Genomic DNA, 138153 nt, shown 5'->3' on the forward strand with positions numbered 1-138153 from the left:
ATCTGAGTCGGCGAACGATTCCGAGGCGGAATCGGAGTCCTCCTCTCTCTCGTAATCATCATCGGGGGAACCGGAGTCATCGGAGTCGGCGGCGGTGCTTGGACCAGCGGCGGTGGCTGCCGAACGCGCCCTGGTGCTGCGACGCGGCGGTGGTGGTCGAGCTAGGGCTTCTGTCGGGTTCTGTGGTGGCTGGGCGGCGGTTGATGACGAGGGAACGGCGGCTAGGGTTTGGGCCGCAGCGTTTGACGGTTGTGTGGGCTCCGGCGGCTGGTCTGCAGCGGCTGTTTGAGATGGGCAGCGGCTGTTTGACGGCTGGGCTTCGGTTGTTGGCGACGAGGTTGGCACTGGCGGCAGGACAGCCGCATTTGCGGTGGCTCGCTCGGCGGCGGTTGGAAGAGGTGGCTGGCGGTTTTTTGCAGGTCCTCTCTTCCATTTTGGTGCCATTCCGTCGATGGTGGTGGTCGAAAATGGGAGTGGCTGTGCGGTGGTGCGGTGGTGCTTTTGGCAGCGGGAAATGGAGGCTGCGAGGTGGTGGTCGGCGGTGGAAGTGCAGCGGTGCAGAGATTTGGAAGATGATGGGTCGCTGGGGAGGGAAATCGAAAAGGGGGGGACCAATTTTTGGCTTGAAGAGCAAGATTTGACTTGGGTCAAAAGAAACCAAGTTCTGGAAATTGCAATTTAGTCCCCCTATTTTCTTTATCTGCAAAACAAACCCCATGTTAGTGTTTCTTTAATTTCGAATTTACCCCTGCTGAAAATATGAGAAAACACTTCCAACAATTAGAAAAATTTTCACCAATTATCCTCAAAAATTCGAGCCTCATTTTTTTTTTTTTTTTTATATATATATATATAAGAGAAAAAAGGAAATAAAACGAAACTTTAAAACTAATTAAAGAAAACTAAGAACTGAAAAGAAAACTAACTAAAACGAGAATTAAAGAAGGGAAAGAACAAAACGGGAAATTAAAAAGGGAAAGAAAGTCGGGTTGCCTCCCGATAAGCGCCATTTTTTTAACGTCGTCGGCTCGACTTCCAACTTTGCTCACGAAACCTTCAGAGGTAGGAGTGAAATTTCTTCCACATCTGCCACGGGTGATGTATCATAATACGGCTTCAATCGATGACCATTGACGGTAAACGTCTTCGCCGTATCCAAACTGCGAATCTCAAATGCTCCGTTTGGGCAAACAGACTGTATAACGAAGGGGCCAATCCACTTCGTCTTCAATTTCCCGGGCATCAATCGCAGCTTTGATTGGAACAACAGCACCCTTTGGCCGACTTCAAATGTCTTTCCTCGCAGATTCTTGTCGTGCCACATCTTGGTGCGATCCTTGTACCACGTCGCTGCGTCATAAGCTTCAAGACGAAGCTCTTCCAACTCTTGAAGTTGAAATCTCCTCTCCTCCTCACACTTGGGCGATTGCATGTTCACCTTCTTGATTGCCCAATATGCTCTATGCTCCAATCCAACAGGTAAGTGACACATCTTCCCAAAAATCAAGCGATAAGGTGACATGCCAATGGGAGTTTTGTAGGCCGTTCGATAAGCCCACAATGCATCGTCTAGCCTTGAACTCCAATCCTTCCTTGATGGATTCACCGTCTTCTCTAAGATTTGCTTTATCTCCCGATTAGAAACTTCGGCTTGCCCGTTTGTTTGAGGATGATAGGGAGTAGCCAATCTATGTTGAACTCCATACTTCCGCATCAACGCTTCTATCGTGCGGTTGCAAAAATGAGTCCCTTGATCGCTTATCACTGCTCGCGGCACTCCATACCTTGTGAAAATATGAGACTTCAAGAACGCAGCGACCACCTTGGAGTCATTCGTTCTGGTGGCTTTCGCTTCTACCCATTTCGAGACATAGTCGACGGCGAGCAATATGTAGAGATTCCCGAATGAACTCGGAAACGGCCCCATAAAATCCATCCCCCACACATCGAATACCTCACAAAAAATCAGCGGAACTTGAGGCATCTCATCTCGTTTGGAAATACTCCCGGTCAGTTGACATCTCCCACAGCTTTTGCAAAACAAGTAAGCACTTCTATTCAACGTGGGCCAGAAGAATCCTGAATCGAGCACCTTCCGAGCTGTCCTCTTTGGGCCAAAATGTCCTCCACACGCGAGAGAATGGCAGTGCAAGAGAATTTCCTGTTGTTCTGCCTCGGGAATGCATCGGCGTATAACTTGATCGGCTCCAACCTTCCACAAGTAAGGCTCATCCCAGAAATAATACTTACACTCACTCCTTAGTTTCATCCGCTGTGCTTTTGTGAACAGAGGTGGAAATATTCCAGATGTCAAGTAATTGACGATATCGGCAAACCAAGGTTCGGGATCACCCTTGACAACGGCTGAATGTGCTGCTGGCTCGGACAGAGGGCTCTGTTTGGGCAAACAGACAGCCGAACAGGTCTGGATAGCATAAAGATGCTCTTCTGGGAAAGCTTCGTTGATAGGGCTCTCATCTTCCTCTTGCTGGACTAAACGACTTAAATGGTCAGCCACATGATTCTCCGCTCCCTTCTTATCCCGAATCTCCCAATCAAACTCCTGCAACAAAAGAATCCATCTAATCAAACGTGGTTTAGACTCCTTCTTTGATAGTAGAAACTTCAATGCGGCATGGTCCGTGTAGACAATTATTTTCGCCCCCAAAAGATATGAACGGAATTTTTCAAAGGCAAAAATAATCGCCAACATCTCCTTTTCTGTTGTTGCATAGTTGCATTGGGCGGGATTCAACGTCTTTGAAGCATAATAAATTACGTGGCTCTCCTTCCCCATCTTTTGTCCAAGCACCGCACCCACAGCATGGTCACTAGCGTCGCACATGAGCTCAAAAGGAAGGTTCCAGTCAGGTGGTTGCATAATCGGAGCCGTGGTCAACTTGGTTTTCAACAAGTCAAACGCCTTCTTGCAGTCGTCTGTTAGGGCAAACGGAACATCATTCTGCAGCAGATGTGTCAATGGTTGCGCGATCTTTGCGAAATCCTTGATGAATCGCCTGTAGAATCCAGCATGACCAAGAAAACCTCGAATCTCCTTCACATTTGTAGGGAATGGCAGCTTCGCTATCAAATCCACCTTTGCCTTGTCCACTTGAATCCCCTTTTCTGAAACAACATGGCCCAAAACAATGCCCTCCTTGACCATAAAATGACACTTTTCGAAATTCAAGATCAGATTCTTCTCTACACAACGTGTCAAAACCTTCTCCAAGTTGTCAAGGCAGCCCTCAAACGATGCTCCATAAACTGTAAAATCGTCCATAAAGATCTCGATGCTCTTCTCGATCAAATCAGAAAAAATGCTCATCATACATCTTTGGAAAGTGCCAGGTGCATTGCACAATCCAAACGGCATCCTCTTGCAAGCATATGTTCCAAACGGGCAGGTGAAGGTAGTCTTCTCTTGATCTTCTTGGTTGACATGAATTTGAAAATAGCCACTATATCCATCCAAGAAGCAAAAGAATGATTGTCCAGCCAGGCGCTCCAACATCTGATCAATGAATGGTAGAGGAAAATGGTCCTTGCGAGTGGCTGCATTTAACTTCCGGTAATCGATGCACATCCGCCATCCAGTCACAAGACGCATCGGCACCAACTCATTCTTCTCGTTCTCAACCACTTGCAACCCCGACTTCTTTGGAACCATGTGAATCGGGCTCACCCACTTGCTGTCAGAGATAGGATAGATGATTCCCAAAGCGAGAAGCTTTAGAATCTCCTTAAGCACGATCTCCCTCATGTTCGGATTCAACTTCCTCTGCGGATCTCTAACAGGCTTAGCATCCGGCTCCATCAAGATGTAGTGTTGGCACACGTCAGGACTTATACCAGTGATGTCCGCTAGTGTCCACCCAATCGCCTTCTTGTGCCTCTTAAGCACTGTGATCAACTGTTGCTCCTGGCTTGCGGTCAGATCGCTGCTAATGATGACTGGAAGAGTATCGGCATCCCCCAAGTAGACATACTTCAAATTCTGAGGTAGAGGCTTGAGCTCCAGTTCAGGTGGCTTCTCATCGGATCTTAGTGGTCTGTCGTATGGTGTCTGTTTGGGCAAACAGACCTGGCTTCCCGAACTGACCACCTCCGGTTGTGCATAAAGAGACATAATGGCCTCCTTGAACTCTGCATCGTTCATCCCTTGAGCATCAAAATCTGTCCAGCTCTTGATCATGGTGAGCTCCAACTTATCCTGCATGAATTCGGTCTCAAGAAATTCTTGGACGAGAGGGTCAATCACATCAATAGAATAAGCATTTTCAGCATCATTAGGAGTTTTCATGGCATCATCCATACTAAAGGTGTATTTCTCCCCATGATAATCCAAACAAATCGTGCCATTACTAACATCTATGATCGACTTTGCAGTTCTTAGGAACGGACGACCTAAAAGGACTCCCGTTGAACCCTTAGATTGCACTCCACTCATCCTCACCACATAGAAATCGGCAGGATAAACAAAATTATTCACACTCACCAAAACATTCTCAAGCAAACCCTCGGGATAAACACAAGATCTATCGGCTAACTGAATGACTACTCTAGTATCTACCAATTCTACACCCGACAATCTATTATAAACAGTGAGAGGCATAACATTGATAGACGCTCCTAAGTCACACATAGCATGCTCGATTCTAGTATCACCAATGTAAATGGGAAGAGAAAACATACCAGGATCTTTGCATTTGGCAGGCAACTCCTTCTTGAGTGCAGCTGAAACGTTCTCGCCCATCACAATCTTTCCAGTTGCCTTGGACTTTCCAGCTATGAAGTCCTTCACAAATTTCCCAAAAGGAGGAATTTTCAGTGCTTGCAAGAATGGAAGATTCACTTCAAGTTTGCCGAAGATCTTCACAAAATCGATGAGCTCCTCTTCCGGCTTCTTCCTCGCCAACCTTCCTGGAAAGGGGACTGATATTGCAGCCTTGGGATCATGTAAGCTCAACGGTTTAGAGACCTCGGTCTGCTCCTCTTCGTTGGATTCAAGTGCTGCTCCTTTCCCTTTCTGCTCAGCTGTCGGCCCCTTGCTCTGTTTGGCCAAACGGGGCTGTTCTGCCTGCTGAATGATCGAATCCTTTGCGCCAACAGAACGCTCGAATTCCTCCACACGAAATTCGACTCCAGAATCTTCCTGCGGTCCATCTTGAGAGTTCTGGGTTGTCGGTCCGTCCAACTCTGTACCGCTCCTCAAGGTGATCTTGTTGACATTCTCCTTGGGATTCACATGAACTTGAGATGGCAAAGCTCCATTATTTCCCTTAAGCTGATTCATGGATGTGGCGAGCTGAGACATCTGACGAGATAGTCCCTCAATTTGCACCTTCTGCTCGGCTTGAGATTGTTGAAGTTGTTGCACATTATTTTGCAGAAATTGCTGGTTGCCAATCAAATCCGCCATCATCTCCTCAAGTGACTTGCCTTGCTTCTCGGGAGGATGTTGCTGAGCTTGTGGAGCTTGATACCCCGTCCTTTGATGTGGAGGACGGTAGTTTTGCTGCTGTGGCTGCTGCATCGTTGGTGGTTGCTTCGGCTCGGGATCTCTCCATCGGAAATTGGGATGGTTTCTCCATGGAGCATTGTGATTGTTCGCGTACTGGTCCCGTTTGGGCAAATGGGGCAGTGGCGCGTCACAGCTGTAAAAATTATGGGAAGAATTGGCGTGGGCTTGATACTCTTCCTCACCCCCTGTGCACTGCAAGCTCGTATGGCCAAAGTTTCCACACGCTCCACATGGTTTTTCCGTCGGTTGTCCAGCGCTCGCCACTTTCTCCACCACAGTGCTTAGCATTCTCTCCATCCTTCCCAATCTCTCTTCTAACTTGTCATCCAAATTTGAGGAGCTTGCTTGCGCAGCTTTCTTGAGCATTTGAATGCGTGGCTCATCATATTCCCTCGTAGCTTCCACCAAGTGTTGAATTAATTTTTTTGCTTCACTCACCGTGTTTTGGGAAAACCCTCCTCCACTTGATGAATTCACAAGGTTTTTAGTATCCACGGTCATCCCCTGATAGAAGTACTGCAGCAAATCCCCATCCGAAAACTTATGGTTGGGGCAACTGTCCACCAATCTCCTGAATCGAGTCCAGTACATGCTCAATGACTCGTCGTACTCCTGCTTCACTCCACTAATTTCTTTCTTCAGCGCATTCGTCTTGGTGGGCGGAAAAAAATGTTCCAAGAATAGCTTTTTCATCTCTGCCCACGTAGTGATAGAATTGGGAGGAAGACTCGCGAACCAAGAGTTCGCCTCTGCTGTCATGGTGAAGGGGAATGCCGCCAATCTAAAGTGCTCCTCCGTAATCCCCGTGGGGCGTTTCTGGACTTTGCAAATCTTGATGAATTCGCTCAAAAAATTGTACGGATCTTCTCCCTTCTTGCCATAGTATTTTGGGAGAACATTAAGCAATCCAAGCTTGATCTCAATACCGGTAGCAGCTGCCGGCATCTGAATGGGAGTGGGTGGGTCATCGGCCTCGTGGCTGGAGAGGTCACACAGCTTAGGATCGTTGACAGCCATGTCGTCTTCGGTGCTTTCGTCCGAACTCGACTCAACTTCTTTCTCACAGTCTATTTCTGCCTCCGATTCAGGGTCTGTTTGGGCAAACAGATCCTCGTCAGCAGCGGCAGTATTGGTTTTTGCCTCGACGAACTGTTCCGTGCGATCGGACAAGGTGGGTTGCGAATCCAGTAGCTCCAGTAGCTTCCTCGCCTTCGCCTCCTTCCTTAACTTCTTCGCGGTCTTCTCAATTTCAAAATCGTAGAGGAGGTTCGGCTTGGACGATCTGCTCATAAACAAAGAAAATAAAAAAAAAAAATAGAAACAAGGGAAAAGAATTAGATTAACACCGCTCCCCGGCAACGGCGCCAATTTGGTGGACGTCGTATCCCACCAAAATAATTCCTGCAGAATTATCAAAATATATTAGTATCGTGATAAGCAGGGTCGATCCCACAGAGAGCAGATAAAATCATTCAATTCCCTAAATCTATTAAATTTTGGTGATGCCACCACGCCTTAAAATTTAGAGGAATTAATTAAACTAAAAACGCAGAATTAAATCAAATAAAATAAGCTTGAAGTAAATATATGAAAAAGGGTAATTCGGCTCAAATAAATCCACTCTAATTCAACTCTGATCCTCGACGCAATAATTAATCAATCCCTATCAACCAACCAGTTATAGGATACCGTGAAACGCAACGGACGTACCCCAATTCCTACTTACTGTGTCGATAAACAGCTGGAGACGCCAGACCTGCTTATTTCCCTTATTAAAATATAACCTAGCTGGAGACGCCAGACCTAGATTTAATATTCTAATAGCATTAAGATGAAGGAACCCAGTTTATATCAATTATCCTAGAAACGCTAGTAATAATTAATATACCAATTAATTCCTACTACGAACATGGTAGTTGTATCACTAATTAGTCCAATTCCAACAATTACGGATTGGCAGGAACTAATTGACTGTAATCCAATTAAACCTAAGTTGGCCAGACTTAAATAAAATCAGAATTATCTTGGAACCTAGGAATTAATCGGAATCAATAGGAATCAATTTTAAACCAATTAGGTCTCACAGATAATTAAATTAGAGTTTCATTATTATCGCCGAATTAAAAGAATTAGCTACTCATGCTTAAATTAAAAACAATCAAATAAATAAAAATAAACATGAAGAAATAATCGAACAAGCAATGAAATAAATTGCAAGAATTAAAGTAACCCTTGAACCAATTGGAAGAAAAAGTCGTCTGCCCTCCTTGATCCAATTCAGCCCAGCCGCAATTTCAATTAAAAGAACAAGAATTAAACCTAAAGAAAACTATGGAATCAAAATCAAGAAGGAACGTGTATTCTGAATTGCATGAAAGAACAATTGCATGGAAAAGGTAAAAGTCAACTAAAACTAAATAAATTCTAATGTTGCGGCTGTTATGAAAAGTGAATGTGTATAGAAAAACAAAAGCAAAAACCTAATAAAAGTAAAAGTGCGGCTGAGTTCTAATGCAATTAAAATAAGAGTCCTAATCTACTACTAATTCTACGCGGCTTTGACACCAAAATTAAGGAAATAAATCCTTCTAAGCCGCTTAACCTTAATAATCATGGGCTTCGGCCCTAAACTTAATTAAAATCCAAAATAAAATAACATTAAGAGTTTTGGACTTCATAAAAATATAACAAGTAAATTAAAAGCCCAATCTCTCTTTCTTCCATCTTCACATCAAATATCCATCGACAGCTCGTCTTTCTCCAATTTCTTCCAATAAGAAGCTCCATCTCTACTTTTTCCAATTCCTGTGCCAAAACATAGCAAAACATGTAATATCACATGAAACCACGGCAAAACGCACACTAAATTAGGTAGCTAAAATACACACATCAGTCGACATGTTCGTAGAAAAAAAGTGAAAGCTAAAAGGAAAGAAAAAATCATTGTATCACAACATCTAACTATTCCTGATGAATACATTGTCGAACTTCAAGCGATGATGATCACACGTGAGAAAGAAATGAAAGCAATTAATAGGGATATAAGGATGCAATCGAATTTGTTGGTCTAAAAAATCAATATACTTAATAATTGATGGATAAAAGCAACTTGACTCCTCAAGAAGAATCTCTGATATATCGTCTAATGGCAGACTTATTCTCATGATTATATTAATTATGACGATTGTAATTTTAGGCGTTATTTCATTTTATGTAATTCCTCATTTGTGTGATTTTATTTTATGTAATTTCACTTTATTAGCTATGATAGGCTTATATGTTTGTGTCCTGTTATTTAATTGGTGGTCGTAGAAATAATGTTGAATGCATGTGACCTGCATGATAAAGATAATGATTTTATTCTATGTAATTTCACTTTATTAGCTATGGCAGGTCTATATGCATGTGTCTTGGTTTTTAATTGGTGGTTGTAGAGATAATGTTGAATGCACGTGACATACACGATAAAGATACTGATTGCAGAGATAATGATTATTTATTGCCTTGTATCCACTATCAACACCTCATAATTAGAGAAGAAGCATTCTACTAACTGAACTTCACTTGATCCTCAAACTTCATTTGTCTGACGATGACTTGAACCTCGGTCTAATAATCAGAGAGAAAGCATTTTACTTAGTGAACTTCACTTGATCTTCAAATTTTAGAGTTATTTAATTTGTGGTTGTTTACGAGTGTGGGGTCTTAGGAAATGAAAGGATAATAAGATTGGGTTGACCAAAATGAATAAGAATTTCTTTTAATTTCAAAAGTTCTCTTGAAATTGAATCATTTTCAAAAGTTTCCTTATGATCGAAAGTTAATAAATCAAGAATGGCCCCAAATGTTTCAGTAAGATAATTTTGTAAGTCCTGTAAATTCATTACAACTTACAAGTTTATGTCGGCTCTTACAAATTATTGTTTGATTAAGATTTTGTTTGCGACTTCACTTTGGATATGGCGTTATTGTTATCTACTTAAATTAAATATAAATATTGTGTTACAGAGTGCATTGCAAGTGGAGAGACATGGAGTGGTGTGTGTCGATGCCCAAAATTGAACTCCACGCGCATCTCAATGGCTCAATCAGAGACTCCACGCTGCTGTACGCCCAACTCTCAAATCCCACTGTTTCATTTTTCTCATATTTCTGTTGACTACTACTATTTGGCATGGTTTTTCTTTTCAATCGGAAATTCATAATGTGCAGGGAGCTTGCCAGAGAACTAGGCGAGAAGGGTGCTATAGTTTTCTCAGACGTTGAGCATGTTATTCTGAAAAGTGTGGCGCCTCTTTCCGTTATAATCCTGTTCAGTGTCGTAATACTGTGTTGTTTTTCTTAATTATGAAGTTCTTGAACAAATATATAGTTTCTCGTTTAATTTTCAATCCCAATTGTTGCAAATTGAGATTAGAACCTCCTATTGTGTACTTAAAATTTATTTTTAACTCTTAGGTGCCTTATGGACTTCAATTGTTGCAAGATGAAAATTGAATTTTGAGGTGAGATGTTGACCTAGAAGTGACTTGAACATTGTGTGTGTTTCCAGGTGATCGATCTCTGAATGAAGTATTCAAGTTGTTTGATTTGATTCATATTATTACAACTGACCACAAAACTGTTGCGAGGATAACCAAAGAGGTGAGAGTGCGTAGATTTTTTAGGTGGCTATTCACTTCGTATGTGATAATCATCTTCATGTTGACAGGTTATTGAGGATTTTGCTGCAGACAATGTCATTTACCTGGAATTGAGGACGACTCCAAAGGTATATTGTATATTGCTTGAAGACTACTTCACACATGCCTGAGTAAGATAATCTTGTTAATTTTTATTATGGATGGAGTCTTTGTACTATTGAAATTCATAACTTTGGCAGATCAGCATTTTGTTTTGGCCAATGTTTGATTTTGAATTGATAATTCGGCTGTGCATCATTTATTACACCTTTGAAATGCAGAGGAATGATTCTAAAGGTATGAGCAAGCGCTCGTACATGGAAGCAGTTCTTGAGGGCATAAGATCTGTCAATTCAGTTGAGGTAGATCTTTCTGGTAAACTGAAGACAGATGCTTCTGCACATCCTCATTCGGTGGATGGTTTATGCAATGGAATTGGAAGCAAGAAGATATATGTGAGGCTACTTCTTAGTATTGACCGTCGTGAGACTGCTGAAGCTGCTATGGAAACTGTGAGCAGTCTATATGACCAGACGAAGCTCCAGGTTATAAATTGTTTTGGATCTAGAGACCTTAGTGATTGTTACCTATTTTTGAAGGTGGAACTTGCTGTGGATCTCAAAGATTTTGGAGTAGTGGGAATAGATCTTTCTGGCAACCCTAATGTTGGGCAATGGTAGCTTACACTACTTGTTATCATACATGATGCATGCACACCGACATTCTGTTTGCGTGGAGATGATGAATTTCTGATTCTTCCTTGTGTAGGATGACATTTTTACCAGCGTTAGAGTTTGCTAAAAAGCAAGGACTTCCAATTACCTTACATTGTGGCGAGGTGTATTTGATCTGTTCCTTCTATAATTTCCTTCCTCGTGGTGCCAAAATCGTTGTTATTCTAAGCACTTTTTCTACAACTTAGTGGTTATAGGTGCCCAATTCAGTTGAAATCCGTGCAATGCTAGATTTTCTTCCCGGGAGAATCGGGCATGCTTGTTGCTTTGAAGATGAAGAGTGGAAGCTTTTGCAAAGGCTTGAAATTCCAGTTAAGTTTCATATTTTCTGCAGAATTCTTCTTTCTTTATTTTCTTTTCTTTCTTTCTTCATAATCTTCTTCTTCTGTTTTGGAGACTTGCTGCAGCCTTTTTTGGTTGTGTAAATATGGACATGGTTTTATGCTCATTACAAAAAACCCACTCATTTTTTTGATAATATTCCTAAACTAATTTTTGAAAATGAACATAGATTACCTGGTTATGCTCATTACAAACGAGCATAAGAATTGCTTCTGATAATATTGCTAAAATAGTCTTTGAAAATGAATATAGATCGTCAGCGCCTGTTGCATAATGCATCGTGTGTTTGCTTATTGATGTTCCTGATTGACTGTTCATTCTAACAGGTGGAGATCTGTTTGACATCCAACATTAAAACTGAAACAATTGCTTCTGCAGATGTTCACCACTTTGGTTAGATTCCATAACTCTTTCTAAATGTGGTTTAGAGGTTTTATTGTTTAATTGTAGATGACCTCAAATGTGTTGCAATAATTTCCACGTTGGTGAAAAGAAGAAAAACCATTACATATGCTGTTTGTAAGAGCTTCATGTTTCTTGCAGCTGATCTATATAAATCAAACCATCCTCTAGTTTTGTGCACGGATGATTGCGGGGTCTTCTCTACCAGTCTATCTGCTGAGTATGCCCTTGCCTCATCTGCATTTGGTAGGTCTACTTTTGTTTTTTGGGTATGTGAATGTGATTCTGCTACCCAACAGATGATGTTAATGTATTTCTGTTTTCTTCTCACTTTCTGATATCAAGATCTTGGAGAGAGGGAGATGTTCCAGCTGGCACAAAAAGCCATAGACTTCATTTTTGCAAGTGGGGGAGTGAAGGAAGATTTGAAGACCACATTTGCCTCAGCTCTCACCAAACTCAACTTATAATCTGCTAGTTTCAAACATTCTTTACAAATTTGAACTCCACATCTCTGTTGAAGAAATTAGACGTCCCTTTAAAGTTACCCCCATATTTCAGATTATTAAATTATCCACCACTTTAACTGAAATGATTTCCATCACTAGGGTTAAGGTTCCATCGATTGCACTCTAGAGAGATCATCATTTTGAGCACTACCGAGATACTCTTTCTTCCAACAAAAACAAAGGATATTAGCTTGTAAATTCACAAACTTTTTAGTATTTTTTTTGTATCTATAATTAAAATACATCAATTTTAATTCCCATCATTCCCACTAAGTAATACAGGACGTGTAGAAAGCATCAACTCATTGGACGGCTTACCTAAGGCTAAGAGTAAATTTGAGCTGATGCGTCACCACTAAATTTAAAGACACATGAATTTAAAATAAGAGATGCGCTAAGCGCGCAAACGAAGAAAACAAAAACAAAGGGACGAAGCAAGAAATAATATAGTATCAATTTAGATTTAGCTGGAGCAGATGCATGCGTAATTATGGCATGATTCCAAATATAAAAGAGGAGTGATTGGTGCTGATATAACCCCTTGAGCACAGCATAATCATTCCATCTCTACTGTAATCATAATGCAGATGATGTAGATGCTTCTCTGTCCCACGCTCTGCACTTTAAGGTTTAGAAGTGCATAAATAGTAGATTTGAAGGCAAGAAGATGATGAGAAACGCAGGGAATTGATGATGAGTGGGAGGGTGCCGTTGGAGGTGGGTACGCGCGGAACCATCGGATCACTTCTCAAGAAGGAGATCGACTACTTCAGAAAAGTCGATTTAGAGAAGAGCTCTGAAGAAACGGATAGAGGGCGTAGCTCCTGGCCTAGCTTCAAATTTTCAATGTCGCGCTGGACAAGAAACAAGAGGAGGAGCAATGGGGTCTGCTCCGTCGCTGCTGACACCAATCACATTCCTGCTTTTGGTTATCTAAATCTTAGAGCTCATTCTCAGAGATTTGATCTCTAATTCTTTTCAATTTTCATGTTTGTGATGAAGCAATCCATTGTACAAGCAGCTCTCGTTTTATATGGAATGGCAAATTCACAATTCTGTGGTGCAAAACACACACACATACACACACTCCCTAATATGTTCAAGAAAAACAAAGTGGTGAATGTGAATTATTATTCAAACTCATCCATTTCAGCAGTAGCTTCGTCTGTCCTGATGGCTAAGTAGTCGAGGGCAGTGACGACGTCTGCAATGAGGGGCCGGGTGGTGGCTTCGTCTTGGATGCACATGGCTGCAACAGCAAGAGCCTGATATAGACTCTTCACTGGATAATTCCCTTCCAGCAATGGATCCGCCATCAACGTGAACTTCCTTCTATCCTTGAATAGTGGCCTCGCCTGCACCAAACTCACAACTCCTATTCAACCGAAATCTTCATTGCTATTTGCTAAAATGCATGATTGCTTAATACTTACCCAATCAACTAGATTCTCCTCTTCCGGTGGTTTCCTCCCATCAATAGCTCTTCTTCCTGAAATGATCTCCAGAAACACCACCCCAAAGCTGTAGACGTCGGATTTAGTGGTGAGCTGACCCGTCTTTGCGTACTCTGGCGCACAATAGCCGTACGTCCCCATGACCCTCGTAGACACGTGATCCTGTTCCCCCGTCGGCCCCAACTTAGCAAGCCCGAAATCCGAGAGCTTAGGCCTGAAATTCTCGTCCAGGAGTATGTTGGACGCCTTGAAATCGCGGAATATAATAGGAGGATTCGCTGTATCGTGCAAGTACTCTAGCCCCTGAGCTGCCCCCTTAGCTATCTGCATCCTTGTGTACCAATCCAGAGGCTTCCTATTTGGAGGTAAATCTATCAAAACAATCAAAAAACAAATTAAATATGGTTATCAAAATGGGAGCACTATGAACTAATTTGTGTACCAAGAAGGTGATCTTCTAGAGAGCCATTGTGCATGTAGTCGTAGACGAGTATCCTCTGTCGGCCGTCAGCGCAGTAACCAATCAAGTTGACGAGGTTGGGGTGGTGAACGAGGCTCAATGTCAGAACCTCAGCCAGGAACTCGCGGTTTCCTTGAACGCCATTCCTGTCTAGCTGCTTCACTGCCACAATCTGCATTTTTTTTTCAATTACTGAGTTTATTTCATGCGACAGCCATGCCATGTAAATGTAGTATATATATTATGATTACTTGATTAGTTTTGGTGAGGTATCCCTTGTAGACTCTCCCAAATCCTCCTTCTCCGACCAGCAGCTCCGAGTTGAAATTCTCCGTCGCGCTTGCCAGCTCCCGGAAGGTGAACACCTCTGCCGGAACCCGAGCACTTCCATTTTTCAGTGCCTCTTCTGCTAAAATCCTTTGCTTTATTGCACCTGCATCATATCATATATCCAAGATATATAAGAAAGAGAAGAAAAACTTTACAATGTTGTTGTTGTGGATTCTAACCGGAATTCAACGACACACTTCTAGGAACCGTGGAGAACGCATCTGCATCATCATAAACCCAAGTTTTCGAGTTTTTAAGAGATTTTTTCTTGATTGCATCACTCTTGGTGATCCTGCAACAAGAAAGAATGCTCATCTCCCTCCCTCTGCTAATACTCCAAAATCATCAAAGATAGTTACTCTCCACTTATATATATTCTCATATATAGTCATTAAAGAATATGTGTACAGATTGGCCCTTATAAAGATACAGTTGGAAATTCAAAACTTAATTAATTAGTTAGAGATTGAATGAGGATGTCTTGGGAAGACGACGAAAAATGGAGCAATAAATCATGGGAACAACTACTTTTCAGGCCACCTTAATGACATCATACCACGTCCGACTCTGGGATATTTGAAGGTCGCATCCAACTTGTTGTTTTGGAAGGAGAAAATTGTGAGTGTGCTTGTCAAAGTTAAAAGGATGTTTTTATGAAAGTTTAATGTTGTTGCATACCACAACTAATTGTAATTGGTGACAGCTAAAATCATGGTCAGATTGTGTACTTGAAGTAATTAAATAGAGGCGATGACTTGTTGAATCCTCAACCGGTTGTTGCAAAGGTGTGAATGACCCCTACTCTACTCTCTATTCCATCAATTTAATGATAATTTATTGCTATTTTTATTGGTAATTGCTTTTTGTTAAATTAGGTGAACCAGGAGGGGAGGGCAGCTGTTTGCTTTTAAATCTCGAATCTCGATTACCATACCACTTCTTCAATTCGGATTATATGTATACTGCGATTTTTTTTCATCCAACTAAATCACTAGTTTTGCAGTTATAAATTAATACTGCTGTATAGGATAAAATATGAAAGTAAATAAATGGTGATGATAAACATCTTCTAACTAAATATAACTAAAAGTTCGAGTTTGATATTAAGTAATTTCTAGGCGCTCTCTGGAATAGAATTCTATTCCCAAACTAGTTTTGAATATCGAAAAGTAATTTAAAAATTATATTCATAAAATAACTATTTTCTTCATAGAACTCGCAAAAGAACTTGCTATGCCTTCTTTTTTTTTTTTTGAGGAAACTTGCTATGCCTTTCACACGAATTGTTTTGCTAAAACTTCACTTATTCAAGGAGATGCTCTTTAAAAGTAATCAACAAGAATTGAATATATACATTTTCAAAGTCTTTTAATTTACTTTTGCAGCTTAAAAAGAGATATTGGCCAGTAAGGGAATTGTTATTACTATCAAATATATTTATTTTCGCACATACTTCTTTGTATATATATAAAATAGTGTTTTTTAATAATGAACTAGTATACCCATCCGTGCGATGCACGGACGTGACATTTAAAAATGTAATTGTAAGATGTGATGATATTATAACTATCAAATAGCTTAAATATATTATAAGTTATAATAAAATAAATACAACATAAAGTTATATTTAACTTTTTCAAAAAAGTCATATTTACATGTGTTGTATCTATATATTCTATATTTATGTGATTTCAAATTTATCGATTCTACCATAAATATGTACTCTAAAGGTTTTTATTTGTAAGTTCTATTTAAATTATCTAAATAAATTATTGATATTGTATAATTTATTTGAGCGATGTTTTTAATTTTTATTATCTTCAAAAGTTTATCTTTTAATCGTCAACTTGTTTAATGAAAGTTTTTTTTTTTTACTTTCAGTTATAGAAGAAACATATCGTACGTATTGGAGAGAAGAAGTAAAAATGAGTAGTTTCTATATATTACAAAAAGAATGGACATCTTTCTATTACAAATTAAAAATTAAAATGAGCCATTGTCATTACTAACACAAAATTAAACATAGACATTTGTTTCATCTTATAGCACAAACTAATTATCTAATAACAATATAAAACTAATATTTAAAAATTCCTAACTTTTTATATATTTGCGGCTTTGCGCGCTTATTCTTCTTCTTCTTCTCCTCATAGTTATACATCTTCTAATCTAATTCTTATATTTGAAGGCTTTTATTTTACAACTTAAAAAAAAAAAAAAAAAAAGCTGAATGTGTTGGTGAACATTTCGTTAGCTAGAAAAATGAATCCAAACGTGTAATGCGATTTGTAACACTATTGAACAATAGGTTTAAAAAATTTTAGTTTATCTCCAACTCCAACCAACCTTTACACCAAACTCAAACCTCAAAAAACATTTTTTATAGATTTTTTTTTCATTTACTTTTTCTTTTTTTTAATCCTATCTATATATTTTATTTTCTCAAATTATACGTTAACCCACAAATTTTTTTATCATTAATTTCATATAAATTATATTTTATATCATGTAACTTTTATATTATTAATGTCATTCTAATCATATAGTATTTGTTAAATTTTCTAATGTAATCTATATATTATATGAAAACGCAGTTTTAATAGCAAATTTTTTGGCGCCAAATTCCTCTCTCCTTCATTTTCTTTTCTATTTTTAAGTCTTTTCTAAATATCGTTAAATTTGATTAATAAAAAATATTCAATATGTATCTTAAACTAAATATCATGATAAGATCTTTAATTTGATATAAAAATCATAATAAATAAATTTAAAATGAAAAGGTTATGATAATTTAATAAAAAAAACTTTTTTTTTCATTTTTCATATTTTCTCTATCTCACATGAGTCATGACCAACCACGTTTTTTTTCCTTTTCTCTCTATTTTTTTTATCACATTTTTTTTTCCTTTTATCTTCAGATATTCGATGTTTCCAACATTTCAAGATTTGCGGTTCAGATTCTGAGCTACGTCTCTGGATCACATCATCATCATCATATCAGATTCATACAAATACTTTCAATACACAGACGTTTCAAACTACTAAATAAAAATAAGTTAAACTTTATTCCAAATACTAGAAAAAGGAGCTAATCCGATTTATGCATAATTTAGGCTATGAGTTGAATATATGAGTTGATCGCTAAATTATTGCAACCAATAAAACATGCAGACAATGAACTTGTAACTTTATTAACCAAATGTTGAAAGGATGTGCATATTTCATACTCATCTACCATTAATTTCATGATACTAAAAGTAAAGCTAATCTGAATGCAAATGGATGGAAGAATTAGAGTCAATGTAATTTAAGCGAGCTAATATTTTATTATTGTATTATTAGTAGATTAATTATGAGCCCACTCTTCATTTTTAATATAGGCCACGAATTAGCCACAAACCCTTCGCTTTTTCTTCACTGCACAAATTGAAACCTTCTCTCTCAGACTCTCGCACGGCACAAATCGCTGGCACTGCTCTCTCTCGACTCGCCGTACACACCATCATCTCCCTCGCCAACAGAAACCCTCATTCACCAATTCCGGCGACATCCGCCATTTAAAGTCGCGCTCCACTGCTCTGCTCTGTTTCTCCCCACTGATTTCGCCACCTTGCTCTCCTTTCCGTTTTCAAGTAGATTCAAAAAAAGGTATTTCGACATTGATTGAGTGAATTTGTTGGTTTCATTACTGAAATCCTTGTTTATGACTAAAATTGTTGCTCAAATTACATCTGAAATTTTGAAATTGTTGTAGAAATCATGTATATTTAGATAATGCCTGAAATTTTGGAGAAAAAAACTGTCAAATTTTTTACCGATATTAATGAGTTTTCTATGATATATAGATATAGATATATAGATAATATTTTTATATAAAATAAAAAAATCATCATCTTCCTTGACTAATTTAATTTGATTCTTTTATTTTTCACACAATTTAAAAGAATCGCAAGTGATAACCGGAAATGCGACTTTCCTATATTACAGAACAAGCAGCGAACGAGTCAAACACGTGCAACAGCCTGGCCTTCGCACGTGTCATTCGAAATTACCTGTCTCCTCTCCTGTGTCTCCAAAACCCTGTCGCAAACCCTCCGAGCAATGTCAAAAAGATTCGTTAATGGCCATCTTCAGATCACTCAAAGCCCTAATTTCTCAATCTTCGAGGAAACTATCCAATCCCGATCCTTCTAGAACGTTCTTCTCCCTCTCTCTCGCCTCCGCTTCCCCAATTTCATCTCCATATTCGTTGCCCACTAACGGTTACATCCGCCGCCACTTTCTGTTTCGGTCGAGGTTACTCTTTCCGGTGAGGGGGCCTCTCTTCCTCTTCAATCCTCCGTGGAAGCTCTCCCAGTCCTCCACCCCTCTCCTCTTACAATCCGACATCGTCCTCAATTTCTTGAAACTACGTGCAATAAATTTACTTCATCAACCGGCATTTAGGTACAATCTTGGGCATAATTCTCCGAGGCTATTTAATGAGAACCTTAACGAGGAATTTAGAAAAGTTGCAGAGGTTGGAGCTAGTAGTGGCGACGACGCGATCAGAGACAGTTACTTGAATCTCCCTAATTTTATTTCCTTTAGTCGGATGCTTTCCGGTCCATTGCTTGGATGGTGAGGTCTTAATTTAATTGATTCATTTTTTATGTTTTATAGTTGCTGGTAATTTGCAGTGGATGGAAGTGATTTGGTGTTATATTTGTAAAGAGAATGAGATTATCATGGATGGTTACGGTCGTTGCTAATGTAAATATGGGATGTCTCAAGACCTAGAACAATTGTTGTTGTCTGAGTGAAGCGAATACCAGTTGATGATCATTTTTTTTACTTGGCTTAGATAGCAAAGTGATGATACTGTTATGTCTTGTCTAGTTAAGGTCTAAGTTATTTATTATTCATGTTTTATCCACACTCCTTTTGCACTTGTTATTCTCAATATGTAGTTCAACATATAATGTCATTGGTTGGCAGCTGGGTCTTTGGAGGGCGGGGATGAGGGGAGAATGTAAATTTGCTCTATAAAGATGGTCTTCAATCTTCATGTGAAGCTTCCAACATGGTATATGTTATCCAAAATTAGAATGAAGGATCAATGATCCTATGATTCATGCTTGTAAAGTTACCGAAAACTTGTGATGCATGATTTATGGTTGCTCTTTGCTGGAAACCACTTTTAAGTTATCTGGGTGGACATATGAATGTATGGTGTTTGGTTTCTCAGCTTATTTTCTAGGGAAAGCTTGAAAAATAGGTTTTAGTGTAACGTGATGTTAGTATCAGCATGTCATGCCATCCGACTGATTGGTATATTCGTTTGCAGGATGATTGTACATGATATGTATTCCTATGCATTTGTTGGGCTTGCTGTTTCTGGAGCAACTGATTGGGTATGATGCTATTCTTCTTTGGGTATAATTAATTTTGAAATGAAAGTGAGGAAATTCTTGATTAGCATTATGAGTCATGACTAAGGATTCGCCTAATATCTCTATTTTATTTTCAGTTAGATGGCTATGTGGCTAGAAAAATGAGAATCAATTCTGTTGTTGGGTCCTACCTTGATCCTCTTGCGGACAAGGTAAGTTTCTACTCTTTTTGTAATGGTAAATGCAAATCTTCGATAACCCTCAAGATCTATATCAACTGTTTCATATTGATTATGAGAAAAATTTATTAGTGACTTATATTTATTTACTGTTGACTGCTACATAAATATTGTAGGTTTTAATTGTATCTGTTGCTCTGGCAATGGTGGATAAAGGACTTTTACATCGTAAGTACATGATTTTTAGGGGGGTTTTTTTGGTTATTGGATACTTGATATTTGTGCTTGTTCATATGTATAAGGCCTAATAGCCACACACACACACACACACACACACACACACACACACACACACAAAAGTTCAAATCTTGCATAATATTGTGGAGAATTAGCCAATTCTGTTTTGAAATTGTGATTTGGTCATACTTTTGTCAATTGAGTAAAATCATAGCCAAATTATTATCTTGGTTGATAATGGATGATATGGAAAACATGTGCAATTGAATTCATTTACACATCACAAAAAACTTGCCCTGGCGTGGATCATACTCTCCATTGTTTGGAGGTTTCATCTTTCTCTGATTTGGTCACCCCCACTCAATTTTTTTTTTCTAATTCTATTGCAATGAAGACTGCCAACTTGTGATGATAATGGATGCATGGAATTTTTCCTTTAAATACTGATTTTATTCCCATTTCTACTTTCCCATAAATTGTCCTCAAAAGATGACTTGATGGACTTGTTGATTCTTGCTTTTTCATTATTCTTCTAGTGAAGCTAGATTGTCTTATTTACAGATTTTATGTAAAGTACTTTTGTGTTTATCTTTTATATATATAAATATAAAACTAGTAATAATACCCTTGACGAATAGATTTTTGTTGATGTGTAATAGGGTTAAATCTGCACGTTTGTCGTTTCATTTAGTTCTAACAAAATAAGAGCTTAGACTTTTATTTTACTCAATTGACAGGAGTATGACTAAATTAACAATTTTAAGAAAATGTATAATATTTGAAAAGCTATGAAAGGCTCATCTATTTTGGCTTCAGGCCTATGTATAACATGGTTACATGGAAGCATATTGTAACTGTAAATGTTTGCAAGCTACCTATACATGCGCATAAAGACACAGTGGTTATTGGCATGTGTATAGCATATTCTGTAGAGAAGAATGGTACAACTAAATGAAGTTCCTGCTTACTGGGCTGGTTTCACATTTTTCTTTATTCATGCCCTCAAATAAACTTTTTGCTTGTATGACTTGGTGTTTTTGCTAGATGATGACAAAATGCTGGATGTTGTGGCTTGATTTATTGGGGATTAGAAAAAACAGAAGGGAAATAGTTGGATTAGTCATTAACTGAATTTTTAATTGATTATATGTTATTCTGACATGGTATTCTAAGATCTTGTGTGTTAATGATGATCGGGCTTTGTATTTGTTCTCTTGCAAACTGGATTGCATGGGTAGTTTAATAAATTATTGTACTTGAACCTAGTTCCTAAAAATGAAGTATGTTTTACATGTAGCTGGATTGGTCGGACTTGTTGTGTTGCGCGATATTGCTCTTGTCACTGGTGCGGCCTATATAAGAGCTAGCAGTTTGAATTGGAAGGTGAAGGGCTATTATCAGCTATGATATCCTATTGGTTGTTATCTATGTCATGCTAACATTTCTCGGTCTAATTCCTTATTAGTGGGATGGTTGGCGTGACTTCGTCAACCTTGATGGGGCTCATGCCCAAAAGGTCAAGCCCCTTTTCATCAGCAAGGTATGTAATCACTATACAGCTTATGAATGTCGTACGTCAAATGTCAAATTAAAAGGTCAAATGTTGATCCTGCATGGACAAGGGTGTTTATCTTGCTGGAATGATGATGTAGCACTAGTACCAACAGTCTTTGAGTCGTGCTGGATTTGCTTAGTGTTAAGCTGCAATATAATTTATATCAGTAATAACTTGACTCAATTATAAATATCTTCCGTGAGTAGGTTAACACAGTTCTGCAGCTGGTTCTAGTTGCAGCAGCTCTACTTCAACCTGGATTTGGAAGTGAAGAAACTCAACTTTATATCCAATATTTGAGGTTATTTTTTAACTCTCGTCAGCTATGTTTAGACCTGTTTTCGTGGGCGTGAAAATTCACATTGTTATTTTGAATGTGGTCAGCTGGTTGGTAGCTTCTACAACAGTTGCTTCAAGTGCAGCGTATGGGGTACAACACTGGAGAAACGGGGCAAAACGGATAAAGCTCCGATCGTGAAAGCAGAAGCATGTATTCTAGGAATGCTTTCTTCTTGTTAGAGATTACATTTTTTGTTGTTTCGCTCCAAGAAATGAATAAAATGTCTCGGAGATAGTTGTGCTGGCGCACCATCTTTTTCTTGTATAACCTCACAATGCAATGTAATGCAAAGTTATGTTCAATTAGTTAAATCTGATTTCTGTCGCAATACTAAAATGAAGGATGGAACAAAATATTATCCGAATATGGTAAGTAGAAAGCAAAACTAGGTGGAACGAAGTCCATAGAAGACATCAATCATCTGTTGGCTTTGGCAATTCCATTTCAATTTGATCCCAAACTTGGGCTTTTCTGCGGAATCTGTTTTTGAGAAGTTCAATAATTCGGCGGGCTTCATGAAGCTTGTTTATGGAGGCCAGCCCTCGCACAAGCATGCTCATGGTTGTAACGTTGGGGAACCAACCGTTGGCAATAGAGTCGTTACAGATGCTCAACGCGCCCTCGAAATCTTTTCCCTGACACAGATAATACACCAACGTGAAAAGACACTCAGCTTCCGCCTTCAAATCCTTACCCACCATCTCAGCGTACAAACTCTTGGCCGCGTCGAGCTTGTGTTGGCGGCAGAAGCCGTAGATGAGATGGCCGTAAGTACGGCAATTCGGTTTCATACCATTGGACAGAATTCCATCAAGCAAGGCCTTGGCCTCGGCCAACCTCCCGAGCTTGCACAAGCTCTGAATCCTGACGTTGTAGATGCCTATCCCGGGAGACATATCGTAGCGCTTCATCAAATGCAGCATCTTCCCCACGTCGTCCAAGTGCTCCTCGCTGTATAGCCCCTCGATCACGCTCGCGAATGTTTGCTTGCTCGGTTTTATGCCCTTCCTCTCCATCTCCGCCAGTATAGAGTGCGATTCCATCGCCCCGCCGGAGCTGCATATCCCCTTCAAAAGGGTGTTGTACGTTTCCAGGTTGGGCTCCAGCCCGTACTTTCTCGGGAACTCCCAGATGATCCGCCTCATCTGCCCGTATTCGCGGCCGAGGAGGCACGAGAAGAGCAGTGAGTTGAGAGTTTTCACGCTTCTCTCGATCCCTATCTCGGGCATTTTGTCGAACAGGTTGAGGGCGTCGCTGATGAGGCCGGCCTGGCCGTATAGAATGATGCAGTGCGCGGCGTAACGCTCGGAGCGATTGCCGGGTTGGTTCATGGACTCTTGGATGAAGGCGCGGATGCCGTCATGGTGGTTGAGTTCCTTGAGTTTGGAGATGGCTTTGGAGAATACGATGCGGTCGAGGTGCGACTCCGGCGTCAGGGCGACGGACCGGCAGAGGTCGAGGATGCGTTCAGGGTTTTCCTCGAATCGGAGGGCCGCGAGGGCGGCGCGCGTTTGCTCTTTGCCGCAGCCGCGTAGGGTGTTGGTGTCTGAGCTGGAGAATAGGCGGCGGTGTTGGAGCGTCAGTGATTGGAATCTGCGACGCAGTGCCATCGGGATTTGGGATTTAGGTTTCGGGAAGCTGCATATGATTGAGACGGTGCCAATGGTTTAACTGATTCAGAACTCAAAATGAAAGATCAGAAAATTTTATGCGGAGAAAAAACAAATAATCGAACTGTTTTGGATCGGGATATTTGGTCCCGGTGAATAATAATAATAATAATAATAGAAAATATTATTACATGGAAAAAAAATTGGAACCGCTTTAAATCGGGACATTTGAACCCGACGTGAATCGAACACGCAACCTTCTGATCTGGAGTCAGACGCGCTACCATTGCGCCACGGATCCTTGGTATAAATTTGGCCACCTAAATATTATAGATTAAAACAATTCTCTTTGAAGTTTTAATTGGAATGCTTACATATATCATAATAAAAAATAAAATAAAAGTGTGAATATGTAATGCCTCCAACTATTGCAATATGCTATTCAACTCTCGTCCATTATTAAATAAACATAATACTTCCTCCGTCCATTAATTTGTATTCTAATTTTCATTCTGGTCTGTCCACCAATTCGTGTTCTACCCATTTTTAATAATTATTTTCTTAACAAATAAATCACTTTTCAGTAAAAGTTGTGCCTTTTTCTTCACTCAAGTATAATTTATCTTAAAACTCGTGTATCTCCCCCTAGAATACGAATTGGTGGACGGAGGGAGTAGTTAATAAATAAAATTAATTTGAAGGGTTAGATAATTTATTAAAATTGTGACAAGGTGTGAGTTCCAAACAAAGTGACCATTTTCGGGTTGTGATGGGTGTTGTCGCTGCTAGGAAGGATTGGGCTGATGTGCAGAGCAGGTTTAGGAGTCGGGCGATACCCAGGTGTAAAGGGTGGCACACCAGAGTGGACGCTCCGTTTTTCAATGAAATGTGCTCGTCGAGGGGCTGGTATGGTTGTGAGAGATGAGAATGGTGCTTTTGTAAAGGCTAGAGCTGTGCATTTTCATGGCTGTCCGAGAGTGGAGAAGGGCGAAGTTATGAGTCTTGGAGAAGCACTTTCTTGGATCAAAGAGATAAGGTGTTCTTTAAAGTTGATAGCAAGCTAGTGTACGATGGTGTGAATTCTCAGCGGAATGATTATTCAGAGCTAGGCGCTATCTTGCTTAATTGTAGGGAAATGTTGGATGCAAATGACAACTTTTGTTAGAAGAGATGCCAATGAGTTAGCCCATTTGTTTGCTAGATCTTCTAAGGATATTATTGTTGCACATATTTGGGATGAACCTCCAGCTTTTGTGGAGAGTCTTCTTCATGTTCTGTGTGTCTACGTTGATTAATAAAAGGTGTTGTGTTCCAAAAAAAAAATGGCAGTTGACCCATTTTCTAAATTGATTACTAAAATATTTCAATGGAAAATATTAGAATAATAATACACTATCTGGCAGGCAAAGTCTATTACAAATAAAAAAAGAATAATTGTTAAGGATAGGTCCAATAATTACAAAATGGGACGTTAGGGTCATCTCTTGAATGACAAATACTAGCAATTCGAAACCACATACACCTTAGAATTCTCCTAATAGCTTTGATGCGGGTGTCGATGGAGAAGCATCTGATTCTTAAGTTGATAATGATCGAGAAGTAATTGTAAAAATCAAGTATATATATATCATAAAATAATGAATAATAAATAAAGAATTGAGAGAGAAAGCGTTATCGTCAGGAAAATTTTAGAGAATAGTCTAACAATTGAATTATTAGAGTAAGTCACGTGTAGAGTGTGAAGGCATGGAAACTAAACGAGGATTGCATGGAGTGCTATGAACGTGTGAGAGTAGATGTGAGTATGAATACGATGATCCATTTGATAAAAGAAGACTTTATTTATACGAGAATGTATGACGACTAGTATTGCATCTATATGTACGCTTGAATCCTAACAATTTCAATATTTTAGGATGAAATCCCTTTGTCTTTCCCTATCTTATCTACCAAGTCGTCACCTTTTTCAGTGCTAGATTTTATGAGTCTGCATGTAGTATGAGGGTCGATTAAATAGGCTTATCGATCGATATAAAATTAGTTTGATCGATTTGATTGGGATGATTCATTGAGTCTAATAATTTAGCCAACTGAATTTATACCAAATTTATCCACTACAATAATACTTATATAAACTAAGTTAGGATGTTAAAATTAAAATTTGTAAGTTACAATTAAATATTATAAAAAAAAATAGATAATCATTACCTGTGGCGAGCTTTTAATAATATTATTCCGATTGGTGTGAATCTGAAACAACACAAGGTGCCGGTGGATGGTGTGTGTGGACGGTGTCACAGCCGTTGGGAGCATGGGTTGCTCTTTTGTCCTATATATGGTGCGCAATACTTGGAAAAATTCGAGTTTCTGGCGGATCCTTAAGCTTGTTTATGGACTGCCGCTAATTGATATTGCTGAGATTAGTTTGCTGTGGAAGATTATGCTTTATGGTGTATGGTTTTACATTGATTATGGTGTTTTGTTTGTGAGTTAAATCATGGCAAAACTCAACCTGAGCAGATGCCATCTAGGCTGCCTTACATGCGTTTTGTGCTATGAAACCCACCTTTACGGTGGAGAATTTGATGGGGATGCGGCTTCGGAGCAGGTCTTGGCATCCACCGTTTGAGATGTGATGTCGATGCCCTCTTTGATCCGCAGAGGAGGAGTTATGGTGTAGGCGTGGTGGTGCGAGATCATTTGGGTGAGATCTGCAAAACAGGTCCATGCAAGCACCAATCCGTTACGTTGATGATGGAGATTATGGCGGTCGTGGCTGGGATTACGTGGTGTCTTGAGTATGATATTCTTCCCATTGAATTGTTTATTGATTCTATGATGGCGGCGCGGGTGATGGCTTGCCGGAGAGATGAGGGTGTTTCTTACTGGAGAATATTCTAGACATTCTTATTATGGCTCGTTCGTCTATGCTTATTAGTGTTAATCATATATATATAGGGAGGCGAATATGGTGGCTCATACTCTCAGCGCAATTTGCATGCTTTTGTCAAAATCCAATCAGTTGTATTATTGATTTTCCTCGTTGACTTCGCGTTTTGCTTGCTGACGATCTTTCTTAATTAATGGGCATGTTTCCGGTTTCAAAAAAAATTAAAAAAAATAGATAATCATGTTCCCAAAAATATTTCGCACAAAACACTTAATACCAAAATTGAATTATCACAATTTTTCCTTATAAGTCATAACTATTCTTTTTTTTTGTTTTTTTGCGCTGTCCCACTATTTTGTGTGTACTACCGTGTACCACTCTTAATTTATTATAATTTTTAATTATATTTTCTTCAACTTTAATTTATTATGTTGTAATATTATAGAAAAATAATTAACAAGGGTTCACTCATTCAATTAGGGTTTATAATTATTTTTATTATATTTATTTGAATTAATAATTGATTATTTGGGTTCATTAATTCAAAGTTACGGTATATGATTTTTTTTAATTTCAATTTTTAGTTATAAATATTAATTAGAGTTCATAATATAATAATAGTTTTTATTTTTATAAAAAACAATTATAAAATAGATAAATTAAGAGTGGTACATAGTAGTACACACAAAATAGTGGGACAGAGGATCTCATCTGTTTTTTTTTTTTTTTTGTCTCTTTCTTTGCATATATATTTTACTTGTTTTTGTTTATTTTTATTCTAAATAAAATATGCAATATGTATTTTAGTTAAAAATTTATGAAGCAAAATTTATTTTGATACGTATTTTGACACGTAGTATTAATTAACAAAATAAATTTGAAATGAGCATGTTATAATCGTTTAAAATTTCAACATATTTTTTTAAATAATTGCATATATTTTCATTATTAGCAATATAAATTGAATAATTACTTTGTCTGCATGTATTAAGCAACTTCAAAGAGTTATGTAATTTTTTTTATGTAAATATAAGATGCATATATTATACTTTATATGAAAAGAAAAGTGCATCATTCTTATTTTCTACAAAAGTTATTTAGCAAATTTCATAAATATTTTTGACATACCTAATTCCTACATAAACATACAAATTTTGCCTATTATCTATTTATTTAATGAATCATAGGTTTATATTCGATTTTACACACTATAACTTTTTATTATTAATTCCTTTTTTATTTTTATTTTTGTGGGGGGGGGGGGGTGGAATTCATTTATTATGTATTCATAAATCCCATAATATCCAATGATATTTATTTTACAAATTTTTTTGTAATCATATTTGGTGAATCGTGAATGAACGGGTGGTGATTTAAATGGTGAATTGTGGATAGATTACGGATTTTACCTAGTGTTTGAACGTGAAAGTTTAGAGAAAGTTGAATTGCTGGGAGAGAATAGATTTGTTGTTGTATTAGTAAAAGAGCACGTTGTTTTACATAGGAGGAATGCATGGGGTATTTATAGAGTACAATTTGAAGGGTAAAATAGTAATTTCGCCTTTGGGGTCATGCATCCCGCATGATCGAGGGTATAGTGGTAATTTTGCCCGTAGATGGGCAATTCCTCTGCTCTGGCGCTTTCTAGATAAAACGGTCACTCCTACCACTGACTATCTCGCGTAATAGATCATTCCTCTGTCTTTGGTGATTCCTCTGATTAAGTCCATTCCTCTGGCGAGGTCCATTCCTCTGACCCTAGTGATTCCTTTGGCGAGGTCAATTCCTCTGATCCTAGTGATTCCTCTGTCCGAGTTCATTCCTTTGCTCCGCATATATTACTCATCATCAATATTTTATCATTGTCCATTCTCATAAATACATTAATACTTAGAGTAGAATATTTTTTATTTTATTTTTCTCTTTTTAACGACCGAAAATTCGGTCGTTAAAAATAAAAAATCGGTCGTTAAATTTAACAACCGAAAAAACGGTCGTTAAGACTCGGAATGACGATGCAAACAACGACCGAAAAAAACGGTCGTTAAATCGGTCATTAACAATATTAACGACCGATTTTTGGATTTTAACGACTGAAAATTCGGTTGTTAGAGCCACATTATCTTGTAGTGTTAAGTATACGTGCATAATCTATATATATAAATTAAAATTTTTATTTTTATTAACATATTTATTAATTTATAAAATGAGATATATATTTTATATTGAGAGATGAGAAAAAAAGTAAAAAAAAATATTAAAAATTAATTGTAATAATATTAAATTAAATTAATATTTATAAAATATTTCATATATATTGTGCAAAATACTATGATAATTCTTGTGCGATGTGTGGTTACTGGTATACCTTTAGAAAGTATATAAAGGAAGAGACGAATTGTTTTAGTTATTACCAAAGTTCCGTATATATCCCAAAAGATTGAGAAGGAATATTAAGGGAATAAACCTTAGCCGTTTACTTTTATTTCTATTGTTTTCTGCCCCCAAATACTATGTGTCTATGTGATTAAATAATTTACCTCAAAAAAGTATGTGATTATATAATTAACAATTTTTTTAGGGGATAATTAACAATTTTTCTGAAAGTAGAAGTATTTGAATATTCTACGTAGAGCCCAAATATATGATGTAACATTAGATATGATATGTAATAGTTATAATATATGATTTATAATCCTAATCGGTATAGGAAATATACTTCTATAATTTATAAAAGGACCATAATACATGGGGATGAAGGGGGATTAACGCCAATTCAGAAGACGTGCCTGTCTCTTTATTGTTCATTCATAGGTTCAAACTACAAATTGAAGACCAAAAAGTAACTGGAAAAAGGTATTTATTTATATTCTTAACTTCTATGTATAGATTTAAATAAATCCAGGTTTCATTAATTTTATGTTTTCATATTCAAAATAAAAATCTCAAAACACCATTATGTACTCTATATTCGATTCTCCTCATTTTCTCATGAATTATAAATTATTTCACCTCTTATTGTCATTCAAACACAAAGGTCAATTTTTAAGTCTACAAACAACTTATTCATATTCTTGTCAAAAGAAAACAACTTAGTCATATTGAATCATTAGAGTATTTTTGTATTAATCCAAAATCAAATTAAGAATTCAACATATAAAATTTTCGAAACCGCAATATTGTAAAACAATCTAATGCACAATTTATGTTTGAAGTAATTTGCTTTGGTACATATTGCAGTAGGTTTAGTCAATCCATAAAAAAACTAAGTGAAAAAGTAGATTCATTTATTTCTAAATTTAATTTAATTACTTTGGAATTTTCTTTTACTTCCAATTTTCTTAAAATTAAAAATCCCACTGCACGTTTCTTTCTTTCTATTTTTTTCAAGTTTTTTACTTCTTACAGTCACCTATCGTGATTTGATCTCTTCTGCTCTGATTGGAAATAATATTATTCAAGTAGGCAACAGCTAATCAATTTTGACCTACTCACGTAGAGAGAGAGAGAGAAGAGGAGAGAGGGGTTTCAATGGCCAGAATGCTAATGAGCTTTCCGACCATCGACGCCGGCGTCGGAGTGCTGCCGGCCAACTGGTGGGATGAGATCAACGAGTCCGTCGAATGGCAAGACGGAATATTCTACTCTCTCTGCGCGGCCTATGCCCTCGTTTGCTCCGTTGCCCTTGTTAGTCTACAATAATATTCTTGCTATTTCAACTCTACCATATAGTTTTTGTTGACTTTTTGCTTGCGTTTGAATTCAAGTTAGTGATTTTGCTTTGCCAAACTTCTCTTTCTTGGAAAACGGAAGCTTGAAAACTCAAATATAGGAGCTTGTTATGATCAGCTCAGCTAAATAGCTTTTGATGCAATTTTTTTTATCATAGCGCATTCATATATGTGTAGGTAGTTTTCTTATCAAGTTGAATTCGCGTTTATTCCTCCCGAATACCGGGGCATATGAACTGAAAATTTTGGGGCTAATTTGAGCTGGGCTTACTGCGTTAATTTCGATGTATTTAATCAATATTTACTGATACATGGCATTCTCTTTTCTCTCAAATTTTAGCCCCCTATCACACTAATTCCCAGGCTCCGCCCCCTGGATAGAACTTTTTCCCAAAGCTAAATCCAATCACTCTTTTGAGGGGAATTAGTATAGTGCTTCCTATTGGTCAACTCTTATTGGAATCTTGTCGAACTAGATCCATGTTATGGAAAATTTTGAATGTTACTTAAGACTTTTGGTGATCAAATTTTCTTGATAATTGAAGTTTTTAATGCAGGGCACTTTAAGTTCACGATAGTTGCTAGTTGTAGATTTTAGTGGCTGAAAACACTGTATTGCTTAAAAAAATTACAGTTGACTATCTGCAGAGACCATATTGGGAGTCAGCATATCTTATAAATTACATAATCATAGTTTAGATGTTGCAGAGCAAAAAGAGAAGTTACACAGTTACCTGTATTATGGTTGTTGCAATCTATATTTTGCACTCTGTATCCATGGATACAAGCCTTTTCTTTTCTACACGGCCACCTCTAAGTTTCAGCTGTCACAAATGCAATATAAGTTTATAGTTGTTTTGGCTTGCATGTACCCAGTTATTGGAGATTAAAATTAATTTCATTATCTTTTTTACCTTTATCAATTTGATTTGCAAATAAGTATAAGTAGATTGTATCATCTATCTACTTATTCTATGTTCGTGATGATATCGAACATTTTTTTGTTTATTTTTGGAACTTAAATTTTTGTATGTAATTTGGAACCACTTATTGGACCTTTCCCAAAGGTGTTTTCATTTTGATAAACATTTAAGAGAACTAGAGAAGTCATTTTTCCATACCTCCCACTTGTTTGATTCTCAATTTGGACCAAATAATAGTTGAGGGAACCAGAAAGAGGAAAACAAGTCAAAACCATATGTAATTTCTTTTTTCTTTGTAAAGTTTACCAGCCTCAAGTCGGGATTTTTTATCATACAAATCTTGTAACTAATCTTATATTTCTTGCGTGTTTTTAATGTTTTTCCATGTGAGTTTCTAGATCATATATTTTCAGCTTAAAAATATTGTTGAATATGATATGAGCATGATTCCATGTCTGGGCTGTGAGGACTTCTTTGCAAGAGAATGTTTTCCTAAAATGATGTGAATTTTCTTTCTGTAGATTCAATTGATAAGAATTGAACTTAGGGTTCCTGAATATGGTTGGACCACGCAAAAGGTTTTCCACCTCATGAACTTTATAGTAAATGGAGGTATGGACCACGTAAAACTTTTACATCATACATATTCTGATATTCTACTTGTTCGACTAATCATTAAATCACTAATTGCAGTGCGTGCTATTGTGTTTGGATTTCATAAGAATGTCTTTCTTCTACATCCGAAGGTAAGATCCTGAAGTACTGTTTACTGTTTTGATGTGATCTTCCCTGATTAGTCTGTGCTTCAAGTTACTGCCCTGTTATACTCTGAGCTATTTGGAAGTAAGAATTTTAAAGAGCATTACAACGCCTTTCTAGATCACTAAAGGAACAGTCCTAGATTAACAAAAATCCAATGATATAGCTAACAATGTTTATGATGGATGTGTACTATACAGTGTCCATTTTAATATGCTATCATTAGATAAATTGAGCAGGCAAAATTTAATCAAATTTTCTGAGCGACAAGGAGTGCAATTGGGTTTTGGTGGAACTCATTGTCTTACTGAGAACATGTTTTTTTACCATTTTGTGATGGATTGTTTGATTCAGTTAAAAGGTGTCAGTTTCTAGATGTCAGAAAATTTCTTTTAGGGTCTCCCTGTACTGGATTATCAATGGAAATCATATGGATTTGCAGCGCAACCCTTTTATAATGAAGTGATTTGGTGATGCTAGTTAAACATTACACATGGTTCATATTATACACCATACTAAATTTAATTTCCCCCATTTCAGGCGCTCTCTTTGGTTTTGCTGGAGTCTCCTGGCCTGCTCTTCTTCTCCACATATACTCTTCTTGTTCTTTTTTGGGCAGAGATATATCATCAGGTATAAGTTATTTTTCTAGTTAATTTTCTGACAATTAAAGATTGAAAACTTAGTGTAACGATTTCCAGAGCACCTCTATCCTGATTAGAGCTCTGCTCGTATTTTTTTGCCTATGAGTTGTACATACAGTTGTCAAATGAGGATTCACTAACATTTCCATCCATATCATTTTTCAGGCCAGAAGTCTGCCGACTGATAAACTAAGGATCTGTTACTTCGCTATCAACAGTGGAGTATACTTTGTACAGGTTCATAACACCACTCTTGTTTTACTGATTTCTTGAATTGCGTTGACTATTTGTGGAACACCATATTTTAAATCTTGCATTGATCAGTTATAGATGTTTGTCTGATGTTTCTTGGATCTCTTGAAATCCACATCATGCTTGGCCTATTCTCCACTAGATCCATGGGCTTCTATTTTCTCAACTCATTTACTACACCTCAGCTTTTTGCACATCAGTCTGGTGATACCTGTAATCTGGCTTCTCTCATCAGGCTTGTATATGGGTGTACCTCTGGATAGATGATAACAGCACTGCAGAATTCGTTGGAAAAATATTTATTGCAGGTTAACTATTCCTAGTCCTATTTTATCTCATTTTCAGATACACAAAAGTTGAAGCCTTTGCCTTTCTTGGTTTGCCTGTGATATCCATAGTCCACTGGTCTGATCTTCCTTAAATCTTCTGGTCTCTGCAGTGGTGTCATTTGCAGCTGCATTAGGATTTCTGCTGTATGGAGGAAGGTGAATGTCAAAAGTTTTCATGTTGGCTGCTTTTCTTTCTAAGCAAAATTTATATACTCCTTTTGCCTTCTTAAGACCTTAAATTAAATTTCTTCACACTTGTGTGTATCTTGTCATTTTTCTTGTGCAGGTTATTTATCATGCTAAGACGCTTCCCTATTGAATCTAAAGGGAGGAGAAAGAAACTTTATGAGGTTTGTGTATATCTATATGTTGACTGGAAGGTTTCCATACTGTTAGATGGATTTAACTGAAGTGTATTTGTGTATTTATATACCAGAAACGATTTCAGTGTTCACAATAGCATCTCTAGTTACACTGGATATTTTTATTTTTGTTTTTGATCTGCATGTTGTGCACAGATCGAAGTTTCATTAATAATGAGAACATGAAACTTGAAATTAATTTATTCATGATGGCGGCTAGTCAAATTGGTACTGACTTTTTAAGTGTAGCAACATAACCCAGGTTTTGTTAGTTATTGCTCAAAACTCACACATACTAGTAACTAAACTACCCATTTTTCATTTAATTATTGAAAATCACAGTCCAGTCTAGACAATCATGCAGGCTAAAAGATTTTTGAAATGACGAAGTGAACTGTTGATTCAATATATATGGGAATGTACTTTGAGCATCCTTGCTTTTGATATCATCCTCTATTGTTGTTTGATGAGTTATATGTACTGATTAGTATCCATTGACAGGTTGGATCCGTAACTGCTATATGCTTCACTTGTTTCCTTATAAGGTGCTTTGTGGTAAGGGTTCGATTGTCCTTCACCTTATTATTTTAAATTACATGAATATATGATTAGTTTTGCTTGGATTTTGTTACTTGTCACTTTAAGGCAACCGCTTTGTACCCTTTTTTCTTAAACTCAAAAAAGAAACCACATTCAGTCAATGAGAAAAATCAATAGTTGCAAGATTCTACATTCAAGATGGAAAAACCCCATCATATCCCACAAAGGCAAGAAGCATGTGGCAATATGATGTGCCAAGTGAGACATTTTTCATCTTAACCACACACCCAAGAGAAAAAAGATCTTTGAAGTCCAAGTTCTTGAACACTCCAAATCTACAATTGACCAAGTAACTCTATATGACACCAGTGTTGAATCTGGAGCAGTTACCCTTTTAGCACGGTTATTTTGACGAGTTGCCTTAATAGTTTTCACCTCCAGAATTCTATTTGGTCAGTAGTCCTGAGTGAATGAATATCCAGCCTCAGTACAACTTGGGGAAATTTGATCGTGCCTAAAGACCCGAAGCTCAAATGTGCCTTTAATGAGATGGACTTTTCTTCCCCTGTTGCTCAACTTACCTCAATATTGAGATGCTTCGTTTTTTTTTTTGAGTTGCTTATCTTTCTCTATTGATCCCTATTATTTACTTTCTACTGCAGGTTATGCTCTCAGCCTTTGATTTAGATGCATCACTTGATGTGTTGGACCATCCAGTTCTGAATGTAATCTACTACACGGTATGGACATCCTCTCTGAAGGGCTGAGCTAAATTTCTGTAAAATAATACACAATTCTGATATACGTTGTCGTCTGCAAAAAACAGCTGGTTGAGATTCTTCCTTCAGCTCTTGTCCTGTACATCCTGCGCAAGCTGCCTCCAAAAAGAGTACCATCAGCACAGTATCATCCAATCCGGTAGTCAATGCATGAAAAGCCCATATACATCAATTTGTTGGCATTCTTGGCAAGACCAAATTGGAGCCTTGAAGCAAACCAGATTTATTATCACTCTGGGTTGGCTCTGGTCATGATATTTCATTTTGCGTGCATTTTGTGGGAGTCTGATGTTGACGATGCTGATTAATTAAATTCTTGGTTTCTGTGGTGTTGACAATTTTGCTATTTTGTCGGCCTCACGGTTTGCTTTGTACTCTGTAGAACTTGGCCTTTCTGTCACCACAGTTTGTAGTTGCTTGTATGGTTTCAAGTTAAATAATTGTGGAGGTTTAGAATTCTCATGCACGTCTCAATCAGAAAAATGTATTGATTTTACTTTTTAAAAATATTTAAATACTCCCGTTGTCCCCATTATAAGTGTTCTATTCTATAAATGACAAATTAACCATTAAAAAGTGCTACTATCAACCAATTTTTTATTTTTTCTTTTATTCTCAGTGTCCAAAAATTTTGTATCACTTATAATGAAATACAAGAGTATGTTTTACCAATATGTGAGGGAATAGAGAGCTATTTGGGTATTTGCTAGACATACATATTGATTGGCTGGTTCATGGTCGCATGATATCACTAGAAGAAAAACATTAAATATTACATGAGCCCAAAATGGAGGTGAATCGATATATCCGAAACCTTGATTGTTTTGATAGCAGAGTCACCCTTAAAAACAACATCTTTATACAGTCGAGGCTAATTTGCTAACTGTGGTGGGACACCAATGTAATTAACATGCTAACTCAATGTCCTTAACACTATTGACAAGGGATCCGAAATCAATCCTCACATAAGTTGAAACATTTGCTCAACACCAGACACCATCACCTCAGTATTTCACCGAGGTGGAGCGTCGTCCACTGGTGGAGCAGCAAATCTCACAGCTGCAGGCCTGGCCGCCACTACAGGCTCATCAGCAAATAATGACCGTATGACTGCCGGAGTTCTCAGTGGTCGTCGACCTGTCATTCTTGGGTATACATCTTCAAGAAAATAGTAAGCATGACCCGCTATCATTCCCTGAGCCAAAGAAACATCTCTGTAAATGACAGAAGTATACTTCGCAATCCATAGATATGAGAGGGAAATGAAAGGCTGTATAATTTTCAATGTGAATACATTCTTCGACATGCATCGGAAGAAATTATTAACTGAAAAGCTAGTGGAGACACATATATTGTGGTCATTATATCAACAAAGTCAAAGGAAATGTCAATTAACCCAAAGAAATGCAGCTTTTAGCCCCAGATAAAATATGCTGAACCCAGTTGAAGATCCCTATGTCACATAGATCCCTGTAAACGCTCAGTTGATGCTGGTATGTAGTCCAGATTAATACTGCATAAACCAAAAATATTACCCTAAGGGCCGTTTACTTTTACAGATTTGACTAGATAGACAAAAATAGTATAGGCTAATCCATTACTCCCTCCGTCCACGAAAGAACTTCCTATCTTTCTTTTTTGTGACGTCCACAAAAAAACTTCCTACCTTATAATTACTTACTTTTCACTTTTTCACAACTCTTAATATTAATTATAACACATTTCACTACTACCAATACACTCAAAAACTTTTTCTTCACTCTCAATACACTGAATAATTGTTTTTTCTTAAAACTCGTGCCACTCCCTCCTAGGAAGTTCTTTCGTGGACGGAGGGAGTATTTACTAAGATGGATTGGAACTTTGGCATATCCCAACGCCCTTGATAATTCCTATCATTTGAGCTAATCTTGTTTGATTCATATCCCATTAAAAGGGTGTGATTGGAGAAATCCTAGTAATGAAGATGAAAAAACTCGATCATGAAAAGTACACGCTCCTCCCTAAATGCCAAGCAATTATCAAGAGGAACTCAATCGCAATAGTCACACGTACCAGAAGATCCACCCAAGCACTAGCACCAACAAGGACAGAAAATCCAAGAAGCACCTGTTGAGGTCAACAGAAGTGACACACATCACTACGAAATTCATGTAAATAAATACTAAATAGTCAGAGACTGTCAAAGCATGCAATGGCCAGATTATAAGTCCTTATGCATATAATGCAACACATCTAAGGTGTCAAACATATGGCTTAACACAATCAGCCACGAAAAATTCACAAGTGATCATATAAAAGCTAGCAAGCAGGAAATGAAGAATCAAATCAGTAAACACATAACTGGACCCACTCGATATACCAACAAATGGAACAAAAATGATCATATACACAGCAAGAAAGCAGCAGAGTTAATGTCCACATATTTATGAAGTGGCCATAAGATATGAAAATATCTTTACAGGATCATGATATGCGGACATGAGTATAGGGCAGCACCACAAACAATGGCCAATGAATGTAAAGCCACTTACCCATGGCAGATAGGCAGCTGTGAAAGTAAAAAGGCCCAGAAAGCTCATATGAATGAATGGGTTCTGCTTGCTCCACACATATACCTATAATAACAGGAATAATAAAAGATTACAGGAAAGCTATGACAAAATTGATAAATTATAACTCACAACAAGATGCAACTAACCATCATAAAGGTTAAGGAATTGCTAAGGAATATTATCTTAGCAAATGATGCTGAGACATAAGGGATCATTCCTCCAACAAGTACTATCCCAGTTAAAACAGTTGCGCCAAATAACAACATATAGAAGAAATCTGCAGTCCTCCCCCGAAAGGAGTTCTCTTCGAGAAGCTTGCAGTACCGAGCTAGAAAGAACATGTGAAACAAGAAGTCCAAATCTGTCGAGAAAAGGTTAAATTGTGTTACATAAGATAATCGATCCACACACAGGGAAATAAAAAAATAAAATAACATCAGCTCTGGTTTGAAAGTTTTCCCTCTAGAGTTATCACTCAAATTATCATGTCTGAAACCTGAATTTTCGATCACATCAGCAGTTCAAAAAATTCCCTGATCAGTTAAAGTAAAATGACGATGCTTTAGCAATCACTTTTGTTATATTATCAAATAAAAAATCTCTCTTAACGTAAATAGACCACTTGCACTTAAACCTATAAAGTAATTGCAATTCACCTATAAACTATCTGCACTTTCATGGTCCTAAGTTTGAATCCCATAGGTGGCGCAATTACAGGACCACAAAAGTGTAGTTACTTTATATGTTAAGTGCAGTTACTCCATAGGTTAAGTGTAAGGTTCGTAATTTTACAAAAAATAAGGTTTTTACTACAGCCCAACCATTTTATATGTATATATGTATTCTTTGGGTTGAGTTGCAGAAACAATACAAGAAAAAATTGGCAGTTCAGAGTCCTAGCCCGAAAATATTCAGGGTTACCATCCAGGCCCTACTATATCTATATATGGACTCAAGCAAGTCTACTGTAAAAGCATGATAAAAGCAACTATACTCCTGAATTTAATATGCAGTGGACATTGGACAGTAAATTGTAACAGTGCCATCAAACTGTTCTCTAAGATAGTGAATCATATCCATTCATCAACAGAGCACGACCTAATACACTCATCAATCAGTCAAAGTAAACCCTAACTTTTAGAGGAGAGTTGGAGAATTACCCATCTTGCGGAAATACAGAAAATTGGTAATGACGCGCCAGATTTGGTATTGCTTTACCACGAGCTTCGGGTTCAAATAAAGATCATATGGAGATATTATCTGCAAATCGCCAGATAAAAGAAACACCACTGTATTATTTAACACAGAAATGCACAAAATTTTGCATTGGCTTTAACACCATTTACATGTAGCACGAAATAACTAATTCAGTAAACCCAACTTTTTACTATTCTCCGCATAAACCTCATGCTCGCTCTCCTCATTAAATCACGCCCTCGATCAAGAAACTCAACTATTTAATCCATCACACAATAATTCAATAGAAGAGAAGGAATAAAGTATTACTTCGAGAGAGCAACCGATGGTGGTGACAATGGCAGCTGTGAGGTACGAACGCGTAATGATCGGCATCTGCTTGTACCACTCTTCCACTGCTTGCGCCATTCTTGATATCTTTTCAAAATTATCGCAATCAATCAACCAAAAAAAGCAGTTCAAGAAACCCTAGCCCGATTTTCCCCGGCGAAATTGGAGAGATAAAAATGCCGGCAAAACGTTAAAAACCAGATAAGCAGTCCAATAAAAACGAAGGGGCTTGTTCAACACGCTGGAATTTGAATCCGAAAATTCATTTATACATACCAAATGTATCTCTGCATGTGTGTATGTATAGAAAAACAGGTTGTGTCGTGAATATGTATAGATGCGAAATAAAGAACAAACAGACGACGGTAATTTCTCTCTCTGCTTTCGTTGTTTGTTTCTTCTTCTCCGCCTTTGATATTTAGAGCTGGATGTTTCTCTGCACCGCGTGGGGGTTTTTATTTTTAACACGCGTATGGGGCTCGAGTGTTAAACACGGACCAATAGGATGCTGGCTCGAGTTGTGCTGCCCAATAGGATGCATACTAAAGGGGGCGATGATGGCACTAGTTCGTGACTGATTATTTTTTCCCTGCTGGCTGTCGATTCCTTGGCGAGTTTCCACGCTTTTGATTTTTTGAAAATGCGATTTCTATACTGCATGCCTTAATCATTTTAAAGAGTTTCAACTTTCAATAATGGTTCTCCATTTTCCTCCTTGGTGACTCAAAGCCCCGACCAATTATCTAGAGGGAAAGTGTTTGCCAACTGAGATCCGCTTCGTTGTCAAATGACTTGTCATTTGAGCCGTTCATTTTTTTTTTAAGAAGAGAGTAAAATTTTAAAAAAATTATGTAATTCTTCCTCCGTCTCTAAAAGACATTCATATTTTACCATTTTGAGCCGTTTTTCAAAATATGCATTTTAAATTTTTAAACATTATTTTCATCATAATCCCCTTATTTTGTTCTATACTTTTCATATTTACTAAAAAAAAACAGCATGGCCCATTATTACTTTTTGGTCAATTAACTCATTAACCATTGTATAAAGCCTCTTCGCTATTCAAAATAAACTCATTAATGTTTTTTAAAATTCGTGACACTCACACTGCCGCATGTTTTTCGGAGATTGAAGGAGTAGTAAATTTGAACTTGAAATGTTTTAATTCGGGCATTAACCACTATATCATTAGATCAATACACATATATACCTTTTATGATTGATAAAAATATATGATTAAATAATTTTATCTTCGTCACAAGAATTTCTCTAAGTTTACCGTTTGAGTGGAATATGAATCAAGATCTTAAATGATGGAAATTATAAAAGGGCTTTGAGATATTTAAAAGTTTTAATCCATTTTAATAAATAATGTATTAGTTTATATAGGTTATTCTTTGTATTGATAATTAACTTATAGATTAATACTTTGTGTATATAAAAAAATTATATATTATTTATATTGTGCATCGCACATATACATTATCAATTAAATACTTAAATCATTAATCTAAAGGGCAAAAGGGAAGAACTTGGTTTGGAAAAGGGATTGAGCCTATGAATATTGAAGATTGCGGGAAATCTTTGACGTTCAAGCCTAGCGAACGGTGACACAAAGAAATTCTGACGATTTGATCGAAGGAGACGATGGTGATAAGTAATAGAGTGAGTATGCCGATGAATTAACCCATAAAAGAAGTAATTAGAGCAATGAAGACATAAGAGGATGTTATAGCACTCGAAATAAAATTTACAATGTTGGAGGTGTATGAATGAAAACGTGAATACAATGACAAATGAATTTATATTTATTGACAAAATCTATACTAAAGGCGTCGTCATATTTACCTCCATCCATTCGCGCGCTTCTAAGAGTAGATCTATCATTTCACAAGTTCATGCATAATGTGTTGGGTGATAATGCCACCTAGTTTGTTACACTGAGATCCCTCGCTAGTGGTAACGTTTTTCTTCTTTTGACATGGCTATTGCTAATCGTTAATGAGAGCCGCAATCTTGATTTGAGTTAATTTCTTCAGCATTTTATCTTGTTGATCAATGCTGATAGAGGATAGACCTAAGCACTTTTGTTGACTCCAGCGTTGAATTATTGGCTACTATCTTTTCATCGTCGATTCTCCTTTATTAGGGTGTGGAGATTCTCCAAATCCTTCAACCTTCATTAAAGTTAATAATAAAATCTTTTATGTTAATGTGTTTTCAGGCCAAATAGTTCTATTTTGTTTACCAATGGACCTTATCTTTCATAAGCAGCACAAAATCATCCACGTCAATTAAAAATATTCTTTACTAACATTTTTTATTGACGTAATCACTACAATCCTAATTGGACGCTCGTAAATAGAGATGGCAATCGGGTACGACGGGTACTGTAATGGACAAAATTCGTATAGCCCATTTAAATAAATACTCGTGGTCCAAATAATCAGCCCAGTCCAAAAATCAAGTTAGTCCCAATTTTATTCGGCCCATACGCCAAGTCATTAAGGCCCAATCACGTCAAACCCTACAGAGGGCAACGACTTGGAGGAAAAGGCAGGTAGAGGAGACGATCCCGGAAATATCGGAGCAACTAGGGTTTCACGGACGTCCCGGAAAAACCCTAGCCGTCAAGACACCACACTATATAAGAAAACCAACTAGGTCACTCGACCCAGGCAGTCATTCGTATTCTCAGCTATTCCACTTACTCACGCTCTCAACTCTCTTCGCTTGCTCGATCTCTACGCCTCCACGCTCTTACATTCTGGATCGGGGCTTGCTCTGACCAGTCAGGCAGACCAACCAGACAGACCAGTCCAACTGTCGAGATTCACTATCTTATCTTTACTCTATTATTTAATTATCTTTACGCATTATATTCGTTTTTCTTATCAATTAATCCGAATTGTTTGACTGACTTGAGCGTCGGAGGCCCTTCCATCGACACCCCCACCGGTGCTCCTTGAAGGGCTCTAACGTATTTGTGGTTTCAGGTTGCTAGTGCCCGCCGACCCGGACGTGCCCGACGTCCTATTCGAGTGATTGTTGGATCTATCCCCAACAATTTGGCGCCCACCGTGGGGCCCTAGCAATCAAGCGAATCAACGCACTTTCCGTAGATCTCTTCGAGTTAACAATCATGTCGGACGGTCGTGACGGATCTGAAACTCCTGACGCACCCCACGTGGTTGCTCAAACCGATCAGGCTAACCTGGCCGCCCAGGTCGCCGCCCTGACTGAACAGATGAATCAGGAGCGGGAGAGATGCAAGAAGCTGGAAAAGGAGAACGCCAACTTGTATGACCATCTCGAAGCTATGGAGCCCATCGAGATCATCGAACCTCTCGGCTTCCGAGCCCGAGTGTCTTCCATGCAGCCCTTGGGAGACACACCGATCAGTCGTAAGGACGGACCCAACCATCTCGTGATGGATCCGTCATCTTCGGTAAGAAACCGTAATGTGGTAGGTAGTCAGACTGACCCTGGTCGTGCGACTTTGATTGCAGGTGTTAACACAACAACATTTGCGTTGGAGCAAGTACGGGAACTTGGTCAATTCAACCCGGACACCAGAGCCGCAGGAACACTCCGACAAGATGGAACAACCACCACCGGAGGACAACATGCTCGAACCATCTTCACCACGCCGGGCGCAGCAGTGAGCAATGCCGCCGGTGGAGGCGTACAACCCGCCATACTGGGGCTCAACCAGACGGTCACGCCAACCCAAGTTAACCAACAGGCTGACGGACACGGTCCGAGGGAGTTCACCCAGGACCAGTTGTTTACCAATGAATTCGCCCAACCAACCACAACTGGCCCATGCGCAATCAGAGAGGAAGACTTGGCAAGAAAGTTGGCGGAAATGGAGGCCTTGATCCAGCGAATCCCCGGTGTCCCGGCACCCATCCACAAAAGTTCGGAGAACTACTATGCCGACTCGCCATTTGTGGATGAAATTGCCTTGGTGGAAATGCCCATCAAGTTTAGCTTTCCGAGCATGCAAATGTTTGACGGCACGACGGATCCGACCGACCACATCGCTCAGTACAAGCAAAGGATGTTCACTGCCGCAATTCCTCGTGAATTAAGGCAGGCCTGCATGTGTAAGGGGTTCGGTTCTAGTCTGACAGGACCGGCCCTCCAGTGGTACACTAACCTTCCAATTTATTCTATTTCAAGTTTTGCTCAACTAACAGATATATTTGTGCAGCAATATGCTAGTAGCAGGAAACTTGAAAAGATATCGGAGGATCTATACGCCGTGGTGCAACAGCGTGGTGAATCTCTCCGAGACTATATCAGCCGATTCAACAAGGAGAAGGTGTCCATCACCAACTGCAACATCCAGACAGCGGTGACCGCCTTCCGAAAGGGTCTCCTGCCCGACTCAGACCTCTACAAAGACCTCACCAAATACCCTTGTAGAACAATGGAGGATGTGCTTGCCAAGGCATGGGCACAAATCAAGTGGGAGGAAGATCAATACAGCCACCACCGATCTTCACCAAGCAGAAACTCTAGAAGAGACTCCAGGGTGGAAAGGAAGACGAGTGATAGGCGGTCTGAGCCTTACCCGTCTTCACGATAAGAATACCGAAGAAGACAGTATGACCAACCCTACGAGACGCGACCACGTGAAAGGGCCAAGTTACCAGAGTACAACTTGTCCATCTCACCGGCTGAGGCAGTCCTAGCTCTCAAGAATCTAGGCAACAAAGTCAAATGGCCAGAAAAGATGAGGGCACCAGCCGACCAGAGAGATAGATCTAAGTGGTGCGAATTTCATGCCGACCATGGACACCGAACGGAGGATTGCATTGCATTACGATTGGAAGTGGCGCATTTACTCAAAGAAGGTCACCTAACTGAGTTCCTAACAGACAAGGGTCAACACACCCTCAAGCATGGAAATGATAGACGAGACGAGCGCAGAGAAGTCACCCCACCCAACCCGCCAAACCATGAGAGAACAGTCAATGTCATTTCTGGCGGATCAGAGGTTAGCGGGATTACACACTCTGCTGCAAAGAGGCATACCAGGCAAGCCAGGTCTAGCAGAACGAGAGAAAGTGTGACTGGTCAAGCTATGACAGACCAGCCAACCCAGACAATCAGCTTTCAAACTACGGAATCAGACAAGCTTCTTAACCCTCATCATGATGCTCTAGTCATTTCTATTTATATTGCAAATTGTTTAACGAAACGAGTGTTGATCGATAACGGCAGCTCTGCCAATATCATGTTTATTAATGCTTTCAGGGAGATGGGTTTGAACGAGTCAAACATAACTAGGAAGACCGCTGTCCTCATAGGCTTCAGCGGTGAGAGCAAGACAATCGTGGGGGAAATCGACCTTTCCATCTACGCCGAATGGGTCAATTTGTCAACAAGGTTCCTGGTGATTGATGCCCCATCCGCATTCAACGTCATCCTCGGCCGCCCATGGATCCACGACATGGAAGCAGTCCCTTCCACCTTTCATCAAGTGGTGAAATTCCCGACCAAGTGGGGCGTCAAGGAGATCAGGGGAGAACAAAAGGACTCCAGAACCTGCTACCAGACTACCATGAGGACAAAACATGCTCAATAGCAATTACAGGAAGAGGGTTCGTCCTACACCAAGACGGACCAGTCACCACAACTAGAGCAACATGTGCAGCATGGCCAACCAAACCATCCCAACAAGCCCGACAATCGAAAGCGGTCTGCCAGCTTTGCTGAAGAAGAAGCTGTGGAGATAGACGAAATCCAAATCAATACAGACTATCCGGATCACAAAGTCCGGATAGGGGCACAACTCGACCCCAAACTGAGAGAGAAGCTTATTTTATTTCTTACTGAGCATTATGATTGTTTTGCTTGGTCCCATGAGGACATGACAGGGATTGATCCGAGCATTATTGTTCACAGGTTACAGGTAGACCCACATTATCCACCAAGGAAGCAGAAACGAAGGAAATTTGCTCCCGAAAGAAACCAGATCATCAATGAAGAAGTCACAAAGCTTCTACGGAACGGACTCGTCTGGGAAGCACACTACCTCGAATGGCTGGCTAATGTGGTGGTAGTGAAGAAAAAGAATGGCAAGTGGCGCGTGTGTATCGACTTCACAGACCTCAACAAGGCGTGCCCGAAGGACTCGTTCCCTCTACCACATATTGACATGCTAGTAGATGCGACAGCTGGCCATGAGCTGTTGAGTTTCATGGATGCATACTCTGGATACCACCAAATACGGATGCACCCTGACGACGAGGAAAAGACGTCATTCATGACCAACATAGGGCTATGGTGCTACAAGTATATGCCATTCGGATTGAAGAATGCTGGAGCAACGTACCAACGCCTAGTCAACAAGATGTTCGGGAGATTAATTGGGCATACGATGGAGGTCTACATCGACGACATGCTCGTCAAGTCTATCCAGGCGAAGGATCATATTGATCATCTCAGACAAACATTCAGCATCCTAAGGAACTACAATATGAAATTAAACCCTACTAAGTGTTCATTTGGTGTAACTGCAGGGAAATTCCTAGGCTACATGGTGACACAAAGAGGGATAGAGGCCAACCCCGCTCAAATTGATTCAATCCAGAGGATCTCTTCACCGACGTGTGTGAAAGACGTCCAGAAGCTGACTGGGAGGATAGCCGCACTTAGTCGTTTTATATCAAAGTCATCCGAAAGGTGCAACCCATTCTTCAACACCTTACGAAAAGCCAAATCGTTCGAGTGGACAGAGGAGTGCGAATCCGCCCTACAGGAACTCAAGAAGTACCTAGCCAGCCCACCACTTCTAGCTAAACCAAAGGATCATGAAACCTTGCTGGTCTACTTGGCTGTGTTCGATACAGCCGTGAGTGCGGTGTTGGTCAGGGAGGATGATGGAAAGCAATCTCCAATTTACTACGTGAGCAAGTCTCTTTTGGATGCAGAAACACGGTATAGCCAGTTGGAGAAACTAGCTCTCGCATTGGTACACGCAGCTAGAAAGCTATGCCCTTATTTTCAGTGTCATCCAATCCAAGTCATAACCACCTATCCACTCAAGGCCATTCTCCACAAACCAGAACTCTCAGGACGACTGACCAAGTGGGCGGTGGAGTTGAGTGAGCATGACATAACATTCAAGCCACGCACGGCTCTTAAGTCTCAGGTATTAGCAGATTTCTTAGTTGATTTTACTCCTAACCTTACCATGCAGGCCGACAAGGAACTCTGCTGCATGACCGAGCAACCCGACCAAGTCGGAGCTTGGAGGCTATATGTAGACGGGTCCAGTAATATGCGTGGAAGTGGACTAGGTCTTGTCCTCATCTCCCCACTAGGCGATGTGGTGGAGCAGTCCATCCGCTGTGAGTTCAAAGCCACCAATAATGAAGCAGAATACGAAGCCATGCTGGCCGGACTCGGATTAGCAAAAGAAATGGGAGTTAAGCGAATCAGCGTGTTCAGTGATTCTCAGCTCGTGGTCAACCAAATACAAGGCGCTTACCAAGCCAAAGATGCTAAGATGGTCGCCTATCTGGGCAAAGTCAAGGAACTTCAGTCCAGCTTTGAGGAGTTCACCATAGCCCAAGTTCCGAGAGGAGACAACAGCCACGCAGACGCCCTCGCCAATCTTGGGTCGTCTATCCAAGCCGCAGAGCCCAAGACAATCCCGATCATCTGCCTCAAATGGTCAGCCATTCGGAAAGACAAGGAGGACCAGGTGGTGGAAGTATCACCCGAACAGACTTGGATGACCCCTATAACGGAATACTTGGAGCATGACAAGATACCCGACGATAGGAATGAAGCCCGCCGACTTAGGGCGCAGGCCGCCCGATTCTCCATTATTCAAGGTAAGTTATACAAACGTTCTTTTACCGGTCCATACTTAAAATGTATTAACCCTGCAGAGGAGAAATACGTCTTATCTGAGTTGCATGAAGGGGAGTGTGGAAACCACTCAGGTGGAAGAAGCTTGGCACACCGAGCATTAACCAATGGATATTATTGGCCTACCATGAAAGCCGACTCAACCAACTACGTCAAAAGATGCGATAAATGCCAACGGTTCGCTCAAGTGTCACACCTACCCCCGGAACCACTGACCGCCATCACATCACCATGGCCTTTTATGAAATGGGGGATGGATATCGTGGGTAAGCTACCTACAGCACCTGGACAGAAGGTATACATGCTAGCCGTGACAGATTATTTTAGCAAGTGGATCGAGGCGGACTCATTCCACCAAATACGAGATAAGGAGGTCAAAAGCTTCATCTGGAAAAACTTGATTTGTCGATATGGGGTGCCAAAGGAGATCGTCACAGACAATAGATCACAATTCATCAGTGCAGAATTCCAAGACTTTTGTAAGTTTTAGAATATCAAGCTGAGCTTCTCCACCCCAAGGTATCCACAGGCAAACGGACAAGCAGAGTCTTCCAACAAGACCATCATGAACACTCTCAAGAAGAGATTGGAAAAGGCTAAGGGAAAGTGGGCAGATGAACTACCCGGCGTGCTCTGGTCATACCGAACGACCACAAGAACTTCGACAGGAGAAACTCCTTTCTCATTAGCCTACGGAATGGAAGCAGTCATACCCACCGAAAGTGAAGTGCCTACCGCCAGGTACGAGCTCACCACAGACACCGACAATCAAGAGGCTATGTGCCACGAGTTAGACCTACTCGATGAGAAAAGAAACAAGGCGAACATCAGACTTGCCTCATATCAACAAAGTGTTGCCAAGCACTACAACAAGCACATTCGTACCCGAACATTCCAACCAGGTGATTGGGTACTCCGGAAAGTATTTCAGAACACCAAGGAAGCAGGAGCAGGCAAGCTCGCCCCAAATTGGGAAGGTCCTTACCTGATCACTAAGGTAGTCGGACACGGGGCTTACAAGTTACAAACGATAGACGGACGCGACATCAACAATAGCTGGAATGCCATCCATCTCAAGCAGTATCACGTCTAACTCTACACTCCTTTACTTTTTTAGGTCTTACGAGACCCACCCAACTTACTACACGATTACTGACCTTTCCATGCAGGTCAGAACTACATTTGGGCTTGATCCCTTAAAAGGGTATGTAGGCAGCTCTACGGAGCGCAGCCCCCCCACCCCTACCAACCAGTCATCCCTACCATACATACTGCACATCGACTTAGAGTTTTTAGCTTAAGCAACAATTAGCCACACGCTACATTGAAGGGACAACCTCGTGTTACAACACATACCCCAACCAACTGAACCAGCCCTACGTGCACTTAGATAAAGTGGGGAATGAGCGTTACAGTTGGCACAACCAAATGGATCACAACTCGATTAAATATTAAGGGTAAAACCCCAGGAGGCCGGCCAAGCCGGAAAACTTCGAGTTACATAGTAGAGTAGACTAACTATAAGCTTGGCTATCAAACTAGCACAAGCTCATACTAGATGAGAGAATACTAAGGAAAATCGTCCACATAGAGTAGACTCATAGGCACACAGGCCCGAAAGCTCTAAAAGTTAAGATAATTATAAGTCTATTACAAAACCAAGTCAAGTTTGTAGATAATGAAGCACAGTCATCAATCAGCAGAGGGGCCACCAGTACCCAAACCTCCAAGCGAAGCAGCAAGATCCGCAACCTCGGCAGCCTCCTCAGCTCTCCTCTCCATCAGCTCGGCATAAGCCTCAAACATCTTGGCCGTATTCCAAGTCCCAGCCCGACCGTCCAAGTAATCTTGAGCCATTTGGGCCCTAGCCTGGACCTCCCCCTCAGTACCGACAAACTCAAGCTTCTCCGTCAAAAATGAAACCGTAGAGTTAACGGCCTCAAGCTGCTCCTCCAAAGTCTTCGCCCGATCACCTGCTAGGCGCTCAACATCAAGTTGAGTTTGCAGCTCTACCTTCAAACGTGCAATCTCCTCATCACGACCCTTCAATATGTCGTCCAAATCAACCCGCTCAGTTCGAAGTTTCTTCACACTCTTCTCCAGCTCTCGGATCCTCTCCGACAAATGAAGCACGCCCTGCAAACCCTACACAAGCAATAGAGATAACATGAATCAGCAACTAGTCACCCACACTTGAAACAAAAGAAAAAATGATTGAAACTAGTATAACTCCTACTCACCAGAAAGATATGGTCGACAGTGGCATCAGGGGCACCAGACTTCAATCCAACCAAGGCATTGCGGTCCTCCGGCCAAAGTAACTTGCCCAACTCCTTGCGGAACGGGCGGACATCCGCATATGCAGAAGCATCAAATGGAAAGGTAAGACGAATAGAGTCACCAGCCCAATCAGCATTATCAACGTCGTCGCGCCTTCTTTCCTTGCCCTTTCGAACCGGCAAAGTAGAGACCGGAATAACAGGTGAAGAGCGGACCGAAATGACTGTCTCGCTGACCTCGAGATCACTAGAGACCTCGGTCACCTTTTTTTTCTTCCTTCCCGCACGCATCTTCTCCAACGCAGCATCGGGCCCCTTCATCTCAAATCGATAAGACTTCGACATGACACGTGCTGCAAAAGCCCGTTCCTTTACCGTCAGTTCAGGTATGATCTGAGAGCCTTGTCGTCCGTATAAAGTTTCCAAAGACGTAGACAAAAAGACCATACGAGGCGGAGGGCGAGTCGACAAGGAGACCATACCTTCTGAAGTAAAGGAAGTGCCCCTCCACAGCGAACTTTGCCTCAAATTATCGTCAGACAAGATAACCCGCCAATCACGAGCCTCCTCGGGATAGCTCAAGATTTGCTTACGTCTCTCTTTGACACCCAACCGGACAGTAGGATAAGGAAAGTTTTTCAGATCTGTAAAACAATGAAAGAAATACTTATTAAGTCAATGATGGTAGACAAACATACAAATATAGTTCACTTCAACACTCACTAGCAGAACTCCAAGCATAAGGTATCTCAGACCCATCAACCAAACCCAAAGCTTCACAAGATACAAAGAAATACTTCTTTTTCCACCTTGCATGCAAGGTGTCAGCACCCAAGATCAAGGGTGACCTGTTACCCCTAACCTTCAACATATACCGACCAACATCACCTGGATTAGATGCCAGATGATAAGTTTCTAACACCTCAGCCAATGTAATATCAATGTTGTTAATTTCCCCAAACACCTGCAAAGCCATCAAAACACGCCATATAGTCGACATCAACTGACTAGGAGAAATCTTATGGTAGTCGCACATCTCGACAATCAATCTAGGAAGTGGAAGACGACACCCATCTTTAAACATCTGAACATACATGCAGGTCCACCCGGGCAAAACCCAATCAGCTCGCTCAGGGCCTGAAGGAGAATGCAAGCTCACCTAATCTGGTATGTCGTATGATGCCCGGATCTCTCGCAAGTTAGCCAGCGTCACCAATGATGATTCATTATTCTTAAGTATGATGTTGTTAGGGCGACCCCCATCAATCATATCATCGCTATCCACCCCGTTACCAGCCATGTAGTCAGGTTCCCCAGAGCAGTCAGCCATGCTCGGAGCTCCACGACTACAAGGCACCCCAACAGGCACGTCATCACTATCTAAATCGACAACTCTACTCGACGACTCCATAGAAAATCCTCGACTACGAGACATGTCAACCAAGCTACATAAAGCAAAGACGCCAACAAAGTTTACAATAGACACACACAACAATAGACGAAAGATAGAAATGGAGATATCACACGTGACTAACCAAGCATACCCTACACTACTAACATGATACATGTAATGGCATTGACAAACGAAAATGAGAGCTATCATATAGCACCAACCCAACATGTCAAACATGACAAGCACACATATATCCATACTTGAACAAATAGAGATATCACACGTGACTAACTAAACATACCCTACACTACCAAAATGATACATATAATGGCATTGGCAAATAGAAATGAGAGCTATCATATAGCACCAACCCAACATGTCAAACATGACAATCACATATATACTCATGCTTGAACAAAATAAGCATACTCCCAATAAACAATTAGATTACTATCTACTAGAGGGCCAACGGATCAAAAGGAGAGTTATATAAACGACAAATCGATCAAAGAACGAAGCAAATAAATAAGCATGTTTGGAATACTCATAAAGAACGTGGTAGAATATAGAGACAATAAACCGACCTTCTCAAAGCTTCCAAAAATCCTCTCTCTATGTCAAGTACTCCCAAGCCCCATTCCAAAGCTCCAAAAGAATTGTGTGAAAAAATGAGAGACTTTCTCCTCTTTGTCTTATTATATGATGTTTGTTTGTGTGGATGTTTCTTTTTTGACAGATGAAATAGGAGTATGATCTTGGCAGTCGTTTCACTTCGTATATTCAAATTGCAAGAGAGTGTAGTATTATTAGTTGGGCAAAATAAAAGTGACGAGCTAAAGTTGTCTGCCAAACTTAAACATCTCTGCAAAAAGGGACTGTCATACTTTTACTACTCCAACAATTCACACGTTTATGGTACAAAGTACATAAAAAAAGAAAGGAAATCCATCTATCTACACTACCTAGCTATGTCAGCCAACACTGCTCCTATCCAAAAAGAAATGGGCAGCTCACATGCCAGTTGAGCAGCAACCAAACCAGGCAGGCTAGCTTGATATGACTCGACAGCAACACCAGCGAGGTCTTCATGCAGATACATGACTCGGACAGCAACGCCTACCAGCCAAACGCCTGCCAGCCAAACACCACTCAGCCAAACCAGACAAACCAACCAGACACCTTCCACACAACAATCATTTGGGCAACAGCCATACTAACCCAACAAGGCAAGCAAACATATCCTCCATCTATTCAGCAACAAAACAAATGCATATCTTCATTTACTCTTAAAATCAGAAAGTCACACACAAAATATATATACATATATATATATATATATATATAATCATGCTAGAAGAAGAGGAAGCGAACCTCTGGACACACACACAGATCGTGAGGAAGCTCATTTTCTTCCTTCTCGGTCGTCGTCTCCTCCCGACGCCCGGCGAACATCGCCGCCTCCGGCCTCTGAATCGTTGCATCCGGCCTTCGAATCTCCTTCGGATCTCTGGCCAGATCTAGCATCAGCAATCTCCTTCGAATCGACATTTCTCCGTACGCCGCCGACTTTAAATAAAATCAGCGAAGATCGCCACCAGAAAGCACGACGGCAAGTCACGTCACTTTCATTGGAACTTCCGTCGAACAAACCACCGTCGCCTCTGAAAAATTGAGGCCGACGACACTTCGAGCCATCTCCTCTCTCTTCTGCTCCGTCAAGCTGCGAGAGGGCAACCGGAAAATTGCAGCGAGAGGGCTGGCCGCTGCTCGCATCGCCACCCGTTGCAAGGCCGCAGCCGCGACCACCACAGCCACTTCTCGGAGTCGCCCACCGCGTCTCCTTCATCTTCTTTCTCCTCCACAAAGTAGCGCCCTTGGCGCAACTCACGCCGACAGCGGTCGCCAGACTCGCCTGGTCGCAAGTCGGACCTCGCCCACCGGCCCATGGCCGCCGGATCAGTCGCCACGGCAGGTGCTCCGCCGGGACGCACGACTGCATCGCATCTCTTCTCTTCCTCCTCTCATGAAGCGGCGCCTACAATTTGTATACCCTAAAATCTTGAAACTCTTAGTGGGCTATGAAAATCAACACAACATTTGGGCTGTTCACATCCTTAGGCTGCCCAAGGCCCACGAAAATAGGGACCCATATAAATAGGCTAAGGGCCATTAAAAGTTCTAAACCAATATTAATATGCACAGTTGCATATAATTATACAGCTAACACATCATAAGATCGAGAAATAAAAAGCGGACCACCCGTTATTGCAGTTCTATATATATTCGGGAAAATTTCTACCCGAGAATGTACAAATCACCCCGACACCGAATTAAGCTATTCAATAGTCATACTCTCTATTTGATAAATATCAAATTAGAGAGTGGGGGACAAACTGTAATGGACAAAATTCGTATAGCCCATTTAAATAAATACTCGTGGTCCAAATAATCAGCCCAATCCAAAAATCAAGTTAGTCCCAATTTTATTCGGCCCATACGCCAAGTCATTAAGGCCCAATCACGTCAAACCCTACAGAGGGCAACGACTTGGAGGAAAAGGCAGGTAGAGGAGACGATCCCGGAAATATCGGAGCAACTAGGGTTTCACGGACGTCCCGGAAAAACCCTAGCCGTCAAGACACCACACTATATAAGAAAACCAACTAGGTCACTCGACCCAGGCAGTCATTCGTATTCTCAGCTATTCCACTTACTCACGCTCTCAACTCTCTTCGCTTGCTCGATCTCTACGCCTCCACGCTCTTACATTCTGGATCGGGGCTTGCTCTGACCAGTCAGGCAGACCAACCAGACAGACCAGTCCGACCGTCGAGATTCACTATCTCATCTTTACTCTATTATTTAATTATCTTTATGCATTATATTCGTTTTTCTTATCAATTAATCCGAATTGTTTGACTGACTTGAGCGTCGGAGGCCCTTCCATCGACACCCCCACCGGTGCTCCTTGAAGGGCTCTAACGTATTTGTGGTTTCAGGTTGCTAGTGCCCGCCGACCCGGACGTGCCCGACGTCCTATTCGAGTGATTGTTGGATCTATCCCCAACAGGTACAGATAGTGACTATCCATACCCATACCCACGAACTAAATGGATAGTGGTTGTTACCCACGAAACTATCCATGGATATCAAATGGTATCCAAACCCGCTACCCATCAGGTATCCGCGAAACCCGCTATCCGACAGGTATCCGTCACCCACTATCCGACGGATACCCGCTATCCGCCGGATACCCACTATCCGCTGGATACCCACGAAATAGAATTTAAATATAAATTTACAACAAATTTAATAGAAAAAAAAAATCAACACAAATAGCATAGTTCAAATCCACAAAGAACAATGTTTAAATTCAAATTTACAAAGAACAATGTTCAAATTCATCAACTAAAATATAAAATCCAACAAAGAACAATGTCTATAATTGCTCGACAGTAGAAATAGAACCCTCTTCATTGAACTCTTCTTCTTCATCTTCAAGACAAGTCCAAAAGCTTTCATTCTTTCATTTAGCTCAGTATTAGACTTTGGGCCTTATTGTATGGGCCTATTTTAAAATATAAAATACTAGCCCATAATCTCAAAATATGTATTTAAAGCCCATATTTTATAGAATTTTTTGTGGATATTTGACGGGTAATTGACGGATAATTGGTGGGTATTTTTCGCGGGTAAACGGGTTTCGCGGGTATGGATATTAAGTATCCAAACCCATACCCACGAACTAAATGGATAGTGAATTGTACCCACGAAACTATCCGTGGATATCAAATGGTATCCAAACCCACCCTAATGGGTTCGGGTTTTCGCGGATATCCACTACCCGCGGGTAGATTGCCATCCCTACTCGTAAACGTACTAGTATGTGACATTGAGTTGAATTGTTAGTAAAATAAATTAATGTTACAAAAAAAAGTGAAATATATAATTCAAAATATGACAATTATCGTATTACTAAACTATTTGCTACTGGATTTGAAAAAATAGAGTTTAACATTAATTTATTTGGCACAAACTGGTTGATTCGATAAATCAAAGCACTTTATTCGAACATATGTATAATCCCCTAACTAGCATTTGATTCGTCCTACAATGCACAAGAAACGTTTTATATTTTTATATTTATATAAAACTGATACCAGGTCAATTATCATATTTATAAATATAATAATAATAAAAAATAAATATATTTGAGCCGAATATAAAAAAAATGAAAAAAAACAAAGAAAAATTCACAATAATAAAAATTGATATTATGAAAAGAATAAAATGAGTTTAAAAATGAAAATGAAAATTAAAATTAAAAAAAATGAAAAATAGATCTATTCAAAAAAGATGAGAGAGAACAGAGATATTTTTTATAAAAAAATATTTAAATAAATATTACTTTTATATTTTGAATCAAATATTTACATAAAATATATCATGATCTTTATTTTGAAATGCATATTAAATATTTTATAATTAGTCAAATTGTCACTTGATTTTAAAATTGATTTCAAATCAAATATTATCTTTTTAATATATTATAGATTATAGATTTAATCAGGTGTGTTCAAATGAAGTGTTTTGTTTTTCCTCTTATCAGCGTGTCAAAATAAATTAATATTAAACTCTAATTTTTCAAAGTCAAATATGAACGTTCTATTAGAATTGTAGTGATTTCGTTAACAAAAAATGTTAGTAAAAGCATTTTTGATACAATATCAATAATTTTGATATTTAATATTAGTGAAAGTTCTAAATATAAAAAATAAGATAAATATAAAGTTTATTCTAATATTTGCCTTTATTGTAATGAAAATATTAGGGGTGGAAATCCGGGTCGGGATGGGTACCCTATGCGGTTTTGGTAGAATACTCGACCCCCCCAGAAATAAGCTAAAAGTAGCACCCGTACCCGTATCGTCATATGGAATTGGGTACCCTAATACCCGAGTTCGGATACCCAATCCGAGTATTTGAATACCCGATTATCCGATTTAGCTATTAAAATTAATGTTTCATGTGTCATTATATGCCCCAACTTATATAGTTCAATTAACATGTTTAATTAAAATAATAAATAGACCGGTGGACATTTCAACATTTCGAAAATAATGATTTTTATTTATTGATGAGTTTCTTTTATCCCAAAATAATTTTTATTTAACTATACATACAACAACAATATGCAACATGTCGCATGCATAATTAGCATTATCACTTAAAATTTTCAATTACAAATTAGAAGTTTAGAATTTAGAATCAGGCAAGGGGGTGGCGACAACAACGTGGGAGAGAGAAAGGAAAGCAATATACAATGTCACAAAAGTCACCGACTATGTTATTAGTTTATTCAAATTGTGTTTGTATTTATAACCCTAAATTAATATATAAAAACTTAAATATATAACTATTAAAATATATGCGGGTAATCGGATATATCCGATAGATAGTAGGGCTACCCGATGGATATTCGGATATTATTAGATAATAAAAAAAAGTAGCGTTCTCTATCTAGTACCGCCTCATACCCATAAAATATGGTGTATTGAGTATCCAATAATCGATACAGTATTGGATCGGATCCGGGTAACCCGATTTTCCACCGAGAGAAAATATGGTCCCAAAAGCTCAAAGCAAAGGCGATAAGAGTATGCACCGAGGGCAATTCCGACATATAACCGCCAACGGTATCAACATTTAAATTCAAATCACAATCGGTAAAAGAGCAATTCAAAGTTCGAAAACATTTACCCCCTTCCTCTCAGACACTCCCCAGAAAAACAAAAATCAAGAAACCAACAATGGATTCTAAAAAACGGAAACCCAACCTAAATCATTCTTCGCCATCATCTTCTTCAATTTTCAGAGACATTTCGAATCTCAAAACCCCTCAACATCCATCGAGAAACCCGAGTTTCCCGGCTTCCCCGCAGTTCTTCACTGCTCTGAAAAATACCCCCTCGTCCTCTTTCCGCCGCGGCCCCAAAACATCGGCTTTGAAATCGAAGGCGGCCCGTAGATTGAAGGCATTTGAATTAGAGCAATCCAAGTCTGCACGGAATGCTCAGACTGAGAAGGAAAAATCACTGAGATCACTCGCGAGATCACTTACTGTTTGGCTCAACTTTTTGTTCGAAAACCCCAGTTCGTGTGGGTGTGATCCGGCTCTTTTTACTGGAGAACTTAATGGTTCTGATTCTAGTGTAGGCGGTGAGAAAAAGGAAGCAATCGTGAATAATGGGAAGAGAGAGAATTGGCCCAGCCGTAAGGTGGGAGTTGATGGGCCGTGGAGAGGCCCGAAGAGGCAGAGGGATTTGCTATGGAGAGGGGAGGGGAACGATATGTTGGCGAAAGATGGGTTCCCAAATTCCATGTTTTCTGGATTAAGGGTTTCGTTGCAGGAGATATGTAGTTTTGACGACTTAAAAGAGAGAATGAGGATGTATTTGAGTTTGGGTAGTTGCAAAGATATTTTCGAAGCAATGACTCAAGTAACAAAGGTGTGATTCTCATTTTCTCTATATATTAGATTTTGGAAATTTGAGTTGTACTCAACTTTTTACGATATCTGACAGAGTGATAGTATATCACTTAGTGGAGCAAGGCGCATTATGAATATGTCTTCTATGGTTTTAGTCTTTTGGGATACTTCTACCTTTTTATTTTTATTTTGTAGTGTTCACATTACTCCATTTGAGAATATGATTTTTTGGCTTACTACGTCTTGCCAGGCACTGTGAGCACTTGGTGGTAAATCTGGGAAGTGCGAGCAGTTAATTTTTTGCTAATTTTACGCTGTTTCACAGTTGCACTCTTGATGATCCCAAATGATAATATTGCTTTAAATAAGTTAGTATCTTATTCTTAATTCTTGCAATTCTGAGCTAAACAATGTAACTTACGTTCTCTAGCTAATTTTATTCCAAAGAAAGGTAAGAGCTGACTCAATATTGTATTACCTGGGAGAATATGATCATCCCAATGTATATTAAATTTAAATGTTGTAATGCCTCGTATCAAGTAAATAATGCATAGTGGGAACTTGGCATTTGCTGGTATTGGGAGTTTTTGGTTTCACAATCCAGACTTGGTCTGTTCTTGTTATTTTTTTGTGCCTCATTTCAACTGATGTCTATCCTTCTTTATCACTGATTATGCTATTCTTGCATGATCACTTGCAAATCTTTTTGTCTTATTTTTCAGAACATAGACGAAGGACGACTGAAAATGAGGGCAAGTTGCCCCGTAATGAGTGATGTTGGGATGAAGGAGAAAGCCATGAAAGTTCTCATGTCTTATAACCCTATTTGGCTTCGAATTGGTCTATACATAATCTTAGGTGGTGACTCCTTTTTGCCAAAGGGTAATGTCAATTCTGAGCCAGAAAATGCATTTCTGAGGATGGTTCTTGAAAAACAATTTTTCACACATGCTGGACTGGCTAAAGCTCATGCATACAACAAGCAGGTTGAGGGTTTATACAGGCCAGGTTACTATGAAAAGCTGGGGAATGTAATTTTGAAGAGATTCTTGTTGCTTGTGATTATAATTGACAAAGCCAAGTGTCAAACAAGTCTCCCCCTTAAATACGGGATTGATGGACTGGATGGTGGGTCTCCTCCAATGTTTACTTCAAAATCAAATATCAAATCAAGCCGTCAACTGGTTATTGGTAATTTCTCTTGTTCACATTGTGCATGCGTTTGGATTTGTGCTGCTCATTGGTGTTGTTCTTAATAGTTATGCCTGACTTGACTTTTGCTCTCTCTCCTCAATCTAGACTTTCTTTCATCTGATGTGATGCATGGGGAAGGAAGTGTTCAAGCACATCTTGCGATTGTTGGATATAGTGTAACTTACCAGCAAGTAAGAACTTGGCCTATACAATTTTCTTCTTACATTTTTCTGAAGAAGTTTATCTACAACTATCTTCATGATAATAATTTAATCATTTTTAATTTTGTGTCAAACTTACTTTTCACTTCAACAAAGTTATGATTACTTCCTTTCCATGCTACAGAATCCTTTGGTCGAGTATGACTTCAGAATCTCTAATCTACTTGAAGATCTCCGTGATGGCATCAGGCTTTGTAGAGCCATTGGACTCCTAACACATGATTCCTCCGTTCTCATGGTCTGCTGGATGTAGAGACTGTTTAGTTTGTTCAAGTTTTTTTCCTGCTTAATACGATGTAATGTTTGACACTAACTTATTGCTTTGATAGAAAGTGGTAGTTCCATCTGATACACAGAAGAAGAGCCTGTTTAATTGTGGTATCGCACTGAAATATCTAAGGCAGGCTGGTGTATCATTACTTGATGAAGATGGGACAGAAATTATAGGAGAAGATGTAGTTAGTGGTGACAAGGAGCTTACACTTTCCTTGCTCTGGAACATGTTTGTCAACCTACAGGTGGGTGGTGATTTTTTCTTTATTCACATTTTTCTTTTTTTGGGTCTTCAATCTCATTATTATATAATTCAAATTGACATTTTCTGTTGTTCTTTTACCTTGGTTAAGATATTTTAACCGGTCATTATTGTCTAATTTGAATAATTTAATGGGAAGATATGCTGCTGTGGCGTTTGATGTCAACTCCAGGAAAGAAATTTGCTGATTCAACCCCTTATATTTTTTGCAGTTGCCTCTCTTAATCAACAAATCACTTTTATCAGAAGAAATTTCAAATATTCGAGGAGTTGTGGTATGATCAATTATGCTATGGCTGTTTTTAATGCTTGTAAGGAAATACCATTACATTTAAGAATTCAATGTTTCATCAATGTTGCAATGCTATTTGCAGGATAATTCAAGCACCCAGATGCCCTTGGATTTGCTACTTAACTGGATTCAGGTGTTTAGTTGATGAAGCAGATATACCTTTCTTAATATTTTATTGATGTCCTCACTCACCTTTCACAGAGAGTGAGTGCTTTGCAAAAAATATTGTTCATTAGTTTGTTCTTTCCGGAAAGGAGCAAGCCTAGAAATTAGGTGAAAAGTTTGAGAATATATCAGGACTTAAAGCTCTAGTGTTCAAACTGGACTGAGAGATTCCCTAGCTCTTCATGTCAAGTTTAAGTTTATAGAGCGGAATAAAATAGACATTGTTGACTGAATAATATGGCTATGATTATTAGCTAGGTTTAATTTTTTTTCTTGTGTATAAACTAATGGATGTAAGCACGTAAGCTCGTATGCACTATTTTCCTTGCATGTTCTCCGCAGTAATTTGACAGATTTCTAACCTACAAGAGAAGGTATTCTTTCCTTCAGGCAGTTTGTGCAACTTACGAACTTAAAGTTGAAAGTCACTCATCCTTACTGGATGGAAAAGCCATGTGGTGTTTGCTTGATTTCTACTTTCGCAAAGAGCATGACTGTTCATGTTCCTTCAAGGTAATTTGCCTACATTTCCTTGTTCCTGTGATTTGGTTAGATTCAAACTTACTCCACTATGGTTATCAGGATCCATGTGGAACAAAGAATGAAGTTTCTATCATGTCAGCAATTGAATACACAGATGCAGTTCACAACTTCATACTGTCTCAAAAATTAACATCTTTGTTAGGGAACTTTCCAGAGGTAATGCTAACTTTCAATTTTTACCATGCACTAGTTGATATGGGAATTAAAAAACTTAGTTACTATCATGCCAAGCCAGCAGAATTAGATCTGAAATAGTTCCAGTTGGTTTTGTTGCATGAAGGATAATGTGATAGGAAACTAACTCATTTGTCACAAGTATGCTCTTACATACCATAATTATTATTCCCTCCGTCCCAACTAACTTGATTCGTATTCCTTTTTTAGCCGTCCCAACTAACTCGATACATTTCCTTATATGGAAACTCTAATCACTTTTTCACTTTATTACCTACCACATTTTTCCACAAAATACAACTCTAATCATTTTTATTTTTTCACTTTATTACCTACCACACTTAAAACATTAAACACTAGTTTCTTAAATCCCGTGCCCAAAAAATTTGTCTCAAGTTAGCCAGGAAGGAGGGAGTACTTTGGACTAAGTGGTATTAATAGCATATTTCCTGGTATACCCATCCATTACTTTGGACTAAGTGGCATTAATAGCATATTTCCTAGTATACCCATCCAAAGATACTTCAGTGACTACTCTGATTAATTAATGTAATTCTGTAAAGGAGTTCCACTCATTGGTTTGGGTAAGTACATCTGTTAGGTGCAAGAAGCAGTTTATCAATAGCTTCAGTAACTGTCAAGTCAGTTTTCAAGGGAATGGAATTAAACTTACTTTGATACCTCAGTCTGTGATGTTGTCCAGATCTATAGAGCAATCTACCAACAGGTCTTTTAGCATGATCATTGTTTGAAAGTGTCTCTAAATATCTCTAAAGTATATTAAAGTTGATATTGCTTTGTGTCATCTTGTATTCTTGTTGACTAATGCATGAAACTACCACCCAGGTTTTACAAGTGAGTGACATATTAGAGCATAATGGGGCAAGTAACGGGAAGAGTGTAATTATTCTTCTGGTGTTTCTCTCAGTTCAACTACTCGTGAAGAGAAATATGGTAACAGTTTGAATCACATTGCTCTTCATAACCTTACTTGTTGACATCTGGAGTTCATTTGACATTTTCTTTTCTTTCAGGATAAGTTAAATTTTCATAAACTGCTGGGCTATGGCTGCCAAAATTCAGTCAGCAGACAATTAATTTCAGAGTGGAGTGATGAGAAAGGTTTCACTTAACTTGCCTCATATATTTGGAATATCAAAGTTGATTGCAGCATTATCAACATGATAAAGAATTTTTTTGATCTTTTTAGTGACAGATTCTATCATTCTAAGCAAATAACTTCACTAAGAATATGGTACTCTAAGTATGATCGGGAATAAATAAGAAAATGTAGTTTCTTTCTTTGTTTGGTCAACATTGTTTATTTAGATACTTCCTCTCATAAGTTTGGTGTTTCATGGTAAGCACAAACCTGTCATTCTTTAGTTCCATTCCAAACATTCGGGTGGAAAAGCATGAAACCTTGGTATACTTTTGTTTTTCTTCAAGTTGATTATAAAGTAATGATCATTCTGCAAGAAAATATTAAGCTGCCTATCAACAGAACTTTATAACTTCATTGGTTTCTGATGTCCAATGTACTTGTCAGTGCAGATCCTAAAAGAGATTTCAAAGCTATCATAGCTTGGTGGCAAGATATGGCTCAACAGAATGGCAAGTGTAGCTTAAAGTCAGATGCTTTTTCTGCACGCTGCCTCTTAACTGACAAAAAAGACACTGTTGTTCAAAGAGGTGACATTTTCCAGAAACATTTTTAATTTTGATGTCTAATGGTGTGCAGTTTTAAGAATTCTAGACTTTCTCAAACATAGTATCCATATGGTTGGTTTTTCTGGATAATTCTCAATTGAATAATTATTGTTGTTGTCAATTCTAAGAAATGTCCAATTAGCTTTAATGTGATTGCAAGAAGCATAATATTCCATTTTGAAATGGCAATTCCAATCTAGCACGAAAAGATACTATATATGGTATTCTTCAGTTTACTTGTAAGGGTTTTGGAAGTATATAGTTCCTCAAACATTTGTCATCTTGCATGATGCATACTCACATCTTCCCCCAAAACCATTCCAACTTAATTGAAATTGGAAGAATAAAGTTCATGCTCTCTTCTTCTTAGATTTGATCTTTTTGATGAGTCATCCATCATACTATCTTGACAATCACGGTTGTTTGTTTCAGATAATGCTGCAACAATCATACAATCTCACTATAGACGATTAGCGGAACATCGAAAATATATGAGGATTACAAATGCAGCTCTTGTCTTGCATAGTTCCATTTTGGCTTGGGTATCAGTGAAGAAGAACAAATCTAGAATGGAGCTTGTTACAAGGAGTGAGCTAGGATCATCATCTTGTCTGTATTTCTTTTGAGCAAATGTTTTTTTGGTTTTACCTTCTTCCTACATTATCTGATCTATAGTTTAACAATACAGCTAGGAGGAAGCACTTGGAAAAGTTTGGCATGTATGTTACACTTTTGGCTGACAGACATTACTTTGTTAACTTGAGAAAGTCCATCGTAGTCGTTCAGCAGGCCATAAGGGGCTGGCTTGCTCGGAGTCACTATAAAGCAAGGACCATCTCTAATGAAGCATTTAATATAGATCTCATTGGTTTTGCCCCTGTCATCCAGAGCTGCAACTTAGGTCAAGGAGCACCTTCTGTTCATGCTCAGAGGACACTTATAGAGAAAGTTTCAGCTGCACAAGTAGAAGACCGAGCGGACAATCTCCGGACAACAGCAGCACTCACAATTCAAAACTTCTGGAAAGACTACATCATTAGAAAATCTATGTGCTGTCAGCACATTGCTGCAACCAAAATACAGAGTCATTATCGTGGTTGGTTGATGAGAAAGAGTTTTGCACACAAGAAGCAAGCAATAAGAGCAATTCAGAACTCTTGGAAAGACTACATCGTTATCAAATATATCCGAAGGCAGCACCTCGCTGCAACCAAAATTCAAAGTCATTATCGTGGTTGGTTGATGAGAAAGAACTTTGCATGCAAGAAGCAAGCAATAAGAACAATTCAGAATTATTGGAAAGACTACATCGTCAACAAATCTATCCAACGTCAGGATGTTGCTGCAACTAAAATCCAGAGTCATTACCGTAGTTGGTTGATGAGAAAGAATTATGCATGCAAGATTCAAGCAATAAGAGCAATTCAGAATTCTTGGAAAGACTATATTGTCAACAAATCTATCCGAAGTCAGCACGTTGCCGCAACTAAAATACAGAGTCAGTATCGTAGTTGGTTGGAAAGGAAAAGTTTTGCATGCAAGAAGCGAGCAATAACAACTATTCAAAGATCCTTCCAGTGTTTGAGGAGTAGAAGGGAGTTTCTGATGTACAGGAAGGAAAACGTGTCGGCTATCATTATTCAATCTCATTTTCGTGGATGGATGGCTCGTAAAAAAGTTCACAGAGAAAAGCATATTTTTGTCAGGATGCAAGTAAGCTTTTATTTTCCATTCCTTGTTTCAGTTAAAAGAAGTCATAATAACTTTGTGATATTCATCTTACTGCTGGGAGACACTCAGTTACCGGTTTGTTGCTAACTTTGACCTTTAAGTGAATTCACTTTCTTTCAAGCCAATCCCACCTTGAAAACTTGCATCTCTTGTTGCCTACCATAATTCTCCCTTATAAGCCAGTCTATTGGGATTTTTGTTCTCCTTTTCACATCTAGTGCCTACATCTAAATGCTACTCCCTCCGTCCCTGAAATAAGTTCCTCTTTTTCCTTTTTGGGACGTCCCCCAAATAAGTTCCTCTTTCTTTCTTTCCATTTTTGGACAACTACCCCACCACTAATAATACTTTATTTATTCTTACTTTTCACTTTTTCATCACTCTCAATACTAATTATAACACTTTTTCACCTTTTCACCACTCCCAATACTAATTATAACATATTTTTCTTCACTATCAATACATTTTACCACTTTTTCTTAAAACCCGTGCCGGCTCCAAAGAGGAACTTATTTTGGGGACGGATTGTTTCCACTGGAAAACATGCTAGTGTACAAAATGTATTGCTTTCCATTCACATGAATTGTATCTATAACGAGTGTTATTTGCTGATGTTGATCAGAGCTTCTGCCGAGGGTGGATGCAAAGAAAGGAATTATTGCTTCAGAAGGATGCTGCTATAAAGATCCAAAGTGCTTTGAATTGCATGAATTGTCGTCAGTCATTCATCTCTCAGAGGCTTGCTGCGATTGATATTCAACGTTTTATCAGAGGACAGGCCACCAGGAGAAGACTTTTAGGTAAGAAAGTTTTCTGTTAAAGGCTTTCTTTATCTTTTCTTGGTTTAACCTTAGCTGTCTTGAATATGCTTCAATGCAGGAGCTTTCTGTTCTACAAGATCCATGATGGACAGCTACCAAGGTCTTGAATTGAGAATACTCCTTCAATCAGTACTGAAGTTGCAAAGATGGTGGCGGCACATTCTGCAGGTTAGAATCAAAACAAAAGCCGCAATTGTTGTCCAGACGTATTTTCGGGGATGGATGGCAAGGCAAATGGCTAAAAAAGAAAAGCAGCGTGCAGTAGTGATTCAAGTGAGTCTCCATTGGACTTCCATTTCGCATGCTTCATTATGCTTTGTTGAGCAAGGATGAATGAACTTTCTCAATGTATTGTTAGACACCTTGTTTGTTTCTGCTGATAATAGGTCTTCTCAGAGTTTAAGCTTTGTTAAAGCACAGCTTTGATTCCTCTTTTTATATGAATTGAAAATAGTCTAACTTATGCTCAATCTTTGAGTCCTTATTGCACATTCAAGGTTGTGCCATCTCATTTTGTTCAACTAACCTTGAACTCTCACCGTTGGCAGTCATACTGGAAAGGTTACCTCGCCCGCAAAGAAGCAAAAGGCCAGCTGCTGGACTTGCGATTGAGAATGCAAAAATCTGCTGCAAATGTAGATGATAGCAGGCGCTTAATAAACAGGCTTGTTTCAGCAGTGGCAGAACTTCTTAATATGAGAAGTGTCAGTGGCATTTTGCACACGTGTGAAACTCTGGGTACGAGTTTTTTTTTCTTTTTTGAAAGGCTCTGGGTATGAGTTTTTAACATCTCATTTGTGCATAATAATTTGTCCATAGCATAAGATGATACAAAGGGCATTAATCTTGGTGTGTTTTTAACAGATGTGGCCACAGAATTATCACAAAAATGCTGTGAGGAGCTTGTCGCTGCTGGTGCCATCACCACTTTACTAAAGTTAATCCGCTCTGTTAGCCGGAGCATACCGGATCAACAAGTTCTTAAGCACGCACTCTCTACCCTTAGAAATCTCGCGCGCTATCCATCCCTCGCCCACGTACTGGTTGAGAGTCATGGATGTGTGGAAACTGTTTTCCTTGAGTTCCTACGGTGCATTCTCATTCTCTGAACTATTAGTAGTTTAGTACAAACTGGTGCGCTCATTTTGTTACAATATTGATAATGATCTTTTTCTTCTGCAATCACTTTCGTATTCAGAAATAAAGAGGAAGGGTATTTCATTGCTTCTGAGTTGTTGAAGAGAATATGCAAAATCGAAAATGGTGCTCGAGCTATTCGCAAGTCACCAGCTATTTTGAAGAGGTTGAACAACCTTGCTGAAGAACTGACTAGAAAGGCAGGAAATGATAAGAGGTCTGGATAGAGCAGCAATTTTCTATGTAAATTTAAGCTGAATAATTATTTTTTAATGTTGTTTATGCAATGAATGTAGGAAATGGAAGAATTTGCCAGCTAGAGAAAATGAAGAGAGAAGATTGAAAGAGGTTGTTGAGCTACTGAAACTCATCAAGGTTGGAGCATGAAGGTGCTTCTTACCCTATTTCCTTGCCTTTACTTTGGTGCATATGTTTTGTGATGTATTTTTTGAGTGCTAGTTGACATACTTGCCAAGGTTATATTTGTATGTATTAGATTTGGATTGTTGCTCAAATTGTCATGTCTCTATGATGACAAGTTGCCTTTTGCAGGCACAGATCTTCTTTGAAGCATCATTTACATTTTGTAAGATGTTTATGATCTTATAAAATGTGAATCTATTCTAACTTTCAAAGTACTTGAAAATGATACGTATTTTGAAAAATTGATGAACCTTTGTGAATAAAATAAGAGTCTCGTAATATGAGAAATATGGGTATATACTTATTTGAAATACTTATTTGGGAATGGACTGAAAAAAATATGGGTACTTATTCGAAATACTGATTACTGAGTAAGCATAATATGGTTCGGTTCATTGAATTTTAATGTATCCAAAATTGTTTTCGGCTTTTTTTTTAGTCCATTTTCGGCTGTTGATTAATATAATTGGGTAATTTTCATAAAGCAGCCGCCCCCTTAATTTATGTTTTCAGATTTAAATAGGCCCCACTGAATCGGAATCTTGTGATCCACAGGTACCAACGGCCACCCCACTTGCGCCTAGTTTGGTTGGGAATAAAGTTAAATCTTTATGTCAATAATAATTTTGGCTCCCAATGGCTTTTATTAATTTAAAGATAATATTAATATATTGATACGTTAATATTTTAAAGATATATTAATAATTTATAGAGTTCCTTGTCAAAAAGAAGCACTAAAAGCGGTACCAAAATTACTAGATACTAGAGCCGATTAAAAGAATCAGGAATTAAATTCATTTAAATGTTAATTTTTTTTATAAAAAAAACAGATAATAAGAGGTTCATATTTTACAAGTTATCATAATATTTATAATTGTAATATTTTAAAATTAATAATTTATAATAATTATGGGGCTTATATATTTATGAAGGATTTTCCAATAAATTATTATTTTATTAAAATTAATTATTTTTTGAAGTGGTCCAACTCCAACTTGAGACGGAAGAAATTTATTAATTTAGAGAGTTTATTAATTTAAAGAGTATATTGATGATAAAGAATAGGTTTCAAGTGGCATAGACATATACCCGAAAGAATCAAATATCTGAGTTATTTTCAAGAGCACGCAAGAATTTATGAATTCAATCATCCAAATGAAATGGAAGCCACACATATATAGATATGAAAATAGAATCAAGCAGCCCTTGCAGGGAGATGGGCGTGAGCAGGATGAATGAAAAAACCCCTCCTGGGCACCTTCACCGTCAACACGCCGTCCACGTACTCCGCCGTAATCCTCTCCACATCGACCCGCTCCGGCAGCCTGAATTTCCGGCTAAAGCTCCGGTCCGCCACCGCCTCCGTTCTTATAATGAGGTACCTGGAGTCTTCAACCTCCACCTTTATCTCCTCCTTGCGCACACCTGCAACCTCACAAACATATATATATATCTACCCAAATTTCAGTCCTATAAAAGAAGAAGAAGAAGAAGAAGAAGACGAACCTGGGATGTCGGCGGAGTAAAGATGGGAGTGAGGGGTCTGAGTCCAGTGCACATAATTTGGAGAGGGGAAGAGATGGCCATGGCCATAGCCATAGGTGTAATTGTAAATTGAAGGATGGAATGATGCGACTTCCATACTCGATCTCTCTCTCTTTCTGCCTCTGCCTCTGTTTATGCCTATCTATTTATAGCGCACTCAACTTGCCAAACTCACAACCAAAATATCTACACATTCAATTCCCAACGATAAGGAAAAACTAAATTAAAACTTCGCCAATTGCAGAAATTGTATTTTAAGCGTCACTAGTATCGAATCATTCCATAAACAATTAAAAATAATAATTATATATCATACATAATTATAAATCACAAAATTTAAATAGTTAAATTATTTATTTGTAATTAATCAAGTAAGATATGTTTGATACATTAAAAAATACTATATATTACTTATAACATAATTTATTGGTGCATGCATATATTATAATTATATTAATTGAAATAGTTTCATTAAAAAGTTGGCTACTTGATTAATTAAGCTATAATATAATTTATTTCCTTCTTTTGTTTTTCGATAGTTTGACATCTTACTTTTTATTTAGTATATTAGCGAACAAAAAAATATGGGAACAAAATATTTATAAGCAATTTTACTCTTCTCTCTTGAGCTAAAACATTAAGTATATAATTTTAATAAAATTTTGAAATATATTTATTGTCACTTTAACATTCAATATTATTAGTGTGGTAATATAGATACCTATTTATTTGTGAACCACGGATTTCAGGCCCGTGGGCAACACTAAAATTTCATACTAGTTAAAAAAACTAGGGATCACGATGTCCATATGGTGCTGCTTTTGCCGCGATGGCACCATTTGATGCATTTTTTATTTTATCAATTACAATTCTACCTTAATCTTAACACGACTTGATGTATTAATTTGCAAATCGACAAAGAATAATTGATATATGTGATTTGCAACACTGGACACACTAATTCAATGAAATCAAGAGATTTCTAAGAAATAGATGTAAGAACTTTGATGAGTTGCATACTTCCATGCTAGTAATGTTTCTTGCATGCAATCATCTATATTATACAAGTGGAGAATTTGTATGTAATCCACAATTTGGATTATCCAAAAGGAAATTTAAGCTAATCTCATGACTATTATGTTCAAGCAATCGAGTATGACAAAGTAATTGCATGATTCTAGTGAATTCGAATAACATGTCCACTGAAATCTAATCTCTAAAGCATGTCTTAATAACAAATCCTTTTACTTTCTATACAGCCTATATTTATTTGTTAAATTTTATTTTGCTTTTAAAATTTAATTACGAGATTAGATAAAATATAAACTCATGAAAATTTACAGTGAATTTATCACTTTGTCAAATTATAAACTTTTTTGTCAAATTTGAATATATTTTTATTAGATCATAAAAATTTACCATGAATTTATCACTTTGTTAAATATTTTTATACTTTTGAGTTTGAATTTCATGGAATACAATTTTTTTTTTTTAATTTTTAAGTCCATCACTTTTCACAATAAATTCATAATGCTTATTTAATTCTTATTTTAAACTAAGTTTGTGGACTAAATTTGTAGTCCAACGCTACTCATTTAATTATTGGTAAGCCTAGTTGTGAATATTTGCCCTTTAATCCATGTGGATATGAAATCAAGCGAAGATACGTCAAACTTAAATCTAGAAATGTTGGACAAACATACTCATCTGAACAAGCAAATACTGAAGCTCAAAGCTGACTAAGCTCTTCTTCCTTCTCATCTCTTCCCTACATAAACAAAATCGCTTAGCTTAACTCAAATGATAAAACAAATAACCCATATATGATTAAAAAAATCACAACAAACCTTTTGCTCGGATTTAATGGAGTATTAAAAACTGTCATGTCATCCTTGTGAATGCTTGGTGATGTTTTCATGGTATCCTTGATTGGGCGGGTGTGAGACAGTAACGACAACAAGATATCACTCCCCTTGCTGAACGTCCACCGTCTCAATTAACGGCTGAAACGCCGTCGTTCTGCGAGCCCGAGTACCATCTTCCTGCACCAGACCAGCCGCCATTAAAACACCATAGCAAAACCTCAGCTCCTCAAACGTCGGATTCCTAAACTCCAGCTCACCGGAAGCCCTGCAACGCACCACATCGAACACCGGAAACCGATCCTCGCCGGACCTCTCCAACCCCAAGCATTTGATCATCCGCTTATTCGACGCAAACATCAACGACTCCACCTTGTACGTCACCTTCAACACCTCCACATTACCAGCTATGATCGTCTACCGCCCGCCCGTCGTCTTCAGAGCATCCTCCGCCGATCGGAACATGTGAATCGCCAAATCGCGGACGTCTCCGCCGATGAATTGGATACACGGAAACGGCTGTCTCCGGCCGTACCAGTCGTGGTCCTTCCCAACCCTAACGCCGAAGAGGTGTCCCGGCCGTAACCGCCGCCACGGATCGGTCCGGTACAGAGATGCAACAGTTTTGAACAGAGACTTAATAAATGGAGGCCCGACCCCATCGATTTTCATTAGGCATGTTGGGAAATTAGGTGCAATTTCCCTTTAACCAGATATGCGACAACAAAATAAATGCGGAATAATAAAGACACAAATTTGATAACGAAGTTCGGCCAATTATGCCTACGTCTCCGGAGCTGCTGCAGATCTATTTAACAAGGGAGAAAAATATACAATGTTTACAACATTCACAACACTCAACTCACAACCCGTTATACCCCGAGAAAATTTTCTCACACCAAAAGCTTCTAACTAAGCTTTTGTCTCAAACCCTCAAACTCTCGTATTTGAGATTTCCCTTCAACTCACTCTTGCTCTCTCTACATTACAAAGCTGGTGAATGTTACATATTTATAGGCAAGGAGGGAGACAACAACATTAAATGTTGTGGAAGAAGTATACGACTACTTTTTTGCCTTTTGAACTATTATGGGCTAAGGTGCAATTTTTCTTTACCTAGCCTTTCACTTCTCAATAGTAACTAGCAGCAAACACAATCTTAGCATTGTGTTTCTTCAACAATTGTGGCTGATGTTTGACTAATAAGGCATGTTCCAGATCTGGGTCCCAGATCCCGACCCGAACTGTTCTCGAAATCTGCCGAACAGATTCTTCAAATGCTCGTCCATTCCAATTCTCCACCAGCAGATCTAATCTAACCTACAATGCATTTCGCGATTGCAACTTTAGTTAAATTACACTCGAAAAGGATCTAACTTTACGTAGCAAGGAAAAATTATGAGGTGTGGGTTAGAGTTGTAGACATAGAAAAAAGTTGCTGAGTAGAGAAGATGGAGGGTAACTGCTGCCTAGTGTAAGGGAATCAGGGATCATATCTTCATAGCCAACATCGAGACTCGAGAGTGAGTAATGGGCGCAACAAAGTAGGTATTTAAAGAAAGAAAAAATGATGAACTCTTTTGTATAAAATGTGGGAAAAGAAAGAAGATATTTAAAAATATAAATTTTTGTTATCCCTTATTTTTTTATGATAAATTTATTTATCAAAGAAAATGCACCCTTACTCTCATAACATTTTACAAAACGAGATCATTTTTTATTCATAATAACTTTTAACTAATATTTCTTAAAATTCATATCACTTTCAATTATTCATATTTTTGTGAGATTAAGGGAGTATCATTGCATTTTATTTGATCATGGGTGCCGAGTAGGAGTGAGCAAAATCCGGTTAAATCCGAAAATCCGAACCGAACCTAACCGAAATACTAATTCGGTTCGGTTAATTTGGTTTTCGGTTCGGTTTTGGTTTTGAATTTTGAAACTTTCGGTTTTTCGGTTCGGTTATGGTTTTTAAGAAAAAATATTTGGTTAACCGAAAACCGAACCGAAATAATTAATTTAATAATATATATATATTCTTTAAAAATTGAAATGATTATTATTAGTGCTATTCTATAAAATAGTCAATAATTACTCTTAATTTATACTCTTAATCTTTGGTAAAAATATTTTGAAATTTTGGATTATTATTTTTTACGGATTTCGAAACATGTACATTGAATGTTATTTAGTTATTTAAACTTTAAAAAATATATTGTGTATTTATTTTGGTTATTTGGTTTTAACCGAAACCGAATCGAAATATTTCGGTTCGGTTTTGTTCGGTTCGGATTTGGATATTAATTATATAATTCGGTTTTAATTTGATTTTTGTTATTCGGTTCGGTTCGGTGACCGAATAACCGAATGCTCACCCCTAGTGCCGAGCACGGTCGATGTTTTAGTAAATATAAAAAGAGTTTGGATAGGAGAAAATCAAACTGTATTCACAAATGGTGCAGGTGTGTAAATGTCATCGTAGAGTGCATCAGGGGTATGATTGACATTTCATTCGTGATTGTATGCGATGTATAGACTAGTATAATCGATAAGGTGAAGGGGCAAAACTGATATTTTACTATTGAAACTAAATCAATAATCAATAATCAATAATTATAACTAATTTTTCTTTTTTAAAAAAAACTTATTTTTCGTCCACCGCACCTTTAAAATCTCTATATCGCCTCCTGCCTTTGTCTTCTCTTTTCTCTCCCTCTCCCATCATCCTCCAAATTTCCAAATTACCCTAATTAGGGTTCCTCTCTCATCGCTCATCTCCCCCGCGATCTAATCTAGGGCTACGACGATGATGCAGCCGGCTAACTCCATGGTCCCCCCTCCCATGGCCCCGCCGCCGCAATACCAGCAACAACCACCGCAACAGCCATCTCAGCAGTGGATACCGCAGTACCAGGTTCCTCCGCCGCAGCAACCTCCTGCCGCGGGGTACTACTATCAGCAGCCTCAGGCTCAGACGGCTGCTGTTCCGCCGCAACAGCCGCAGCAGTACGCCGCTGGGCCGACGGCTCAGCCTCAGGCCATTGTGGATGATGGAATTCGAAGTCTGTGGATCGGAGATCTGCAATACTGGATGGACGAGCAGTATCTGTATAGCTGCTTTGCCACCGCCGGGGAGGTAAAGATTCGATTTTTTTTCTCCTTTCAAATTATTGTCTTTTTTACCGCTCCTGGCTGAATTGAAGGTATCATTTTTATTGTGTGAAGAGGCAAAACATTTTATTATCTTTGGGTCGTTGAATTCTTTCTTTATTTTTATGTTTTCATTCTGCGGGTTTACTCTGTGTACTTGTACATTTTCCCTTCTGTTTTGTGTCGGTATAGTATAAATGTTAGATTTTTCAGGTTTTACTTACCTCTGGAGTATGTAATTTTGGACTTTGATGATTAACGTGCAAAATCATACTCCGTATAGGAAGCATTGCCTTACAAAAGTATTTTTTTTGAGTTGCATGCTTCAACATTCCTTAAGAAATCATTGAATGTCTTTATTTTTCTAGGTGGTCTCTGCTAAAGTTATCCGCAACAAGCAAACTGGCCAATCAGAAGGTTATGGCTTCATTGAATTTGCTAGTCATGCTGCTGCAGAAAGGAACCTGCAAACGCATAATGGCAATCTAATGCCAAATGTTGAGCAGACCTTCAGATTGAACTGGGCATCCATGGGTGCTGGTGAAAAACGTGATGATGCTCCCGAATACACAGTTTTTGTTGGAGATTTGGCAGCTGATGTCACTGATTACATGCTTCAAGAAACTTTTAGAGCAAATTATCCTTCAGTTAAAGGGGCAAAGGTTGTTACAGATAGAGTCACAGCTCGCACAAAGGGCTATGGATTTGTTAGGTTTGGTGATGAAAGTGAACAGATGCGTGCCATGACTGAGATGAATGGAAGGTTTTGTTCCACTAGGCCCATGCGAATTGGCCCAGCTGCTAACAAACAAAAAGTTGGCAGTCAGACAAAAGGTATCCATAATTCTTCAAGCTTTTGTTGGCTCTAGATCATCAAACTGAATTGCACCCAATTGTGCTGTTATCTTTCAATCTTGTGCTATGATTGTTTGTTTTTAAGTTGGCAGTTCCCATGCATTGGTGGCTGTTTTGTTTCGGAATATTTGGAGTATAGATGTCTCTTTGTTGAGCAATGCTATTAAGTTGCTTTCTTTGATTTCTTGAAGATAAGCAGGGATCACAGACGTCATTTCCTTCCAGTATTTAAAAGTTTTAGGTTCTGAAGTATTAAAACTTGCATAATCTCATAAAAAACTCCGGTTGTCTCAAAGCAGGGTGTCAGGAGGCTCTATCATATAGGGGCCTGGAGCCAATATCAGCTGAAATGATAACCCTTTTAGTGCCTGGTTTTGTGTAGGTCAGTTTTATTTTATGTTTCTTACTTTTTGATTCCTTCAGGCATTAATTTTGCTACAAATTTCAATTTCTTTCCTCCAGCAGTCCTTTTACTTTCTAAGCTCCCAGTCAAATTACTTTTTTATTCGAGCCTTCTTTTAATATACAATTTTAATTACAGCCACACTAATTACTCTCTATCTCCATGCACCACTTTCCTTTGTGCCATTAGATTATTATTAGATTTTCTTTCTTTTTGTTCTGGTCCTGTTATTCTCCAAGCACTTATAACTGTGTCTACTCCTGTTAGAAAAGGCTCACCATGGGGAGTGGGCGATGATCTAAGGTCAGTGAAACTGCTTACAGTACGCAGATTTCAATGGTTTGTGCAGCAATGAATACTTTATGCAATTGCCTTAGTTTTCTTCTCGCTTGGTTCAGTTACTTTTGTTTTACAATTTCTAGTCTTTTTAGGGTCCAAGTCTGACACCATTAGGAGGAAAGCTTACAAAGTTTATATTATCTTTATCAGTCCCATTCTTCAGCAAATGATGTTTCTTTATTGCTGTACAAATCCCAGATATAGGCTAAAGGTTTTTTTATTTCTCATGAAATAACATAAAAATGTCTATTTCTTGTTGGGGATATAAAGATAACGCTCCAACTTCGAGGTTGGATGTGCTTGCTTTGACGCTCTTACGAGACAATCTACATTGATGATTGATTATTTTATCATGGTGCTTATAGTTATGTGGAGTTGGGCTGTAACATGCAGAAGTGAATGTGTAGACTCAAGGACCAGCAAATTCATTATTTTTGCCCATCCTTCCTCTCATTCTCCATCTGGGGCAATGTCTCCATATTTTCTGCAAAGCTCCCCCATACTGTTCTGCCCTGTATTAATTTATCTCTCCATGTCTGTCCTGTTTGCCTGAAATTGAGTTAGTGTAATACACGTTGCTTGATTCTTTTCACAATCTTATTTGTCATTGTCACTATCACCTCCTCTAAGAGAGCTGCTCAAAGTTCTTGTCCTGTTTGTTATTTCTATTGAACCCATCTTCAATCCTATCATGCTTATTATTTTGGCTCTATTTTTTTTTTTTTGGCAGTTCCACTAAAAAGAGCAAACAAGCTTAAAATAAGTAATATAAACCAAATGCTTCCTTCAAACATGATTTCCACTCAGAATTGGGGTAACTGTAGACTTTGCTTTGCTATTTGATTTTGTGATACAGTAGACTGGAGTTACCCTCTCACTGGATGTACTTTTACATATCTACTAGTTGATAGAATGCTAATCAAAAGAAGACATTACTTTTGCTCGACTCCCTTCTCTGACACTATTTTCCCCTTTCCTTAACTGACTGTGTTGAAATTGCAGCCTCGTACCAGACTTCACAAGGAACTCCAAGTGAGGATGATCCAACTAACACAACTGTTAGTATATTTGGAGAAGATTGATTTCCGTTATTTTCTTTATCTGCAAAAAAGCTAAGTTTTATTTAGGTTTTTGTATTTCCTGTCCATGCAGATCTTTGTTGGGAATTTGGACTCAAATGTCAACGATGAGCTTTTAAGGCAGGTGTTTGGACAATATGGGCAGTTGCTCCATGTAAAGATACCTGTAGGCAAACGATGTGGTTTTGTCCAATTTGCTGAAAGGTAAATGAAAATGAGAAGTCTGCCAGTTGTTTCTTCTCTTGGTTACTTGTCAAGAATTCAGGGGTTCCAGTCTTCTCATGTTCTATGCATAATCTCAGAAGCTGTGCTGAAGATGCACTTCGGATGCTAAATGGAACCCCGTTGGGAGGACAGAGTATTCGTCTGTCATGGGGCCGTAGCCCTTCAAACAAACAGGTTAATTCACCTGGTATTCTCATTTGGTATCCTATGTTACCTTTCTACTGGTAGGACGCTCATCAATCTCAACTTCCATCCTCAGGTTGACCCGAACCAATGGAGTAGCAGTGGATATTATGGATATGCCCCTGGGTATGAAACCTATGGGTATGCTCCAGCAGCGCAGGATCCAAATTTGTACTATGCAGGATATCCTGGATATGGGAACTACCCACCCCCACCGCAACAGCAACAGCAGATTATGCAACAACCGCAGGTGCATATGTGAAAATATTATGATGCAACACAGGTGCATAAAAATATTAAGTATATACATTATTTGGTAACGTACATGATGCTTTTTCCATCATTTTAGTTACCTTTCTCAGTTTCTACTTTCATCTAATTTTTGGTGGGTCTATGATAGATTTTTTATGTAACAGTTTACATTTCCTTTATTGTGTATAGTACATTGCATATATTTAAAAAATTTCAAGTGGTCCTTTTCACAAGTGCTTTCCAGATCTATGGCTCTGTTTTGTATGATGTTAGCAATTAAACTATGATAAGATTTTTAAGTAAGCTCTTTGTGGACCCAGAGTAATTTATTTCAATTTTCTTACTTTTGATGCCGAGTGAAAAATCCATACTCACTTTGCTGAGAAATCGTACTTAGAAAGTCTGGGCTCGCATTATGTAATCATGTGTTTTTTTCTCACTTTACATCTTGTATTGATTAAGATTCTTGTCCGTAGTGATCATGCACAGCAGCTGTGGAGATTATCAAAGATTGGCTGGCTGTTGGTTTAGTGTGCTTGTAGCAGTTACCAAATATGTTCAAAACTCCTTTTGGCTAAGATAGTGTTTTCAACTGGATGAGTAGTTGAACTAGATTTGGCTCTGTTTTTCTTGTAACTTGTTTCTCTCTTATGTAACGGGATCGAAAATACTTCTTCCTTAATCTATTTTGTGCCTGCATTTTCATTTGTCTGTCTGATCTGATTAGGCACTACCGTCTTTGGTTAGACCATATATAGATGATTGCTCTCAACAATGTCGTTTTGTTTTAAATTTTGCCTCCATTAAAGTATTGAGCTCGACTCTTTTGACTAGCATATAAAAAAATAAAATCGTTACACTTGCTGAAAGTATTTACAAACAAGGCCCTAATTAAGTAAACAGAAACGAGGTAACAATTTTATTTTATAAGTACCCAAATTTTTTTATCAGAGTTCGAATTGATACACGGCGCATGAAAAAGAAGAAAAAACACCCTATTCCTAAAGCAGAAGACAAGCTTTTAAAGATAAAAATATGAAGAAATAAACTTTTACATTGGCAGCCAGGTGCTGAGAAGTAAAAACTCCATGGGCGATTATCCTCAACAGAATACCACTACCCTTCACATCAGTCAGGCTTCTTTAAGTTCAAGCAGTTATCCGCTGCTTGGCCAAACAACTCCTGGACTTGCCTGAGCTCCTTTTCTGCCACATCATTTGCATTCTTTATTTCAGATTCGGCATCCAGTTTGAAGAAATAAACTAATCCATCAATAGAAAGAATGCGTATGCAGGTAAAGCAGGATGAAGACACTTTCCCCGTTTATGTCTTGAGAAATAAACTAGACTAACTGTAATTTATGTCTGCCTATCATGTTCTTGTTGACGCAATGGAAAAAAAGGATGAAGACACTTTCCCCGTTTATGTCTTGAGAAACAGCAGGTTAACATTGAAACTTAAATCTTGACATCAGCAGGAAAAAGGTAAAGATCTTACCAGCAGCTTCCAGTTGTTTTTGAAGTTCCTGCCCGATGACATCATTTTCAGCCTGTAAGTGATTCTTTTAATTAGTAAGGCTTGATTCTCGTACATCAGTAATGAGTTATTATCTACATGAACATATATCAAGTTATTCCTCGTCCACATAGTGAGAAGCAATTTAATAGCATCACAGTGGATGGTTGGACATTCAGGGCGAAAGCAACACAGTTACGCTATCTTGGTAGTAATTTGCTCGATTCTTTTTAGCCACAGGAAGAAAAGAAGAGAGAAGACCGTAAATCATTTTGGAAGCGCATTCAACAGTTAAATAATTCATACCTGGAGTTCTACGATTCTTTGTAGCTGAGCTTCTTCACCGCCCTCAGCTAATGGAAGTGCAGCAACCAAAGCATCAAACTGTGAAACGAGAATCCAATAAAAACCATAAGCAGGCTTTAAACGGAAGGGGCAAAAAGATTTTCAGAAGCATTAGAAGTGGAATGTGCGATTGATTTGATTTTTTGGATGAGACTAAGAGAGTTAAACCAAAAGATTCAACACATTGGTATGAATTTGTATATGTAACTTAGTTAGTCAGTGTAGCTTATTTCGCAATGTTTATCGCCTCCTTTTTAAATAAATTTATCCCCATATTTCCCAATTTCCCAAAATTTAACCAGCTAAACCCGTTTATATATTGATTCTTTCTAATTGCAGCGAATTTCTCAGGCTGCAACGGTGCAACCTAACCCTAAATCCTCTTTCTTCTTATTTGATCACTAATTATTGAACCCAAAACCAATTAAGAAAACACAACAGACCTCCCATCATATATTTGAACAGACAACACTTCATCTGCACACACTCTAGATTTTCAACATAATTATCAAATTAAACCACTAACATATACAAGCTCATAAAAACTCAGTTCAACCAAATGAGGGTTTCATTTTTCTACGCAAGTGTTAAGAACGCCATTACGGGAGTCAGCCAACCAACCAACGCAGCAATATAAATAGACGAGAACAGAAACCTGCTTGGCTGCTTTGACCAATTCAGAGCTAAGAAGTTTTGGCTGTTCGGCGAGATTAGCGGCGTCTTCGACAGGGGGATTAGCAGGAGGCTCCGGGTAGTTGGGCGACAGCTGAACCGGCGGCGCGTCCCTTTGAAGCGTCCCAAATGTGTTGAAGGCAAGAGATGCTACTGTGTTAACCTGCTCTTGCAATTGAGATATTATATCCATCTTTTCCTCCGATTATACTCAAAATCTGATCTCGATTGTGAAGTTGTGGACGAGCAGCCGATCTGGAACAGGTTCCAAATCGGGTCAAGGCGGCGAGCCCAACAGGGTGGGTGTTCCGGGATGGTGGCGGCAGGGGCGGAGTGAAGACGGCGGAGCGCCGGAAATAGGAGAAAGGGAAGAAGAATGTAGAACACGAAATGGGAGGGAGAATGAGGGAAAATAGAAAAAATAATTAAAAATTAAAAGAATGAGAGGAAAAGTAAAAGAAAGAATTACACTACCTTATTCATACATTCGAATTATTTTGCCACAAAATAACTACTATAAAGTAATACTCCCTTAGTCTCGTTACTTTTGGGCATGGATTAAGAAATGTATAATTACTCCAAATAAAATGAATTGATGGAAAGAAATAAATAAATTAATATTTATAAGAATAGTGCTATTTCGATAAAATTTATCCAGGTTAAATATTTTAAAGAATTGATTGATTTAAAAATTTTGGTTCAAACTTAAATTTTTTTTTAGTTAATTTTATTGTTTTCTCTTAATCCTTTTTAAATTTGAAACCCTCACTTTTTGAATTTCCCAATCCTTTTTAATTTTATCCAAATATTTAACCTATTTTTGGGTCTACAAAATTTGTCCAGACAAAAGAGGGTAGATACTTTAAAACATAATTATATTTTAAAATTTTTGGTTCAAAATAAAAAAGATTTTAGTTAGTTTTATTATTTTCTTCACATTGTATTTTTTTTCGTAATTTTTTAATAATCTTTTTAATTTTGTCCAAATATTTAACCTATTTTTGTTCGGACAAAAAAAGATTAGATACTTTGAAAAATAATTATATTTAAAAAAAATTGGTTCAAAATAAAAAGATTTTAGTTAGTTTTATTATTTCCTTTACATTGCAATTTTTTTGTAATTTTTTAATATTTTTTTTGTAGTTTTTGTACTTCGAAAATAATAAAAAAATTATTAAAAAAATTACAAAAAAATTATAATGTGAAGAAAATAGTCCCTTCATCCCACGAATCTTGACATATTTGGTTTCGAAAATTAAGGAATTGTAGATTAGTGTTTTAAGTGTGTAGGTAATAAAGTATAAAAGTGATAAAGTAGGAAATAGAAGGTAATAAAAGTGATAAAGTAGGAGGGAGAAGATAATAATTATTACCTTATTTGGAAATGTGTGAAGATTCGTGGAACGATCCAAAAGGGAATACATGTCAAGATTCGTGAGACGGACGAAGTAATAAAACTAATCAAATAATTTTTTTTTTGAATCAAAAATTTTAAATATAATTATTTTTCAAAGTATCTAACCTTTTTTTTGTTCGGAAATAGCATTATTGTTACAAAAAACAGGAGAATCCAAAATTCCGAATTACAAAATGAGTCGATCAACCAAGATAGTTAAAAAGCGCGGGACTCTCCACATTGAGTCTCTATTAACTGCTCCTAACCAATGACAGCCAACGACGTCGTTCCCATCCGATTTCAACTTTCTCCTTTTTCCTGCAAAACTGTTCTTTGCTCCTAAATCCAATTTAAAGATGGTGCATAGCGCCTACGATTCCTTCCAGCTCCTCCATAACTCCGCCGCCAAAATCGACGCCGTCGAATCCTACGGTCATAACCTCCTCTTATCCTGCTCCGACGGCTCTCTCCGCATTTACTGCCCGGAGTCCTCCGCCGGCGACCCCCGATCTCCGCCGCCCTCCTCCGATTTCTATTTGCAGTACCCTGAGCTGAAGAAGGAGCCCTATGTCCTCGAGCGGACGATCAATGGGTTTTCTAGGAAGCCGATGCTGGCGATGGAGGTCCTCAAGTCGCGGGAGCTCCTCCTCTCGCTCTCGGAGTCGATCGCCTTTCATCGGCTGCCCAGTTTCGAGACTCTGGCCGTGATCACCAAAGCCAAGGGCGCCAACGCCTGCTCCTGGGATGAGAGGCGCGGATTTCTGTGCTTTGCACGGCAGAAGAGGGTTTGCATCTTCAGGCATGATGGTAAACAATCGTTATTGTAACGACATTTGTCCTTAACCGTTTTTCTTTTCTGGTTACTTATCTTCACTATTTTATTAGGTTTAGCTGATGGGTTGACCGGGGTGGGGGGGCGAAGCTAGTACAATTACATTTGGTGAAAATGGAAGCTTTATTGGATTTTAAGAACTACTGTGTCCAATATGAAGACAGTCGCTTTTACTATATGGTTTACTGGGATGAGGTTTTGTCACATTTACATGAGGCTGACCACATAAATCTAGTAATCTACAGAACAAAACTTGAGCTTTTGTATAATTTGATCTCTTGAATTTGAATCCCTGTACTCTTCATTTATGTTTTTTTTTTCCCTTGCCAGAATCATAATTTCTAGTGCATTCTGGAGTGTTCTTTATAGATTTGGATGTTAGTATTAGACTGAATTATGCCATCCCATCTTTTTTCATGGCTTAATAAATACATTACTAACTTCATCATTGTTTCCATCTATCATGTTTTCCCCAAGGTCAAGTTTACATATTTGAAGGATTTTTGCCAAGTATTCAAATTGTCGGTTCTTCTGGAAAAAACTATGATTTCATTAGTTTTGTTGCTTGTGCAGGGGGACGGGGTTTTGTAGAGGTAAAAGAATTTGGTGTTCCTGATGTGGTCAAATCAATGTCATGGTGTGGTGAGAATATATGTTTGGGGATCCGAAGGGAGTATGTAATATTGAATTCCACAACTGGTGCGTTGTCTGAGGTGTTCCCCTCAGGAAGGATTGCTCCACCTTTGGTCGTGTCTCTTCCATCAGGGGAGCTTCTTCTAGGGAAGGTAATATATTTTATATTTCGTCGGTGGTTTAGATGATTAATTCATGTTTGTTACACTAGATAATTCAACTTATTATGTGGGATGCTAAAATGGTTACTCTATTTGATAGTCAAAGTTGAAGGTCTACCAGAGGAGCTTATTAGTGGTAGAAATAGAGCACTGTTATATGTTATACCTTGTGAAGTCATGACATATTCACCTATTCTTGTAGTGGTGGTAACTTTGTTGCGGCCATCACTAGGATTCCCATGGTCATGATTGGTTCGTCTTATCTTTGTTTTCCCCCTCTTCATAAACTGTTGTCGAGTTATGGTGGAAATCTGGAAATGCGCTGAGAAGTTTCGACACTCATCAATTTACTGACAAAATTAGGCATTCCATAAATCGATTAACTTTATAAGTTGGTGATATTTTTTCTTCCTGTTTTTCCATTTCCACAAGTTTGTGATTATGTTGTTTAGACTTTATTGTGAAATAATAGTTCTTCTAAGAGGAGGCAGCAAAAGTATATTTGATCAGCATATGTTGCGAGTAAGACAGAGGTCATGATTATGGCCACCATTGCATGTTTACAATTAGTGGAGCTGAAATTACTTCATCCCTGTCTTACCTGATATATTACATTTGCTGTCTTTCTATATTGCATTTGATAAAGGGTAATCTTATTTGCAACCTGTAAACTTCTTTTTTACTACCCTTTAACTGTATACAACACCCTATTCATTTCATATCTTAGAATTTATAACTACAAACCCAGAAATTCCCCAAGACACACTTACCCAATCACAAACCATAAATTCCTCGCCAGCTCTCACTGGTGTTCCGTCCCCTTCTCTCTCTCTTTTCATTCTCTCTGTGATTGTGGGCATGATTACGTGCCATTTTGATTCCCTTCCGCTCCACCTCAAGCTGCTGTTGCTGCTCTCTCTCTCTCTCTTTTGGTGTGTCTGTCTGCATGCGTGTTTTGATTAAATGTGACCAGAATTGAGGATTTGGGGGTTTTGAAACTAAAAGAGGGAAGAAGGGTTGGAATAGGATAGAGTGATAGACAGAGGTGGTTGTTTGCAGTGTTGGTCATTGGCTTTGCTTAAATCTTTTTTTTTTTTTTTTTTTAACCTGAACATTTCCCAGTGGTTACTGGGTGGTGGTTCAGAAATTATACGTTAAAGATTATTTATATCATATTTGAAAAAAAGAGTGTCTGTCATAATTAGAGGTTAAATGGTTGTGTTTAAACGTCCCCTTTGTTCACTACCAACCAATAACCACTTTGTTAAAGTCACCTGTTCCAAATCGAATTGGTAAAGATCCTGAATAATTTGGACTACCCTCTCTCTTTACAAGGCATTTTAAGGGGAAGATGAGCCCAATTCCAATATAGTAACAGAGCATGCCCAAGTTCGATGTGGATTTGTTTGTTCACGTTTGTAGTAGTCGATGAGTCACACCGGCCCACACATGATGTGGGGGCATGTTGAACCCACCCTTTCTATCCCACATTCAACACCATTTCTGTCCCACATCAACTTGGTAAAGATCTTGACTCTGATATATAAGTTTGGACTACCCTCTCCCCTTATAAGGCCTTTTAAAGGGAAGATCGGCCCAATTTAAATACATTCTTCTACACTTTTCAGTCAATTAGATTGCTATCATTTTAGCATGGCAACTTACGTCTATTTCACACACCTTTTAACAAAATAATGCTCTTGCATCCTTCTTCAGAATATAACAAAATCAGTTGCTTCAATTTTCTTCAGGATAATATTGGAGTGTTTGTCGACCAAAATGGAAAACTTCTCCAGGAAGGCAGGATTTGCTGGTCCGAGGCTCCTGCAGCAGTTGTTGTTGAAAAGCCATATGCAGTAGGTCTCCTACCAAGACATGTTGAGGTATCTTTACTAAAACTGACTATACTTCTCTCCTTTTTCTATAGATCAATTAGATTAAAGACTTTTGGAATATTTGCATTCGTAAATTCCTAATGTTTTGGATGTAGATACGGTCCCTTCGTGATCCTTATCCACTGATCCAGACTGTTGTTCTCCGCAATGTTCGTCGGATCCTCCAGAGCACCCATGTTATAGTTGTTGCATTAGAGAGTTCTGTTTATGGCTTCTTTCCTGTTCCTATTGGGGCACAGGTATTTCCTCTCCAAAAAACCATGGCCTATTAAATACGAGTAAATCCACCCATGTCTCATGGCTATTAACCTCCTCAATTGTTCCATTTTTTTTTTATATCTGAAGACTGATAGTTCATATGTGAATTTATGGTTACTGCATTTGCTGTTGTCTGAGGTGACGTGTCATCTAAAGCTACTATATGAAGTAAAGCATCACGAGCATGATCTGAATGCTACTAGAAATATATAGTGATTATTTCCTGATCTTATAAGAAATAGTAAATTTAGATATCCTGTTCACTTATTCATCTTTCTTTTCTTCCAAATATAACAAGGTATGGGATAAAGTATCAAGGAGAGTACTGTAGAAAATGTAAAGCATAGTCTTATAAGTTAATGATTAGTGCAAAACTTAATTTTTTTTAACATAAAAGCTTACGCTAACGGCAGTAATCTAATCACTTCCGTCAATGACTTCTTTCTTTCGTATCACCCAGATTGTACAACTAACAGCTTCAGGCAACTTTGAGGAAGCACTGGCTTTGTGCAAGTTACTTCCTCCAGAAGATTCAAACCTCCGAGCTGCAAAGGAGCAGTCAATTCATATTAGGTAAGCATTGGTCCTTGTTCCAATGCATTTTTTCTACCCTTACTATATTTGGCTGATGATTATTAAATTGAAAACATAAGTGCAAAGGGGTTAGAAATAAGTCAGCAATTTGATGTTAAGGCTATATCTTCACATCTCCCTTTGGGAAAGTCAAAACCTAGGTTATCTAAGGTGACTGGCTCCTCTAACTGTTTTCCTATATGAACACTTGAAGGCTTGCGTAGGTATTCAGAAGTGATATATCTCTTGGGAGTTTTAGTTAACCTGTATATTTAATATGGAAATGCATAACAGTAACACTATCTTATTATGATCCACACATAAAAGAAGATATATAAATATTTGGGATATGGTGAGCATGCCCAAGATGTAGATCCACAAACTGAATACTGAAAATTTAACCATAGCATGTAGTTTTTGATGTATGTTGCTTGGACTCAAATAAAGGTGTCAAATACAGGTACATATCTTGGAATCCAACTTCAAATTTTTTAAACATAAAAAATTTAAACATCTGAAAACAACTAAAATGTCCAAAATTAGGATACGGGTACTGGAATACATTTATAGATGTACAAATTAGAAAGATAAATATATCTTGTAAATGACCGATTATATAGATAAATTCACTACCTATTCGGTCACCTTTCATAAATCATAAGTCCTCTCTTAGACTCGCTCTCAATAAAGAACCCAACACAACAAACTTTCAAGTTGCAAGTAACAACTTAAAAAATCATAGAACAAGAGTTTCCACTTTTTCACCAAAGGATCCGGTATGCAATCTGTACAGTACATGAGTTTTACTGAAGGACACAAGTAATCCCTTTTAAAGATCATGATCATCATAGTATCGGATATTCAGCCTTATGATTTGGACAAGACAGTGGAGCCAACATTAGCAGAACTCTGTGGATCCGGGTTCAACCAACAATTGAAAGTGTATTTACTGATTTGCTTCTTTAGGTTGTTCCTCTCCTTCATTTCAATAATTCTTATCTGATGAGAGCAATTGATTCTGTGAATTCAACTCATCTGTGGAGTTATTTAAACATAACCTTTTTGCAATTAAAGCAGCACATGAGAATAATGACTATTGTTGTTATTTGACCTGTATCTCTTTGCTTCAATTTAACAAGCTTAGTTTGTCTCTAGTAGCACCAGTTCCCTGATAAATCTTATTATTTGAAGCTCTTAAATTTATCCATGTTATAGTTGAAACTTGGTTTCCCTGATTCGTTGGCTTCTTCAGCAAAACAATTGCGGAAGATTTGTTATGCTGAATTCTGCAGTTCATTGCTATGGCTTCTCTAGGTTTTTGATAAATAATCCATTGAGCTGCGAATAAAAAATAATGATTGGGAGTTTAACCTACAAAATTCCAGCTTATTTCGTGGTTCTGTCTATATGACCCTGAGCCTGCTCCGTACAGATTATGCAGCAACCAGCTGCTCTCCTTATTTTTTACTTACAAACTGTTTCTACTGAAATTGAAGGTATCCACTAGCTTTCCTCACTATATCTAAGACAATGATTGTGAGTCTATTAAGTATATAAAATGTAGGAGATAATGTAGTGCCACACAAACAATATCTTGTATAACCTTTTCTGCTGAGGGTGAAGCTAACATCCTGCAAAAGGGTGCACGCTGAATTTAAGAACCTTTGTAACAAGTCTTTCCAAGAAAATATGAATGATGGGAGAAGAGACATTTCCTTAGCTCAAGAGTGGCTTTGTTATGCTGATTTTCCTTTGCTTTGCTTTGGGCAGAAGTGTCTTAATACAGAAATAGTTTGTGATTAGCAATTTGTTGGCGCTCTTTGTACTGGCTTTGTATCTGTTTAGCATTGAATTGAGGATAATCACATAAAGAAATAGAATGAATCTGACCTTCAAATGTTCGCTTCCTAGATCGATTTTAACTGCTTTTAATGTCAAATTTTATAAGTGTTACACTTTTGTGTAATAGAATAAGAGCCGGAATGAGAAGAAATGGGGATGTCAAACTAACTAACTTTTGTTTTGCATTTTAATGAGGAGCTGAACTTATTAACTATCCTGATCCTTCTTGTAGAAGCTTCCCATGTCGCTCCTACTCTTTAACAACCTTATATTTGGACTCTAACTTCCCTTCCTTCCACACTATGTCACTTAGCTCCACAATATTGTAGCATTAAGTTTGCTGCCAAAGTTCATGTGATTTCTCTGCATTATATAATGTTTAGTTGGTCCACTAGTACTGGAGGAATTATCATCTGATGTGAATACATGTATGTTTAGAAGCTAATCAGTAGTGAATAAAAGGATACAAGTTTTTAAGTGCATAGTTTCTATCTTCCAATGAAGATTGTAGATGCCTTTTGTATTACATGGATTTTAGTTTGAATACATGATTGTAAGCAACATGGTTAAAAATGTGAGTTGACAGATTTGTATTTTCAGTGACATGGTTTGGTTTTCATTAGATTGATGCTTCTTGACTGCTTGATCTTATATTTTGATAGCTAATGAACAAGAGTTCACTATGTAATTGAAAATTCAAGCTATGTGTTGCATATACTGCTATTTATGACATATCAGATGCCTAAAACTTGTTGAATCATATGTATTCAGATATGCTCACTATTTATTTGAGAATGGGAACTATGAGGAGGCAATGGAACATTTTTTAGCATCTCAAGTGGAAATCAATTATGTGCTTTCTTTGTATCCGTCGATCGTTCTTCCCAAATCATCTGTTGTACCTGACCCCGAGCAATATATGGATGTTGGTGGAGATGCTCCAGTTCTATCAAGAGGTTCTTCAGGCTTGTCAGATGATTTGGAATCTTCACTTCCTCTTCATGCTCTGGATTCTGAGGAAAGAACAGATCTCGAATCCAGGAAAATGAGCCACAATACTCTGATGGCTCTCATCAAGTTCTTGCAGAGGAAGAGATTTGTTATTGTTGAAAAAGCTGCTGCAGAAGGAACTGAGGAGGCTGTTTCAGATGCCGTAGGACATAATTTCGTTTCTTATGGTAATAGTCGGCCAAGGAAAATGGGCAAGGTAAGGAGTTTGCTAATTTATATTGATATTTGTCTCTAGATGCTGGAGTTATATCATTAATGCAGTGTGTAAGAAATATATCATTTTAACAGCTCATGCATTTTTGTGATGAAGGTTAAAGGTATTCTTCTTGTTAGGGGTGAAAATGGGGGATGAAATACCCTAAAATAGACATTAGCAAGTCATAACTCAAAGTCTCAAACATGACTGGACTTAATGTGTCCCAATATTGTATAGTACTTAAGTTTCTGCATGATTCTGAATCTTTTTATACTTACTCCATCATTAGTTGTTGGGTGTGTTTATTTAATTTAAATTAGAAGAATTGTAGTTCCATTATTCATTTTTCATGCATTTTTCCTGGGTAGATGATGTGGTTTTGGCCTGAGTTTTCAAATAGACTAGAAAATTTTCTATGTTCCTTCTTTAGCTTTTGTCATTTTCCTTCATGAGAATTGCACGAGTTTTATTTCAATATTATAAAATTACGAGAACATTCTACAGCATCATATTAATATTTAATATGTATGAAAAGCAGCAGATATATTCATAGAACTCAAATATCCTCTCTGGAAACAAAGAAAAGAAATTCCGTTATGTTTAGCTCTGTGGAAGCTGGTTCAGCAACAACAGTAGTTACACTACTGTGTGTTTGACTCGTTCTGGGTATTAGGTGGAGTCATCCAGGAGTATGTGCTCTAAAATATATTGAAAAATCTCATATGTTGGCAGGAAAATATATTACGAAAATATGAGCTTTGAAACAGTAAACTGAGAATGAGCAGGAAACTATATTAGGAAATATGAGCTATATTTGGTTTTATTTTGAAATAGTAAACTGAGAACGAGCTTGTGAAATGAAAACAAACATAATAGTGTGGAATCTAACTCCAGAAGTGTTTATCAATTCCTGTCAGTGACTGGCTATTAAAGAAACCTAAAATAACCTGTCTCAAACAATATGTAGTAGTCTAATTTACAAAAATATATTTTTTAACTTACCTTCGATGAGTTTCTTTGCTTCTTTCTTTTTTCAAATTCCAGGTTAGGCATGTCATAGGCCTCTCTTGGCAAAAATATCAAAATGTCTTATCAAGATGCCCGTTTCTTTGTCATAATTTTCGCACTTGGTTGTAGTGAGCAGCTATGTAGCGCTGTTTCTTTTACATCAGTTATTTCATTCTTTTAAGCACGTCTCATGTCTTTTCTTATTACTGTCTATATCGTGCACCAATAATTTGTGGGTAAGACTCGAGAGCTTTTATAATCAGTTATTATGCAATGGTTTTCATTTTGAGATTGGTTTTGAAAGTATTAAGAATCTCAAAACTTCAAGACTTGTGCCATTATATTTCAAATTCTCGATTTTTATGTACTAACTATATCAAGTAAAGTGTGTTTATTTTAATTGCTTATTCATTCATTTAAATTCACATACTCACTTGTATATCTGTATGTGATTAAGATATTTCATATGGCTCATAGTCCATGCAATTTCTCTCGTTTCTCCTATTCCTGGATGTGTAAGGATTTCCTAGATCTGCCAATATAGAATTCTGTACAGAAGTGAGCAGGGTATTTCATACTCTAGTGCTCAACTTTATTACTGTTTCTACATAAAGCATGCCTTGAATCTATTAACACCTTTAGGCTCAATTTGGTTGACATTTTAACTATTATTTCTGGGTCTTATAGGCTCGAGCCAATGTATCGATCAGTTCAGTTGCTAGGGACACTGCATCCATACTGGACACGGCATTACTCCAAGCTCTTCTATTGACAGGACAAACTTCAGCTGCTTTGGAACTACTTAGGGGTCTTAATTATTGTGATTTAAGGATAGGTGAGGAGTTTTTGCAGGAAAAGAATCAGCATGCCTGTCTGCTAGAACTGTATAAATGTAATGCCATGCATCATGAAGCACTAAAGCTTCTGCACAACTTGGTGGAAGATTCAAACTCAGACAACCCATCAGCTGAGCTCAGCCAGAAGTTTAAGCCTGAAATGATTATTGATTATCTTAAAGTAAGTCTTAATTGTCATCACATGCTATTTATGGTTTGATATTTCAACACTTGAATGCATAAATTCAGGGAAAACAGCCTAGAGTTTATTTATGAAAATTTATTGATAAAATAAGGTTATTTCTCGATTCCAGTTCTGTTTTCTACGTTCTCGTCGCTACTTCTTACACAATTTCTTAATATATATGCTGATTTTTTAAAAATAATTTCAAGTTCAGTTTCATGTTCACGTATTATTGTAGTGGCATTTTCTGCAAGGCCATTGAAAGCACAGGTCTTGATCTCCTCTATTCTTTCAATGTTGATGTTCCAATACCCGGACAACAATACGCAAGTGCATTAAGATATTTAGTTTACGTTATCTTGCTTGGAATTGAATGATCACATTTCTTGAGAACTATTGAAGTTGATCATAATTTACTCAATTTTATCTTATTTATGGAATTCAAGTAATGTCAATAGCAATCTCATGTCAATAACAACATATCTTGAGATGTTTAGTTTACATTATCTCGCTTAGAATTGAATGATCGCATTTCTTGAGAACTATTGAAGTTGTTGATCTTAATTTACTCTATATCTTATTTATGGATTTCAAGTTATGTCAGTAATAATATCATGTGAGATGTAGCTAGGGAAGCTTCTCTGAGAAGTAACAGGAGTAAAATATTCTCTTTTGGATTTGTACTAAAGCAGGCATGGAAGATGCTATGCATGGTTGTGGCTGCAGAAATCAGAGTGTATATTAGTCTACGTAAAGGACATTGGTGACCTTTCCTGTTAATATATCTGAGTATGTTTTTCCTTTTTCAGCCTCTCTGTGGCACGGATCCGATGCTTGTCCTGGAATTCTCTATGCTCGTCCTAGAAAGCTGCCCCTCACAAACTATTGAGCTGTTCTTGTCTGGAAATATTCCAGCAGACTTAGTGAATTCTTATCTAAAACAGCATGCTCCAAATATGCAGACTACATATTTGGAACTTATGCTTGCAATGAACGAGAGCAGTGTCTCAGGGAACCTCCAGAACGAAATGGTATGGATATCAATGCAGTCATTTAGTACTTGTCTCTTGAGTGAAAGGAGACGTTCATGGTTTAGTTTTGTTTTTTATTTTGTCATAATATTAATGGCGCCCATAACTGAAGGAATTTGGTAAAACTCCTTTTGTAACTACTGGAACAGTGAAAGATATTTTGTGTATTAGGTACAAATTTTAATAGTTTAACGTATTTCTGCTCCTAAATGAATCTTGACAGGTGCAAATATACCTGTCAGAAGTGCTTGATTGGTATAAAGACCTTAATTCTCAACAAAAGTGGGATGAGAGAACTTTTTCCCCTACAAGGAAGAAGCTGTTGTCTGCTTTGGAGGGTATCTCTGGGTACAACCCTGAGGTTTTGTTGAAGCGTCTTCCACCAGATGCCTTGTATGAAGAGCGGGCAATTTTGTTAGGAAAGATGAACCAACATGAGCTTGCTCTTTCAATATACGTTCACAAGGTACTTCATTAAAGAGTCCTTTAGTTGAGTCATCATCTTCCTAGAAATCATGCCCCTGATTTATTATATTTAGTTCTCATGAACTTGCTAGTATTGCTAGGATAAGTGTTTTGTTTCCCCATATTTCTGACATCTTTCCAGAATAATCCTTATTAGCGTTAGAATCAGGCAATGATCCTAAGGAGTTCAGATGGATCGTGTACAATATACTGGATGAACTGCTCTAATCATGAACTTTAGGATATTTGCTTAGTCAAATGACCAATCATTTTTACTTTAGCTTTAATGGTTATACTCTGCATGGGTTAGTATCATCTTGGGTTTGGAGTATTTAAGAGTGAAAATTGGAGCTGGTTCTTGTGTAATGTACTAATAATTACCTTGTAGATCTTAGAAGTTAGATGCTAATACATCTGTAATGCATGTAAAAAGAATACTTGATGCAGACTTCTGTTTTCCTAGCAAGAATTATCAGAATGTCCACCATTTTTCCTTCTGATCATAATTTAGTTGTCCTAATCTCCCTCTTTCTCTTCCATTGTAGCTTAATGTTCCTGAATTGGCGCTATCCTACTGTGACCGGATATATGAATCTGGACCTCAACACTCAGGGAAATCTTATGGAAACATTTACCTTATTCTACTACAAATATATCTGAATCCTCAGAGGACAACGAAAAACTTTGAAAAGAGAATTACTAGCTTGACATCCACCCGAAGTCCTGCAATCCACAAGGTTGGTCCTGGAGCTGTTAAAAATAAAGGTCGCCTGTCAAAAAAGATTGCAGAAATTGAGGGTGCTGAGGAGACACGCATCAACCAAAGTGGTACTGACAGTGGAAAGAGTGATGGTGATACTGATGATGCCAATGAGGAAGGAACTTGTACCATTATGCTCGATAAGGTCCTTGATTTGTTGGGCCAAAGATGGGATCGAATAAATGGAGCTCAGGCTTTAAGACTGCTTCCTAGGGAAACTAAGCTGAAGGTTACTACCTTGTCAAACAGAATACTTGTTAGCTAAGAAGTATTAGATGCATGCTTATTTTTAATATAGAATGCCATCTCTCTCTCTCTCTCATAATGTATCTGTTTGGGCTCACTGCAGAATCTACTTCCTTTTCTTGGACCTCTTTTAAGAAAATCCAGCGAAGGATACAGGAATTTTTCAGTCATAAAGAGCCTTAGAGAGAGTGAGAACCTACAGGTATGTTCTTTTGAAATGTCTGTAAGAAAACTAGAACATTCCACTTCCCAGCCAAGTTTCAAAATATGATCATGTAAACCTGTTCATTCCCAACCTAGGTAGTGCAATTCGTCTTTCCTTGATTTACCCTAACCAAAATGGGGGGAAAAAAAATTCCAAAATATCTGTCATATGTTCATATTAGCGGCCATGGAATCCTATTATTTTTAATTCCTGTTATAGCCATTTACTAGTGTATAAACATAACTTTATGTGTTGCATTTACTTTCTTTGATGGATAAGGAAATCCCCAAAACTATGCTTTGATTATTTTCTTTCTTGGTCTATGACTTAGTTTTAATGTTTTAGTTATCTGTCATAATTATGCTTCATGCGTTGTTCTACGTTAGTTTAACTTTGAGCGATAGGATGGATTGATTAATTTTCTAAATATCGAAGCTAATCTATCATTTAGTTTGATGGATTCATTAATTTTAAACTTGTTTGACCATCTTTTCCTATAAATATTGAATCCTATATTTTATCACTCAAAAAGTAAATGCTCCTCTGCAAATAGGTGAAAGAAGGACTGTATAGCCAAAGGAAGAATTCAGTGAAGATTAGTGGCGACAGTATGTGCTCGCTTTGCAACAAAAAAATAGGAACCAGTGTGTTTGCAGTTTATCCTAATGGAAAGACGCTTGTCCATTTTGTATGCTTCAAAGATTCGCAGAATATGAAGACTGTGGGAAAAGCCTCGCGCTCACCATTCCAACTTAGATGATTTATTCATTCACCTTTTTTTATTTCTTGCGCCTATCTTTTATTGTGAGAGCTTTTTTGGTAGATCAGCGTCTCTTCTCTTGTAAAAACATTTCCACGATATTTATAATTTATCTTTTCCCTTTACATTGTTTATTTGGCTAAGCTTATTTTAGAGAGTTTATGAGTTCCAATTGCTTGTAAGATATTTCAAAAGCTTTAGTTGTCCAAGTATTTGGTTATTGAGAATTAGAGAGAAATTTGTGAGCTATTAGATGAAGATAATTGAAAAAAAGATTAAATTAGAAGCTTATATGATGTAAATAGTAGAATTATTTTTATAAAATAATTGTGGTTTTTGAGATTATGTAAAAATAAGGAGATTGAAGAATTTACGCTTGTGTTAATTTGTTGGAGTTAAACCTAGTGGTGGCCTTACGGTGGAGGCAGATGAGTAATTATGGATATGGTAATAAAAATTTCCTCCAGATCCATTATTGAAGAAAAATTGAGCGGCGAAGCTTGAAGGTTTTGCACGGTTTGAGGCTCATCAAATATATTCTTTTTTTTTAATTAAAAATTGTAAGGTGGTTATTTGTGAAACCCTGGGTCATGACGGTCAACGAACTGTGTTGACTATCGGTTATGACCCGCTGGCGAAAATAATAAACATGACAAGAATTCATCAAATATATTATTATACACCAATATATACAATACTAATTCCAAGTATGGTATTCCAATACTAATTGGTCCAAATCGACCACGTTATGAAAAAAAGTCGAAATTAAGAATAAAAACACCGAAAAAGAATAATGTAATTAAGCTAACATATGAAAAAAAAAAGTTGTAGGTGTCCTACACAAGACAAGATTATTGGGGCAGGCATAGCAATATATATTAATTAGTTATTGGTGTGGGATTGCGCAGGTTGTTGCATGGCGTTGCTGATAACAAAATCCATATCAGCTATCCTGGTGTTGAGAGGCGAGTGCGGTGTAGCAAGCTCGAGCTTGTAGGACGAGGGCGAGGGCGAGGCCGACGCGTTGGCGTCTCCTAGTCTGGATTGAACCTCCATGTTTGTTTCCTGTGAGGCCGGAGGGGTCTTAGGTTTGTCCATCATGAACTCCAGCGGCTCTCCTATGAGGTCCGGCGGCAGCAACAGCGGATTCCCAGCTACCAATGCTTGGTGGAATCCGATATTAGGGTTTTTCATACCGTTGCAATTCAGAACTGAATACAGATTGCCTTGCGCCTGCGCCTCCGACATCTGCATTTGCTTTTCCTTATCAACTGTGTAAGCCAAGTCTAACTTTAGATTCGGACTCTGTTCCTGCTCCCGTGGCTGATGATCGCTGAACAGATTCTCGTGGAAATTCACATCTTGGAACAGATTTGTCTGCCTCACTTTCATCGCCGGAGGTGACGTCCGCTTCTGACCCATTTCCTGCAGCTGATCCATTGTTTCTCGGCACATCATCTCGTCTAATGCAGACGACGGCTGCGGCGCCATGGCTGCGTTCTGTAGATTCGACGGCGGTTCCTGATTATTGGTGGTCGCATCACCGTTGTTTGGTAAATTACTTTTAGAGCCTCCGGATGACGTGGAGACTTCGAAGGCCTGCATCACTTCGTCTTCTTCCACCATCCTCAGGTTCCCGGTTGGATGGACGTATGGGAACTGCTTCGACACCATTTTCCCGTCGGCGTAAGGGGGTCGGACTACCGCCTGCTTCGGCGGCTGCAGCGTCGCTCTCTGGCCCTCGTAAACCGGGACGGGGATTTCTCTCCTTTGATACATCTTAGCCTGCGGAGCCACGTCGTTTGCGGCCGTCACGGCCACCACCTTCCGCGGCTGGAAGACCACGCCGCGGAAGGGCGCGAGGTTGTTGCCGATTCTCACGGAGATGAGATATCCGGCGTCGAACGACCCCTCCACCACGCCGTAAACCATGCTCCCCACCATGCCCTCATCGTTCTTCTCCGAATCTTGACATTTCTTGGTGGCGTCTGCTGCTGCTGCCGGAGTCGGATATAACAACTGATCGGCGCCTTGATTTCTCATCAAACTTGAATTTTCCGGTGACTGTAAGGTGCCTGCGCTGCAGAGGTTGCTGTCCTTGCGGGGACGGCCGCGCTTGCGCTTCGCCCTCACCGCCACTGAAACGTCCGCCATCATGTCTTCACTAAATTGATACAACAGCTTTTACTCAGTTTCACCTGTAAATACTTTCAACTTATCACCATTTAATATCCCATTGGAGGAGTTTAATTACTTATTCTTAATAGCATCTAACATTTAAAATCCACAATGCGTACAAAAAAAAAACATAATAGTAATAACATTTAGAAAGAGCATAGCTTGTGTGTTCAATTTCATGCTTTTAATTAAGTATTAAGCACATTTAAAAGAAACAATTTCAAGTTTCTCGCCTGGAAATATAAAATTTAAAGACCTTAATTAGCATGAGGATATCGAGACGTTAATATATGTTTGGCATGATGAAACAGTGTTTAACATAAATCGACTGATTCATCCAAAAAAACATAATGCGAATGATAGAATTCATATATAAATCGTCACCTCAGTTACGAGATAAGACTCTGCGTCGATTGATTTGATCGAAGCCTCTTGGCAAAAGAAAGGTGCATGTCACACCTCTACATACAAAAGGAAACGCGTAGGAAACGCATCTAATTAGATAACGTCGCAATTTAATCCCAACATTCAATTCAATAACATTATAATTCACTAATTTCTACAATTTCACGTGCTTCTCAATCACACAAAAAAATTACAATATTTAGATTCAAATAATAAGTGACAAATAATACTGGATCCAGAATCAAAAGAGTTAAACCTACCTCCGTTAAGGCTTCGAGATAAGGGATGAAAATGATGAACGTAGCCTGAAATTCTGTTCTGCGTATCACTTTGTGTTTACAACGACGATATTGAAGAAGGAAAGTAGTAATAATTAATAAAGAAAATAGGAAAAAATAAAAAAGAATCAGTTGTGCTAAGAGAGTGTGTTTCTGTTATACGAATCTGTGAATGAATCTACGCCATTAAAGAATAAAGGAAAAGCAAAAAAAAGAAGGGAAGGAGACGAATCAAATATTGGCCGCAGCCGCAGCGCAGATTTCTGTTTGGTTGCATGTTTTTAGCATCAAGTCAAATGGTCCGTTGTGGTTGGGCCGATTGGGTCCAATTTCGAGTTTTTTTCTCTTTACCCATCGCTCACTACCTCTATCTGAAGATCCTTCGTATTTTATATGAATTCAACTTCTACATATATCTTTTGTGGATTTTAATTGAATTCATCTCTATTAATGTGTATGGTGACATTGGTGACTAGGGAATACAATATCACAAAAACATTGGTAAAATTTTATCACATGGGTGTGGATCTGATGAGGTAATAAACGTTAAAATTTATAGTAATAGAAATATGTGTCAATAAGCTCCAATAAAAGGAGATGCAGAGATATAGCTAAGAAATCAGAATTCACCTCGATTAACCCCTCGAAATAATTAATTATGAGACTAGATAGTTGCAGCATGTGGTTATACTATGAACAAGTAACCTTTTATGGCTTCAAATTATATATATGTGGACACAGTTACATTATTATAATCTAATACGATGTTTATAAATGTGCTATTGGGACTTATTAAGTTATAATCAAATATTAAGAGAAAGGATATGATAATAACTCACCAAGTTTTTCTTGATTTCATTATTTGTGACATGTTTATTGTGTTACTTCATTTGTATACAAGGTACTAATCAAGGCATCGGGGGCATGGACCTGAGACCTAAGGGCATCCACTATGGTGCTACCCATAGTGGATGCCACATGTGTGCCACCTCATCTATTACCTCCTTTTTCAACTACCTTATATTTTCTCCACTATAACACTACCTCACTTTTAACTATTTATGGACTCCACTATCATTATTATTTTACCAATAAATTTGTGTATTTAATTTTGTATTATATTTTATTTTAATAAAATTAATATAATTATATGAACAAATTAATTTATTTAAATAGTATAATTTAATTTTAAAATAAATATAATTATACGAATAAAATATTTTATTTAAATAAATACACTTTTAAAATTAATATAATTATGCTAACAAAAATTAAAATTTAAACGCGCATTTTATTGAAAATTAATTTCTTACATCACACAACTAAAATTAAAAACACAAATTTAAATACACACAACATCTTAAGTTCAAAATATGGTTGTAGCTAGAACAAAATATGAAAGAAAAACTAAAAAAAATGAAAAAAAAAAAAAAAAAACGAAAATGACAAAAAGCAAAAAAGGTGAGGAGAGAGAATGTTGGCAGCCACTTTTTTCAAGAGGGAGGTCCCACCATCATTGCCAAGAACGGAGTTCTTGCCTTGGTACCCATTTCCTTGTTGGATTCTTATTTTCTGCTCCTCACTATGGTGCTACCAGGTTCTATCTTTGCCACATGGGCATAAGGATCTCCCATAGTGGAAGCCCTAAGTAGGGGTATAAAGCTGGTTTTAGAGAACGAAGCGGGCCGGCCCCCAGTAAAGATTATCCTAAAGCCCCAGCCCATTTTCTGATAATTCTCCATGTCATGCTTAACAAAAAAGACTATTTTAGTACAATTTCAATACTCAAACTTAAATCTAGGTTTGAGTCCATCATAATATCGCTTTCTTTATTTACTTGTTAATTTATTAATTTTAAAAAAAATACTAATACTAACAATGCTAAGGAGGAATCTTGTGCATCAATGCCATCTAAAATAATCTTATAAATTAATCACACCTAAAATGAAAATATAAGATAAAAAAAAAATTAAAATTAATGATGTCTTTGTAATGAAATTCCCTCACATATCACATGTTTTGTGTAACTTTTTTCAGTGCAATAAAAGTTACGTTAAGAGAAAAAAAAACCCGACCCAAATAGGATCCGACAAACTAATTAAGCAATTATCCAAACGGGTCGAGGGCACGTGGTGAGCATACGACATTAAGGAAAATCTCAACGAGTAGTGGCCACATAAACATAAATCGAATTCATTCCAGAAATTTATGAAAGTCGGCTATAGCTGCTGAATTGCGACAAACAAAATTCGCAGTCAAATATTTCCATCTTCATCTTCAACTTGTGTCTCCTCAACAATCTGCACCACCACAATCCGACCGCATGGCCTCGCTTCTCACCAACGGGATTTCGCCCTTTTCGTCGCAGCACGTTTCCGAATTCCCAAAGGGCCCTCTTCTGCACTCAATCCCCAAATCCCCAATTCTCAGAATCCCTAATTCAAGAACTTCCTTCAAGATTAGGGCTGATGTCGGATATGAGCCCAAGACCAGCGTCGATTCTCCAGGTAAGAAATCCTTGGACTCATCGTCCAACGGCGATGACCCACTTCAAAAATTCTTGAAAAGAGATTATAAGTGGGGTTTTACGCAAGAAATTGATTCTTTCACAATTCCCAAGGGGCTTTCCGAAGAAACTGTTAGGTTAATTTCTTCAAGAAAAAAGGAGCCCGATTGGATGTTGGAGTTCAGGTTAAAGTCTTATGAGAAATTTGTTAAGATGAAAGAGCCCTCATGGTCTGATAATCAGTACCCCAAAATGAATTTTCAAGATATTTGCTATTATTCGGAGCCCAAAAAGAAGCCTACTTTGAATAGTCTTGATGAGGCTGATCCTGAACTGGTTATGTATTTTGAGAAGCTTGGGATTCCGTTGAATGAACGGAATAGATTGGCTAATGTTGCAGTGGACGCCGTTCTTGATAGCGTTTCCATTGCGACTACTCATAGGAAGACTCTAGAGAAGTCCGGTGTTATCTTTTGCTCGATTTCAGAGGCTATTAGGGAGTATCCGGATCTAATTAGGCAGTATTTAGGCAGAGTAGTGCCTGCTGATGATAATTTCTATGCTGCTTTGAACTCAGCCGTCTTTAGTGATGGTTCCTTTGTGTATATACCGAAGAATACCAAGTGTCCCATGCAAATTTCGACCTATTTTAGGATAAACGCCATGGAGACTGGGCAGTTTGAGAGGACCTTGATAGTTGCGGAGGAAGGGAGCTTCGTGGAGTACTTGGAGGGCTGCACTGCTCCCTCTTATGATACGAATCAGTTGCACGCAGCCGTGGTGGAGCTGTACTGCCATGCTGGTGCCGAGATCAAGTATTCCACTGTTCAGAACTGGTATGCAGGTGACGAGGATGGGAAAGGAGGGATATATAATTTTGTTACCAAGAGGGGACTCTGTGCTGGGCCTCGATCAAAGATTTCGTGGACTCAAGTGGAGACGGGTTCTGCTATCACTTGGAAGTACCCTAGTGTCATCTTGGAGGGTGATGATTCTGTTGGGGAATTTTATTCTGTGGCATTGACGAATAACTGTCAGCAGGCGGATACGGGAACAAAAATGATACACAAGGGGAAGAATACTAGGAGTAGGATTATTTCTAAAGGAATCTCTGCTGGACGTTCGAGAAATTGCTACAGGGGCCTTGTGCAAGTAATGTCTGGTGCTGATAACGCAAGAAATTCCTCACAGTGTGACTCCATGCTCATTGGTGACAAGGCTGCTGCCAACACTTATCCCTACATTCAGGTACATACTTTGTGCTATGTGTTACCCTTTTGTTTTATTTCCTCACTACTCAGATTGATTGTTCTGCTTTAAAGGTTTGTTAGCATGATGATAGCAACTTTTCTGACTCTCCTGGTCTCTTTTGAGTTTTGATTATCTGAATTAAATGTTTTATATGCTCATTATTGGATTTTATCTATATAAAGTATTTATATTTGCTAGAGAGTTTTTTCTCTCAATATTTGGCTTGTTTGAATTATGCTGGTCTATGGAACTTCTTTATGTATCGATTTCATCTTCTGGGTTATATATCTAACTAATATATGGTGTTTCTACTCTTGGATCAGAAGTAGTAAGTAATATTAAATGACATCAAATCAGGATCCTTTCTGTTGTCTTGATGACTTTATTAAGCTTCTGGCTCTTGTTTTTTTTTTTTTGAGAGAACTTCTGGCTCTTGTTATATATTCATGAAATGTGATAAATGAGTCGCTATTCGGACTATAGTTCTCCTGAATACAATTTGTAAACTAAACTGGAAGCTTTGTGAAATCTGATACTGTTTCATGAGCAGGGAAACATAATATAGTACCTGAATTAAGGTTGTTTGATGTTCATCATTTTCTCAATGTGAGTGATACTAAATCTGGAGGATGCTAAAAGTAGTTAGTGCCATTCATAGCGGGTGGTACTGTATAAATGGAAGCTGTACGCTAAGTTGACGAACAATTTGATACAAGTTCCATCGTTGTTTTTGTTACGTCAACAGGCAAAAAACCCCAGCGCTCGCATTGAACATGAAGCCACGACATCCAAAATTGGTGAAGACCAGTTATTCTACTTCCAACAGAGGGGTATCGACTATGAGAAAGCTATGGCTGCCATGATCTCTGGTTTCTGCCGGGATGTCTTCAATGAGCTGCCAGATGAATTCGGAGCGGAGGTGAACCAGCTCATGAGCTTGAAACTCGAAGGATCGGTTGGTTAAACCAACACTCTCCCTGTTGTACTGTAATCTCTACATCTTCTAACTTCCTTCATATTTGTAATCGTCAGCTTTCTTTACAAATTGATGCAAACACGATCTATGTAAATTTTACAACCACACAAGGCGTATTCTTGTTACAGTTGAATGATATGTGAAATAAATTATTGTGTAAAATTGAATTCATATTCCAATAACTCCAGCTTCCCTCAGCTTCCCTCTCTCTCTCTGGGGAATGATAACCTATGGCTGGGGCTTTGTAATTCACATTGTTGGGCCTTTCCACCAAACTCTTACATTAAACCTTTTGTGAATTTATAAATAGATTTATAAAGAGTGAACAGCTGAAAAGAATCTTCAATGTTTAATTTTCTATTCACTTTATTTCATAGTTTATTTTATCATGTATGGTGTGTGCACATTTATAACAAAATTAATAATATCACAAATTATTTTTTGAGAGAATGACATAAGATAAGACAGTGGCGTTCCCTACAAAGCGAATATGAGGTAATCCGGTCATTTCAATCACGAAAAAGTAGCGGTGCTTAAAAAATTGCCGGCAACGGCAACACTATATGATTATTCTTCTTTTCTTTTTTAATCAATAATTAAATTTAAAAATCACGTCATGTTATACTCGAATTCAAAATTTTTGTGCTTATGCATTAAGGTATCTATCGCTAGACCAACACAGACATCTATTGCTAGACCAATACACATACTATATGATTATTTTTATTATTTGGTGATGATGTAACTGTATAATAACAAAAATAATTGGAGTTGACTAAGGAAAAAGGCATGGGCTCAACTCTCTCTTCGTCCTTTTGGGGCCCCGGAGGAATGAATGGGTTGAAATCTGAGCTCAAAAACAAGAAGAGCGATGGCTCAATGAGAGAGAGAGAGAGAGAAGTGGGAGGCCTAAACGACATGTTCGGTTAGTTGACTTTGGGGGGATGGGGACACCTTCTGATGATGTCAGAAGTCACAAGGACTATAGCAATTAAAGTTTAACACAAATAACCAAAATAATGAAGAGGAGAATGACGTTATTAGTTGGATGAATTAATATTGCATTGCTTCTTAATCATTTATCTCATATTTATGCTCAACTATTTTGGCAATTACTCTGTCCGCTTGTAATAATGCCGCCGCCCTCCCCAGTTTTATTAGCAAATTATTAATATCTGTAATTGCTGACCTCGGAGTAATCCCAAATGCACAGATTATAGATTTTAACAATAACGAAAAAAAATCAAATTCTTCTCACTCTTTATTAAAGTTAACTGAAAATTACGCTCATCAACATAATCAAGCCCTATACTAGCATTCTGTAAAGGGTCTTAAATCAGGTTTGACAGAGTAAAAATAATTACTCCCTCCGTCCCACCATTTTAGTCCCCTCCCACTTTTCACACATATTAAGAAAATGTATTTAATTTTTATATTTTTTTATCTTTTATACCCTTATTTATTATTTTCACACACCCTTTTCACATTTAAGTGAAGCATTAAATAAGGTTAATTTAGTAAAAACAATGCTTTTATATAATATTAATTAGAAAAGTGGACTATCTTTTTGGGACATCTCAAAATAGAATAAGGGACTAAAATGGTGGGACGGAGGGAGTATCATTGAAGGTGAGATCCAGATAAATATTTTAAATCAGTAATTGAGTTTTGAGTTTCGTAATTCTGATCCCCCCCCCCCCCCCCCCCCCCCCCCCCCCCCCACCTCTTCCAAATTGTTTTGCTAAATTATATACTGGTACTGTGAATTTATAATTATGAAATTCGGTAACCATTTCTAAAACTAGCATTTAGAGTCAATGATTTATTTATGTACATTATTGATACCATGTTTGGAGAATCCTACTAAAAAATGTGACCCTTGTACATCAAAACAATTGCATTATTGAAATAAAAATTGAGGCCAGCTCAGTTTCTTACTAAAATTCAACCCATTAAATATGGCACATGCACCGTTCCATCCCCACAAGACACTCCCTTCGATCACTCCAATATCATTTCACTATAAATACAGCACCAAAACTCTAAAATATGAGCAAATAAAGTCTCACTCAGAAACTCGCCTCTCCAATTCATTTCTTCATCTCTGGCAAAAAAATGTCTCTGATAAACAGAGCATACGCGTATTCAAAGATGGATAACGAAGATGCGGAAGAAGTGAAGCACAGGCGCGCGCAGTTCTTGATCTACAAGTCTCTGCAGAAGGCCGACGGTCGGAGGCGGCCGTCGTGGTTGCGAGTGAAGATGTTCAAGTTGAGGATCAAAATTGGCAAGAGGTTCAGAAAGGGCTTCTCCTCAACACTCTTCTTTTCCGCTAAGGCTGATTTCTACAGACAGATTGCTTTTCTGATCAAATCTTGCAAGCATTTGTTACATGCCAAACATGAGCCGGTCACCGGGAATCTTCATCCAATATTCTGATATATTTTTTTCATTTACTTTTGTTTTCTTGCCTTTTTTTTGAAATAATTTGTGGATTACGTTGTGATGGTATCAATGGAGCGTTAATTGTGCTGATTGATTATTAGAATGGAGTAAAAAGTTACTTAATATATAGTATAGCTTAATTAAGAAGTACTTAATTTGTTTGAATGTGTTGTGTTGCGTGTAATTGTACAGAAATGCTAATATTTGTTGTCGATTATTGATGAGGTTTGTGGTTGAATTAAATGGATCAGTGGCCATCACGTTCGCCGCCGAGTAGATAATTTGTTGACGTGTTCCGAAATTTTTTGATATAGCAGCGCCCAAATACCATGAAAGTTGGTCGCTACATCAGTAACAATAAAAAGGAAGAAAGAAAAATTGATGGGAAGATACCGTTTCATGGTCTGTATCTGACCGACCCCAGGTCCCAACTATTGAAAATAGGGATAAAAAGTGTGAAACATGTCATACACCTATTAGTTATCTAGAGTTTTTTTAAAAGTGTTATTGTAGGTCTTATTTTGAAAGAAAAAAAACAAGATTTATAGTTTTTTCATTTTCTATAAATATACATCAATATTGACATAATTATATATACAACACAATTATTTCCTCTTCTCTTCGTATAAAATCAAATTCTCTTTTTTCATATCGATCCCAATCAAAACTTTTTCTCAAATTCCTAAAATTTCTTACCCACGCAAAATTATTATTCAAGTATTGAAAATATCTCGAACTCCAAAAATTTCATTCAGTTCAAATTTGCTATGAACTCCTAAATTTCACCAAATATCACTCAATCTCCTATCCTTGGATATAACCAAACCTTTCGAAAAATACATACAAACACTTTTAGCGGTCAACAAGGTTGGACAAATCTAGGAGTAATGTTTTTTTGTTGTTTAGGCAGCGGACATCCAATTGTTAGCACTAACCAAAAAAATGATAGGTTATGATTACGCATTTTAGATTCGTATTAACAAGCTCGAACGATCAATCTTCAACTAGGCAAAGAAAGATCAGTAGAGTCACTGATCATTAATTGTCTCTTCTATTGAACATCAGATGATATACATTAAATGACACTTCTGATCAATATTTCTCGACTCTTCTGTTCAGCATCTCCTGAGACTTCTATACAATTGACATTTCTACTAAGCTTGATGCTTCTACACAGCTGATCTATCAGCAGATCATTACACATCTATCTAACAAATCTGATTACACATTTGCTATCATACTTTACATAACCATTATCATTCAAATTAAAAGATAGAGTGACTAAATTTTTATTTACATTTACGCACAACAATTTCATGTTAATGGCATCCTCCTCGTGCCTTGGGCTGTTGAACATCATCCTCTTCGGCTCGCGGCCGAAGAGGACCATCACTCAAATTTTCCAACATGTCGGTGATCTATAGGAATGTCAAAAAAAAAAAAAAAAAGTTAATTGAGGGCTCTCCTCGACATGACTCTTTATGTCAAATCAATGTCTTTTATTTCATATATCTACCTAACTAGAATAAGTGTGATATTAAAGTAGAACTCGGATGGTCTCCGGTGACCTTTTTATATTTAAGTAATTCATTGATCTTAATTAGACAGCTGCAAATTTTCAAAGTAGGCCTAAATTGTAAGGCATATATATGCTAGGCATGTCACGAGGTATGACTGCCTCTTTGGAATTTTGGGGAATTTCTTTTCCACGATTGGCTTTTCAAATGCAATAAAATCTGCCTAATATTTGGCCTGCTAGCCGGCCTAAGTCCTAAAATTTTAATGAGACCTTTCGCTCAAACTCGTGTCTATCTGCTTGTTCCATGCTCTCAAAGGTTAATTTTCTTTTTACTAATTGTTTAAATATAATTTCGAAGCACTATAATATAACACCACATATATTTTTCGCAATTATAATATTTTCATTTATTTCATCAAAGTTTGTCAAATACTCCCTCTGTTTTTTTAAAGTGTCCTATTAAGATAAATTTATTGTTCCTATTTCAAAATTTGAGAATAAAAAATGACAAAGTTCCTATTTTACCCCTTTTTAAGTGTCCTATTTCAAAATTTGAGTATAAATTTATTACACTTTGAAAATAATAAATATGGGCACAAAAGTAATACTCCAACTTCCTTGATATATGTACTTTTTTTCTATGGGACACTTAAAAAAAACGGAGGGTGTATGTTCTAAAACTACATCGTTCTACTAGTACCTGTGAAACAAAACAGTTTTATTAATTGCTGAAAAAAAGATTACAGATATTGTAGTGCGAAAAACTAAAAAGTGACGCATTAGTTGTAACTTGTAAACTAAGCATTTGCAGTTCGTACGAGGCACGATTTTTATATATATCTATATTTTTATTTTTATATAAAATTAATATCAATTCCTTAATTATCATATTTATAAATATAAATAAATTTTAACTGAATATATTTAAATTGAATATTAAAAAAATAAAAGAAGAATTCACAATAATAAAAATTGATATTATGAAAAAGGTAAAACAATAATAAGTTAAAAAAGAAACAAAAAATAGATTTATTCAAAAAAACAGATGAGAGAGAGGAGAGAGATTCTTTTTTAAAAGAATCGTCTTTAAATAAATATAAAATTTACATTTTAAATCAAATATTTACATAAAATATATCAAATTAAAGCTCTTATCATAATCTTTAATTTGGCATGTATTTTATAATTAGTTGAATTTCACAAATTTAGAAAGAAATAAACCAAAAAAAAGAAGATAAAGAAAAAAGGAAATATAAAGAAAAATATTGTTTACAAATAAATCTTCAAATTTATTATAACTACAAAACTGCCAATAAATTTTGAAATCAACTTGAATTATTTATGATAATTATAAAATTACCACTCAATTTTGATATCAACTTAAAATTAATTTCAAATTGAAATCTTGACTTTAATATAGTATAGATTTTATTGCTGAAAAAAGAGTACTGATGTCCTACTGCAAAAAAATTAAAAAGTGATGCTGTAGTGGTAACGTTTGAATTTTTTTTTTTTTTTTGTGAAAGTTACAAGTTGGAGCATTATTTTCAATAATTAAGTCCAAAAATTATTATGAGTGTGGGAGTTTGGCAATGGAGTGAAGAATGGCGACGGTGAGTTGATAAAATCAATAATGGTATAATGCTTCATTAATGGATGCAGCAAGGTACAGCCGTACAGACAATTTGACCAGCTATTCATAATCATACTATGACTATGACTATCAAAACCTGTTTGATTTGATTTCGCAGAGGGATATCGCCATTTTAATTTGGGCATGTTACCATATTTATTTCCACACCTACTCATGTGCCGTTGTATCCATACGCCACGTGCCACATGGTTTTCCAATTTGGAACTTTCTCTACACAATTCATTCTGAGTATATTAGCTTCAACATTTATTCATATAGCTTTTTTTGGTGGAAGTTGTACATTTAAATGTTGAGTTCCAAAAAGACAACTTTTCATGCTATTCAATTTGATGATGAAAACGATTTACACAAAATACTGACAATATGAATTTTATTGTCTATATAGCTTTGAACTTTGACATGTATGCACTTCTTTTGATGATATCACAATGATCGAAATTTGGGACTTTCGGAGCAAATATATGAAACCTATCATCAGGAAGAAGAAGAAGAAGAAGAAGAAGAAGAAGAAGAAGAAAACACTCACAATGAATAATCCATTGCTGGTTTGCGAGTTGTATAGCCAGTTAGGAATTGGGCTTAATGAATTAGTGCGTCAGTTGTTGGGCCCAACTACGATTGTTTTCAATTCATTTATTCAAGTTATTCTCTTTTTTGGTTTTATGGTGAAAATGTAAAAAATATTTCATTAATTTAAAGGGTAATTTTATACATAGCCCCCATTTTACTCATTATAGCCTCTTAATTTATAAAATATTTAAAATCTTAGTGAAAATACTATCTTACCCTTTACATAATCCCACATCAAATTTATAACAAAATAATCACTACAACCCAAAATACTCCCGCAAAATTGCATAAAAATGCATAGCCCCCAAACGTGAAGACAAAGATAATGAGAAAACGGTTACATCATAAATGCGACGAAAGAAGAATGGAAGATGCACCGTATGGTTCTCATGCAAAGACTTATATTGTTGTATGAAATTTCTTACTGATTTGAGCATCCCACATAACAGTGTAGATGAACAGTGCGATTGGAGGGATATAATAAGGAGTAAAAATATATATATGGATGAATCCAATTCAATGTTAATGGATCTTGAATCTTGATTATACTCATTCGCTTCTCCATCTGTTCATGGCATTTTTGGGGGGACATTGCTATGGGTAGTATGGTATGATATGTTAGAATTTAAGTCATTTTGAAGACAAACTTATCAGAAAAATGAAGAAATGAGCAACTGATTGACAAAAATTGAATTTCATGCAAATAAGTACTACAATAACAATCATTCCTCTGAATACATGGTGAAGATCCAATCATTGCATGCATCGACCGATACCGCCGCCAACAATGAGATGAGCTCCGACAGCTTTTTGACGATCATCGACTTTAATTAACGCAAGAAAATCCACTCGAAAAAAGGAGGCTTCCCATTGTTCCCAAAGTGTATTACCGATCTTCATGAGTGGGCAATTGTTTTTTAACCATCTGGGTAATTGCATCTCAATTTCTTCATATTTTTAAGGCCGTAGGATGTTGTTTTTTTCTCAAAATCGGGGCTGTGTTTTGTTTCATATATTAGAATTTCTGGGCGGGGCTATGCTGCAGATAAAATCTAAGAATTTTTTATTATTTATATAAGGGTAAAATAGTATTTTAATAAATATTTTTGATTGAGGGGTTATAGTGAGTAAAATGGAGGCTGTGAATAAAATTACCCTAATTTAAAACATTTCGTTCATGATAGATCACCACCTATCGAATTTGTATTTGGGCATTCTCTTTTTATTTTTCTGAATTTTATTTATTTGATGAAGCGGACAAGCGATTAATCATGATTAATGCATTATAATTATGAAATTAATACACTTTAAATAGAAATAATAAAATTTAATGGAAGTTAATGAATTTTAATTAAAATTCAATTAGAGCTATTTTGAAAAGAAAAAAAAATTAGAGCTGGTGCGCCGTACTTAATTTCGGGATATTATTAGATACATTACTTGTATTCCTGATATTTTTATGTCATTGCCGATAAATATTACTATTTTTATTGAATACAAATAAATTGTGTAACCACAATTTTTTGGATATAAATATAAAAACTAGCATTTACACCTTGTGCAATGCCCGGAAAATATTGTTATATTTATATAAAATTGATACCAACTCAATTCACAAAAAATAGAAGGCAAAAAAAAGTTAAAAAAATAAAATAAAAAATAATCGAAAATAGATTTATTTAAAAAAAGATGAGATCGAGAGGAGATATTTTTTTATTTTAATATTTAAATAAATATAACATTTACATTTTAAATTCAAAAAAAAAGTTACATTTTAAACCAAATCTTTACGTAAAAGTATCAAATTAAAGTTTTCATTGTGATCTTTAGTTTTATATGTATATTAAATATTCTATAACTAGTAGAATTTCACAATTTTAGAAAGAAATAAAATAAAAAATAACAAGATAAAGAAAAAGAAAAAAAATATAGTTTACAAATAAACTTTCAATTTAATTTATTATAACTTCAAAATTGAAATATTGACCTTTTAATATAATTAGTATAGATTTTAAAACTTGATTGCATAATAAATATAAACAGATTGTGTAACAACTTTTTTCATGGGATATAAACATAATTTAAAGATTACATGACAGTGAAGTTTTTGAAACTACAAACTCAAGTAGAGATGATAGCGGTACGGTGGAAATATTATAGCAAAAAGATGTAAAAACAAAGGAGAAAAGACAGTAAAACAATAATGATAATTGAAGTAAGGAAATGTAGAGGGATAATTTCATCATTTCCAGCTCCTCGTGCATAAACTCTTAGGGAAAATTCATCTTTTTTTAGTTCACGTGTAAAGTATGGAACAATTATGCCAACTAAAATTGTATCTTTGAGATCTTCTAGTTAATGAATTCCTTTATCTTTAATTAATATATCAATGTTGGTCGATCTACTCAAGGCTAGTAATCCTACTTCAAGCCTGATCTTAGCCCAGACATGCATGTTATAAGTTGACGTCTCGCCCTTTTAATCATCTCCCACACTGACTAATTTACGCATTTTAACTAGGGCTGATTGCTTCCAACATTTGACTACTTTTCTTCATGCACGGTTATTCTTTGACTTGCACAAGTTTGATTTTATATCTCCAATTATCTTAAGTTTCGATCAATTTCGATCATAAGTTCAACTTTTTTTTTGGTCAGGAAATAGGAAACTTTATTAAGGGAAAACCAGCATGGCACCAGAAGTACCCTACCAGGAGAAACATGCACAGCTAAGGCCATGCAAAAGGGGGAAAAAACAGAAAAAAGCAGTCACCACAAAACAGACCAAAATCTTGAGCTATCTTGACAGTCGACATGCTTTCATCACCCAAGTCTTGAAATCTCAGCAACAAGCATTCCAATGCTCCACAAGATTCCACTGAACTCACCAACATTCCTAACTTCTCACAACGCCAACAATAGGATCCGGACACATGACAGGAAATTTTGATAAGACTTTTCACCAAGGCATTGAAATGCTCTCTTGCCATCTGCTACAGTGAGGTAAAAGAGGAGATTGACCTGGATGTTGAACACCAAGAAGAAAAGTCGAGATCAAGATTCACCAAATTAAATGCTTTATTCCAGCTCCAAAGTCGGCCTTTGATTTCTTGAATCAGCTTTTGAGTCTCCCACCCTTTCCCTTCGAACCTACTTTCATTTCTTCGCTTCCACAGGAGCCATATAGTGCACATCCATGCTGCCTTAAGGAACTTCCCAGATCTCTTTCTGCTTCCCAGATGAATGAAAGAGAGAAAATGTTCTAGTAAAGCATTAGGCCTCACCGTGCAGAAGCCAATCCAATTCAGAATACCATCCCAAACCTTTTCCGCTTTTGGACAAGAAAGGAAAATGTGCTCCGCCGTCTCGATCCTGGAAACACAGCCATTGCATGATGATTCCTCGATTGGGATCGCCACATTTCTCTTGATCAAATTGTCGCACGTTGCCATTCTATTTCTCAGACATCTCCATGCCATCACTCGCACTTTGAACGGGACTGGAGCATCCCACACAGCTCCTAGCATCTTGTTCACCTCTTGTGTTGGTGGAGTGCTGTTCTTATCTGCCACCAGGGAGGAGTAGGCTGATTTTGTCGAGTACTTTCCGTCCTTTGACGCCTTCCATATCCATCCATCAGCTTTTCCTGCACAGGGAGATTGGTTAACAAGAAACTCGATCATAAGTTCAACTAATTGAGTGGATTTGAACTTGAGATTTTTTTTATTTAAAAATATTGATAATCACTCTACGAGTATGACCGAGCTAATGCCCATAAGCAACTACAACTTATTTTCTAATTCTCCAAAAACATTAAGGCCTTGTTTGGTGAACGAAAGAAGGTTTAGACAGGGTATAGCTATACCAGCTATTTGGTATCCTATATTTGTGATAGAGAAGACCCTAGGTAGCACAAAGCCCGACTTAAAATCACTGCTTCTCTACACATCTCAAGACCTTCAGATACATATTACACACTTCAACCATGACACATATTAGGATTTGGGATGACAAAATTACCCTATATTAATTTGATTTAATTCTTCTTCTTCACTGTGCTGCAATTTATCCAATTTGCCATCGTCTTTCTCTATTATGTCCATTGTTAGCAGCAAATAAGGTTTGAGAAAGTTGATCGAGGCTCGAGAATTGTACATTTGACCCTCATCTCATAATTAAGGGACTCAACAAGCTCACCAACCTGCTCTACAATTGAAACATTGAGGCTGCCTTTGCTTGCCTTGGTATCTCTTTTTGAGTTTGATGGTCCTTTTTTTTAGTGTATTTCAAAAAGACTATCGAGATTGCATTCACAATTTCTTTCCATCAGTTTCACATAAGCTTAGAGTCATATATAGTAAGCTTTTGCAAAAGTTGGGGATGTAGTTTCTGGGCATTTTAGAGCCAAGACGAGCATAGTTATCGTTGTGAGTGAGTTGGGGGAGGAGCATGTTTGTCTTTTTCAAAATTATCATAAGATGTAATTTGATTATTTAATTTAAGATACTAAACAATTAATCTATAACAAATCTTCATTATTAAACACAATACAATATTAATTACCTCTTATTTACTATATGTATCTCGATTTAAATTATTTATTATATTCTGACATGCCTACTAAACAAGAAATTGCAAGGCTAATTATTCATTTTTAATGAATCAAAAAATGATACATCATCACCTCATAAACTTTGCTCTTAACAAGCCTTGTAAAATTTATGTATCAAAAATTAAATAATATAAAAACATCACAAAATATCTAGGGTTAATACTCCCTCCGTCCCAAACGAAATGTCCTGTTTTCCTTTTTGGGTTGTCCCAAATGAAATGTCTTGTTTCCTTTTTTGGCAATACACTCTCTCTCTATACTTAATATTTAAATAATTTCCACCAACCCACTTTATCTACGTTATACACATTTCTTAATCTCCGTGCCGAAAAGAAAGATGACATTTCGTTTGGGACGGAAGGAGTAGTATTTTATGTTTCGAAATTTTAATATTTTTCATAAAATGTCTCGAGGTTTTATTTTCTCTTTAAACCCTGAATTTTTAGTGTTTTTTCATAAAATATCCCGAACTTTTAGCATTTTTTCATAAAATATTTCGGATTTTTGTTTTCTCCTAAAACCCTCCAAACTTTTAACATATTCTATAAAATATCTCGCTATACATAATTAGGTGACTCTTTTCAAATTAATTGCAGTTGATGAGGAGTAATATGTGCAGAGTAGGGAAAGAATACAAATCAGAGGAATTGACCCCACTGGCGGGACGAATATGGCAGAAGAGATACACTCACCAGAGAAGTCAATTCCATCAGAGAGGTCACCCTTATCAGAGAAGTCATCCCCATCAGAGAAGTCACCATCATCAGAGAAGTCATCCCCATCAGAGAAGTCACCATCATCAGAGAAGTCATCCCCCTCAGAGAAGTCACCATCGCCAGAGAAGTTCTCCACGCCAGAGAAGTTATCCACGACAGAGAAGTCCTCCACGCCAGAGAAGTTATCCACGTCAGAGAAGTCCTCCACGTCAGGGAAGTCATCCGTGCCAGAGAGATCGCCTCTTTCAGAAGGATCGCCAAAGACGCGGAGGATTTTCCCGCGTGAAGATGAAATTCCTGTTATACCCTCCGACCACGCAAGGAGTATGCGTGGATAATGATTTTACCTTTTTACCCTCAATTGTAATCTATAAATAGACCTCAGCTCATGTATTACACACACGCTATCATTTACTCTCGAATACTACAATTATATTTTGCTATCGTGCTCGATTCTCCGATTGTTAGTTCATCCTTTCCGATCTACGTTACTAGGTATAGTTTACGCCTTTCATTTCGTAGTTTAGGTGTTGGTTTCGTTAAACACCAACTGGCGCCGTCTGTGGGAAAGTTACTGGGCTAGGACGTGAGATCACGGTCGCCGGCGTACGCAGATCTGAAATTCCAATCGGATTTGCGGGCGTTGGCACCAATCGAGCCGATAATTCGGACACCCAGCTGTTTTTAATCGGTTAATTGCGTCTTCTGGTTTAATATACTGATAATCTGCTGTGATGTGCGTTGATTTATGTTTTTGGTGCATGGGGAAAGGTGGCGACGGGTACAAATCATGAATCGGGGAATTCTACGTTTATTCACCGTTTGTTTGGGTTAATTGTTTACGCACGAAGGGTTTCCTGGTAGAATTGATGCTTTCTTCACTGATCTAATGTTTTATATGGGAAAATTGTGGTGTGAGGCTCTGTTTTGATTATGTTGGGTGCTTTTTTCTTACGGATCTAGTGTTTTGCGTCGATGAACTGTGGATTGACCTCGTATCGCCGGTATCTTGGGTTTATGCTGTTAGTATACGGGTGTTTTATGTATAAACGGGATAATTGTGGGTGATCTTCATGTTTTCTCCGATAATCTTTGAATTGTGCTTGTGGGCTGTTGAGTATTATTCTGTTTTTGGGAGGATGTGAGGGTTTGTTGTTAATTAGGGGCTTTGAACTGATGAAAGATTATTTCGCACTTTGTCTCTTGTCTCATGAACTTCTTTACTGTTGATTTACGGGTTTCGCACCGATTAATACGTCGATTAGTGTTTTGGTGTTGTTATCATGAGGTTTGTGTTGCTGATGGGTAGATAATTTACGTTTAAAAGAATAATTATGGATGTCCTTCATGCTTGCTTAGACTAATTTTTGTCCTATGCGTTGAATATTGCCTTGCGCTAATAATTTGGGGGATGGTCGTGATAATCCTGTTGTTTATAGGCTTTGTGATTATTATAAGACAGGATCATGTTAATCTTGGGTTGATTGCCGTGTTAATCTTGTTCGTTTCCTTACATAGCTCTCGTTTATCTATCATTTCTAACGTATTACGCTAATAAGTTTGTTGGTGGTTGCCCTGTTTTTGCTTGTCTTTGGATTTCCTATTTTGGTTCTCTGGGTGCTCTGTTTTCTCCGCCGGACTTTGGTGGGGGTTCACGGGGGAAACCACCGTTATGCGGGCTCTGTTTTCTTAATCTATGCCCTGGGTTTATTTCCCAGTGTATAGAATTACTGCGTGGGGAATTTTTTAACGGTCTCTGTACCGGTAGCCGGGATTTCTTATTGGATTTCTTATATCGGGACTCCAATCGGTAATAAGAGGTTTATCCTTTCGTCGTTAGCATGGTTTCTCACTTTGTTTATGTGTAGGTACCATGGGATCCTCTGATGCACACCGCAACCTAGAAAAGGAGTTCGACTCCGCTGCGCTTACCACTGAGGTGCCTACCTCATTGTTCAACAACTTGCAGGGTAACACAACCTTCGCTACGCCACCGGGATTCCCCACTGTTTCGGTTACTCCGCTGATGGGATTGAATGGTAACTTCCAGAGGTCTGCTCTGGTGACGCCAGGATCAGAGGTGCCGAGCTTGGCCCCCACATCTGGTGGGGGATCGATTAACTTTGGGATAGCAGAGCAGATGATGGCCTTGCTCAGTTACGCTAACATGCGCCAGGCAATGGGAACTCCGATGCTGTCTATCATGCCTACTGTAGCTCCCCTGGTTGGAGCAGCAAACCCGCAGGGCACTGAGGCCCCACCTCCAACTGCCCAGGAGGTAAACACTTTAGCAGTCAACAAACAGGCTGCGATGCCTCTGGAAAAGCAAGGGGACCCGGCTGACAGGGAAGTGGAAAGAAGACCAGAGGGGAGCCGGGTCAGACTCAACAGTGTGGTCAGAAGAGAGCGGGTTGACGAGTCTGGTAGTCAATCCGTCTCCCTGGTGTTTGAAGAGGGGAGACCGAAGGAAAAAGCAAGGTTGAAAAACCAAGTGTCCCAGCTGAAACATCAACTCCAGGATCTGGAGAAATCACTGAGGGAGAAATCCCGAAGGGAGGATAGGGAACAAAGGTCAGGAAAATCGCACCGGGTAGAGAAGTCCCATCGATCAGAAAAATCGCGCTACACAGAGAGGTCAGAGGAACGGGAGCTGGAGTACTCCTCTGGTAGACCTGAATATAGAATTCACAAGCGCCACGCTCGTGACGCACCCAGGGACAGAAGGGAGCAGGGGAGGCATAAGGGGGACAAGAGAGCTAAGACATCAAGGTTCCACCCGATCAACAACCGCAGTCCTTTCTCGGACGATATCTTGGCAGATACCTTACCTAGAAGCTACAAGCCCATCTCACTGGATTACGATGGCACTACCGATCCGGAGGTACACCTCAATCGGTTTGAAGGGTTGGTTACGCTGCACATGTACACGGAGGGCATCAAGTGCCGCATCTTTTCAACTACGCTTACTGGACCGGCTCAGTTGTGGTTTGGGATGCTTCCCCCGAACTCTATTCATTCCTTTGAGAATCTACAAACTCGTTTTTTACGTCAGTTCGCGAGTTCACGGAGGGTAGGGAAGTCAACTCTTTCGCTGATGGACATCAAGCAAGATCAGGGTGAAACGTTGCGGGAATATACAGCGAGATTTAACCTTGCTGCCCTAGAAGTGCCAGAGGCAGAATCCCAAATAAAAAATTGCGCCTATGTCAGAGGACTCAGGCCAGGAATCTTCTTTGACGAATTGCAAATTCGTCTAGCAAGGGATTTTGATGACATTATGGCAAGGTTGCCAGGTTATTTGCAGTTGGAGGATGCCAAAATGGCAAGAAAGGCAGAAACTGATAAGCATAAGATCAAGAAGACCGAGGAAGCACCTGAAAGACATAGACACCAGGATAGGGCCCCATTCAGAGGGTTGCCTCCGAGAGTATTGCCACCACAGGGAGGAATGCCGTCCCACCAGCAGCGCACAGTGAATGAGGTTACGCGGTTTACCGAGTACACACCCTTGAATAAACCACAGGAAGAAATTTTTCATTTGATAAAGGATCAGCTGTTCTTTCGGGCACCGGGGACCTACCGGACTGGGCCGCAGGAAGGGCCTAACAATAAGTTGTGCGAATATCACAATTCCTTCGGGCATTACACGAAATATTACGGACACCTCAAGCACCAATTGGAATTACTGGTGCGCCAAGGATATCTCGACCACTTCATTGACAGAGGAAATGAGGGCCAGAGGAGGACTGATCAGAGAGATCAGCGGGATCAGAGGGATCAGAGGGATCAGCGAGATCAGAGGGATCAAAGAAATAACCGGGATCAGCGACAAGAGCAGGGGAACAACAGAGATCGCAGGCTTGATGACAATCGGGATAATCGCAGAGAGGGGGCAGACAGGCAAGCTCCTCCTCCCCCCCCATACAGGAGGGAAGTTCACATGATTTGCGGAGAGAACGGGATGCCCACATCAAATCGGGCCAAAAAACAAGTCGTCAGAGCAGTAAAAACAGGGTACTATCCTAAAAGGGTCATGGAAATTACGAATGCAGCAGAAGAGCCTGCGATCACTTTTGGAGCAGAAGATATACGCACATTGATGTACCCGCATGATGATGCGCTGGTCATTACGGCAGACATTGCCGGCTGCATTATTCACCGTATTTTCGTAGATTCGGGCAGCGCTGTAAACATCTTGTATAAGGAATGTCTTCAAAATATGGGAATCAACGCTCATATTGAGCCGACAAACGCCCCTCTGTTTGGGTTCGGGGAGAAATGGTCATGCCTCTAGGATATGTAGAGCTGCCATTGATTCTTGGCAGTACAGTTGCGGGCAACAAAACAAGGATGGTACGGTTCTTAGTGGTGGATATGCCTAAACCCTCGTACAATGTCATACTCGGCCGGCCCGCCTTAACGGCGTTCAGGGCGGTTATCTCTTTGTTTCACCTAAAAATGAAGTTTCCAATCGAGGGTGAAAGAGTGGGAGAAGTTTGCGGCGATCAAACAACATCAAAAGCATGACACGTACAAATGCTCACACAGTCAGCGGGACAGAAAAGGGAAAGACGGACAGAGGGGTCGGACGCTCGGAAGAGGGGGAAAGTGGGCGAGGTGCACGCCCCAGCAGAAGAGCGCCAAGAGTTGGCGGATTTGTTAAAAGACAGAGACTCCACAGAGAAAACCGCGCTGGTGTCCACTAGCGATGTTTGCAACATGATCGAATTATTTCCAGGGAAAGAGGGTTTCCAGACAAAGGTTGGGTCTACCATGAGTGATCAAGTCAGAGAAGAGCTCATTAGCTGTCTTCGGCGAAATGCGGATGTATTCGCATTCAGCACCGCAGATCTAAAAGGAATTGATAGAGAATTAGCAGAGCATTGCCTCAACAGCGGACAAGGAATTTTGGGGCTGAAAAGGACACTGCAATCAGAGAGCAAGTCTATGAGTTACTAAAAGTCGGGCATATTGAGGAGGTGCAATATCCAGAGTGGATCTCAAACGCGGTGATGGTACCCAAGAAAACAAACACTTGGAGGATGTGTGTGGATTTCAGAGATTTAAACGCCGCTTGTCCGAAGGACCACTATCCTCTGCCGAGGATTGATCAATTGGTGGACTCTACTTCAGGATGTGCCTTATTATCCATGATGGATGCATACCAAGGGTATCATCAGGTAAAGATGAACAGGGGAGACATCGCTAAAACGGCCTTTGCCGTCTGTTGTGGAGTGTATGGGTGGAAGAGTATGCCGTTTGGTCTGAAGAATGCGGGAGCCACGTATCAGCGAATGATGGAAAAAATTTTCAAAGACCAACTTGCTAAGAATATCTCAGTATACGTGGATGATATGCTTGTTCGGAGTATGAGGGCAGAGGATCATGTTTCTGACCTGGAGGAGATCTTCACGGTGGTCAGAGACCATCGGCTTATGTTGAATCCAGCAAAATGCACCTTTGGGGTCACAACAGGGAAGTTCTTGGGATATAAAGTCACGCCTGCAGGAATCGAGGTTAACGCCGAAAAGGTCAAAGCTATTATGGAAATGACACCGCCTAGAGGAATCAAGGAGGTGCAGACTCTGAATGGGCGCATCACTGCTCTGAGCAGGTTCATCTCGCGATCAGCAGAGCGGAGCATGCCGTTTTTTAAAGTATTGAGGAAGGGCAGTAAGTTTCTGTGGACAGAGGAATGCCGAGCGGCATTTGAGGATCTTAAAGTGTACCTAGCGAAACTTCCTACTCTGACCAAGCCGGTCCCGGGAGAAACGTTGTATCTATATATAGCGGTGGGAGAGGATGCGATCAGCTCTGTGCTTATCAGGGAAGAAGGAAGCCATCAGAAGCCCATCTATTTCGTCAGCCGAATTATTCAAGGTTCTGAATTGAATTATACAGAGATTGAGAAGGCTGCTCTGGTAGTCATGATTACGGCAAGAAAACTGAGACCTTATTTCTTGTCACATCGGGTGGTGGTGCGCACTGCTTTACCCTTCAAACAAGTTTTGGGACGCCCGGATTTGTCGGGGAGAATGGTTAAGTGGGCTGTGGAGTTAGGGGAGTATGATGTGGACTATGAGCCGAGAACGGCGATCAAGGCGCAAGCGTTGGCAGACTTCATACAGGAAACAACTCGTCGTCCTGTACCAGAGTTTTGGGTGGCCTGCGTGGATGGATCCGTAACGAAAGAAGGACGTGGAATCAGGATTTATATCACTTCGCCGGGTTATGGGACATACCAGTTCGCCATCAAATTCACTTGTCGGTTGTCCAATAATGAAGCGGAATATGAGGCCGTGGTCAGAGGGGCTCATATCTTATCAGAACTCAAAGCCGAATGTGTCATCATAAGGACAGATTCCCAGTTGGTCGCCCAACAATTTTCAGGGACTTACAGCATCAAGGATCAGCGGATGAGGGTATACCATGCCAAAATCAATGAAATGAAAGAAAAGTTCATGGAATTCAGGATCGAGCAAATTGTCAGAGAGGAAAATACAAAAGCGGACTTATTGGCGCGAATGGCTAGCGCAGTGGAGCAAACTTGGAGCGACGAGATTATTTTACTCTGTGATACCAGAGAGATGGAGACTTCGCAAGTGTTCTCGGTAGAGATCAGGGATGATTGGCGGGCTCCGATTATACATTTTCTGAAGACAGGGGAGCGGCTGAGCAGAGAATCCAATCAGAGGGCTCGCTATGAGAACTACTACCTAATTAACGATCAACTCTTCAAACGATCTTTCACTCAACCTTTGCTCAAATGTTTATCTCCAGAGGAAGCTAATTTTGCTTTGCAAGAAATTCATGCAGGTTGTTGTGGTGGGCATACGGGATTTCGGGATCAGGTGCGCAAAATTATCCGGGCTGGATTCTATTGGCCTCACATCAACAAGGAGGCCAGAGAGTTCGTCCGCAAGTGCGAAGCTTGCCAGAGACATGCAGGGCGAATCAATGTACCAGGGGAGCCTATGGGTGTTATGTACGCGGCATGTCCGTTTGACAAATGGGGCATTGATATAGTCGGGAAGTTACCTACAGCACCAGGAGGGAAGTGCTTTCTTATCGTGGCTGTAGATTATTTTTCTAAATGGGTTGAGGCCGAGGCTGTGGGCAAGATTGATGAAGTTACAGTGGAACGCTTTATTTGGAGGAACATCTGCTGCAGATTCGGGGTACCGAGAATCATTGTATCCGACAATGGGACTCAGTTCACAGGGCAGAGGATAGCAGATTTTTATGACCGAATGGACATCACTCAGCGTTTCGTCTCAGTGGCCCACCCACAAGCCAATGGCCAGGTGGAGCTGGCTAACAGAACAATTTGTGAAGGGATTAAGAAGAGGCTGAATCAGAGCAGAGGGAAGTGGGTCGAAGAATTGGATACCGTCCTCTGGGCTTATCGCACCAGTCCAAAGACGGCAACAGGGGAGGCACCTTTCACGCTGGTATACGGATCCAACGCAGTGATATCAGCAGAGGCCAGACTGGAATCATACCGCATAATCACCTATGATACAGAGCGTAACGCCGATCTCCGAAGAACTGAGCTCGACCTTGCGGAAGCACAGCGGGAAGAAGCGCAAATCAGAGCAGCTAAATATAAAAGTGTCATCAAAGCAGGGTACGAAAAAAAGGTCAGAGCAAGAAAGTTGGTCAAGGGCGATCTAGTATTAAAGAGAACAGACGCATTAAAGGCAGTGGGCAAGTTTGAAGCAAATTGGGAGGGACCATTCATCGTCACAGAGGTCTTGGGTGGCGGAGCGTACACATTGTCGGATTCAGACGGCAGAACTCTCCCCAGGCCATGGAATATAAACACACTCAAAAAGTTTTATGTATAACTGCTTCCTAGCAGGAGTAATCACTTGTAGACCGGATACTCTTTTTCCCCACAGGGGTTTTAACGAGGTCCGGGGCCATGATATCAATAAAACAGATATGTGGTTCTAGGGAATTCCCTGGTGTTGTGTTCGTTTATTTCAATTATTGCTTCTTTACATTACATATGTTGTTTAACATGTTCATGCAGAGCATTGCACATGTCACCAGAGGGGGGAGTAGGGTGTATACCCGTAATCTCCAATTTTCAAATTCAAAATACAAACTGCTTCTTAGCAGGACAAGGGAGAAACAAATACAAAAACTGCTTCTTAGCAGGTCAAAGGGAAAGCAAGACGTCAGGAGCTGACAACTTCGCCTCCAGATGCCAACACTTCAAGCTTGTTTCCTCCGTCAGAGGATATTCACGCCAGATCTACCTCAAATCTACTCCGGATCTATCCCACACCTGCAGAACACCAAGAAAAGCAACAAGTTAAAAATGCCAAACAGAAAGAATACGGAGGAACAGAGCAACCAACATCCAGATCTCGGGAACATGGCAATAATGCTCTCAAGTACGGGAAGTCCCCTCTTTGCAACCACAAAGCTAGAAACATGCACTGGAAGCACAGGGAGGAAAGCGGAACTTCTAGGGATATGAGGGCTCTGAGGGGAACTTCCCTTATTTGAGTGCTTTACAACCAAGATGGGAAAAAATACGGAAAATGGGAAAGAAGGAACAGCAGATCTAGGGTCTGAAAGGAAATCGGAAAAGGGCAACGAGGGAGCTTTCTCTAAGAATCTTGGAGATAAAACCCTCAGGCGGGGGGGAGTCCTGTTTTTTCAGTCACCAACGGGCGCCGGCGTACTTTCTCAAAAGGACTCGCTCCCCCGACTGAGGGCATTACAACCAAGACAAGAAGGCGTTTTGAGCCAAAAAGACGGGAGATCTAGGGTTTGAGAGGAGAGCAGTTTGGGGCGGCGGAAGGAAAATAAGAGATTCTGAGCTAGGTCATGAGGGATGGAGGGGTATATATAGAGACGGTATTGGGCCTGAGAAAAGGGCCAAGGGATAACGGGCTCACGCGAATTTATGGGCCGGTGGTGGAACAAGAAATAATTGGGCCAACATGTTCATAACAGAGTATTGCACATGTCACCAGAGGGGGGAGTAGGGTGTATACCCGTAGGTCCCAATTTTTAAATTCTAAAAATTCTTCTCAAAAGAGAGCAGAGGGAGCACGCTCCACCAGCACAGAGGGAAGCGCTCGTAAGCCGCGAAAGTTGGTTGCGCCATCCGGGCCTTCCATGCTCCGCGCGGAGGGAGGGAAGCGCTCGTAAGCCGCGAAAGTTGGTTGCGCCATCCGGGCCTTCCATGCTCCGCGCAGAGGGAGGGATACTATTTAATCGTAAGCCGCGAAAGTTGGTCGTGCCATCCGGGCCTTCCATGCTCCGCGCAGAGGTGGCACATAATCGTAAGCCGCGAAAGTTGGTTACACCCCCCGGGTCCTCCATGCTCCGCGCAGAGGTTGTCCTTAACCGTAAGTCACGAAAGCTGGTCGCACCCCCTGGGTTTTCCATGCTCCGTGCAGGGTGTTCTTTCAATCGTAAGCCGCGAAAGTTGGTCGTGCCATCCGGGCCTTCCATGCTCCGCGCAGAGGTGGCACATAATCGTAAGCCGCGAAAGTTGGTTACACCCCCCGGGTCCTCCATGCTCCGCGCAGAGGTTGTCCTTAACCGTAAGTCACGAAAGCTGGTCGCACCCCCCGAGTTTTCCATGCTCCGTGCAGGGTGTTCTTTCAATCGTAAGCCGCAAAAGTTGGTCGTACCATCCGGGCCTTCCATGCTCCGCGCAGAGGTGGCACATAATCGTAAGCCGTGAAAGTTGGTTACACCCCCCGGGTCCTCCATGCTCCGCGCAGAGGTTGTCCTTAACCGTAAGTCACGAAAGCTGGTCGCACCCCCCGGGTTTTCCATGCTCCGTGCAGGGTGTTCTTTCAATCGTAAGCCGCGAAAGTTGGTCGTGCCATCCGGGCCTTCCATGCTCCGCGCAGAGGTGGCACATAATCGTAAGCCGCGAAAGTTGGTTACACCCCCCGAGTCCTCCATGCTTCGCGCAGAGGTTGTCCTTAACCGTAAGTCACGAAAGCTGGTCGCACCCCCCGGGTTTTCCATGCTCCGTGCAGGGTGTTCTTTCAATCGTAAGCCGCGAAAGTTGGTCGTGCCATCCGGGCCTTCCATGCTCCGCGCAGAGGTGGCACATAATCGTAAGCCGCGAAAGTTGGTTACACCCCCCGGGTCCTCCATGCTCCGCGCAGAGGTTGTCCTTAACCGTAAGTCACGAAAGCTGGTCGCACCCCCCGGGTTTTCCATGCTCCGTGCAGGGTGTTCTTTCAATCGTAAGCCGCGAAAGTTGGTCGTGCCATCCGGGCCTTCCATGCTCCGCGCAGAGGTTGCACATAATCGTAAGCCACGAAAGTTGGTTGCACCCCTCCTGGGTCCTCCATGCTCCGTGCAGAGGTTGCACTTAACCGTAAGCCACGGAAGTTGGTCGCACCCCCCGGGTTTTCCATGCTCCGTGCAGGGGGTTACTATTTAATCGTAAGCCGTGAAAGTTGGTCGTGCCACCCGGACCTTCCATGCTCCACGCAGAGGGTTACTATTTAATCGTAAGCCGCGAAAGTTGGTTGCACCCCCCGGGTCCTCCATGCTCCGCGCAGAGTGCTCAAGCCTGGATGGGAAGCAGCTCGGATGGGAAGCAGCTTGGATGGGAAGTGCGAAATCATTGACAAAGAAATTAACCAAATCCTCGGAAGAGGAGGCGGTGAAATCCCTATCGTACAAGTTAATCAAATCCTCGTCAGAGGAGGCGGTGAAGCTTTTACCAGAAGGGTCATCAAAATCCTCGCCAGAGGAGTCTGCGAAATCCTCGTCAGAGGAGTCCGCTAAACTCTTGCCAGAAGAGTCAATCAAAATCCTCGCCAGAGGAGTCTGCGAAATCCTCGTCAGAGGAGTCCGCCAAACTCTTGTCAGAAGAGTCAACCAAAATCCTCGCCAGAGGAGCCTTCCAAATCCTTTCCAGAGGAATCAACCAAATCCTCGCCAGAGGAGGCGGTGAAATCCCTTCCAGGGGAAATCAATCAAATCCTCGTCAGAGGAGGCGGTGAAATCCTTTCCAGAAGAATCAACCAAAGCTCTTGTCCGAAGGAATCAACAGAACCCCCACAGCGGAAATCAAAGAAATCTCGAAGGAGAAAATCAAAGAAACACCGACAACAAGCATGATAAGCTAAACCAAGCCAAGCACAGATTCAACATGAACGTGAAAGCAACAAAAACAACACAAAGAACAAAGGGAAAAAAGCGACATAAGCGGAAAAGAAGTTTCATAAAAACGTGCCAAGGAGGCACAGCTGTACACCAAAAATCGGAGGTAAAGTATTCAGTCTGTACAAAATAAAGAGTTACAAAAATTATTATCAAATTAGGTAGGAGGGATGGAGGCATCTTCAGGAGAAGTAGAGGAAGCAGGAGCAGAGGCAGAGGATACTGGAGGAGGCAGAATCGGAGAAAGCTGAAGGCGCTAAATCAGAGGGCAAGGGAGGTTCCATGCTGAACTGAGAAAATGACCGGGTGCCCTTGCCAGTAGGATCCCGCAGCCGGTTCACAAAGCGTACCAGGGAAGCAGAGAAAGCAGGCATATACAGGGGAGCAGAGGGCAATGAGTCAAATCCAATCCCAAGAGTAAAATAGGGAATGGCCTTCTCCAGCACTGGATACCACCACTCTGGTTTCCCTGGAGAATTTACAGGGATCCCCATCAGTTCATTTATTTCCTCATCCTTAAGGTTATCCATCAGGGTTCGGAAATTCAAGGAAGCGAGTTGCTCTGGGGTGGCTCCCGCCATCTCTAGTGCCTTGGTAGCAGTACGCTCTATCACGTAAGCAAAAAGGGGCCCAAAATCCTCTAGGTATTCAGGAGTCTTTTTAAAAGCCTCCAGAGTGCCCTCTAGCATCACTCCTAGGAAGTGTTGACCCTGCGGAGACAAGAAATATTCCAGGCGTTGATCTCGTGCCCCCAAGACATAGGCACGATTTTGAGCCTCTATAAGTGTCTTCTTCCAACCACGCCTGGTCTCCTTGTAAGCTTTTTCATATCCCGCCTTGAACCTGGCAAGGCTCTCATGACCTTCCTTGGTCGTCCTGGTCAATTCAGAAACCAGGGAGGACTTCTCCACTTCCGATTGGGCCAGCTGAGCCTTCAACTCAGCAATTTCTGCCTCAGCCTTACTCAGACGTTCCACCACTCCAGCGACATCATCATCGCGCTTGGCGACGTCCGCTTGCTCCTCCTCTCTCTCTTTCTCTGACATGTCATAGTCGTGGATACACTTAACAACTCCCCACATCCGAGCCTCCACCTGCAAGAAAACAAAATGGGGTCCGACAGAACAACAAAAAGGTTAGTAACTTCGTTTTTCTTTCTATGATAAAGGTATAAGAGACAAGGTACCTGAAGAGCCAACTGGCACAACTGAGTAGCTAAAACCCCCCGGGGCAATTTCTCCACTTTCTCCTGGTCTTTTGAGTGGACACGAGGTGGACACGAGCTAGCAAGGCATCAATTAGCCTTTGACCCGACAGACTCGAAATCGGCCCAGGGACAACATCCTCGGGTTCATTAGTAGAGGGCACCACAGCTTTCCCCTTGCCCTTTCCCCCGGCAGAAGCGGGAACCTTCAAACCACCAGCAGACCTCTTTGCTGGCCCCTTGCCCTTCTCCACTGCAGAGGAGAGGACCTTCGAGTCACCAACAGACTTCTTTGCTGGCTCCTGGGACTTGCCGGCTTTCCTCAGGCCCTCCTGTTTTTCCTTCTCACCTACAGAGATCAGAGAGCCCCTTTTCATTTTCTTCGAAAGCTCTGCAAGGGTGACACCGGGGGCCGAGTCGGGTGAAAGAATTTCATCAGTAATATCTACAATCTGGATATCTTCTTCACACATGCCAGATGCATCACCAGTACTGGGACGTTTGCTCCTACGAACAAGAGCGCCCGCATCAATCTCCTCGGCATCAAATGGGCGTGAGACCTCCACATTTCCTTCTGAGATCTCTACTACAGAGGGAATGGCGATCAGCTCGACCCCAGTCGGCTGTTCTGATAGGGACGTCCTGGAAACAGCACCCCCCGAGCCATGCTCCCCACTGGGAGTAGGAGCAGTAATATCAGGCAATTTGCCCCCGCACTTGATTCTCCAAGACATGTCTGCACAATCAAAATGCTATACCATTAGCATCAGGGTAACAGAAGTTAACATATTTTTCTAACTCATATTTTTTACCTATTGATTTCTGTGGATATAGGGGAAACAAGCCATTGTGAGCCAGAACCGAATTGTTCTCAGCCAGGTATTTACAGTCTAAAGGCTGAACTTTGTTCATCATATTAAGATGGGCTATAACCCCCAAATCAAAGGTGGAAGGGGCATCGAGAGAGGCCGGTTTATAGGTGGTACGAGGGTTATGCCATTGCAACTCCGAAACGAAATAATCACGCCAAGAACCCGAAAGAGTACGCACATAACAGTATTGGAACAAGAAATTTTTGTCATGAGAGTTTAGAGAGGAAAGAAAGGTGGTGGGATACTTCTTAAGACTAGCAAAACTATACAGAGGGCTGTTCTGCATACGAAGCGACTGGGTCTGAAAGAATAACTTGGCAGTATCTCCAACACCATGGAAGCGGCAAAGAATGTGAAAAGCGTACAATCTCCGGATGGCAGAGGGAGTAAGCTGGTAAAAGGGAATACGGTAGTAATTGCAAACTTCGGCCAAGAAAGGAGGAGGAGGAAGTCTTAAACCAGCATCTATCTGGGCTTTCCAGATAGCCACTGTCTTATGGTCATAGAGCTTTTCCGGAGGGGTCGACTCTTTGGAAAAGGCGATAAATTGTAAACCTAGGGGGCAACGACACTTGCGTCGCATTTTATCCATCTCCGCGACACTGAGGCGTGATTCAGGAATACACTTGGGGGGTTGGGGTGTCTTCTTACCCCTTTTCTTGGGCTGAGAAGAACTGGGGATAGTTTGGGAATCATAAGAGGCAGAGGGGGAAGGTAGGCTCTCGAGATCCTGGAGTTGGGGGGAGGAAGATGAAGAAGCTTGGGGGGAAGGGGAAGGCGAAGGCGAGAGCTGAGGAGCGGAAGCAGAGGCCATTATCAGAAATACCAATCCTAGGGTTTTCTAACACGCTCAATCAGAGCACCAACAAACTTCAAAACTACTTACACTGATCACAAATAATGGGGAAGAAAAAGGATACGCAAATTACCTAGGGCAGAGAAAAATGGACGGTAAAAACCGGAGCGGAGGTATCGCGGGAAATACGCCGGAACAGGGAGAAAATCGCCGGAATTTGCAGATAGAGGAATTTGAGAAAACTGGAGAAGAAGAATAGTGAAAAATGGGAGTTCGAATCGACTAAGTAAAAATATACGCGGGCAACTACCAACATGCGGGATGAACGACACGTGGCATACGGAAATAAATCGACGGCTAAAAATCCCTACGGAAAGGCGAAAAGACGCAAAGGCTAAAAAGTAACCTCGGGGTACGGGAAAAAGCACTGTAGATCGGGCAGGCATTTAATGCAGGTGACGTCATCCATGCGGGCGAATCCTCTGACTAGTTGCACTATTCCAAAAGTGAACTAGCCAGACCAGGGGGGAGTGACAAAAACACCAGAGAGCAACTTACAGGACTTACCTTTATTTTCGTAAAATATTAGAGTGTTTATATCTTCATGACTTGCAGGGATCAGGGAAAACATCATAGCACCAGCTTTAACAATACTACAATGGTTGAACACGAAGAATACCCTGTTCAACCAGACTAGAGGGGGGAGTGGTTGATGAGGAGTAATATGTGCAGAGTAGGGAAAGAATACAAATCAGAGGAATCGACCCCACTGGCGGGACGAATATGGCAGAAGAGATACACTCACCAGAGAAGTCAATTCCATCAGAGAGGTCACCCTTATCAGAGAAGTCATCCCCATCAGAGAAGTCACCATCATCAGAGAAGTCATCCCCCTCAGAGAAGTCACCATCGCCAGAGAAGTCCTCCACGCCAGAGAAGTTATCCACGACAGAGAAGTCCTCCACGCCAGAGAAGTTATCCACGTCAGAGAAGTCCTCCACGCCAGGGAAGTCATCCGTGCCAGAGAGATCGTCTCTTTCAGAAGGATCGCCAAAGACGCGGAGGATTTTCCCGCGTGAAGATGAAATTCCTGTTATACCCTCCGACCACGCAAGGAGTATGCGTGGATAATGATTTTACCTTTTTACCCTCAATTGTAATCTATAAATAGACCTCAGCTCATGTATTACACACATGCTATCATTTACTCTCGAATACTACAGTTATATTTTGCTCTCGTGCTCGATTCTCCGATTGTTAGTTCATCCTTTACTAGGTATAGTTTACGCCTTTCATTCCGTAGTTTAGGTGTTGGTTTCGTTAAACACCAGCAGTCAAATTGTGAATCTTATACCACTAAATTGATAATTTGAGACTTTTCTGATGAAATAAGTCATCTTTCGGTCACCAAATTTTGTATAGCGAGATATTTTATTAACACATAAATTTGAGTACAATCGGGTTGACCCGCACCCAAAATAGTTTCATTTATAAAATTCAGGTCAGGATGCAAGTTCAGATTAGGGTGCGGATCAAAATTTAAATGATGGTGCAATCTAATTGTACAGTATATTCGATTGTATCTAAGACCATCACTTTTATTAAATACGACGGACATTCGAGATCTTTTAGAGAGTAAAAAAAGTTCAAAATATTTTATAATCCAAACTGAAAGTTTAGAAATTTTTAGGAGAAAATGAAAAATTTGGAATATTTTGTAAAAAATGCCGGAAGTTTGAAGTTTTTAAGAGAAAACAAAAATTTAAGACATTTTATAAAAAAAGGGAAAATGTGCAGATTGGCCCCCGAAGTAGTAGCCCCTATAGCGTATAACCTCTCTTACTCACTGTGTGTGCAACTAAACCCCTGAACTCCCAGAAAAAGGTGCAAATTCCCCCCTTTGACCTAACGCCGTTAACGGCCGTTAGTCAACTCTTTTTTATTTTTATTTTTTAACTATCTCTCATCTATCTCAAAAAGTCACGCACAAAAAAACAGGGAGCCCTCTTCCTCCAAAATCTGATCGCCGTCGTCGCCTCTTTCTCTCAAATACGGCGAAATCGCCGCCACCACTACTAAAAGGCCGGCAAGCAGGCAATCCATGGCTCCAGTGCAGTCGCACCCGGCTGGAGAGCCGCCTCCTGCTCGATTCTCCTCTGAAGAGGACGAAGGATTGAACCTTAGCACCGGCCTGCCTCCACCGCTCGAATTTCAAACGAAGAGCGCTGCGCACGCTCCCCATCACCACCGGCTGCTCTCTCTCAAACTTGCAGTCGTCCTCTGTGCTTTGCTTCAACAAAAGACAGCGCAAAGGTCGCCCCTAAATCACGCCGCAGAAGCAAGCCAACCGCCTCGAAGCTTCGCGAGTTTGTGATATTTGGCAAAGCGTCGGCGCTGTCGCCAAATTTGACGCCTCTCACAATGTAACGATCATAACCTCGTTATTTTCGCTATTTCTATATAATGTCGATTTGATTGGAATTGGATTAATCGTTTGTGTTGCTGATAAAAGATGATCCAACAACTTGGTGATTCAACCACCGTTAGCGGCGGTGCAGTGACCGATAGGGCTGTAAACGAGCCAAGCTACTCGTGAGCTATTCGACGTTTGACTCGATAAAAGCTCGATCGATAATTTAATGAACAGCTCGTTTAGCTAAACAAGCCAAACTTGAGCATGATGATACTCGGCTCGTTAGCTCGTGAACAAGCTCGTGAAGGGATTTATCTTAAAAACATAAGATTATTCATTAAATGTCTTACTATATTTTATATTATATGTAGTAATATTTGGATTAAGTATCTAATTAACATCATTTATTTACAAGAAAATAGTAAATATACTATTTTTATGAATCAAAATAACTTATATATTTGAAAATTAACTTATGTATTAGGAAAATAACTAAAATTTTAAATAAAAATTTAAATTTATAAAGCTCGATTAGGCTCGGCACTGTATTCGACTCGATTAAAGCTCGATCGATAATTAATCAAACAGCTCGATTAGCTAAACGAACCAAGCTTGAACAAGACACTATTCGGCTCGGCTCGATTACACCCCTAGTGGCCGAAAGAGAAGGAGGGCTGAGTGAGAGAGATGAGAGTTAATTAAAAAAAAAAGAGTTGACTAGCAGCTGCTAACGACGTTAGGTCGGAGAGAGAATTTGCACAATTTTTTCGGAGTTCAGGCGTTTAGTTGCACACACAGTGACTAAGGGAGGTTTTACGCTATAGGGGCTACTACTTCGGGGGTTAATCTGCAACTTTTCCCTATAAAAATGTTAAAAGTTCTATATATATGTAAAACACTAATAATCCAAATAGATATGCGATTAAAGTTCGATTTTTCAGCATTGTCTGCCAACTATCCAGAATATAGTTTTTGACATCAAAGGTGAAACATTAAATCAGAAGAAAATAAAAATAAAAAAATTCTCGTGTTGATGTTACGCAGAATCGGTACAAGGTATATAAGGAAAGTATCTTCGAAATATTCTTCGCCCTTGATTTGCAAGAAATTCATTTCTGAATTTGCAAGAAATTAAGGGCATTTCTGCAGTCATCCGTCTTCTTATCTCCTTCAGAGTTTTAGGGTTTCTGATTATATCTTTCCGGTGACCGTAGTAGAGGTATGTTTCATGTATCAATCCTTTCAACGTCAATTATTCGACTACATTCATTTGTTTGGGCCACGTATTCATAACCCGCAATTTATTACCCATTTTATACTTGTACGGAATCTAGCATATAAAGATGTCAGGCTAATGCTGCAAATTGAAACAACTATTTAGTCAAATTTTTGCCGTAGTTTTTAGAATTTATTTTAAAGAATAGGCTATGAAATTGATATCTATACATGATGATAATGTTGTGTAAATGATTGGATTTGCTTTGCATCATGAGGTCTGAATATGATGTCTCGCTTGGGGTATTTGGCTGTAGGGTTTGAACCTGTGATTTGGTCTCGAATTCCATGTTGTTAGCCACAAGTTGAGGTTTATATAAGATGGAGATGAGTGTAGTGGGGTTTGACATCGGAAATGAGAATCTGGTTATAGCAGTAGCTAAGCAACGAGGAATTGATGTCTTATTGAATGATGAGTCAAAACGAGAAAACCCGGCAGTGGTTTCGTTTGGGGAAAAGCAGAGGTTTCTGGGTTCTGCTGGGGCTGCATCTGCAACTATGCATCCCAAGTCGACTGTATCTCAGGTCAAGAGGTTAATTGGTCGGAATTTTAGTGAACCTTCTGTGCAGGATGACCTAAGATTGCTACCATTTGAGACATCGGAGGGACCTGATGGAGGAATCCTGATTCACCTGCAATACTTGAATGAAAGACACACTTTTACCCCTGTACAGATATTGGCAATGCTGTTCGCACACCTAAAGCAGATCGCAGAGAAAAATCTTGAGATGCAGATTTCCAATTGTGTAATTGGTGTACCATGTTACTTCACGGCTTTGCAGAGACGTGCATATTTGCATGCAGCGGAGATTGCAGGGTTGAGTCCAGTAAGGTTGATGCATGACTGTACTGCTGTTGGACTGGGTTATGGTATATACAAATCAGAGTTCCCAAACGGGGGTCCAGCAAATGTTGTGTTCGTAGATGTTGGTCACAGTGATACACAAGTTTCTGTGGTGTCATTTGAACCTGGGCATATGAAGGTATTATCCCATGCATTTGACAGCAACTTAGGAGGAAGAGACTTTGATGAAGTTCTGGTTAAACATTTTGCTGCCCTGTTTAGGGAACAATACAATATTGATGTTTATTCAAGTACTCGGGCTTCTATAAGGCTGAGAGCAGCTTGTGAGAAATTGAAGAAAGTTTTGAGTGCTAACCCAGAGGCACCGCTGAATATTGAGTGCTTGATGGAAGAGAAAGACGTCAAAGGATACATCAAAAGAGATGAGTTTGAGCAATTGGCTTCTGCATTGCTGGAAAGGATTAGCATTCCATGTCGCAAGGCTTTGCTTGAATCAGGTTTGAGTGTTGAGAATATTCACACTGTTGAGCTTGTCGGGTCAGGTTCTCGGATACCTGCCATTACAAAGATGGTAAATTCACTTTTTAGAAAGGAGCCTGGCAGGACTCTGAATGCGAGTGAGTGTGTCGCTCGTGGCTGTGCCCTTCAGTGTGCAATGTTAAGCCCCATATTCCGAGTGAGAGAGTATGAGGTTTGTTTTATGCAGTTATTCACATGCATCTAATGTTTCGCCATCGATTAAAATTTAATTAATATTTTGAAAATATGTATGGATGCTTCAGTTCCCACTTATAATTGCTCAGCAAACAGAGATCTATAATCTTCATCTTCTAAACCTTCCTTGTGGTTTTTCCATTTTATGAAACACATTGTCCTGGATTTTAAATCTATATGTAAGGGAAATCTTCAGGTTTGGTGCTGTTTCAGAGTGAGAATTAGTTCATTTACAATTGGAGCTTCACTCTGCTTAATAATCATATTGGGGCATGACTAGCTAACTATAGTATGGGCTAATCCAAAACAATATTTGCAAATAACTAGCAAATGCTGGGAAGTTTCTAGTTCTTAAGTTTAGTGTTCAGAATATGAATGATAATTTGAAATCAACTGGTTCGTGAGTTCTTTTTTCTTCCCGATTCCCAGTTCTTGGTAACTACAGAACAAATGCTCCATGCTACCGCTGCAACAGTGTTTTGGTACCCGTACTCGTTCGTGCCTTTAAATATTGGTTGAATGGTTTTGGATCAATTAATAGGTTTATGTTTTACGTCCCCAGCAATTATTAGTCTTTCTAATTTACCAAAAAAGAATAACAGAGTTACAGGAAAAAAATAAATGTGCTAATTATATACTGATGATGACTTTTAAGAGAACTTTAGTTGTACACATGCATAATGAAATTGAAATCTACTTATTTTATAGCCTTGGATCTAGCCCACTTCAGCTGGTGGTAGTTTACAAATCATTTTTGCTTGCGTTGATTTATTGCAGACAAGAAGATTGTTAACACTTCGATAATTATGTCATCTGTGCTAATCAAAAGAAGCTAGCTGACATGGACAAATAGTTGAGATGTATGTGTCCAACCTATAGAAGAAAGTTAATTTATAATAACATTATATTAAGGTTCTCACCCTCTAGTGATTTTCTGGAACAGTGGTCTTACTTACTGTAACCAAAGAATTAAAAATTGGAAACTGGACCTGGTTTAGCCTCCTATCACTGTCCTTCAGCCTTACAGCCCTTAGCCACCAATCTTACCTGCAAGCCAGCTGAATAAAAAGAGAGAAATAACCATATGGAGAAAATGGAAAGAAGAATATGCGGTGTGTTACTTAAAATCGTATTTATCTCGCACCTGTATGCAATATAGTCCCGATGAAAGAGTAGAGAGCCCTTGTAGGGATCATGGAAGATAATGTTCTCCTAGTCACTCATCTGCCCCTTATTTGCAGGTAGAGGACTGCTTTCCTTTCTCAATTGCATTTGGATCAGATGAAGGGGCAGTTCACTTAGCTGATGGACAGTTGTTTCCTAAAGGCAATTTTTTTCCAAGTACGAAGATTCTTACATTGTACAGAAATGATATATTTCACATGGAAGCTTACTATGCAAATCAAAATGAGTTGCCTTCTGGCGTCTCAACAAGAATCAGCTCTTATACGGTTAGCTCCATCAAGTTATTCAACTACTCAAAACAATCAACTTTTTTTGGAACTAAATGAAAGGAGGGAGGGAGAGAGGGAGTGATCTTTAATTTGACTTTCAAGCTCTGTCAGATTGCTGCTTCCCATGAAAGTGAAAATTCTAGGACATCTTCCAACCTTTTGTGGTAATGTTTTAGAGAAATGATTTTTCATAATTTAATTTTGGCTTTAAAGCCAAAATTTCAGAGCCACTTGTGGTACTTCTGAACACAGAATCAGACTGCTGTTTCCCAGAAGAGTGGAATGTATTATATTTATTCTTGCAGTAAATAATCTACATAGTGACATGTTTTTATGGTATGATTTAGAGATTTGGTTGTTCATGATGTGTTGCATTTGCATTCAGAATTAATGCTGATATATAAATTGGACATACTTCTTGTTGGATCATGGGTAAATCATTAGAAGATAGTCAAAATGCTAGTGTGACACTACAATAATGATCTACGACAGGACAATTACTCTCGAGTACAATGCTTGAACTTTGAATCAGGTTTCTGCCACAGTATCAGTCGCACTAGTGCAATTTGATGGAAAATTCTGTTAATCAGAGGGACTTACAAACTGAAACCTTGAGGAAAGAATCAGAAAGGGGAATCTTTGAATTCTTTACTATTTGCTTATTAGATGAAGCTTTTGAACTTAAAGTCAAAGCAAATGGCCTAACTGTATACCAAGAGACTCGAAGATGGTAGGTTTAGAGGTTCGGGTTGTTCACATATTTCCTAGTCTGCTTTCTAGGTTTGAGGTTCTTAATTGTCTCTTTAAGTCTTTGAACATTACATCTTGATACCTTTTTCTTTATCTAAAAATGTCCACTATGCAGATTGGGCCATTCAGAGTTCCCAATGAGAGAAGGACAAAGATTAAAGTCAAAGTTCAGCTAAATCTGCATGGAATTGTCTCTATAGATTCTGCCTCTGTAAGTGTGCGTCTGTGTCATGTTATTAGCATATCAAATTAGGAGCCTCAATAGTGTGGTGCCAAGTTTTATGGGAACTTATACATCTCTATGCAGCTGGTAGGCGATCATGTGGACGATTCTTCTGGAAACAACAATATTGATGCCCATTCAAATTTAGAGCCTAGCAATTCTGAGTCATCTAAGAAATCAAATGGTCCTCTTGTAAGTCTGGTTAAACCCTTGTTGAACACTCTTGCTGAGCTGCATATTAGTCTACTCATGAGAATTTTTTTCCACATTTTGATAGTTTATTTGATACAAGAAATGACTCATTTGTTCTGTGTTATACTGCTTCATCAGGCTTACAGTATTACCATCTGTCCTCTTTACCATCATTTGTTGTTCTCTTTAACTGGTCTGTTTTGAAAAACGATTTTGCAATTTTCCTCTATAAAAAATGACAATCAGTTCTCCTGTCGCTTCTGATGATTTAGTAATATATACAAAGGATTTCTTTGAAGTAGCGCAGCATGTTGAGAGTTCACATGATTGATCATGCGAAGCTTATTATTTTCTTCAACTCCTAAAGCTTATATGGTTGTCAAAATACTATGGTTCTCTATTGTAGGGTCATGAGATCAGACGGCTAAAGGCTGTCAGACGAGAGAACATACTTGTTGATGAGAATATATATGGTGGAATGGCACCTGATGAGCTCTACCGAGCTCAACAGAAAGAGCTACAGTTTGCTCAGCAAGACATAAAGATGGAAAGGACCAAAGAGAAGAAAAATGCACTGGAGGCTTATGTATATGAAACGCGAAACAAGGTGCAGACGTGTTTCTTTTTGTTGGTTGTTTTGTACTCTTATATTGTTTACTGGTATTTTTTATTGATTCAGTTATCATGACAATGTTCAATTTGTATTGAATTTCACGAGAAGCAGAGTGCCAGTATCACAACTTTTGGTTTTCATCACCAATGCCTAATGCCTAATGGTGAATGGCTAATAAGGCTCCGTAACCGTTCAAGTAAAAGTAGATGGTCCAAAATACTAAAAAAATATATCATTTGGTTGCCAGATCAAATGCTAGAATATGTTTCCTGCATATAAGACTGGCTGGTGTCCACCTCTTATAGGGGACTGTAGAGTAATGACATTTTGTTGTTTTTAATTGGTTACTTGTCATGTATGCAATACTCTTGCCCGAGATTCTTGATGGTGTTGCATCTTTGAACAATGTTCTAGTGCTGTATTATTGCCCTTTTCTGGAAGTCCCATAATATTTTATTTAATATTATTATTTCAACAGCTTTTAGATACATACCGGAGCTTTGTCACTGATTTTGAAAAAGGCACAATTTCCAGTAACTTGCAACAAACTGAAGAGTGGATTTATGGAGATGGAGATGATGAGTCAGAATTTGTCTATACTGAAAGGTTACAGGATTTGAAAAAGGTTTGTTGAGTTTGTTTGTTATCTTCTCGAATTTGTAGCTCTCCATTTATTTATCATTCCCAATATTTATCAGATGGTCGATCCAATTGAAAATCGATATAAAGATGAGGCAGCCAGGGAACAGGCAACTAGAAACCTATTGAACTGCATCAAGGAGTTTCGGATGGCTGTAGGATCACTTTCACCAAGTGCAAGAGATGCAGTAAATTCCCTTTTAACATAAAATCATTTGGATTTAATTGTTTATGGTAATATGTCCATTTAATTCATTAAAAAAAATTCACTATTATCTTCACTTCAATCTTTGAAGGTTATTGGAGAGTGCAATAAAGCAGAGCTGTGGCTCCAAGAGAAAAGACTGCAGCAAGATTTACTGCCTAAGAATGCAGATCCAGTACTTTGGTCCAGTGAAATAACAAGGAAAGCTGATGCTTTACATGCGTATGTCTGGAACCCCTATAGTCACTGAAACATATAGTTCATGCCTGTTTATAATTGGCTAATCATAACAGACTTTAATACGTTTCTCTTATTTTCCACCTGCCTCAAATTTGATTCTCTTTGGCTGAATAGAGAGATCGAGTCTGCAAACACCACCTAATTACGTACAGGGGAATTCCAATTCTCTGGATATATTCATAGAGGGGAACATTGTCTTATAATACAAGCCTTCTTGGATTCTGTTTATACTATAATCATATCAGCACTAACATAAGATTCATCATTATCTTGTGAAATGATCTTCAACGTCAGATACCACATTCTCCTTGTAATTTGGGGAATCTGTTGGAATTGCTTTTTTTTTTTTTTTTTTTAATAATCTTTATGTCAATTTATTTACCTAAGATAATGTTTTAGGGTGTACAAACATGCGACGGAATCCAAGCACGACAAAGAATCAGACGTGAGAAGTAAAGGGGATGATATGGAAGTTGATTGACGTGTCTTTGAACAGGACTTTGATTCTACAAACCAAGTCCAGGAAAGCTGTTGTTGTGGATTTATGGTGTTTTTGCATCGTCGGCCATCCTTCTCATCCAAAATCTGTGAGTTTCCTCTCTCTCCCATCTTTTGGGATGTAATGGAACCAAAAGCCTGCACTCGACTGACGGCTATTTCTCCAATTTGCAGTAGCTGTTTGCTGAAACCTTCAACAGTTGACATAGTTGAGGTTCACTTTAAGTGAGACCATAGCATATCAGTTTGCCCATTGCGAATCATTTTTCAATGAGTGCTACTTTATATAGGGAGATGAATAATATGGTGTGGTGCTTTTATCAGGTAAGTGTAAAATTAAAACGTTTCGAGCAGTCATCTTTGTTTTGGTGATATTGGAATGAAGTTTTGGATAGAAACACAAGGCGGCAACATATGTTTGTTGGCCCTACTGCCTTGAGCCTTGTTTGTCACTTGTTACACATGATTGCTTGAAATATCTTGAATCTCGTTTGGTATTTAACTGGTGTCATTAATATCAAGAATCGATTTTGATGCACATACCTTTTGCATTTCTTTTCCTCTGTCATATTTATTATGCATGATAACTAGTTTGTCGAGGAATATATTTATTTTTGTTTCTGAGTTGTCTGTATCGAGACAATTCACATTCACACACAGACAATGAAGTGATAAAATAGGTTCTTTCTAGTATAAATGGCCAGTCAGATACTCAAATGTTAGTACAACACTTATGAGGTGATTGATCTATAGAATTTCTTTAATCTCTCTTTTAATGAGACAAAATAAAATAAAATTAGTTTAAATGATATAAATAGTCAAAGGCCTTAAAATATTCTAAAGTTGTAATCCATCCAAGTAAATAAGGAATAGTCTTATTATTTTGTCAATCAAAGTAAATGTCCCATTTAAAGCTGTTGCTTCGGGTTAGGTCCGACGGGTCATGTAAAAATATAGTGGGTCGGGTTGAAGGATTAGCATTTAGCAGCCCATTGGAGTGGGAAACAAAAAAGAAAATAACTCATCGTTTCTCATTTATTTATTTTCTGAAGCAGGAGTGGCATAATTAAGCTACATATATGGTGTGTATCATCAGTTCTGGTGTTGATGGAAACACAGGCATCATAAACTTGTCCAACCACTTTTAGTCCTTCACCAGCAGAGGCTCTTTAATATCCTGCCACTTGTCCAAACGTTTCTTGGCTTTCTCCACCTGCACCACTACTGCTGTAAATGTGGATGCATGCACAAGTTTTATTTGACATGAACATGCATACCTCTTTATTCCAGTCCGTACGGAAAGTGACCCACAGTAGGATGAAAGTTTGCATCATCGTCCCTCCGATCATGCCGCCCCAGATGCCCTGCCCACTCATATCCCATTTCTTGCTTAGGAATAGGATTAGTATTATTTATATATGTAACTGTAATGTTCTTACCTTAACCCCAAGATTAAATTTAAAGCCAAGAATGCATCCTAGTGGAATTCCCACCACATAGTAGCAACCTACATTCACATATGCCACAAATGCCTGCCATCCACACCCCACCGCCACTCCTTCAAAATTCCCATTACGTTTAATTAATTATTTCATTGTTTGTGCTGCATTAATGCTCCAAACAAGAAAAGAAGAATCAAAGAAAGCAGTGTTTTAGAACAAGTATTAAAGGTTCAAAAAAGGTGAGTGAAAGTCCAACATATAATACAGAGGATAATGTAAAATACTCCCTTCGTCTCATTAAAAGTGGTCTGTATTTCATTTTGGGTTGTTCCATAAGTGGCACGTTTCCATAAATAAAAAATTTTAACATTTAAAAAAATGTAGGTCCTACCGCTTTCAATCTATTTACATAATTTTTGTGCCGAAAAATTTTGAGCCACCCACAGTGGAACGGAGGGAGTAGTAGATAGGTAGGGAAGGGATATTACCAGACAAGACCGGTTGGAGGCCGTTTAATATGAGGGTGACTGCTAAGAGAGGACAGAGATCCGCCACTGCATTCGCCACTCTTTCACCGCCGGTGAACACGTAACTGATGACGTGGCGCTGCGACAGCACCACCATAGCCTCGATCACCGCCACCACCAGGGACACCAAATTCACCACAACCACCGAGAACGCCGCAGCCTTGCTGTGCCCTGCTCCGATCTCATTCCCTACCCTCACACTGCACTTTTACCTCTTCCAGTCTTCGTCAATATTTTCACTATTTTTTTACATCTGAAAAACCGCCTATCCTATATATTTAAACATGC

The 138153-nt window shown here is 38.9% G+C and overlaps 18 protein-coding genes and 1 non-coding gene across 34 annotated transcripts in view; 10 read left to right on the top strand and 9 right to left on the bottom strand.

Annotated features, from left to right (window-relative positions):
* The first annotated feature begins 9063 nt into the window (after positions 1 to 9063).
* LOC130985754 (N6-mAMP deaminase) lies at positions 9064 to 12276 on the top strand. 6 transcript variants are annotated; one of them, XM_057908866.1, is made up of 12 exons: positions 9064 to 9376; positions 9533 to 9631; positions 9737 to 9807; positions 10077 to 10168; positions 10236 to 10295; positions 10488 to 10718; positions 10806 to 10882; positions 10975 to 11044; positions 11138 to 11251; positions 11609 to 11675; positions 11826 to 11930; positions 12030 to 12276. In XM_057908866.1, the coding sequence occupies exons 1-12, from the start codon at positions 9369 to 9371 to the stop codon at positions 12152 to 12154; spliced, it is 1119 nt and encodes a 372-aa protein (XP_057764849.1). In that variant the 5' UTR covers positions 9064 to 9368; the 3' UTR covers positions 12155 to 12276. The 6 variants fall into 6 exon arrangements, with proteins under 6 accessions (XP_057764849.1, XP_057764847.1, XP_057764848.1 ...); XM_057908870.1 differs by having other exon boundaries at positions 9354 to 9389; XM_057908864.1 differs by having other exon boundaries at positions 10488 to 10882.
* Positions 12277 to 13153: 877 nt separating this feature from the next.
* LOC130985756 (probable serine/threonine-protein kinase PBL23) lies at positions 13154 to 15061 on the bottom strand. The gene is made up of 5 exons (XM_057908872.1): positions 14617 to 15061; positions 14359 to 14540; positions 14090 to 14279; positions 13627 to 14018; positions 13154 to 13548 (listed from the first exon to the last, which is right to left on the bottom strand). The coding sequence occupies exons 1-5, from the start codon at positions 14750 to 14752 to the stop codon at positions 13324 to 13326; spliced, it is 1125 nt and encodes a 374-aa protein (XP_057764855.1). The 5' UTR covers positions 14753 to 15061; the 3' UTR covers positions 13154 to 13323.
* Positions 15062 to 17869: 2808 nt separating this feature from the next.
* Positions 17870 to 22456, top strand: LOC130985764 (cardiolipin synthase (CMP-forming), mitochondrial). The gene is made up of 9 exons (XM_057908883.1): positions 17870 to 18085; positions 18425 to 19057; positions 19764 to 19830; positions 19947 to 20021; positions 20165 to 20216; positions 21523 to 21608; positions 21691 to 21765; positions 21987 to 22081; positions 22165 to 22456. Exons 2-9 carry the CDS (start codon positions 18558 to 18560, stop codon positions 22256 to 22258), a joined length of 1044 nt encoding a protein of 347 aa, XP_057764866.1. The 5' UTR covers positions 17870 to 18085; positions 18425 to 18557; the 3' UTR covers positions 22259 to 22456.
* On the bottom strand, positions 22403 to 23730 carry LOC130985755 (pentatricopeptide repeat-containing protein At1g61870, mitochondrial-like). The gene has a single exon (XM_057908871.1). The coding sequence runs from the start codon at positions 23728 to 23730 to the stop codon at positions 22534 to 22536; it is 1197 nt and encodes a 398-aa protein (XP_057764854.1). The 3' UTR covers positions 22403 to 22533.
* Positions 23731 to 23959: 229 nt separating this feature from the next.
* Positions 23960 to 24031, bottom strand: TRNAW-CCA (transfer RNA tryptophan (anticodon CCA)). The gene has a single exon. It is a non-coding gene; the product is annotated as a tRNA-Trp (tRNA).
* Positions 24032 to 29846: 5815 nt separating this feature from the next.
* On the top strand, positions 29847 to 35401 carry LOC130985763 (tobamovirus multiplication protein 1-like). The gene is made up of 11 exons (XM_057908882.1): positions 29847 to 30307; positions 31796 to 31886; positions 31968 to 32020; positions 32574 to 32666; positions 32843 to 32914; positions 33165 to 33237; positions 33369 to 33414; positions 33545 to 33608; positions 34122 to 34175; positions 34823 to 34900; positions 34987 to 35401. Exons 1-11 carry the CDS (start codon positions 30152 to 30154, stop codon positions 35080 to 35082), a joined length of 876 nt encoding a protein of 291 aa, XP_057764865.1. The 5' UTR covers positions 29847 to 30151; the 3' UTR covers positions 35083 to 35401.
* Positions 35402 to 35716: 315 nt separating this feature from the next.
* Positions 35717 to 39531, bottom strand: LOC130985766 (derlin-2.2). 2 transcript variants are annotated; one of them, XM_057908886.1, is made up of 7 exons: positions 39298 to 39531; positions 39001 to 39108; positions 38655 to 38754; positions 37641 to 37855; positions 37474 to 37557; positions 36995 to 37048; positions 35717 to 36134 (listed from the first exon to the last, which is right to left on the bottom strand). In XM_057908886.1, the coding sequence occupies exons 2-7, from the start codon at positions 39097 to 39099 to the stop codon at positions 35952 to 35954; spliced, it is 735 nt and encodes a 244-aa protein (XP_057764869.1). In that variant the 5' UTR covers positions 39100 to 39108; positions 39298 to 39531; the 3' UTR covers positions 35717 to 35951. The 2 variants fall into 2 exon arrangements, with proteins under 2 accessions (XP_057764869.1, XP_057764868.1); XM_057908885.1 differs by having other exon boundaries at positions 39001 to 39531.
* Positions 39532 to 43762: 4231 nt separating this feature from the next.
* Positions 43763 to 48004, top strand: LOC131025483 (uncharacterized). The gene is made up of 4 exons (XM_057955278.1): positions 43763 to 44515; positions 44627 to 46874; positions 46932 to 47206; positions 47402 to 48004. The coding sequence occupies exons 1-4, from the start codon at positions 43763 to 43765 to the stop codon at positions 48002 to 48004; spliced, it is 3879 nt and encodes a 1292-aa protein (XP_057811261.1).
* Positions 48005 to 56228: 8224 nt separating this feature from the next.
* Positions 56229 to 67675, top strand: LOC131025484 (uncharacterized). The gene is made up of 20 exons (XM_057955279.1): positions 56229 to 57092; positions 57796 to 58264; positions 58373 to 58458; positions 58613 to 58726; positions 58818 to 59006; positions 59236 to 59298; positions 59398 to 59448; positions 59871 to 59993; positions 60063 to 60179; positions 61044 to 61151; positions 61232 to 61319; positions 61752 to 61889; positions 62340 to 62516; positions 62596 to 63620; positions 64261 to 64438; positions 64518 to 64732; positions 65008 to 65197; positions 65324 to 65549; positions 65658 to 65813; positions 65893 to 67675. The coding sequence occupies exons 1-20, from the start codon at positions 56394 to 56396 to the stop codon at positions 65981 to 65983; spliced, it is 4503 nt and encodes a 1500-aa protein (XP_057811262.1). The 5' UTR covers positions 56229 to 56393; the 3' UTR covers positions 65984 to 67675.
* Positions 67154 to 67836, bottom strand: LOC130985776 (15.4 kDa class V heat shock protein). Its single transcript, XM_057908898.1, has 2 exons — positions 67526 to 67836; positions 67154 to 67444 (listed from the first exon to the last, which is right to left on the bottom strand). The coding sequence occupies exons 1-2, from the start codon at positions 67659 to 67661 to the stop codon at positions 67215 to 67217; spliced, it is 366 nt and encodes a 121-aa protein (XP_057764881.1). The 5' UTR covers positions 67662 to 67836; the 3' UTR covers positions 67154 to 67214.
* Positions 67837 to 68484: 648 nt separating this feature from the next.
* LOC131025485 (uncharacterized) lies at positions 68485 to 70715 on the bottom strand. The gene is given in 3 exon segments (XM_057955280.1): positions 68485 to 69332; positions 69412 to 70129; positions 70693 to 70715. Coding segments are annotated over 2 exon segments (624 nt in total). The 3' UTR covers positions 68485 to 69332; positions 69412 to 69528.
* Positions 70716 to 72081: 1366 nt separating this feature from the next.
* On the top strand, positions 72082 to 76620 carry LOC130985752 (polyadenylate-binding protein RBP45). Of its 2 annotated transcripts, XM_057908863.1 has the most exons (7): positions 72082 to 72565; positions 72948 to 73413; positions 75179 to 75234; positions 75329 to 75459; positions 75558 to 75654; positions 75740 to 75913; positions 76392 to 76620. In XM_057908863.1, the coding sequence occupies exons 1-7, from the start codon at positions 72236 to 72238 to the stop codon at positions 76392 to 76394; spliced, it is 1257 nt and encodes a 418-aa protein (XP_057764846.1). In that variant the 5' UTR covers positions 72082 to 72235; the 3' UTR covers positions 76395 to 76620. The 2 variants fall into 2 exon arrangements, with proteins under 2 accessions (XP_057764846.1, XP_057764845.1); XM_057908862.1 differs by having other exon boundaries at positions 72103 to 72565; positions 75740 to 76620.
* Positions 76621 to 76811: 191 nt separating this feature from the next.
* On the bottom strand, positions 76812 to 78931 carry LOC130985775 (mediator of RNA polymerase II transcription subunit 21). Its single transcript, XM_057908897.1, has 4 exons — positions 78431 to 78931; positions 77737 to 77814; positions 77413 to 77464; positions 76812 to 77120 (listed from the first exon to the last, which is right to left on the bottom strand). Exons 1-4 carry the CDS (start codon positions 78638 to 78640, stop codon positions 77044 to 77046), a joined length of 417 nt encoding a protein of 138 aa, XP_057764880.1. The 5' UTR covers positions 78641 to 78931; the 3' UTR covers positions 76812 to 77043.
* A 1113-nt stretch (positions 78932 to 80044) lies between these two features.
* On the top strand, positions 80045 to 92864 carry LOC130985741 (vacuolar sorting protein 39). The gene is made up of 12 exons (XM_057908847.1): positions 80045 to 80650; positions 81249 to 81460; positions 83221 to 83352; positions 83460 to 83603; positions 84083 to 84195; positions 86809 to 87244; positions 88940 to 89269; positions 90082 to 90303; positions 90527 to 90769; positions 91314 to 91757; positions 91878 to 91976; positions 92533 to 92864. Exons 1-12 carry the CDS (start codon positions 80200 to 80202, stop codon positions 92737 to 92739), a joined length of 3033 nt encoding a protein of 1010 aa, XP_057764830.1. The 5' UTR covers positions 80045 to 80199; the 3' UTR covers positions 92740 to 92864.
* A 525-nt stretch (positions 92865 to 93389) lies between these two features.
* On the bottom strand, positions 93390 to 95864 carry LOC130985751 (uncharacterized). 3 transcript variants are annotated; one of them, XM_057908860.1, is made up of 3 exons: positions 95583 to 95864; positions 95302 to 95378; positions 93390 to 94937 (listed from the first exon to the last, which is right to left on the bottom strand). In XM_057908860.1, exon 3 carries the CDS (start codon positions 94894 to 94896, stop codon positions 93622 to 93624), a length of 1275 nt encoding a protein of 424 aa, XP_057764843.1. In that variant the 5' UTR covers positions 94897 to 94937; positions 95302 to 95378; positions 95583 to 95864; the 3' UTR covers positions 93390 to 93621. The 3 variants fall into 3 exon arrangements, with proteins under 3 accessions (XP_057764843.1, XP_057764842.1, XP_057764844.1); XM_057908859.1 differs by having other exon boundaries at positions 93390 to 94903; positions 95583 to 95836; XM_057908861.1 differs by lacking the exon at positions 95302 to 95378 and having other exon boundaries at positions 95583 to 95847.
* Positions 95865 to 97730: 1866 nt separating this feature from the next.
* Positions 97731 to 100495, top strand: LOC130985748 (UPF0051 protein ABCI8, chloroplastic). The gene is made up of 2 exons (XM_057908856.1): positions 97731 to 99354; positions 100103 to 100495. The coding sequence occupies exons 1-2, from the start codon at positions 97924 to 97926 to the stop codon at positions 100319 to 100321; spliced, it is 1650 nt and encodes a 549-aa protein (XP_057764839.1). The 5' UTR covers positions 97731 to 97923; the 3' UTR covers positions 100322 to 100495.
* Positions 100496 to 102448: 1953 nt separating this feature from the next.
* LOC131025486 (uncharacterized) lies at positions 102449 to 102772 on the top strand. The gene has a single exon (XM_057955281.1). The coding sequence runs from the start codon at positions 102449 to 102451 to the stop codon at positions 102770 to 102772; it is 324 nt and encodes a 107-aa protein (XP_057811264.1).
* A 26430-nt stretch (positions 102773 to 129202) lies between these two features.
* LOC130985742 (heat shock 70 kDa protein 16) lies at positions 129203 to 137340 on the top strand. Of its 7 annotated transcripts, none has more exons than XR_009089072.1 (12): positions 129205 to 129506; positions 129820 to 131059; positions 132324 to 132533; positions 133402 to 133503; positions 133594 to 133701; positions 134108 to 134308; positions 134793 to 134939; positions 135013 to 135141; positions 135250 to 135380; positions 135798 to 135985; positions 136071 to 136220; positions 136952 to 137340. XR_009089072.1 is itself a non-coding variant. In XM_057908848.1 (10 exons), exons 2-10 carry the CDS (start codon positions 129884 to 129886, stop codon positions 135877 to 135879), a joined length of 2280 nt encoding a protein of 759 aa, XP_057764831.1. In that variant the 5' UTR covers positions 129205 to 129506; positions 129820 to 129883; the 3' UTR covers positions 135880 to 136434. The 7 variants fall into 7 exon arrangements, 1 of the variants encoding a protein (XP_057764831.1); XR_009089074.1 differs by having other exon boundaries at positions 133402 to 133497; XR_009089073.1 differs by lacking the exon at positions 136952 to 137340 and having other exon boundaries at positions 129203 to 129506; positions 133402 to 133497; positions 136071 to 136434.
* Positions 136909 to 138153, bottom strand: part of LOC130985749 (protein DETOXIFICATION 40-like) — a 4940-nt gene continuing 3695 nt past the window's right edge. Inside the window, exons 4-7 of the mRNA XM_057908857.1 lie at positions 137827 to 138065; positions 137336 to 137454; positions 137174 to 137260; positions 136909 to 137109 (exon numbers count right to left, since the gene is read on the bottom strand). Coding sequence (XP_057764840.1) covers positions 137041 to 137109; positions 137174 to 137260; positions 137336 to 137454; positions 137827 to 138065 — 514 coding nt within the window. The 3' untranslated portion in view covers positions 136909 to 137040. The remainder of the gene's footprint in view (positions 137110 to 137173; positions 137261 to 137335; positions 137455 to 137826; positions 138066 to 138153) is intronic.

Source organism: Salvia miltiorrhiza, chromosome 5 (assembly GCF_028751815.1).
Source record: "Salvia miltiorrhiza cultivar Shanhuang (shh) chromosome 5, IMPLAD_Smil_shh, whole genome shotgun sequence".
Classification (NCBI taxonomy): domain Eukaryota; kingdom Viridiplantae; phylum Streptophyta; class Magnoliopsida; order Lamiales; family Lamiaceae; genus Salvia; species Salvia miltiorrhiza.

What these genes read in the sequence shown, in the direction of transcription:
- LOC130985748 (XM_057908856.1), top strand. Translation starts at nt 97,924, where the DNA reads ATGGCCTCGCTTCTCACCAACGGGATTTCGCCCTTTTCGTCGCAGCAC. An exon ending in ACACTTATCCCTACATTCAG is followed by an intron (nt 99,355 to 100,102) that starts GTACATACTTTG and finishes TTACGTCAACAG; the next exon opens with GCAAAAAACCCCAGCGCTCG.
- LOC130985764 (XM_057908883.1), top strand. Translation starts at nt 18,558, where the DNA reads ATGGCCATCTTCAGATCACTCAAAGCCCTAATTTCTCAATCTTCGAGG. An exon ending in TTGATCCTCTTGCGGACAAG is followed by an intron (nt 20,022 to 20,164) that starts GTAAGTTTCTAC and finishes TAAATATTGTAG; the next exon opens with GTTTTAATTGTATCTGTTGC. An exon ending in CTTTATATCCAATATTTGAG is followed by an intron (nt 22,082 to 22,164) that starts GTTATTTTTTAA and finishes GAATGTGGTCAG; the next exon opens with CTGGTTGGTAGCTTCTACAA.
- LOC131025484 (XM_057955279.1), top strand. Translation starts at nt 56,394, where the DNA reads ATGGATTCTAAAAAACGGAAACCCAACCTAAATCATTCTTCGCCATCA. An exon ending in CAATGACTCAAGTAACAAAG is followed by an intron (nt 57,093 to 57,795) that starts GTGTGATTCTCA and finishes CTTATTTTTCAG; the next exon opens with AACATAGACGAAGGACGACT. An exon ending in ATAGTGTAACTTACCAGCAA is followed by an intron (nt 58,459 to 58,612) that starts GTAAGAACTTGG and finishes TCCATGCTACAG; the next exon opens with AATCCTTTGGTCGAGTATGA.
- LOC130985763 (XM_057908882.1), top strand. Translation starts at nt 30,152, where the DNA reads ATGGCCAGAATGCTAATGAGCTTTCCGACCATCGACGCCGGCGTCGGA. An exon ending in GGGCAGAGATATATCATCAG is followed by an intron (nt 32,667 to 32,842) that starts GTATAAGTTATT and finishes ATCATTTTTCAG; the next exon opens with GCCAGAAGTCTGCCGACTGA. An exon ending in GTGGAGTATACTTTGTACAG is followed by an intron (nt 32,915 to 33,164) that starts GTTCATAACACC and finishes TTCTCTCATCAG; the next exon opens with GCTTGTATATGGGTGTACCT.
- LOC131025483 (XM_057955278.1), top strand. Translation starts at nt 43,763, where the DNA reads ATGAGGGCACCAGCCGACCAGAGAGATAGATCTAAGTGGTGCGAATTT. An exon ending in CTTCCACCTTTCATCAAGTG is followed by an intron (nt 44,516 to 44,626) that starts GTGAAATTCCCG and finishes TAGCAATTACAG; the next exon opens with GAAGAGGGTTCGTCCTACAC. An exon ending in CCGATTCTCCATTATTCAAG is followed by an intron (nt 46,875 to 46,931) that starts GTAAGTTATACA and finishes TTAACCCTGCAG; the next exon opens with AGGAGAAATACGTCTTATCT.
- LOC130985752 (XM_057908862.1), top strand. Translation starts at nt 72,236, where the DNA reads ATGATGCAGCCGGCTAACTCCATGGTCCCCCCTCCCATGGCCCCGCCG. An exon ending in GCTTTGCCACCGCCGGGGAG is followed by an intron (nt 72,566 to 72,947) that starts GTAAAGATTCGA and finishes TTATTTTTCTAG; the next exon opens with GTGGTCTCTGCTAAAGTTAT. An exon ending in AGTTGGCAGTCAGACAAAAG is followed by an intron (nt 73,414 to 75,178) that starts GTATCCATAATT and finishes TTGAAATTGCAG; the next exon opens with CCTCGTACCAGACTTCACAA.
- LOC130985756 (XM_057908872.1), bottom strand. Translation starts at nt 14,752, where the DNA reads ATGAGCATTCTTTCTTGTTGCAGGATCACCAAGAGTGATGCAATCAAG. An exon ending in TCTAGAAGATCACCTTCTTG is followed by an intron (nt 14,019 to 14,089) that starts GTACACAAATTA and finishes TTGTTTTGATAG; the next exon opens with ATTTACCTCCAAATAGGAAG. An exon ending in AGGAGAATCTAGTTGATTGG is followed by an intron (nt 13,549 to 13,626) that starts GTAAGTATTAAG and finishes AGTTTGGTGCAG; the next exon opens with GCGAGGCCACTATTCAAGGA.
- LOC130985754 (XM_057908864.1), top strand. An exon ending in AATTGAGGACGACTCCAAAG is followed by an intron (nt 10,296 to 10,487) that starts GTATATTGTATA and finishes TTTGAAATGCAG; the next exon opens with AGGAATGATTCTAAAGGTAT. An exon ending in TGCAGATGTTCACCACTTTG is followed by an intron (nt 11,676 to 11,825) that starts GTTAGATTCCAT and finishes TGTTTCTTGCAG; the next exon opens with CTGATCTATATAAATCAAAC.
- LOC130985775 (XM_057908897.1), bottom strand. Translation starts at nt 78,640, where the DNA reads ATGGATATAATATCTCAATTGCAAGAGCAGGTTAACACAGTAGCATCT. An exon ending in TGGTCAAAGCAGCCAAGCAG is followed by an intron (nt 77,815 to 78,430) that starts GTTTCTGTTCTC and finishes CTCGTTTCACAG; the next exon opens with TTTGATGCTTTGGTTGCTGC. An exon ending in AAAACAACTGGAAGCTGCTG is followed by an intron (nt 77,121 to 77,412) that starts GTAAGATCTTTA and finishes ATGATGTGGCAG; the next exon opens with AAAAGGAGCTCAGGCAAGTC.
- LOC130985776 (XM_057908898.1), bottom strand. Translation starts at nt 67,661, where the DNA reads ATGGAAGTCGCATCATTCCATCCTTCAATTTACAATTACACCTATGGC. An exon ending in TTACTCCGCCGACATCCCAG is followed by an intron (nt 67,445 to 67,525) that starts GTTCGTCTTCTT and finishes GTGAGGTTGCAG; the next exon opens with GTGTGCGCAAGGAGGAGATA.
- LOC130985741 (XM_057908847.1), top strand. Translation starts at nt 80,200, where the DNA reads ATGGTGCATAGCGCCTACGATTCCTTCCAGCTCCTCCATAACTCCGCC. An exon ending in TGATTATTGATTATCTTAAA is followed by an intron (nt 89,270 to 90,081) that starts GTAAGTCTTAAT and finishes TTCCTTTTTCAG; the next exon opens with CCTCTCTGTGGCACGGATCC. An exon ending in TTTCAATATACGTTCACAAG is followed by an intron (nt 90,770 to 91,313) that starts GTACTTCATTAA and finishes CTTCCATTGTAG; the next exon opens with CTTAATGTTCCTGAATTGGC.
- LOC131025486 (XM_057955281.1), top strand. Translation starts at nt 102,449, where the DNA reads ATGTCTCTGATAAACAGAGCATACGCGTATTCAAAGATGGATAACGAA.
- LOC130985755 (XM_057908871.1), bottom strand. Translation starts at nt 23,730, where the DNA reads ATGGCACTGCGTCGCAGATTCCAATCACTGACGCTCCAACACCGCCGC.
- LOC130985751 (XM_057908860.1), bottom strand. Translation starts at nt 94,896, where the DNA reads ATGATGGCGGACGTTTCAGTGGCGGTGAGGGCGAAGCGCAAGCGCGGC.
- LOC130985766 (XM_057908886.1), bottom strand. Translation starts at nt 39,099, where the DNA reads ATGGCGCAAGCAGTGGAAGAGTGGTACAAGCAGATGCCGATCATTACG. An exon ending in CCATCGGTTGCTCTCTCGAA is followed by an intron (nt 38,755 to 39,000) that starts GTAATACTTTAT and finishes GGCGATTTGCAG; the next exon opens with ATAATATCTCCATATGATCT. An exon ending in GTGCTTGGGTGGATCTTCTG is followed by an intron (nt 36,135 to 36,994) that starts GTACGTGTGACT and finishes TCTTTGGCTCAG; the next exon opens with GGAATGATAGCGGGTCATGC.
- LOC130985742 (XM_057908848.1), top strand. Translation starts at nt 129,884, where the DNA reads ATGGAGATGAGTGTAGTGGGGTTTGACATCGGAAATGAGAATCTGGTT. An exon ending in TCTCTATAGATTCTGCCTCT is followed by an intron (nt 133,498 to 133,593) that starts GTAAGTGTGCGT and finishes ATCTCTATGCAG; the next exon opens with CTGGTAGGCGATCATGTGGA. An exon ending in AAAGCTGATGCTTTACATGC is followed by an intron (nt 135,381 to 135,797) that starts GTATGTCTGGAA and finishes ATAATGTTTTAG; the next exon opens with GGTGTACAAACATGCGACGG.